Below are 107458 nucleotides of genomic sequence, written 5' to 3'. Positions count from 1 at the left end.
TATTACTTCTGCCCCAATAACAAAGAGACTGGGGATCCCACAGCAGCCAAAGTGACCATTTTGGGCAAGCAGTCCATCATGCTAGGCAGGGTGGGTGTGCCCATGCAACTGAGATCAGCCCCTGAAGACCTTTTCCACAGCTCATCACCAGATATCAGGGTAGAGCTCATTCTGACTCTGCTTACATATATGAAGCAAACATGTTGGCAATTTTATTATACTCTTTGAGACTAACAGGCTATTAATGGTGTCACAAAACAACAAGCTGTTTGCTAAACTACTGTTGAACATTTTTACTGATAAGACTTCAAATATCTATTTGTCTCTAAAAAAACTGAACAGATTTTGTAAAGGTTTTCTCTGTTAAATACAACAGATGGCACAACCCCATTTTGAAGTAAAGTCCAGAGAGATGTTTTAGCCTGAAAAATGTATTTATTACATTTTGCTATACATTAAAAATGGTTTAGTTGTGATTTTTTTACTTAAAATTACTGAGCTAAAAGTTAAGAGGTAGCTATATTATAATAAGCAAAATAGTAAACACTGTTTAAGTCACAAAAATCTACAGTTTTCTGCATTCAGACACATACAATATACAACTTAATTTACACTATATGCATTACTTTAGCCTTGGGGGTGATAGCACCTCCAAAACTTGAACTTGATCATTAAACAGTAAGCAGAAGAATTGGTTTTAAACAACATATGGTCCATCACTTTGGGGAGAGAAAAAAGCTTCTAAGGATTTCTGGTCTTCACCTCCATATTTTTTTTCTTTTTGTTTGTTTGTTTGAATTTAACTAAAGCTGTATTACTTTATATGAAAAGGCCATGAATTATCCTTGGTTTTTCCAATATTATTTCAGTAGATTTGCTACTGGATACTGTATTGTGCTTGTTGCAGTTGAGTAAAATGGATCATGTTGAGTCAGTCATATTGCTTCTGGGCTGGAAAAGTAGAATGACATCTACAGTAAAATTGATCACAGTTCTTTCCATACAGTCAAGAATATAAACCATAAATCAGTTTGCCCAAATACATTTGTATTACATCCTGGGATTGCCAAAAACAATCCATTTGGCTGAGAGAAAATATGCAGGATCTGAAATAGTTTTGCACTATTTTCCATGTTGGTGGATAATAGTGATTGTTTAGCAATTGGCTATAGCAGAGTCACATGACCTTTTGATCTAAAATAAAGAAACTCCAGCACTAGATAATATTGATACAATAACCTATTTGGGGCAAAATCAGGCCCTACATTTAAGATACTTAAATTGATGCCATTCTGATGGACTAATCCTTTAAGGTCTTAGCACGCATCATCTAGTACTGACCACCCTGTAAAACCAGAGCTTTCTCGAATGGAAATCACTGGAAGTTCTAGTTTGATTTCAGTGGATCCACAAGCAGGCCCATAGGAGCCAATTGTCACTGTTCCTGGCAAAGTCAAGTTAGTGAGAGTATTGAACATAAAGGATGCTATCCTGGCCCCACTGACTTCAAATTCAACTAGAATTTCATCCAGAACGTGGCAAGATCAAGCCCACATCAGAGTTAGGGCTGCACTTTGTGGGAAGGTATAAGACAGCTGCATTTGCTTATCTCTCAAAACTATGTGTGGGGTCCATTCTTTGTATGTTTGTGAGACCAAGAATATTGTGTAGAAAACCCTAGATCACTCTATTAATAACCTCCTTTATCTTGTACATTTGCCTATCAAACAGAGAATTTCCTTAGAGATATTTGGAATTGTCCCATGTAGTTGGACTGCTCACTCCCCAGAAATTCAGCTGAGATCAGATACATCTTAAATAATTTATAACAGAGAGAAAACTTTAAAGCAATATAACATACCACTAACTCTAGTTCAAGTTAATTTCCAGAAAACATTCTACTCTTCAGCGAGGATCTGAACAGGCAATAATCAAAGGATAACATCAATTTTTTTAAAATGTAATTTTATGTTTTACATTTTCCCTTTAATGTGGAATAGTTTATTTCCAGAATTATGCAAATTGTAATGCAGTACCTTAAATAAACTTTGCATTGTGATTTCATGAGTTATTTCTTAATGTTAGTTTTTGGGGCTTTTTAAGACTGTGTTACGGTACCTGAAAAGCGTATCTGTTTATATTAGAGAGTGTCTTACAATACATTTAAGAAATAACTGTAGAATAAACTGTGATTTTGTATTCTATGATTTGAGAAATGAATGATTATTAATTGTGATTAAAGACTATATGGGAAATGCACATGCACAAAGGGAAGAGTGAAGGTTGCTCATGCAAACAATCTTGGGGCAGTTTGGATTTGAATCCGAATTTTGTGCTTGAATACATTTCCACTTTTAACATGACCAATATACAGTTGATGAGGATGATTTTCACATTTTTAAGATTACCCCCAAATCCACAGGAGTCTGCCTTTAAGACTGAATTGCTGAACTTCTCCTACTCCTGGTTTCTGAACATTTACAAAAACTGTTGTCTTGAATTTTGTGATTCCAATGAGATCGGTGGGAGTTTTGCCCGAATAAGAACTGCAAGACTAGACACATTAACAGCAGATTCATATTTATGTTTTCAAAAGACTGACAAACATTTTAAATTCTGTGATACAAATGATGACATTTACCTTTTTAACAGAAGCTCTATTCTGTTTTTATTCTTTAAATAAATGAGTTGTACTATACACTTACTAGAATATCTAAAGAGCAACTAACGCCAAACTGAAAATCTTCAAAAACATGCTTTTTACCCATATATTCTGTTTTATTTCCCTCATTTTCTAGTACTAAGGAGATCTGATGAAAACAGCTTATTTATCTCAAGTGTTCATATGCGTCAATGTCTTATTCTTTATCTAAGTTGATTTACAAACGCTTTATTAAAGTTGATTAAAACACATACTGCCTTCTGCTCCCCAGACCCTTATGAAACATGAGATTTCAAAATCTCAGACTCATGGGTTAGAAAACAAGGACATTCTAAGTTAAAGTTTCCCTACATATCCCTGCAAAGAATAGTCTGGCAGGAAACCCCCCCCCCATAAATTTGTAAAAACTAGGAAGTGAACATCAAGGTGTTGCTAAATAGATACAGCACAACCACCCAGCCTTACTCTAGCGCAGGGGTTCTCAAACTTCATTGCACCACGACCCCCTTCAGAGAACAAAAATAACTACATAACCCCAGGAGGGGGGACTGAAGCCTGAGCCCGCCCGCGTCCCGCTGCCCCAGGTGGGCGGCAGGCAGAGCCCAGGCCCCACTGTCCTGGGTGTTGGGGGCCCAAGCCCAAGGGCTTCAGCCCCAGGCAGAGGGCCTGTAACCTTAGCCCCACCACCCAGGGCTGAAGCCCTCGGGCTTCAACTCCAGGCAGTTGGGCTTGGGCTTGGGCTCTGGTGACCCCATTAAAATGGGGTCACAACTCACTTTGGGGTCCTGATCCACAGTCTGAGAACCACTGCTCTAGTGTTTTTATGGGAGGAGAGACTGTTTCCCTTAACAGGAGGACACTAAGGTTAGGAAATTTCCTAATGGATTGTTGTTAGTTTCTTTGTGATTGTATAGCAGGAAGGGAGGAAGTACAATAAATTCAGCGTGATCTCTATCAACCAGCAGCAATTACTTCCCCATGTCAGTGTTGCTACACAACCAGCAGAGAGGCCCATGAAACTGCATAAATAGGGATCCTGATTTGGAGTTGCGGTGGGCACAATGAGAATAGTATTGTTACAGCTTGTTAACATACTGTGCTATTCCCAGTCCCTTTTGCCATTCAGATGAGGGCAGAGTTAAGGCTGGGAGGTTGTATTGTGTTTGAAGAAGCACCTTAACTGTTCAGTTCCTGGTTTTGTAACATTTGAGTTTGGGCTCAACAAGTCCCATACGCTGGCTCGTTAATCTTTATCTGAATTCATAATCTTCGTCTTTGATATCATAAGCACATCCATTGCCACTGAATATGGTGCCACAAACCAATATGATGAATTTCCATAAAAAACAGAACACGCGCATCTGGGTGAATTCTGGAGAAGAGCATTCATGAATACATACATGGGATTCCAATTCAATCTGAACACATTTGTTTCCTCTTTGCTTGCTTTTCTGTGCCCATTTGTGGAGCCCGTTTTGTTCAGGCAAATATTTCAGGAGGAATTTTTGTCCATTTTCATGCACAAACAAGTTTATTCATGCCTCAGGAATCAAATCAGAAAACAGAAACCATACCATGTGACTCAGCTAACCAATCACACAATTCAAACAGCAAATTCTGAATATCTGATAGAGTACTCACTGAAAACAAGTCATGAATACCTCATTGGCCCAAACAGTTTTAAAGAGTGTCTGTCAGATAATGCCAGTTAAACAGATTTATATCATCATGATCTGATAGTGGACAATACACAAATAGATAATGAGCCGTGTAACAACGTTTGCAACAAAAAGTTCAACAAGATTTAACAAAGATACTGGTTTTATGCAAATTTAATTGGGGTTGGAGGGGAAATACAAAATGTATATAGGCAGAATGTTTTTCTAAGTAGGTGTAAGTATGTCCTTAAAGAAGCTTATTCTTAAACCATTTCTAGTGCCATCCGGATTGTTACAGAAGGTTTAAGGTAAACTTTTTGACTGCACTTATTGCACTCTTTTTTTCAAAGCTTTATAACAAAACCCTTCTGATGTACCATAGATTCTTCATTGCAATTAACTAATCTATAGAAGTTCAATTACGTGGACTACTGAATTATCCAAAATAGCATGTACTATTAGTCTGAGATGTATCACCCTATTTTATAATCTGCGGCATATCACTCCAAGCTTGGGATTTCTTTTTGGCAAGTTCCATCCATGATGGCTGATCTGGAGCAGAATGACTGACTTTCTTAAACTGGTTCATTTCTTCTCTCTCTATCAGCACTGAGGATTGAGCTAGTGTGAAAAAAAACATATATACATTGTGTTAGCTTGATGCTCAACTACAGACCTCACCTGTTTCTTTAAATAAACCTTTTCATTTCACATGGAAACTTATTCTACAGTGCATTAGCAAAGAATTAAAATTGTACTACAGATCAAAATGCAACATTTGCATGCACTTGACTTCCTCAAACAGGGGCAATGCATCTAGGTCCCAATCCAGTGAAGTGTCCAATGCCCTCAACTCACATTGATTTCACTGAGAATTAGCCCATCATAAGCAGCATTCCTCAAAGTAAAACTGTGGAAACTAGTGTTAAAGAAACAATCACAATTCTTGCTCTCACTGCAGACAGTGAGAAGTGGGAAAGAGACAAGTCACTGTGGCATGGATCCTGCAAACACTGGATCCATGGGCAATTTTGCTCATATGAGCAAAGTCATCCACATGCTTCAGAGTCTGCAGGATTGGAGCCTACATTAGTATTTCTAGCATTTGTTTTCATACCAGGCACATGATGCGACAGTGAGTTGGCTCTTGGCAGAGGCTCGTTCATGTCAGACTTTGTCTCATTCCTCTGTTCTTCAGAAGAAGTTTTAGGTCCTAAATGTGAAGGTTTGCTCCTGATGAAGTTTGCTTGTTGCTTCATTGACCCCTAATTACATTGGGGGAAAAAAGCAGATAGAAATGTTTTAAATAATTCAGCGAGAATGAACAGTGGGAATTTAAAAGAACATGAGCAACACAGGAGTGAACAACATGCTTCTGCATAACCATGGAAAAGTCTTGTCACACACTTGTTCCATTTATTTCACTCAAGTTATCACCAGTTCATAAAGCTTTAACATTTTGAGATTTGTTTCCAGGACGCTAATTTTGCAATTTAAAAAAGTGCCTCTGTATTTTGTCTTATTTTCAGCAGTGATTGCAGAAGGTTGTTATTTTCACTGCAAATTTATTCTCGGCCATATGCATCCCTCTGCTAATGTGAATAGGGAGAAGCCACGCCTGGCAGAAAATGGTTTCTGGTGCACACTGCAGGAGTTGTGGCTTTACTGTAGGTTTCCCTTTCTTCTCCCCAACTCAATGAGTTGAGGACTCTGTGGTGGTGGAGGCAGCTAGGGTTGGGATTAGATGTTCTTTGAGGCACAATTTCCTTCAGATCCTCATGGATTTCCTTAAGTAAGGCAATGCTGACCACGTCAGCATATTCTCCCTTGGGTTCCCCTACTGTCCGGTGAAACTCCCCCGTGGTGGGAATCCATGGTAGTATGTTTCTGGAAGGAACCCTGTTACCATGTGGGACAGAGATAACAGGAGCAGTGCAGTGGCATTGAGCTTCATGCCCTATGGTCAGCAGGATCTTGGGGTACCTACAGGCTAGAAGGATCGTGTCCCTTAGCTGTTGTATGGAACCAGTCCACATGATACAATCTGCAGGATACAATGCAACTTGAAATCAGGAGATTTCTGGCCCTTAGGAAGGAATTTCTCAAATAGGGGATGATTTGACCCACTATGTTTTAAGTGTAGTGAACGTGTGGAAACATTATTATGGTTTATAATCTCATCTGGACACATCATTAGGGAACATTTCTTGTTAATCACACTGCCGTTATTTATCGTTTGTCATCCTGTAGAGAGGCCTATTTTAAAATTTTAGAATACAATACACTAACCTCAAAGCTTATGCTCAAATAAATCTGTTAGTCTCTAAGGTGCCACAAGTACTCCTTTTCTTTTTACTTTCTATCAGGAGAGCTTCATGTAAGGAATTATTTAACATGAGTTTTCTAAGAGGCAATGCTAGCTAATATCCAGTGTCACCATCACATGTAAGTCTGATTTATCACAGTACAAAGAGCCAAAATCTAGAGCATAAGAACATATATAAGAACATAAGAATGGCCACATTGGGTCAGACCAATGGTCCATCTAGCCCAGTATCCTGTCTGCTGACAGTGGCCAATGCCAGGTGCTTCAGAGGGAATGAACAGAACAGGTAATCATCAAGTGATTCATCCCCTGTCGCCCATTCCCAGCTTCTGGTAAACAGAGGGTAGGGACACCATCCCTGCCCATCATGGCTAATAGCCATAAATGGACCTATCCTCCATGAACTTATCTATTTCTTTTTGAACCCTGTTATAGACTTGGCCTTCACAAGATCTTGGTATTGTCACTGAGTGTCAAACAGAAAAGTTATTTTTACCTTATTTAATTTCTCCAGACCCTGAAAATTGTTGACTAGGCAGTTTTGAAACCAAGTTGCTCTGTCAGGCTTAAATCACTGACAAGATTTTGGATTACTATGAAGTGTGTGTGTGTTTGTGTGTGTGTGTGTGTGGCGGGGGGGTTAAATACACACAAAAAGAACAGATTCCCTCAGTAGGGATTGCACAATTTAGCACATCAGTCAATTTACTTCAGTGTATATATACACAAAGCTAGGCCTGATCCTGCCAGCATTTTACACTCAAGGAGCAATCCCACAACCACTCACATGTGTAAAATTATTCATGAGAGTAGTCATGGGACTATGCATGTGCACAAGTGTTTGCAGGATCAGAGCCTTTGCAATTAAGTATCAATAATAATTAGATTTTTACACAATTATTTAATAGCAACTGATCCAAACCAAGAATGCAACAGCAATTTTACACAAAAGCATTAAACAAGTTTGCCTGTAAGCACCTCCATTCTTTCCTTCTCCTTATTTTGTTTTTCTGTGTCTGACTTAATGTCTTGAGCCACAAGTTTCTCTTCTTTAGTAGGCTCCGGCTCTTGTTGCATGCCCCTTTGCTTCTGTCTTGCTATAGTAATCCAGGCTGGTGTGGACTGGCTGTCAGTTCCTCCTGGAGAGTCTGCTGTAATCACTGGGGAAGGCACAGTCTTCTCTGTTGACAGATTCATTTGGAAACAAGGTTATTTGAAAGAAAACCTTAATTCATTTTAGCTTCTCCACTTTCTCATTTCAGATTTGTTATTACAGAAAATGTGATTAAAGAACATTTTATTTTGACCCCTTGAGGAGTTTTGATATTACTGTTCCTTATTCACTTTGCTAAATTACAATTTTATTTGTAAGTGATGCTCCTGTATCTTTGTATCTTTTGTATCTTTGACCGTGTCACTCCTGTCATATGAGCGATAAAAGCAGCACCAGTCAAATTACATCAACACTGCAACGGTCAATTGCAAACTGACAACAGCTGACCACTCTTGATCTTGCTCTCTCTCTCTCTCCTAAATACCAAGGCAATGCTTCCATCGCACTGAAGAAGAGAGAAATGTTAAAATGGAAAGCCACAAAAATGAATGCATCAGGCCAGTTTCACTGCTGGGGTAAGTGAATGAGTGGAAATTCCATTGACTTAAATAGCTGCACCCACTTACACCAGGGGTGAATTTGGTCCATCAAGCAGAAATAGCGCTTACTCCTAACTAAACAACAAATTAATCTCACAGTGCTTAAAAGGTACAAGAAAAGTAACACTAACCCTAAAACACTAACTACCTGTGGGCCTGCTCTCTACACAGGAAGTCAATGGAAGTCTTGCCATTGATGTTGATGGCAGCAGGATCAAGTCTTAAAGTATCAGGCACTTGTGTATCACTAGTAACTGAAAAATCAATACTGTCAGAGTGTGCCATTTCAGACTGGTGTATGAAATACAGGAACAACATTTACAGAGGAAATCCTAACTTCTGCAGTCTCTGGTACTAACGTCTGGGATTCTTGGGAGCGGTCAGGCAGTCCTGTAGGACTTGTCTTCACTAGAAAATTAGGTTGTGTTAGAACACAACCTTGCAGACATATTAACTACTGTGATGCTCAACTTGCTGTTGCAATGAGTGTTACAGGGACCATTGTGTTTTACATAGTTTTTTCTGGACATGAGTAAATTCTACTGGAACCAAAGGCTTAAGCACAATACCTGGACAGGATATTTACTCTGACTTGTCTTCACTGCCTGCAAAGTCATGTTTAACACTGTATTAGTTAACACAACTCCTCAGGGTCGTGTTCTAACGCAACCCAGTTTTCAATTAAGACAAGCATGACAAAAGAGAGACAGTATGTGGGGAACAAAGCAATCAGACAGTAAATTGTCAGAAGAGTCACCCCTCTGGTGTCAGCACTGTAGACTGGTCTACATTAAAAAGTTAGGTCGACCCAGCTACATCGCTCAGGGATGTGAAAAATCCATCCCTCTGAGTGATGTAGTTAAGCTGACCTAACCCATTGGTTCTTTTAGGATAAAATTTTGCAGGCTGATACCAAGTGTGTGCCAGAAGCACTCCTGGTTGTTAGAAAGGGAAGAGCAAAGCCTGAGTAATATTACCTCCTGCCAAGGACCCACCCAGCCCCTGCTCATGGCCCTTAGCTTATTCTGCTGAGAACATGGTCTCTTGATTGCCTGAAGACTCCAGCAGGCACAGACTTAAACTCTGCAACAGGCCTGGATACCCAGCTGCTCCATAGCATTCCATGGTTGCAGCTGTAGTTCTGGTCCTGCTCTCTGCTCCCCCTTGCTCCTAGCCCTTTCTCCAGACTGCTCCTGGTGCCCGATTCCTGCTCCCAGTTCCCATTCCTGGCTCCTGTCCCTGCTCCTGCTCTGGTTGATACTTCAGCTCCGACCTTTGATTCCTGAGTTTTGACTCTTGCTCGCTCCCTGGACTTGGCATTCAGTTTCTGAACACGGCTCTGGCCCTTGGCTCCTGGTTTCTGGCTCTGGCTCACTCCCCAGGTTTGATAACTTGGCTCCTGACTCAGGCCACTAGGCATGGCTGTCCCTGTTCCAACTATTAGGCAGCCCTCGTGCCCTGACCACTAGGCAAGGCTGTCCATAGCTGGGCATTACACCTCCCGGAAGAGGTGAAAGTAGATGATTGGTCTTGGACAGGAATGAAGAAAAGGGCAATTCTTAAAAAAAAATTGTCATCACTGTCTAAAATAAGAAAGAAAAGATGAAAACACAGAGCTGCAGAACTGTTACTCTCTCTTCTCACTGAAACCTCAGCAGCCAGGAAAAATATTGTCAGAAGTTGTCATTCTCTGGTGTACAGCCCACAGGGACTCCAAGGGAGTGAAGGAATAACCCAGACAACGAGGATGAGGTGTCTCACCCGGGGGCTTGTTAAGAGACACTACCTGAAGGCAGCTGATCACTAAGGGACATGAGTCAACCGGATGCCCAGACACCCTTACTCAGATAGCTCTGAGGGTGGAAGCTCGGATCTGAGGGATTCTGACAGAAAAGCAATTTTAAACAAAATGCAGAATGCCGGAATGCAAGCAGGAGGTAATGGTAATGGCTTTGGAGTGACACCAAGAAAAATATTTCCCATGCTCTCCAACCAACAGTGGTGGTACTTGAACTCTTAAGATAGAGCGTCAACTATTTGAGAGGGAAAAGCTCTCACGCACAAGGATTAATCTCTCCAACTCCAGGCCAGCAGTAGTACTGTAACAGGAAGCTCTGCGGAGAGAATTGCAATATGGCTCAGATCATTGCTTAGGTGACTGGATTCCCCCAACAAAATTAGACTCCTCCCACAAGAAAATACTGCAGGTGCCTGTTTATTCAAATAATGCAGCCCTGGTTGCTTATCTGCCCAGGATAGCACTGGTTTCACTATGCAGGACTCCCTGAAAGCTAACAGTGCTCGCCTCATGAGCCCCCATGTTCTAATACATTCTTTTCTCCCAAAATGACCATTTCCTCTGAATCATCCTGCATCCCACAGAGCCCCACAGCCCAGATGACTGGTATCTGTAACCACTACTGTGGTTTTGACAGAAAGATTCCTTTTAACAGGCAGTTTGCCACTAACCACCAAGTGAGGAAGATTTCACAGGGAAGTTTAGCAGAGCAAAATGTGTCTAATGCTTCTTAAGCCTAAGTGCTGGAGAGGTTTAGAAACCGCTGGGTAACTTGGGACAGTGCTACTACAACTGGAACCAGGTGATTCTCTCACTGATTCTCACCACTCTCTCGAGGTGAAAGCCCAGATTCACAAACAGACTGCATAATTTTTAGGTGCCTAGAAAAATCACTAGAATCAACAAAGCCTGAGTTAGGTACCCAGGCTCCCTATACAACAAATAGGGAGAGAGAGGTGCCTAAGAATGGGATCCACAAAAGCCAGAATGCTAGGTGGCTCCCTGCCAAGGCTAGCCAGCAGCAGATGCCAATGAGAAGGTGTATCCTAAGCCCCACTCCTCTTTGGGACTTGAATGTCTAAATTCAGGGTGGAGGGAGGCACCTACCTCTGCTTGGGATCCATAGCTGTGAACCTTCTCCTGGAGTCAGGTGTCTACGATTTTTTGTTTTTGTTTTGCAAGAAACACCAGACAAGTAGGAGAAAGAGGTAATGGTGGCACCTTCCTAATAACTTTTAGCCCAGTGGTAAGAGCACTTGCCTGGGATATGGGAGACCTGGGTTCAGTTCTGAAGTGTTTCTCTCAGTCTCTCTGGCTGAAGCTGTTCCACTTTGTATAAACGCTTACATCATCATTGAAGCAGCCAAAGCAGGGGCATTTGGGCACTCAGAGACCTTTCTACAGATCTGACTGGACGTTCTCTGCCCTTTGCTGACTGGCTCCAACCCTCTCCCTCCCTCCCAGTCACTTCACACCTGCCCCTCTTACTCTCTTCTCCACTGCTCTGCCCCCCTCATCCCCTTCTATGTCCCCTTTCCCTTTTGCTCACCCTCTCCAACTAAACTAAACTAAACTAAAAAAAAAAATAAAAAAAACCCATGGCACTAACATGCTGTTTGCTGCCATCACATTGTTCACTCTGCTTTCACACCTTTCCCGACCCTGTGTCTGTCTTGTCTGTTTTGACTATAAACTCTTTAGGGCAGGGAGTGTCTACTTCTCTGTGTTGGTATGGTGCCTAGCACAATGGGGCCTGTTCTTGGCTGACCCTTAGGCACTACCATCAGAAACATGATTAATAATAACAATTAACGTCTGAGGTTGCCCAGATAAGAGACATTTACCAGCACTTGGAGGGGAACCATCCATTCCCCCACCCCACCCCCCTCCCGTAATAAGTTGAGGGCACCCCTGTGGTAATGGACAAGGTGGCAAGTTTAATCCTAAATCACTTATTCATATAACCTTACATCCAAAATAAAGTCTCCATCTGTTTCTTCAGCATTTCCTGGTAGATGTCCATCCATCAACTTACACTCAATATGGCAAAAAATGAGCTCTTAATCTTTCCACCCAAGCCCTCTCCCTTCCCCTACTTCAGTAATTATGCACACTGCCACCATCCTCCCTCACCATCCTCCTGCTCACTCAGGTGTATAAACTGAGCAGCTGTCTTTCTAGACACATATGACTAAGCCATGTATCAAACCTACTGCTCCCTCCTGTGGAGTGTCTCTAAGATCAGCGCCTTTCCTCTCTGTCCACACACCTAAAGCATTAATTTAGGCCCTCATCTCACTCTGCACTACTGTATCCTCCTTCTTTATGGCCTTGACAAATGCCATCTTAAATCCATTCAAAGTTCTGCTACAAAGATCATTCCTGGCTCATCGCTCTAACCATGTCTCACACACACACACCCCTTTGTGTCCCTCTACTGACTCCCACTGCATCAAACAAAAATGACTTGCCTTCACTTTGAAGATCCTCATGGCTTGCCTCTGATCTAACATCTCTTATAGGATATTGAGCATTTGACATCTCCTTCCATGCTGCCAGTGATGCCATAATTCCCTCAAACACTTTTGTACTTTCTCCTGGACTGTCTCTTATGGGCACTAGAAACTCTCTGTAAAAACCACAAAGTTACCTTATTGTCCTTCTTCAACTGCCCTCAAAACTCACCTCTGAAGTGATACTTCAAAACAATCTACAATGACTAGACAGCTGACATGTTGTGATCACTGCTTATTGTGCTAAACATAATAGTCTCGTTGTTACCTTGTTCTCCTGTTAGTTTGTCTGTAGGCATCTACTGTCTCTCATCGTATATACTTGGATCATGTTTTTTGCTATTAGTGTAGACAGTGCCTAGCACAATAGTAATGCATTGGTGTCTTTGGGTGTGTAATGGGGCGGTACCCACCTCTCATGAGCACCCCCTTCTGGTTGGGTGTGTGTGCAATTGTTTAGTTTATGGTGACCCCTGTCAGTGGTTTCTCGGGTGGTTTTTCAGTGAATCAGCACTCCAGCCAAGTCACACACACTGTATGTGGGACAGAACAAAACCCCTTCCAGAGTATATAGTCTTTACCTTGTCCTGGCCCTAGTATGGTGCTGTAGCCCCAGGGCTTCCTCCCCGAAGACACAGTCTTCTTGTGGCCCTCCCTGGACTCAGTCCTTACTCAGTCCCAGCAGCCAGCCAGGAGCTCCTTCACAGCTCCCCTGGTCCCTGCCAGCAGACTGTCTTAGGCTCCTTTCTGGGACAGGGTGTGGCCTCTGGGTCTAGTCCGCCCCATCACAGGATGTTACCATAATAATAATGTTAATAAATAAATAGGAGAAGATGACATCAAGCAGTTATGTTCTTCTTATAACACTTCTTCAAGGTTGAAAAACTCAGCATCCCTGTCAGCCATGTTGGGGGGCAGCTATCACCTCAAAAGACGGGAAGAGAGCACTCTCGTACAAACGGCAAGCAGCTTTTTGTAATTCTTTTCAAAGAAATTATCTGAATCTGTATGGACCTGACCCTGGATGGCAAAGTTGTGACAGTTGCATTCGTAGGAGCCATAGCTGATCTGTTTATCCTTTGGGAAGGAGGCTGTTTTAAGGAACCAGTCTATACATTTGCTTTTGTGATAGTCTTTGCTATGACAGAAGCCAAGTCTGGCAGGAAAGAGAGAGGTAGAACAGTACTGTCAACTCAGAAAGGAGACCTCGCCAGTGCAGGATTTACTACCGCTTCTACAAACAAGTTTGGAAGAGCTACTGCAGGCAGCATGACAAGTGTGTCAGATTATTTATTATACCTGTTTCCCAAAGGCTTCCGTGAAGGATGGAGGCCCCATTGGAGGGGGGGATGGCTAGACAGGCTACACACATAATAAAAGAGTCTCTGTCCCAAACAGCTCACAGTCTATGCAAGTGATAAAAGACAATGGGTGGATACAACAAAGAATGGAAGCTGGGGGAAGGGAGGATAAGGTAGCGGTCTAAAGAGTATTTGAGACTCTCCTTTAAAAGTGTGGGGTTCTGAGGGGCAGTGGAGGCCCAGTAGCCATGGCATGCAGTGGCTATCCACAAAATAAATATTTCACTCACCTTTTTCCTCAGTTCATTGGCCTTCTGATTCACCTTGAATAACACTTTTCTTTCTTATCTCTTTCAGTCATTGGGCTGTCAATGTGCTTTTATGACTTGCGATGTGGCAAGTCAACGGATTGGGGAATAGAGATAGTCACGGTGGAGCCAAGAGTCCTTGGTAGTAATTTTTTTTAAATTAAGGCCAAGTTACAGTAAAACTTGGTATCAAGTCTTAAGCACAATTCAATTGTTGTTTCTGCTTATTACTCACAGGAAGAACACACAAAAGTTCCAAGACTTGTGCATTCTACTTTATAGAGAGACATGGTGTCCAGTGGGCAGGATACAGGATTGGAAGTCAGAAGATGTGTTTTTTTTCCTAGATCTTCTATGGGTTGTCTGACATTGGGCATACCATGAAACCTCCCTGTGTCTTGGTTTCCCCATCTGTAAAATAGGGCTAAAGATACCCACCTTTGGACTACACTTTGAGATCTATGGATTGAAAACATTATATTAATGCTAAGTACTATTCTTTGCTTGTTGCTTCACTGGGTAGAAAAAAATCATTTAAGATATTTAAAAATAATTAGTTATTGAATAACTTTGTCAAGTAATAAAGGGCACTGGGCGATGATTCAGAATCATATTCAGTCATTCAGAATATGTTCACACTCATGGCTGCATCTTTTATTTGTTTCTTTAAAACTAATTTGACATATGGGGTTTTGAAAGGACTATGGGATTTCCTTCCTCCTCTTGAATGAAGTATGCCCTCATTTTGGAAATAAGTGTCAATAAATGGAAAAGTACCGCCAGCCACATGTATATTGAGGTGAGAATCCCTTAATTCTGCTAGTGCTTTACAAGAGCACACTTAGAAAGGGGAATGTTATCTGCCGAATTTGCAGGTCTTTGTCTGCTTTCAAACTTTTCTCAAACAGAATTTCTCTTCCTTCTTCAAGACTATGGGCCTGATCTGGCAAAGGGAGTTTTGCCTGCATAAAGACTGCAGGATCAGACTGTATACCATTATGTGAAGGTTATTCTTTAATATATTTATCTCTAGTTATTTGAACAATAAGATTAAACCTGTAGAACTAATCTTGAGATAAAAAAGGAACTTTTGTTGTTGACATATTTACTAGGTGAGCGTGGGTGATTTTGCACATTCGTAAGAGATGGAAAAAGAGAATGATTAAATAATCATTGGCCACTGTTATCCATCTGCAGTCCTATATCACTTGCCATATATTTGAAAATTATTTTCTCTAACACTAAAAGTAACTGAAGCTGTAAGGCTTAACTTTTCAGAGGTAGCCTCAGATATTACTCCCACATTTTTGTGTCCACAAATATTTGCAGGCACAAAAAATTACAGATGTATTTTATAGCACTAAGATCTCTAAGTATCTGAAAATGAGTTGCTTACGTATCGAAGGGCTGTAAAATAGATCTATAATTATTCATCACCACAACATCATGCAGGTACAAAGTCAGACTAAATTTGAGGCCTTTTTGAAAGTCATGACCTTAATATGCAAGCAAAGTCATGTATTCCAAGCATGTTTTTAAAAGCAAATATTTTCAGAACGAATGCAAATTTTTTTTTTTGGGGGGGGGGGGGGGGGGGGGAGGAGACCAGGGTCATTGTTTTATAACATACTGTTTGTGGATGCATATTTCATTCCACGTTACTTTATCTTTGTTCATTCATAAATAAGCAAGTTACTTTAAGACAGGCTTTATAAGGTATATGACATTTAGGATATCTCAGCCTACATATTTCCCTTTGTTTTTTAACATACCATGTGTTTCTCTCAGCGTACACACCTTATGCTTTCATATCAGACTAAGCATCTCTGAAAGGTTTTGCTAAGCAGCTCTGATATCTTTTTTCCCCCCTCTAAGCGGCTGTGCAACATGAGCTGTAAATTTTGGTTGGATCCATAATAGACCTTCCAAGAGAGTTTATTACAGAGAAAACTGCTACCTCTACATCAAAAAGTCTATTGCTTTCTTGGAAAACAGCCCTATCAAAAAATTGTCTGAGACAACTAAAAACAACTTCTTTTGAAGAGAAGTAAGCTTCCTACATATATTGCTTTAATGCAATCCTAGTTAGATATAAAAAAAAGTCTTTTTTATGCAGAAAGACAGAGAGAAGTACTTTTCTTGTAATTTCAAAGCCTGGATTTTCTGGACAATATATTCTTTCGCTCTCCTTCCTTGCATTCCTTTCCAGAATGTCACTCCTACTACAATTTCTCAACACAAAAGTCAATTACTTTTATTTTTATAACTTTTCAGTGGCTCCAAAAGGCACACACAATGTTCTCCTACAGCGATGGGTTGTTTTTAAGGTTTGTGCACAGTCATTTATCCTAAGGCCACGTCTACACTACCCGCTGGATCAGCGGGTAGTGATAGATTTATCTTGTCTAGTATAGACGCGATAAATCGATCCCCGATCGCTCTGCCGTCAGCTCCGGAACTCCACCACTGCAAGAGGCGGAAGCGGAGTCGACGGGGGAGCAGTGGCCGTCGATCCCGCGCCAAGAGGACGTGAAGTAAACGATTCTAAGTCGATCTAAGATACGTTGACTTCAGCTACGCTATTCTCGTAGCTGAAGTTGTGTATCTTAGATTGATCCCCACCCCCAGTGTAGACCAGGCCTAAGAGACAAAAGGGAATACATGGTATGTTTATATCATGCCATCCATTCTGAAGGATCCCTTGTCACTTTACAAATGATGGCCCAGATCTTGCAAATATTGAGGGATGTGCATAACTTCCCTCATGCGAGTTTAGATTTTAAAAACCTGTTGGGTTAATACTCACGCGAGGAAAGTGATATACATGCTTAAGTGTTTTTGCAAGCTTGTGTGAGGCCATAGGCCACTAACAAGGCCTATGAGGCAAAAAGACATCCTTTAGTAGATGGATAAATCCTAATGAGGAAAATAGAAAACAGCATAAACTCTGGCAAATGAAGTGTAAAAATATAATTAGAAAGACAAAAAAAGAATTTGAAGAACAGCTAGCCAAAGACTCCAAAAATAACAGCAATTTTTTTTTAAATTCATCAGAAGCAGAAAGCCTGCTAAACAACCAGTGGGGCCACTGGACGATCGAGATGCTAAAGGAGCACTCAAAGACTATAAGGCCGTTGCGAAGAAACTAAATTAATTCTTTGCATCGGTCTTCACTGTTGAGGACATGAGGGAGATTCCCAAACCTGAGCCATTCTTTTTGGGTGACAGATCGGAGGAAGTGTCCCAAATTGAGGTGTCATTAGAGGAGGTTTTGGAACAAATTGATAAACTAAACAGTAATAAGTCTCCAGGACCTGATGGTGTTCACCCAAGAGTTCTGAAGGAACTCAGATGTGAAATTGCAGGACTACTAACTGTGATCTGTAACCTATCATTTAAATCGGCTTCTGTACCAAATGACTGGAGGATAGCTAATGTGATGCCAATTTTTAAAAAGGTGACCCTGGCAACTGCAAGCCAATAAGCCTCACTTCAGTACCGGGCAAATTGGTTGAAACGATCATAAAGAACAAAATTGTCAGACACATAGATGAACATAATTTGTTGGGAAATAATCAACATGGTTTTTGTAAAGGGAAATCATACCTCATCAATTTACTAGAATTCTTTGAGGGGGTCAACAAGCATGCGAACAAAGGAGATCCAGTGGATATAGTGTATTTAGATTTTCAGAAAGCCTTTGACAAGGTCCCTCACCAAAGGCTCTTAAGCAAAATAAGCAGTCATGGGATAAGAGGGAAGGTTCTCTCATAGATTGGTAACTGGTTAAAAGATAGGAAACAAAGGGTAGGAATAAATGGTTAGTTTTCAGAATGGAGAGAGGAAAATAGTGGTGTTCCCCAGGGATCTGTATTGGGCCCAGTCCTATTTAACATATTCATAAATGATCTGGAAAAGGAGGTAAACAGTGAGGTGGCAAATTTGCAGATGATACAAAACTACTCAAGATAGTTAAGTCCCAGGCAGACTGTGAAGAGCTGTCAACCTCTGGAACTCCTTGCCAGAGGGCGTTGTGAAGGCCAATACTATAACAGGGTTCAAAAGAGAGCTAGATAGATTCATGGAAGATAGGTCCATCAATGGCTATTAGCCAGGATGGGCAGGAATGGTGTCCCTAGCCTCCGTTTGCCAGAAGCTGGGATTGGGTGACAGGGCATGGATCACTTGATGATAACCTGTCTGTTCATTCCCTTTGGGGCACCTGCAATTGGCCACTGTCAGAGGACAGGATACTGGGCTTGATGGACCTTTGGTCTGATCCAGTATGGCCATTCTTATGTGTCTGTGGAACTCCATTAATGGGAGTTTTGTGTGATGTGCCTGCAGTATTGGGTCTCCTATAGATAAATTAAAAAAAAAATTCACTGAAATGAAGCTAGTTCAGGGTCTGAGGATGGCAACCGAGACACTGAACACTCCATAGTGCCAAAGAAGGAAATAGCACATTTAAAACAAATCACATATTTGAGGTAACACATTTGCAATCCTTTACTCCTGGGGGAATTCTGCACCACTGCGCAATGCAGAATTTTGCAGAAATTAATGTTGTGCGCACAGAATTTCCTTTCTCCCACAGAAATGGGCTGCAGTGCTGCTGGCCACCACTAGGGGCTGCTGGACCTGGCAGAGCCAGTATCTGGGCAAGGGGGAGCTCCGCAGCTGGGCCGGGGGTGGGGGGAAAGGGTGCGGGTGTCTGGGAGGGAAAAGGTGTGGGTATATGGGCAAGGGGGGGCCCACAGCTAGGCTTTGCAGGGAAGGAGGTTTGGGTGTATTGGCTGTGGGGGGCACTGTGGCTGGGCTCGGGGTCAGGGAAGGGTTGTGGGTGTCTGGCTCCCAGGCTGGGCTCAGGGGGTGGAGGGAAGGGGCCAGAGAAACAGGAACTGGGTTGTCATAGGGGTTTCTTTAACTCTGTATTCCTGGGAGAATTTGCGTGTCTCTGTATTGTTACAGACATACTTGCTGACAGGTATTTTGAAATAAATGATCAAAATAATTGAAACTGGCATGATTATGTAGGGCTATTTTGACAAATAAAATTTGCAGAATTTTAAAATATTGTGTGCAGAATTTTTAATTTTTTGGCACAGAATGCCCCCAGGAGCAGCAAGCATTCTGAAAACTTGACTTCCATATCATTTGAACATTTTACAGCATGTTTAATCTTATTTCTGGAGATTACATGATTTCCTTGTGTATTAGCACCATGAGCTCAATTCTGAAAAACTCCTATTGACTTAAGTGGAAGAAGGAACAGGCTGTGTGTGAATTATTGCTGTTTTTCCACAAATAGGGACTTTCTGATCTGTTATAAGGTGTTTCAACATTTTAGCTGATTGGAGGGTGTTTATTTTTATTGCTACCTGCATCAGTCAATTCATCTCCATGGAAATAGAGTCATAGCGTGTAAGGCCAGAAGGGACCACCAAATCATCCAGCTGGATCCCATGTACATCTCAGGCCACCATCTGCACTGCACAGTAAACCTTACATCCAAAATTAGACTGAAGTATTACAGTCCACAGGAGACTAGACTATTAGGTGCACAGGAGAGAACAGGAAGGACTGAGGTGCACCAGTGTTGAAGGCCCCCGCGTTGACAAGGAAATGATTGAGACATATAACCAGATAATCCCAGCAAGCGATCTGCGCCCACATACTGCAGATGAAGATGAAAAAAACCCCAAGGTCATTGCCATGCATTCTGATGTGGGAGAAAATTCCTTCCCGACCCCACATATGGTGACCAGTTAGACTTTGAGCATGTGAGCAAGAACCAGCCAATGAAGCACCTGAGAGATTACTTCCTACTGCAAAGAAAAGAAATGTCACAACAAACGTAATTATCGTATATACTCGTTCATAAGCCGCATCTTTTTTAGTAAAAAAGGGAAGATTCAGAGAAGGGGGTCAGCTTATGAACAGGTATAGAGAGGAAGGGGTGGGACACAGCTCCTCCCCCCAACAGAGGGAGCAAGGAGAAGCAGCACAGCCAGCAGAGCCACAAGGGAAGAGGAGGGGCCAGAGTCTCTCTGCTTCTGGCCACACTGCCCGGCCCGCCAAAGCAGCCTGCGGCGAGGCCAGAGACATCCTCCCTGGCCCTCCCCAGATAAGGTGGGAATTATAAGGTCAGCTTACGAATGGGTCATAAAATTTTTCCATTTTTACTTATCCATCTTGGTCGGCTTATAAATGAACCGGCTTATGATTGAGTATATATGGTAATCTTTGGATTTAGCCTCCCTGAAGATGAAGATATAAACAAAAAGTTTATTTACATTTGATTCAATTCATGTGAGATAAAAGAAGTAGTTTATTTTTTCTCTAAGTGTGGTTGGCGGGTGATAGAAAAGGTGTTAAGATGTTAAAAATAGTTGGAGATCCTAAATGAGAGTCGAATGGAAAACACATCCTGACTTAAAAATGACAAGCCAGTAGATTTTAAACCCAAATATTTCAAAATCTCTTTGCCCTGGCTGCCAAAATCAACTCAGGATTCTGTGTTCCCTTTGCAATAACTGATGTCATCACAGTAGAGAACTTGGATTCTCAACTCTGATTTGACTCTGGCAGAGGAAAGCAGAACCTTGAACTCAGGTCTTGGAAGGTAAGTGAAGATGGGTGAAGATGGCTGATGGATTTTCAACTATGTATTTTCAAAATGTATTGGTAATCTTTAAGTCAACATGTATGTTACGTTAGGGCCTGACAGAGGCATTCAGGCACTGGGAGTGCAGAGCCGAACAGCAGCTCTAGGAGGGAGAGGGGAATTCTGCCTGTGGATGATACAGCCTGATCCCAACCCTGTACAGCTGCCCTGCTCTGTTGGCCAATATGCATGAGAAGAGTGTAGCCCTTTCTCTTCCTCTGCCCCCCTCTTTTGGGGTGCATAGTGACTGTGGGTGCACCGACGGTGCAGTGCCTAGACACAGGGACTTCCATTGTTTCTATTTCTGAGACGGGGAGCACAATGGGCAGCAGAAGTCTGCTTGTGCCATCCTCACATGTGCATTCACACAAGGGCTAATTACGGTTTTTGCTACTGTGACCCACTGGTTAGTGTGTGTCACTTGTCCCACTCTGTATTTGATCCACAGAGGATGTGAATCTGCTATAGCCCCAAGCCATGAAGCTTGGCTCTTTAGCTCAAGCTGTAAAGACTCACGCTTTTAGCCCTGGAGGTCCCCAGGGCCAGCCAAGACGACAGCAATCACGCTATTTTAAAACATTTCCTGTTCAATTTAAAGGCACACAGCCACCAAGCCATCCCCAACTACCTCCACAGGCCTTTCTAGTAGCCTTGACTGCTGGTTGTGTTTGGGTGTGGAGTCAGCATGCCACCAACATTACCAAACACTTTAATACCAGTTCTCCAGGTAACTGGAAAAATCTAGAGATTAAATTGAATGGAAGGGACCAAGCTGCTGTTGCGAACACTGAACATAGCAATCTTACTCTCTCCAAACTGCTGTACACGAAACGTGAACTGCACCTCATCATAATAACGATGCAATTTGTTTCCCTATTCAGCATAATTAAACCAGCACTCTTTTCCAGCCCAGCAGTGTCTCATCTTTTGAAAGGTCTAATAAACTTAAAGGATAGAAGTGGCCTGTTGCCAGAACTAGCAGAGGTTTGGATGCAATGCAGTGTCAAGTGGGAAGGAGCAGAGCTGATGGCCTTGCATACTTGGGAACAGATTGTGTCCATCTAGCCACACATTCCTTTGAAGAGCTATGTTCTGGAGGGGTTTGATAGCAGCTCTTTGAGTTGTCTCTGCCACTGGCTAAGGAGAATGATGAATTTGCATGTACTCCTAGGTTGGTGAGAGTAGAGGGCAGGCCTTTTTTACAGTATAAAATAACTGAAGACTATGCCATCAGTTTGCAGTACTGGTCAGCACACTACTCCATCAATTCATTTGTTCTCATTGGTTATCACAGGGGCCAGAGCTCAGCCATGCCTTATAAGCTGTGAACAGCATTGGTGGCTGATGCAGTAGTGCACCGCCCCAGAAGCTTCTCAGGGCATTAGGGGAGCACACCTGCTGCTACACCTCTTCAGTGGGTGCTGCATAATGTCCCTTCCAAACCCAGCCACCGCTGGGTATTTAGTGAGGATGGGCACAGCCTGCATATCTTACTGAAGACGACGTATCCACAAGCAAATGTTGCCAACCCAGTGTCACATGATAAGCAATACCAGGACAAACAGTGCCATGATCAGATTTCTAAGGAGAAAGGTCCACAATGAGACACTCTGGACCTCAGGTCAATATAGAGCAGTCTGTTCCATATTTAAACTAACATTGTCCCTAGTTAGCTCATGCTAAAATGTCAGAAGCCATTTCAATTCTATTTATTCCCTTCCCCCACAGCTATTCAGTGAATACATAGAAAATAGCATGATGGCTTCTTTTATATGCTTAGTCGGTTTCATACAGTTGTGAAATGGTCCAGGGTTCTTGTATGAGTATTTCATATCATATACTAAATACGTTTGTAACCCTAGCCCAGCTATTCCCGTCTTGTTTACAGTGAGCAAGCAATGATAAAGCCTTTCAAAGGAGTTTATGGGAGACCATAAATAAATAATGTGCTGAGCATGCTAGACAATTAGTAAACCTCCTTCAATATCCCGGTTAAAAAGAAGGATGAGTCTTCCAGAGGTCTGAGTCATCCATATCCTGAAAGGCTTGTTTGCACCTGCAGAATGTTACTTTTGGAATCACTATCCAGCAGCTCCAGCAGCTCTTTCCCTGTTAAATGAATGTGGTTAACTTGAATTCTTTTGTACTGGCTGATTTTTTAACGGGTGCTCTGACAGACGCTTTTCAACTATATGACTTTTTTTTAAAAAAGCCAGTAAAAATATTTGATAAGGGGTTTTCTGTTTCCATGCTAATATCCATAAAGGCCTTCTCAGCAAGGGAGAGAGGACAGGTCTGAGAGCAGCACCGCTAAATGTGTCTGTCCCCACCCCCACTCCTAACCACACACTCAAGCTTGCTTGCCAGCCTCCTAAGCAGCAATGAGGTAAGGATTCCCAACTTCAGGAACTGCAGAACAGCTCCAGGGAGCCTCCCCATCTCCAGCTTCCCCACCAGGTTCCCATTGCTTCCTGGCACACTACCAGGGTCTGGGGAGTGAGGAATCTGGTAGGTATACCCTCCCCCCCCTTAGCTTTCATCTCTCCCCAGCTTGGTGCAGGAGTCTGGAGAGGGAAGATAGGGACCACCATGGCCATCCTCCCAGCTGCTCTTGCTTCCTGGCTCAGTGCAGGGGTCCTGGGAAAAGGAGACACCATCCTGGTTCCAAATGGAGAAAGAGCAGCAGCTCTGTTACTGAATTACTGGGGAAGAACGTGCACTTGAGCTCCCGCAACATCCCCAGTGCTGCCTGAGAATGTGGTCAGTAGAATAGTGCGTGACATAGGAAGTATAAAGGCCCATCAGCAAAACCATGAAACTGGGCTGTACACAAAGGGCTGTCAAATACACAAAGTAAATGCTGGGCCAGATTCTCAGCTGGTATAAATTGGCACAGCTCCCTGGAAGTCAACAGAACTACACTGATTTACAACAGCTGAAGATTGAAACCAATGAAAACAATTTTTCCCTTTAACTTCTTTCATTTACAGTCCTTTTAGTTGCAAACTAGTAAGCATAGCATTTTCAGAAAGAGGTGTGATTTTCAGTGTCAATGTCCCTATAACTAAAGAGCAACCAGTAAAGTTTTCTGCAAGTTTTCCAGTAAGATTATTTATCATTTTACTGCAACAGCAATGAAATGTTACATAATTGTCATGAGCAAACCCTGGGTTTCAGATAAAAAGAGGAGTTAAATCTAACCAGATTGAATGGCTCTATGTCACGTCAGGCAACAATTTTTCATGTATTCTAAAATATGCTTACAAAAGAATGTTAAAAATGTCTGTTGGTTGCGGGGGTTTTTTGTTTTGTTTTAATACAGAATCCTTATTCATTCTAAACCTAGGAGAAATCAGCTCTTTAGCAGATTTGGACCACAGTACTACATCTGATTTGGCCACATACACCTGAACTTCGGCCAATAGGTGAGTTGGGTCTCAGGTCTTTCTATACCGGGCCAAACACCACCACAAAATCCAAATAGCACTGAACTGGGGAAGTTCACATTCAGATATAGACTTGGACCTATCTCTGTACTTCAACAAATCTGGTTGTGAAAATCTTTAGTTACTTTTTTAGAGTCAATATCAAAAATATTGCTAAACTTTAAAATACACAGATTCAAAATGTGCAACAATTCCATTAGACTTCCTGTTACCTTACCAGAGAAATCTCAGTGAGAAACGAGACTGTGGCCAGTAGGGTATTCAGGGTCATATTTTCATCTTGCTCTGGTAGAAGGGATGATTCTGAAAAATTCTAACATATTGCACAGTACCCTAACCCCCTTGGACTTTCTTTTAAATAGGTTTGTGGATCAGAGCTTGGCTCTTCCATAGAGTTGCCAGTTTTGGTAGGACATATTCCTGGAGATTTAATCATGACATAATCTTTAATTAAAGATATTTAATTCCTGGAGACTCCAGGCCAATCCTGGAGGGTTGGCAACTCTACTCTTCCAGTACCCTGGCCATTACAGAAAGCTTCACTATTTCTTATTAAGAGTCCATTCCTGCACTTGCCTCTGTGTGGGTGGAGTCCTGGGCTTGTTGCAGGATCAGGGCCTAACAGTCAGATCCTCAAAGGTATTTCACTGGAGTTCGGCACCTAAAATACAGTTAAGGACCTGGGCCTAAGTCATTATCAGTGATCACCAGGAAAACGAGTGTTTGGAACTAGAAAAGAAATACCACTTCACTGGGTAACACTTCATTAGCACAGCTGGGATGCTGCTGCAGACTGAACTTGCAGACTATCTGGCATGGCTTCCATTAAGTCAAAGAGATATGGTCAGCTCAAACGATTTTGAAACATTACTTTTGCTGATATCATTCTGTTTCCCTTTGAGAAGTAGTAGAGGTTTCATTTCTCATTTTTTGTTGCAACATTTCATTTCTATTAAACTGCATCTGCATGTATACAATGCTTCTGCTTTGGCAAACAGATTAGTAAACTGTACAAAGGAACAAATGTAAGGAATGTGTTACTGCTAGAAGTCATCTTCATTGTTTCAAAGAGAAGTATACCTTTCAAGATCATAAAAAAACCCTCTCTGAATTCAATTGAGCTTAGACAACTATATAAAGTATCAGAAGTCTTACCAGGCACTTTTGAAGGACATGATTTTTTCTCCAAGTCTCTGTCTTTACTTCTGGATTCAGGAGATTTAGTGGCTTTTTCCTGCTTTTCCACGTTCACGTTACTGTTTGCATTAGTTACATTTTGCAAAACAGGCTTCCTAGGCAATGGAGGTTTTGTGCTAAGCTGTTCAGAGGACTTTGTTTTAGATTTTATGTTGTCATTCACAGAGCCATTGATATTTACATCAGCAGTTTTTTTGATCTGTGCCTTTTCACCTTTTAGAAGTGATGCCAATCCCTCTTTTTCTAAATTAATCTCTGCACTGTATCTTTTAAACCCCTTCGATTCTGGTGAAGAGCTGTCTCTATATTTCAAGGACAGTGAAGTGGATCTAAGTTTTACTTGAAAAGGACTTTTATCTTCACTGCCTGGTTGGCACTGGGATACCACTGGAATTGCATCAATGGCCTGAGAAACACAGCCAGCCACCATTTTGTCTGCTGCTTTGCCCGTGACCTCAGACTCAGAATCTGCCAGCGACACCTGCTTTTTAATGCTATTTTTTTCCTCCTGTAGATCTGCGCCCACCTGCACATCCTCTTTCAACTTATCGTTTCTTGAAGAGAGCTTGGTTTTTGACAGGGGTAATTTGGCGTTTAATGGACTTTCACATTCTGAGTTTTCTTTCAGGTGGAGGCTGCCAGCTCTTGGTCTCTCCCGTGCTGATGACACTGAAAATTTTCTCAAGGTGCTGAGTTCATTGGCAGCTTTCTCTGTTTTTTCCCCCCAAATTGCCTCCCTGTGTCCCAGGGACTGATTGTTTTCCTTGTCAGATGCAGCTAGTTCTTGAGTGGGCGCAGTTTGCTCCAGAGACCAGAAAGCAGATGACCCCAGCTGCAATGACAAAGCAGGCTGTGGGATGTCAGAGGAAACACAGGGTGAGTCTGTGAGCTGAGAAGACCCTTCAGGTAATTGCTTGCTGGAAGCTGGCAATGCAGCAGACTCCTTCTTTGTTTCCTTATTACAGGAAGTTTCCATGGATATCTGACCATCCTTCTGTACATTTTTTTCTGGCCCTCCCAAACAAGAAAAAGTGCCAGTACTGGTTGAAGTATCCTCTTCAGACAGCAGATTATTCACTGAAGACCCATTAAGAAACTGTTTATTTTCTTGATTTAAAGTATTAACTGACACATCACACACATTCCTGGTGGACACACTCAGTGTTCCCGAGGGCTCTTTTTCCCTTTGTGTTTCTCTATCCGGAGGGGGATACAAGGTGATTACGTTTTCTTTAGGCTCTAAAGGAGAAGGATAATCTGACTTAGAATGTGTTAATTCCAGCATAGTTTGGCAGCCCTCAGGATTATTCTCGTGTAACGAGGCTTCCTGTACAATGGCAGACTCAGAAGTGAACTGCTGTGTGGGAGGCCTTTCGTCTCTGTGTCTCGAGCCATGGGGAAAGTCTTTAGGCATTTCAGGTCTCTGCCAGGAGGCCACGTCACTTGTCACAGCTGTGCTGTGTGTCAACTTCTGATGGCTGGTGGTGAAGACTTCATATGTCAAGTCTGTCAGCATCTCTCTTCCATCGTGCTCCTCTTCTTCTGGGGTGCAGCTCAAGTCACTCAGAGACTCTGATTGGGTCCGCTACAAAGAGCAAACAATTATTAAGATTTTATTATTTCTTTATAACTTCACACACTTTTATTTATTGTTTAGACTGTGGCAGAGCCCACAGTCTGGCAACTGCTTTCCAAAGATAGAGGAAGACAGTCCCTGTCTTGAACACACATAGCTAATTAGTTTATATTTAAGTACTATATGCTGATTTCATCGTATTATGCTCGGCAATATGTATTACGTATATGTGTAATAATTTTCTAACCAAACTATCAAGAAATCAAAGGAAGACGTCATTTCCTGCCCCTACATAAATTAACCTCTTTGATGCCTTTATATCTGTAGCCAATATCCAGCAAAGCTGGAGCTGTAGGACTCGGGGGACAAGTTTTTGGGGCTGGATTCACCAGTGCAATTTGGCTACATTGTGGCGCTCCAGTGGCCAAGAGCAGCTCCATCGTGCCATTACACATCACACAAACCCTCCTTTGTAAGGCCTGACCTTGGAGCAGCAAGTCCGTGCAAAGGGAATAGCAGAATAAAAGTATTCAATACGATAATGTACAGCAGATGGTCTTCTTACCTTTAGTCAAATTGTGACACACCCTTCCAATCTTTTGTAGCTTGTGTTTTCTTTCAAGAGTTAAAAATATTTCACGAAAGCTTATAAAGCATCTATTTATTTGGGAGGTCGTTTGATAACACATCAGGTAAGCTTTTGGAAATATGTACTTAGAACTGGCTGACTATACAGGATTATTTCAAAGCATTTTATTAAGCTGTGGAATATGCATTTTCACACACTGCCTTTGTTAGCTTACTGAACCACTGTAGTCTATTGTGTAAATCCATATTTTAGATGTAGGTACTAATTTGAGGACTACAAAGCTTGCATTCTAAAGTGACTTATGTCTCATCCTACTCCCAGTTTTGCAAACAACAAAGTTACCATGCTAGTTCAGTATAAAATGTAGACTATTCCAAATAAAGGTCCAGGAATGTAAAAACAGGATGTAGATTAGGACAGAAGTACTCAGGCAAAACTGTATGAGGAAAAAATTACTAGAGGTAAGATCTATTAGACAGTGCAAAAGCTTTCCAAGGGAAATCATGGAGGCTCTATCTCTGGTTATTTAAGACAGGACTGGACAAAGCAATAGTGACTATACTTTGGCAACACTCCTGCACTGGCAGAAAGGAATGGATTAGATAGCCTTTTCCACGGCTGCTTTTCATGCTTCTCTGACACAGCCTGCATTGTCACTATGCATAGCTCAAGATTGCTTTCCCAAGCACAAAAGTTGCTTACTGGTTTTGAAAAAACAACAAATCCTCTTGACATCATAATTGGGGGAAAATGATATTTATGTCTTTAAACAAGGTTCAAAATATCCAGACATACTAATGCCAATAACGTATTAAGAGCCTGTACAATTTTAATTAAAAAAAAATAATCAAGATTTGAGACAGAGTCAGAAAAATGTGTTCCAGAATGGCTGTCTTTTTTACTCAGAAAAACTTCACTGAGGTACAAAAAATGTTTTTTTGCGAGGGCATATTTTTTGCTCAAATTTTCCACCTTTGCTGGTGAAGCCACATAAGGGTAAAGTGATTGGATAGTCCCACATAAGGGGGATTAGAACGCACGATGTTCCCAGGAACCAGAACTTGGCTCCCACTCATAGGCCATGTGATCTCTTATTTATGTGCCTTTCTAAAGTTAAAAATGTCCCAGTTGCCTTGGGGATTTTTTTAAAGCCCAACAACAAAATTCTTTCTAAAGGGTCAGATTTGACAGACCAAATTTCCATCCACAAAAATATGGTACAATCAAGTTATGCTCTGGTTTTTAAAAAATGGGAAACAAATGCTACTAGAGCCTCAACTTTATCATCACGGTTAAATGCTGAAATAACACCTCATGGTAACTTTAATAAGAAATGAAATGTAGCCATAAATCCTTATATCAAGAGAATTAACAAGTAATCCCCTCTCGCAGTGTGCAGTTTATACGTTGCCCTTAGGGGCTGTATTCCAGATGCATACACAACGCTTATTAAACATTAGTGATTAGAAAGCAATGAAATATCCACTCACAGCTCTGGCACTACTTAATAAATGCTTATAGAGGCTGAAATAAGAATGGCAAGTCAAGTAAGAATGTGTAGTTTAAAGTCAGTGCTGAGTTCTCTGTTTATTTTTACAATTACCGAAGGAAGTCTTCTCATTTTACTAGATCTCTGGTTCCGTGGTTTTATTAAAAGCTTGTGTTTAGCAGCAGAATTATCCAAGCAAGTGGAGAATTCAGGCGGAGTGTCAAAATCAGCTGCTGGCGAGATGCTGCTGTCAGATGTTTGGGGAGATATAGTTTTAGCACTTGCATGCCTAGGGAATAGTTGGCCTTCTGTAGAGTGGGGCCTAGAAGAAGGACCTGATGTGACCTAAAAAAAAAAAAAAATCCCAAAGAAAACATCAAACAATGAAATCAAGTAATGAAAATAGGAATTTTACAGAGAAAAAACTTGTTTACTGGGATTTGGGGTTTTTTTGTTTTTTACTTTTATTTCAGTTGCACTGCAATTACTAGCTTTTGCACATGAAATACTGTGATAGCAGTTTTGCATTTTAACAGCTAGAAGATTGCAATATCCAGTCTATTGGAAAAGAATACTTCACCATTAAATAGCAGACCTAAAACAAACGAAAAAAGAGTCAACACATCTGAGAAAGGAAATTAGGAAAAACTTCAAAGGCCAATCCTCCTGGGTCAGCTCCCTTTCTGACTCCTACCCACAACCTACGGGGCTAGAACCTTTCTGCATTCCAGTCATACAGGGCCACGCCCCATTCCAATCCTACAACCCTCTCTTTAAGAAAACAACGTCAAAGATTAGTGTCCCCAATATTTAACCTACTGTGCATTTTTTCAGTTTATTTCCATTAGGAAAATCTGTGACGTTTTTACCCCAAATGGAATATTTCATCCCCCTCCCCCCCATCCCACCCCAAAATAAAGTATCATGGCCTGCTCGCAGCCTGGAACTTCCAGCCAGTACAACAATCTATCCAGAAATAATGCTTTTGGTATCTTTAGGATCTGGTACTTTCCTGCTAGAGGAGTTCAACTTTTCAGCCTTCCATAAATTTAATATATAAATCCCAAGGTTTATGCATAATTCTCAATTCCCATTCAGGTATGAAATTAGGATCATCTTACAAAATGAATTTTTAAAAGCGATTTTTCTTTTTCAATAATTAAATTCTTCAAAATAAGAAAAAAAAAAAAAAGAGGATATTGCCAAGGTATCAGCCATAACTTTAAAATGATCTCCTATCACTGTTTATAGCAGTCCTGTGGCAGCTTGAAACTGAAGTATATTCCCTTATTGCAGTTTTCCTCTTCATTGTGCTTTGCGCTGCTACCCAAGTATGGTGGGCTGCTGACAGTTATATACAGTTTCTCTCAAATAAGAGCCGTGAAATATTTATTTTGCTTATGGAGAAAAATGAACATTTGTATCCAATGTTCCAAAAAACGGCTTTATGCACTGCAGCCAAACAGGTATTCTTTTGTATATAAAAGATCTGTTCCTGCGCCTATTGAAATCAATGGAAAAACTCCCACAGACTTCAGTGACAGCTGGATCTCCAATCATTCTATATTTAAAAAAAAGAAAGGGGGGGGGGTGCGGATAATTCAATTATGCCAGCTAAGGGATGTTTTAACTAATTTGGACTGAAGTTTTCTCTATGATATCTGCAATTTGCTATTCAAACATGACTAATGTGTAACAATGATACATGGGTACATTACACATTAGTACCTTACAGTGAATACATTGACATTTCAGCTCCTTGATAAAGGCTCAGCACTTGCTCGCCTGAACGACTGACATGAATGCCCGAAGCCCACCTTCCCCACCCCTTTCTCCTTGATCACTTGGAGATCGGACCTTAGGTAATACTAACACTGATCATTAGATTAGAAAAATAAAGAACACAGTTTCTGTCGCTTCACTTCAAATACAGCATTCGAATTGAGTTTCAGATGTATATTTGCTGCAGAGATCGTACGTCAGGGTATGGCTGGCCTTGTGTGTGTGTATAAGCGGGGGAGAAGGTTGAGAAAGCCCTTCCTAAGCAGCGCACAGTGGTAGGGGATAACCATCATTCAGCTGGCTGCACTGGTGAGAACAGGGCGCGAGGCCAATGCAGGGGAGCCAGCCCCAGAGGGGGAGTATCCAGTGGAGGTGAGGCCACAGCACCGTCTTCCCTCTTCAAACCAACAAAGCTGTGCTGTTGTGGATGGGGAGGACGACGACTCTGGCTACATCTTTTTCAAGGTGTAGCAGGTCGTGCTGCCCAGCATGTGCCCTCCCACAGCCCAGGAGGGAGGTCTTGCACTGTCACTGGGGTGATGTGTCTCCTCCCCTCTCCTAAAGAAGCCCAATCTCTTAGAAGCTGTTGTAAAGCCTGCACTGGCAGGAATGCATTTGTGCTGTGCCACTTTCTGGGTGTATCCTGAATCGGCCAAAACACATTTACAACGTATTTACACCTGTTTTCAGAAAAAGAAAAAGAAAAAAAAAAGGGTTATTTCCTTTTTTTCTGAAATGGGTTAAATTTTCACTTTGCTGAGTAACAAGCAGCATTTCAAATAGTTTTATGTGAAATATATAGTGAAGAGGAAAAGATGCCAGCAATCTGTGTCATCTAAATGGGATTTAAAAGTATATTTTGCATGATTATCACATAACAGTCAATTTAGAACTGGCCAGCTTTTTTATTTTTCCTTTGCAATTCCCTCCCCCACCATCTCAAAATTGCTCCTCGCTTCCCCCCCCACCCCCGCCCCGGCATTGCATCCACCATAATGCAGCTGAGGAGGACTAATTGAGACTCTTCAGAACCTGTCAAAACCACTTTTCAATCAACCAGAATGATTTAGTGCTGATTGAAGAAAGGCATCTATTCACTTTTCCTCAAGGACTGCAGACATCACCACAGAAGAATCCCCAGCTCATGCTGTGTCAGATAGACGGATACTGACTAAAGACTGAACCCAGGTCTCCTAAGTAGGAATGCTAATCACTATTACCAGACCAAGTGTTACTGCACCAATGTAAGAGGATGGGGTGGTTTTGTAATCAAAGCAGGGGACTGGGACTCAGAGGATCTGAGTTTTATTCATGGCTGTGCAACAGACTGCCTCTGTTTGGGCACCTCATTTAGCTCGCTTTGCCTCAGTTTCCTCATCTGTAAAATGCAGATAATGATACCAGTCTCACAGGCTAAGTTTATCTATATGTTTGGAGGCTAAATTCATTCATCTTTGTAAAGTGCTTTGAGATTTTGAGATGGGTGATATACCAGAAGGGGTCTTTAATTATTATTATTGTCATCATTATTACCACTACTATTATTATCCCTCAGTATTACAGTATGAAGAATTTTTTAAAACAAATAGCCTTCACAACATACAAGACCTTTAAGCATAAAAAGGGAAAGCCACTGTCTAAAATTCATGCCCAGGAGTCACCAATAAATCCTGACCATGAACTAACTCCATAGATTCGGGCAGTCGGAAATTTTGTTAAATCCTCTGCAGAATTCCTGCGTTTTAGGTGTTCAAATGCACTTGTTTGTTCTCTTTTTGACTTTTTATCATCATCATCATCATCAATAATTCTTTGGCATTAGAGAATTCTGTTGATAAAGAATTGCAACTTTTAACGTTAGTAGGACAAACATCAAAAAAAGCAAACAGGTATATACAAAAGGTGGTTCTTGCAGCAAACAGGCAACAAAGTAACATATTTATTCCTTACATTTCCTTAAAAGGCTAACATATATGTTGCTTGCTTCTTAATATATTTGGTGGAAGTTACCTGTTCTTCTTCTTCACTGCCTGTTCCAGCTAAACTCAAAGAGCTAGGGTGCTTGTGAGAGTCAGAGAACTGTGGGATGGAATGAGGAAGAGATTCAGTAAAAGATGACAAACGAGATGATTACTAACAGAAAACATCTACACACACACACACACACACACGATCTAAGCTACAGTCCAGTACTGCTACCAAGTTCTAAGAATTAGTGAGGACCTTGCAAATATAAAACATAAGAGACGCAGGAAAAGAATGAAAGCTTCATTAAATACTGCATAGCAAAATTATATTTTAAAAATAATGACAAATTCTTGAAAGTTTTTTCTTCCCATGCTGGAGGACACAGTGTTAAAAGTGAGAGTGCTCTGCTTTTATTGACTGATTCTGAAGAGACTACAGATTTTTCAGACATTTTTTATTCCTGGCTGTTTTGTAATTCCTGAAAACTCACTCTCTCTGGATTACTACAGTGGCTGGCTATAATAACCCAATACACATAACTGGCATATAACCACAATCAAAATAGAAGAGGGACACAAACATTCCTCCAGGAGCTACTGCAGCTGACAACCTATCACCCATATGGTTTTATGCATAGATGTTTGAAGAAGTCCAACCAGTTCTGATGAAGAAAGAGCAAACTTGATGAAGGACAGCAAACTAAGTCCTTTATCCTGCCCTTTCACACAAAAAAAGGATGCTCAAATAGGAAAGTCTAGTCCAGTAAATGTTGAGATTGTCAATATCACAATCTACTCACCCTTGTTGCTGTGCTGGAACTTAAAATTTCATGTAGCAAAGATATTTCTGGAGGACTCCTGGGTAACCCATCATCTTCAGAACTAGTCCCAGCATCATCCATCCTCTTTGCACGAATTCCAAATGGAGGAGGAGGCCCCAGTTTCATGCTGTGTTGGAGTTTCAACTGCAATATGGCATGGAAGTACATTTTGAATGTTTTTTTTCCACATTATCTGACTCTGTCCACTCCAATGATTTATTTTGATTTTAACTGTACACAACAAGATACAATTTAATGAGCCAGAGCATAGAGCACCTCCATTTCAGGTTCTCCCTGGGTACCAAACAGCTCATATACCTTACCACTATAATTTAGATTGAATCAAGATATAGTAATGTCGTCGGATTAACAAATTATGCACTAATTATGCTGGGTTTCTCAAACTTCATTGCACCGCGACCCCCCTTACGACAACAAAAATTACTTCACGACCCTAGGAGAGGGGACCGAAGCCTGAGCCCGCCCACTGTCCTGGGAGGTGGAGGACAAAGTCTGAGCCCTACTGCTCCGGGCCGGGGGGCCAAAGTTTAAGCTCAAGGGCTTCAGCCCCTAGTCAGAGGGCCTGTAACCTGAGCCCTGCTGCCCAGGGCTGAAGCCCTTGGGCTTTGGCTTCGGCCCTGGGCAGTGGGGCTCGGACTTCAGCCCTGGGTCCCAGCAAGTCTCAGCCAGCCCTGGCGACCCCATTCAAAGGGGGTTGAGACCCACTTTGGGGTCCCGACCCACAGTTTGAGAACCACTGCCCTAATGTAATTATTGTTATTTAGTAGAAACCAAATGTTCAGTTACAGACAATTCTAAAAAGTCAAGTTTGAAAGAAACTCAATTTCTAATATTTTAAAAGAATGTCTCATGTTACCTGCAAAGCTCTAATCCGATCGGAAACATTTTCCTGAGAAAACACTCGTACGGGCCTAGCAGGCTCTTGCGCAGGCTCAGGAATGAAAATGCTGTCATGTGATAAAGCTCTGCTTCCCATAATACCTGTGTGGGACCTAGGATAATATAATAAGCTAGTGAACATGTATACGCTTGTTTTTTTAATCCTTTTACCGGATACTTAATTCTTAGATTAACTAAAGAGGATCTTGTAAATGGAGATATCAGATAAATGTTGCTTATCATTTGTTATGCCTAAAATTCTAAATTGCTGATTGAAAACAATGGTTACAACAGTCAAATAAACCTGTGTGGTACCTTAAAAAGAAAACAACTTGAAAGCAATGACATCTGTAATGTTGATAAAGCAGACTACTAAAATCCTGGAAGTAAAACCCTACAGAATTTAATCAATAATTATAATTTCTAAAGTGGGTTTTCCTTTAAGAATCTGACAACATTTAATAAAGAATTATAAATTATATAGGATTCAGAACAAAAGGAAAAAAAAACTATAGAAAGGATATTGTCCTCTATTAAATTTTAAGTGTTTTTAGAATAGCCTCTATGGAACCCTCCTACTTTCTTCTCTATTAAAATTATAAGGTTTCTCCATACATAATTTACACACACATCTGTGTGCACTACTTATTCCCTTTTACACTCCTGAGTCCCGATAAGGTTCTCCATGTACAGATTGCCCATCCACCAGCCTGTACTAACATTTTCACTGATCTGTTTCCTTCAGGGGAAAGCCATGGCATGGGGGCAGGAGAGAAAAGAGAGGAATCCTGGTGACAACTCCAGTGGAGTTGGGGCGAAGGGCTGCTACATTGGCTATATGGGACCTGTTTCTAGACTCCCATGGATCCCCTAGGATCGGCTAGGTTAAGGCTGGTAATTCTGTGTGGAGATGGTGGGGCAATTTTGATTGGGTGGGAGGCGGGGAGAGGACAATCTGAGCCATGGATATTATGGCCTGGATCCTGCAAGTGGATCGGTAAGAGTGGACACTTCTAATCATATAGAGTCCCATTGACTTCAATTGGACTCCATGCGGATAGACTCACCCATGCAGAACCGGTTGCAATATTGGAACCTATGAATGCAATGCTGCTAGTCTCAGTGGAGCTTGTGGACTACAGTTTTTGTGGACACTGCTTGTGGGCTTGTCGCGGAGATGTGAGACTCCTTCATTTTACTTCTTATTTCTGAGGGGACTAGCAAGTAACTGCTTCTACAAATGTTGCACAGGGTGAATCAAATGCCTTGTTTCTTCCAGAAAACTGTTGGGCAGTTCCATGGGTCATTCAGGTAAGGCTCTGTCCTGGTAATTTTCATTGCATGGCAGGGTAGTAGCACTGGCTGGCTGGTAACCTTGCTAATGACATCCAAAATACTGGCAATTGTGTATCTGCCTCTGTTTAACGGATGGTGTTATTATTTATTTGTATTACGACAGCGCCTAGAGATCTGAAATGTGTGCATATAGATTTGCTTCTTCCCCCCTCTTTCTTTTTAAATAAAGCAAACCAAAGAATATAGCAAATCTTAATGTGACACTTTGGGACTCTCACAGCTATTAGTTTCTCTATGGCATTGGAATCTTGAAGAGATTATAAAAAAAAAAATACTACCACCAGTAAATAAAAAAATCAGAACAAAATTGTGTAGCCCTGAAACTAAGATACAGCCAGAGGGACATAAGGGAACTCAAACATGAATGAAGAGTGAAATTTTCCTTGCAGTAGTAGCTATAAATATATTTGATAAAACAATAGGGGGAAAGAGATAATCTGTATTCCAGCTGCAAAAGGAAGGAAAGCCTGCTGCTTGTGCCCAATACATTAGAGACATTACAAGAATGGTTTATCTAAGTGAAAATGTGATCTCTGTAATGCGGACAAGGTCAGAGAGATCTATAGCAATTTGCTAAGTATGTGCCAGTCAGGGGCATTACAGCTCCTTTATGCACCTACATTTTACAAGACTAAAACAACAACTGGAGAAGCAATGTTGTATGAACACATGTATCCTTGTTTTCTAATTGCTCCATCTTCTTTCTGGACATGTAAACCTTCTAGATGGGCGTTGGAGGTTTACAAATGTCCCAACAAATTGTGAGAGAGAGAATTCATTTTCCTTTCTTTCAGAGTATTTTATTGCCTTTGCTTTTATACAAAAAAGAATAAAAAAACAACAATTTAACAAAAACAGAGCATGTGAGCAAGGTCAGAGGGCTATACACACATTGCCACATGATAAGACTGAGTTACAGAGCACGTAGGGAAGGTCTGGCCATTACTGTTCTTAAGGATTTTTGTTGAGCAAGAATGCAACAACTCTGCTGTACCTATTGCTGCCAGTTTAGACACTCTGGGGTAACACCCAGGCCTTCACATTAAAGCCCAAGCAGGAGTAATGTTACTGCTGCCAATACTACAAAATGCATATTTTTTTATTAAAAGATTATTTGGTTGTGTGGCGCTGCCTAGTGGCAATACTGTCTAATGTCACTCTAATGGACAGTACATTTTGGAAGGTTCGATCTCCAGCATCTATCCACACTTGCAAAAATAGCATCTCTTTTCCTCTGCTATGTAATCTCTGGAATAACCAGAATCTTGTTCATGAGGAAATACTGTCCATTAAAACAAAAACTTTCTTTCTGAGCAGCCAACCCTACTCAAGGCAGTGCATTGCAATGAATAATGGGCCTTTCCCTCTGTCTGTATATTCAATCAGATGTTTTAATTTTACACCATATGCCTCATATAGTTTACATGTTACAGATTAAAAATTAGGGAAAACTTTTCAAAAGCACCTACGTGATTTAGGAGCTTAGTTCACATTTTCAAAACAGACTTTGGGTCAGATTTTCAACAACATTTACATTCCTAAAGATTCAGAAAGAAGCCCTAGTGAGATTTTCAGAAGTGCCTAGGCATATTAGGCATCTAGCTCTCATTAGTTTCAATGGCATTTAGATGCCTAACCTGTTTAGACACTTGTGAAAATTCCACTAGGTGCCTATCTCTATCTTGAAGAGCACAAATACCTTTGCAAATCTGTTCCATAGGAGCTGAAATTCCATTGACTTTCAATGAGATTGAGGTACCTAAATTCCCGAGAGTCAGTTTTGAAAATAGGACTTAGGAGCCTAAGTCACTTAGGCACTTTTGAAAACTTTATCATCAAGTTTATTTCTCCTCAGATAAGATACTAGTCACTGTTGCACCTAAATCACATTTACTTGCAATTTCCCCATTACCATCAGTATTTTCCTAAAGAAAGTGAGGTGCCTCAGAATGTAGCTTTTTGAGTAACAGTCGGAGGTAAGCACTTGGATATTTAATCCATAAACATCATTCTGTCTTTTGGAAAAGCAATTACTTGTTTGTTTGTGAATAAAAGTAAGACTTACTCAAGTTCATCTTCAGAATCATAGTCAATGTGCCTGGACTCTGGGGCTGTGACATCACTAGCTGACTGGCATGGTTTCAGAGTGATGCTGCCAGAAGATGGTAAGGTCTCTTTCCTTTTCCTTTTCCCAAAGAACTTTTTGAAAGATTTGAACTTTGACTTTTTCTTTCCTAAATAAAGAAATATTAAGGAAAGTCTATATGATAGTTTTAAAATTCCAATAAAATTTAATAGAGAATTATGACTTTTTTCTTAGATTTCTTCATAAGAAGTTTTTCTTGGGAGAAGCAACCTGGCCCACTGTGGGGTTGGTTTTTTTGGGGGTTTTTTTGGTTTTTTTTTTTATTAACAGGTCTCTCAAGTCTAAATTGATTGCAAGGTATTATTATTATTATTAGCTGGAGGAATGCATTGTGATGCCTATGGCATGTTAGAAATAACCTATAATACAGGAAATAGCATCTTTTCTAATACTGGTTCCACCTGCCTCTTCAGATAAGATTTAATATAATTACACTATGAAGAAAAACCACTGTGTTAACTGATTGGGATGCAGAGATTTAAATTACAGTTTGGAAACTCAGTGTTGTTATTTAGCAAACTAAACAGTTAAGTTCTGGAAAGGCTTGTTTCCAAATGGCAAAACTAATTTAAATGCAAAAATGTCACATTTAGGTGGAAAATGCAGTGTCAGGAGGCTAATGCTTTTAATAATATCAGTTTTATAACAAATCCAGAATATTTTAGATGGTAATTATGTAACCCATTGGTTCTCAGAATATTAAAATAAGAATCAAGCAATAATCTTGAAAAGTGATGCTGTGCTGCTCAGAGGGGAGGGAGCTTAAATAGAGATAATTGCAATCTTCTCGTGATAAAAATTAGTGTTTTACCCAAAGCAATCCAACAACAAAAACCCAACACACTCGCAGAGGTGTCTTGCAGGAACATCATGCAAACTAATCCAGAATGGGCACACGTTTCGAACAGGAGAGATTATAACAGTCACCAGAGACAAAGGGCCAAAACTCAGACATGCTGCAAGTCCACTGAAGTGAAAAGAATTATGCCACTTACACCACATCTGAATTTCACTCTAAGAAAGTGTTTTAATTTAAGCATCTGAAAATGTCCCAAAATTGTAACTCAGAGAGAGAGAGAGAACATAAGCGCATTCCCTAAATAAACAGAATCATTACTGTGAGAAGACCAAATGATACTGAAACTCAAGAATTCTTAACAGTAAATGAATATTTTTCATATACAGATGGAAAGTAGGCACTGTACCTGAATTGTCCTCACCACATCCTTCAGCCTCTCGCAATTTAGCATCCATTATCCTTGTGGAACTCATGTGATAGTCACTAAAAAAGGGAGGGGGGAGGAAGATGTTTATTCGTTTCAAAGAAAAATTAGTTTACAATCATCAAATGACCATTTTACACTGATACACCTAAGTGTATGCACCCAGAATGATAAAAATAAGTCATAGGGCAAAGTGCTTTAGGTAATATTGGAATGAATTCCATAGGATGTTGCAACTTAATAAGACAACTCCCAATCCTGCTCCCATTTCATTCTATGAGAGTTCTGTCACTGGCCTCAGCTGACAGAAAATGAGGTCCCAAACTTTTTCCATAGTGTGTGAACCACCTCTTCAGAGAGAATTTACTTCACGGCCTATTTCCCTTCCTATTTGCAATTGTGTTTCTGCCTTCCTTACCCATTAGAGATCTCATAACTTCTCTGTTGTAACTAGAGCATCTGTTTACATGGAAAAATACTATTAGAAAAGTATACTGAATGTAGTTTTATTTTATTTCAGTTAAATTTAAACTGAAGGATTGTGGCCCATTGTTGTATAGTTTCTTTTTTTTGACAAATTCACAAAAGGGTGACAGCCTTTTTAAAATTCATTTACTCACCAGGACAATGTAGAAATATAAGTCAAAAATAAAATAATGAACATCTTATCACAGTTCATTATATGTGTAATGATTTTCTTTTAAAATAGTAAGACGATTCCTAAATCATAGTTCTGTCCATAAAAAAAATCTAATTACTAAATATTTCTAAAGAAATACATGTCCCAGGCTTGGTGACAAAACATAAATATTTATAATTTAAAATTCTATTTCAGAGCAGCTGTGCTCCTTTTTCCTCCTCATCTGGAGGTTGGCTTTGTTTGCCAAAACCATCAGTTCATGGTAGACATGGTATAAAATAGTAGATACCATTGATTGTGACTCAAATACTGTGATAAATATTCAGACACCATGGTGATTGGTGCCCATATCAGAATCTACATAGAAAAACTAACACATCATGGCTGTCATGGACCACTAAAATAAGAGAAAGCTTCAATAGTAGGCACATAATTCAAGGACTTAGAGAAATGGAAATGTAAGATTGATTGCTCCAGCCTGAAACATGATGCATTGCCTGAAACATCAGTGGACTTTTGAGCCAGACTATGACAAACCACTACACTACCCTACACTACCAAAGTCACTGCCATCACAGAATAACATGAATGCTTCTCCTGCCATATTCAGGATCTACATTCTACATCAACCAGGCCAGCAAAATTCATTGAAAATGAACCCTTCCAGAATCACAGTTTTAATTTTTTTTTTATTATTTAGCAGAATTAATAATCAATAAAGGTAAACACTAAGAAGACAGTGGGCTCAACACATGCAAATGAGGGAAGGGAGTGCCTCAGGTTAGTCAGCAAGTGCAGTAACTTGCCTGATTAAGGAATGCAGTGAAGCAGCAAGGCCAGGGGTCTTGTCCAAAGACCTTATCTGCCCCTTCACATGTGCGGGCGTGGAGGGAAAGGAAAAAGAGACAGAACTATGAGGAAGCAGAATGACCAACCCCTGAGCACATGGGACGGAACCTCCCTCAGGAGTGGCCTATGAAACTCCCCAAATCTCCTCGGGAGGCAGTCAGCAGCAGTGATGGAGCAGCCAGAGAAATTCCTCCTGATGCCCAGTACCACAGAGGATTCCCACACCATGTCTACTCCCAACCAAGTGAGGCAGTAGCCTTCCCACTTCCAGGAGCAGCTCTCCCTAGGAGGCAGAGAACAGCAGCAATGGTGCCAGAGCAGCAGGAGGCCGGGAGTCTTAGTCGGAGGGTATGTATGTCCCTCTCTAGGAAACGCTATAAAGCAGTCCTAGAGCCCTTTCCATTTTAACTGATGTCAAGCATGTTGGTCACTGGGGCCCCCTCCCAGGGAGCTGTCTAGGGAAGGCAGCAGCACTGGGTGCCACCTTCAGTACCTACAGAGCCCTGCTGACATCACCAGCTGTTGACTTTGGGTGGCATTTATTAGGTTTCTGGGTTTTGGCTTGAGTGTATGTGTGGGCGGTGCCAGTGACTGAACCATACAGGAGAGGCTAGGTGTATATCTCTATATATAGTATGGCTCAATCACTGGCACCCACCCCCACAAACATACATACATATTATATATACATACATACAGACACACACACACGCATACACGAAAATACCCAATGGTTTATGATAGATTAATGTGTATGGTATCTAATCAATTATTCATGTTATAGCTCTCCAGTTCTGGGGTGCCAGAAAAACCTCAACCTTACCTTGTGATAATGCTAATGACAGGCATGGACCCAAATCAATGCCTCCATATCCTAACTCCAGACCCTATTTACACTCGGTAGTATCTATTAGACAGTATGAGCTCTTTGGATCCTGCAGTCCCTGCATAAGCAATAGATACTAAGGCTCAGATCCTCAGCTGGTACAAACTGGCATAGCTCCATTCACTTTGATTTACACGAGCTGAATATCAGGAATATTATAGACCCTAAACATCCTATAGATAGAGTATAGACCACTCATTATCTGAATATTTGGAAGTCATTTTGTCAACTAAAATTTTGGGTGATAAACCAATTTGGTGGCAAATTCTCACATATAAAGAGATGTTTATGACTAAGATGTTAAAAAGCTTCAGATTAGCAAATTTAAAGTAGCATTTTCCAGTCTACAAGTGAGCTAATTATCAAAGCTCAAATATTAGGAATTTAACTCTTAGAGAGATCAGAAAAAAGATTTGACTCAGCAAAAAAAATGTCAGAAAGGGTCACACTGAAAGATTATAAAAACTCATAAGGAAATTAACAGTATTACTTGTCAATTTTCAGAAAAATCATTCTATACTCAATAAGTGAGCATTTCAAATTTGGCACAGATATACAATCTCATTTACAAAGTACCAATCCCTGCTTTAGAAGTAAATCTCACTATTTTAAATTAGAGTCCCTATGATGCCTGCAAACTAATGAACCAAATCTGAACACTGCATGCTAACACCCTAAAATCTAGCAAGGCTTTGATTTGGATTTCAAATCACCAAGGCGTGGGAATGTTCAGATGATAAACATTTGCAGTTTGGATTCAGAGCCAGCATTTGATTTAGTTGTTACAGACCTATCACAACCATCCACATTCATTTGTATGAAAGAACACAATACTCAGTGGAGCAGAAGGTCAGTAGTTTCTCATGAAAGTTGTGTTATGAAAACATACTATGTGACTAGGACAACAAGGTGTGTCCATATCTTGATGATGACATGTCACAAAGAAATTTGTCCCATTCAATCTCACTCCTACAGGGGAAGGAGTTTCAGGCTGGCATTACTAAATAAGGATTTTTTTGCTGTCTTTCTCCCTTCCCGCACCCTTTTTTAAAAATTAAATGAGTTCAGAGGTAAGAATTAGACTTGGGGAGAAAAAGCAAATGAAAAGAATACAAGAGAGAATGTGGCAATGTGATAACTGTTAATTTTCCTCTCTCTCCTACGGTTGATATATCCAGATATTTTACAATTAGACAAAATAACATTTTATTGCTAATGAAAAACTTCAATATAAATAATATTTTAAAAAGCATTGTTAAAAATAACTTCAATGGGCGGAGGATCTGGCCCTTAACCCTCAAAATACTGTGAAATGTACTAAAACTTGTACCTTTAGATTACAGCCGTGTGTTAATGTGGGCTCAGGGTAGGCAAATGCAGGCACTCTTGGGGATGGAGGAAGCCCAACAGCCAGGAGTCCCTAGCTGCAAGTAGCTACAGCCACGGAAGCCACATCAGATCCAGCCAACTGGGGGTCTCTTTATTCCTCTCCACAGAGCTAATCCTGACATGAGGGGCACTTTGCATGGGCCATGCTCCTCACAGTCCCCTCCCCCAGTCATATGACTCAGGGAAGGTAAAAGCAGGAACGTTAGGAATGAAGCAAGGTCACAAATCCATAAAACACTTCACCTGCAGCAGAGCAGAAGAAGCAGCACCCAGAGCAGGAGTTTCAGGATACAACTGAGGGGTTCCCTAGCCTTTTCCACAGACCTAGACCTGACATCAAGCCTCGTGCAGTTATAGATGGAGAGGAAAGTAAAAGTGGGAATTCTTGGGAGGGAACAAGCTCAGAAAGCCAACAGAGCTTCCCTAGCAGCAGCAGTGGGAGTAACAGAACCTTCACGGGCCCCTGGGCAGTGGTGATGTTCCACGGCCCAGGTCTTCTGGCATGCCAGACTTACTGTGGTGTCATGAATCCAATCCCAGGAGACCAGGATTTGGAGCACATCAAAAGCACACAACTATTTTTCACCTCCATAACAACCAGCTAAACCCCCAAGTTTATCTCTGAAAACAGGGAGGATCGTGATACGGAGATATCATAGTGGGTGGTGGGAGGAGGCTGGAAGGTCACTTGAGGGGGAGGGGAAAATCAGAAAAATAGAAGTATGTCAAGCGAATATCCTCTAGTGAAAAGCACAGCCCAACTGAATATCCCATCCTGTTGAAACCTTCTTCTAGTGACAAGTGCCTTCAGACTGACCCTCCCTTCCCAGCTGCAAAAGCCTTCTTCAACTTCCCCAGTGACAAGCACTTCCAAACCAACCCCTTCCTCATGACAAATGTCTCAGCCCTCCTGTTGATAAACCTTCCTGTACCTACTAAAGATAAAGCCCCTCCAACCCACACCCACCAGCTATAAAACTCTTTTGCGCATCCCTCACAACACTTTACAATATTAAGAAAAATGCCCCATTTTTAGGCTCCTGTGAAGTGAGTCAGAAGTTCCCCATCTTCTTCCCACCCCCCAGTTTGGGACCTGGACCTCCTGTTCAAGGATCCCAAGCAAACAGAGGCAGAGCAGAAGAAGCAGCACCCAGAGCAGAAGTTTCAGGATACAACTGAGGGGTTCACAAGAGGAACACAGCCAAGGGGCATCAACATGTCTCTACTTCCAAAGCCGGAGATGGAGAAGCAGGAAACCCTGATACAGGTGGCAACTAGTTCTGGCTACTGAGACCACTGCGGCTACTGATCTATACAAACCACCTGTCTCTACTGTCACCTTCCTCCCCACTGCCCCTTTTGTCAGTTAATTCCCCTCTTTTATATTGTCTAAACCCTTGGTGGCGACCTCCCTGGGGTAAGGGACTGCCTTTGTATTGCTAGTTTGTAAAAGGTCTAATAGAACGGGGCCCATGATCCCTGCTGGTATTGTGGTAGTACCTAAGGACCTCAAAAATAAAATGAGAAGGACCCTGCAGAAAAGCAGATGAGGGCGGTGGAATACACCTGGCTTCATATGCATCCCTGACAAGGACTTGTGCTAACATTTTAACATTTGTCACAACCAGCGTTTCAGTCATCACAGATCAGGACAGAAAAATAGCAACACCATGCACCTACTGCCTCTTCCATTTTCTTACGAGAGTTCTTAGTCAGATATGCTGGATGTGGCTTCTTTGTTTAATTCTTTTATTTTGATTTGGCAGTGTACATTTTGCCTCAGTTATCAGACAACCTGAACTCTCATCCCTAGTGCATTTGTAATTATTTATTTCCACAGAATGTGCAGACTCTCTGGGTAGCATCCTCAGAAAACCTAATGCGACAGCAGCAGTCAGCAGCACACAACAAATTACAAACACAACAAATTTCTATGGGGGATGGAAGGGGAATCTGCAACTTCTCCCTCATATTTTCAAACCATGTCAAAGACCATTCTTTTTTCTATGAGTTCAAAAGGAAAGGAGAGAAACTCTTTATAAACATTCCTCCAGAGCAGCCTGTTAAAAAGGAAATTGGGAAAAAAAGAGCACACTCTAACAAAGAATATATAGAGTCATACAGCTGAGGTCAGAAAGGACCACTATGACTGTGGAGTCTGACCTATAGAATTGCACCCAGTGATCCCTGCAGCGGAGGAAATTATTCTTTCCTACCATGTAACTGAAAGCTATTGAGTATTTATGGTAAGGAATAATTTATGGTTAAAACAGAACATGTCTTGTAAAAGGTCATGCCTTGTTCAAGGGACAGGCTTAGCTTCCACCCCCTTCAAACAGGATGCAAGCGAAAGCACACCACCACCACCTAAAAGGCCATATGGGGGGAAAGAGAGAGTTTAGGAGGCAGAGCAAAATCAACACAAAATGCACTATACTCAAGACATAACCCCTCTACTCACCACATTATAAATTTTTCTTTTTACAAAGTTGCTGTTTTAATAAATGTTTTTTCATTTTTATTTAGGATTGCCAACCCTTCAGGATTGGCCTGGAGTCTCCCAGAATCGGCATCTATCTCCAGGTGACTGTTGAAAGCACTCCAGGAGATTTTAATAGGATATTTTAAAATAATGACATTATGTCATGTTGGGGAAAAAAAATCTCCTGGAATAGCTTCAGTCAGAGTTGGCAACCCTATTTTTATTCTATACAGTAGAAAACAGAACGAGCTGGATGGCTATCTGATACGATAACAGGATAGCATCTCTTGTCCTTTCTTGGAACAAACACTGGAATGATGAGGGCAGGGCTACTTTGTATAAAGTTCCAAGACCCCAGAAAGTCAGAATCTTGCTACACTATTTAACTGTTCATGCTGTTACCTGTAATTACACATTTTTCAGGTGTGCATCAGCCTTCTTTGCTGATGGAAATGAAAGACATATTTTGCTTTTAAAATGGCATTAAAATAGTATCTAATGTACACGAACAGTATTTTAGCTAAGAAACTTGTTCTACAGACAGTGCAGCCTTTTCATACATCAGCATGCAAAGATGACAGAGAGCTGAGTTTCAGGAAAGTATCGGAAACTTATTGCAACTATCCCTTAAAGCAGTAAAGAAAGAACATAGAATGTCTTGGTTTAATTACCAAAGAATTACATCTAAACTCCACAATCAGCAATTGCAATTATTCTTGAATTTAACATTCCTGAAACTATTTTACAAAAGCAATTGTTTAAAAACCTATTATTATTCAGAATGAATGGAAAGTCAAATTGTTATTCAGTCTCAATGGCTTCATTAAAGAACACACAAGACAGCATACATTGCTCTTCCCTTTCACTTTGAAACCATGAATATAACAAATTGTATACATATACACACATACTTTCTAGGTGAAAGAAAGAATAAAACTCTCTTGGAACCAAAGGAAACCCTACAGAATTCCACAGTATTGTATATACTGCAAGTGGCTACATTAATTAAGCAGGTTTAGGGCTTGATCCTCTGAAATGTTGAAATCATTGGGAGTTTAGGATGCTTTGGCACTTTGCAGGAAGTGCTTTGTACTTCACAGGATCAGGCCTTTAGTGAGTTTTAGCTGCTATTAACAAAGCTCAGTGGACCAAATTAGCCAATGAAGTCACAGGAATTGCACCTGCATACAGTAGGTTTGAACCCAGTCCATTGTTCATAATATTCTGCACATTTTCATTAATTCTGAGCCCTTCCATGTTGCATCGACTATTTGCTTTCAGCTTCCTAAGGTGTGATCCAATCAGTGATTTCATTAAGCTCCATCAGAAACTAACAACAGCAAAACCTTTTCACATTTCACTGTAATCACATGCAATAGTTTCCTGCATTGCACAGGTTTCAGAGTAGCAGCCGTGTTAGTCTGTATTCGCAAAAAGAAAAGGAGTACTTGTGGCACCTTAGAGACTAACCAATTTATTTGAGCATAAGCTTTCGTGAGCTACAGCTCACTTCATCGGATGCATACTGTGGAAAGTGTAGAAGATCTTTTTATACACACAAAGCATGAAAAAATACCTCCCCCCACACTTTAGATAAGCTGTTACCAGCAGGAGAGTGGGGTGGGGGGAGGTATTTTTTCATGCTTTGTGTGTATAAAAAGATCTTCTACACTTTCCACAGTATGCATCCGATGAAGTGAGCTGTAGCTCACGAAAGCTTATGCTCAAATAAATTGGTTAGTCTCTAAGGTGCCACAAGTACTCCTTTTCTTTCTGCATTGCACAGTTATATCCCAGGGCTACTTGCTGTTGTTTTGCCAAGAATTTATTGAAAAGTGCAAACTGCAAAATAAAGAGGAAAAGTGCATGCCATAGTACAGAAGTGGACACACTTTACTGGATTACTCAGGAATTCCGACAGTACGAAGGTAAAACCAGTCTGAGTAAGTGTCTGCACAATGCATACAAATAGTCCAAACATTGCTTGTTATAAACAAAGGAGATGATTAGAGACCACACAGAGGTAAATAGTATAATTATTAGACAACCCTTTGTGGCTCTAGAAAGATATACCAACCTGCCATCTTATACTAGACAGAATACGAGAAGGCTGATTTCTAGCATCTGCTCATCCAAGATGCCAATACTGGCCCCCTACCTGCAGCACGTCCAGTTTTACTTCATGCTAGACCACATCACTCTGCAGAACCTGCTGCTATTATGCTCTAACCTGGAGTCACCTCGGATGCACTTGTAAAAAGAAACCAAGTTTCCAATCCCAGGACCAGTCCTCCTCCTCAATCATTCTAGCAACAGGTAGCAGTGTGAAGGAAGTGGGCCTCTGGCTGCTGCTGGAGCAGCAGTCTGAGGAAAAGTTGTTTCCACAGGGAGAGTGGGCACCTTCTCCACCATTCTTCACTCCTCACCACATTTACTCTCTAGATCTTCAGCTGAAAATTCAGAAGCCAGCATCTTCCCCAGCATACACAAACACTATCCAGGAAGTTCTGACACTGCCAATGCAATCTCAACTGCTGGAATCTCCCCAGGCACCAGAGTTTGCTTACTTAACAATAACTATTATCTGGCAAACACATTCCGCTCTCTCTCATTTCACTCAACCCATGGGCCAAATGCAGAGCTGAACAGGCTGCTGCTTAACAGTTTGCACTGGACTCACTCTAAAGGGGTGCATGCAGTAGCTTTTTAATGAGAATTACTGCTACTTTCTTTCATTCCCCTCCTCCCCACAACTGAATGTGAACTTCCTTTTGCTGAGCCCAGGTTGGAGGTGGATGAGATTACATTCCATGGGCCTTTCTGCTTTCTCCGTCCTGAATGGATGCCAACCTGATAACATTACCTCAGGAAAAATAGCAAGAGATTTTGAATGCAAGCCCATATTCACACAATGGCCTCCAAATTGATTTCAGCCAGTCTCAGCAGAATACGATCCAAATTGAAGAACCTTTTCAAAATGAAAGCAGAGGATTAATTTTGTGGACAGTGTGAAGGGTTACTTTCTGTCCACTTCCTATCAAGCTACATTGCTATGTTCCTCCTACTATGCTTAATCTTGCTCCTCAGTTTAATCAAAAAGCACTATGAGCTTTTCACAAATCTAACAGCTTCTGTTGGTCTGGTAGACTCCTCATTTTCTATATATACACATACAAACCTTTCCATTCTTAATATCTGTTTATGCCACTCGCTATATTTGTATTTTATGTTTGAAATAAAGAGAATTTTTTTCAGGCAATCATTCTTTTCCCTATCCCTGCATTTGGAAAAATAAATACTGTCTCTGCTCCAGATCAAGGATATGAACTCAGAATTTAAATGGAAACTGTAACACAAACAGTGGAACTGGAGTCGGAGGGCCCAAGTTCCCTGGAGGGACTGTTATTGAGGGGACAGGTCAGCAGGAAAACAGGGAAAGTGGGAGGTGGGGTGGAAACAACTCAGCCACACGGACAGAGCAGTGCACAGAGTGCATGGGGTTTAATAAACTTCCACTTGTTCAAATTAACCTGCATTCAGCTTCACTCTTTGCTAATGGAACACGGTGGTAATGTCTGAGCTGTGAGTTCTCTGCTGTGCAGCAGCTGGCAGTGTGAGTCATGGAACTCAGTGTGAAAACCTCTGGAGCCCTGGATTTTGCAGACACAAACCTAGGATTCAGTGGAAGGAGGCGTTCAAGCTGTTCACAGACCTGAAACTCTGGAGCAACACAGGATTCTCAATAGAGACCAATCTGAAGGGGAAGCGATAGACCCCTGTGTTACTGCCTTAAACACACTGGCTGCTGTATGTAATTTTGGGACTTGACAGACCCCCTGATTCAGGACTGGACAGTCTGTGGCACTTGGAATCACTACCTGTGGTAGTGGCTGCTCCAGGAAGATTATCTCACATTAGACAGATGTTTAGACATGGGGTAGAGAGTGGAAGCCTCAAGAGAAAGGATGAAAGCTCGATAAGGCATAATATCCCAGGAGGACATGCAGTGAGACAACAGCAAAGAAGAGCAGGTGGCCAGGGATCCATACCCCAAAGTGAGATGCATTTATGACAGATGGCAATTTCCTGGACAAACCTTATTGAACTAAATTAAGCCTAATTAATCTAATGAGATTTGAAGTATTTTAGCAGTCCATTGTATTACAAGTGTTTATGTATTACTGTGGAACTGTATGGAAGTTCTTTAGGAGGAAGAGAGGATTAGTACAATCTCTGGGAAGTACTGCAAACTTCAAAGACTATGTTGAACAATGTAGCAGACAGGACTGATCTCTAGGGACAATACATGGGAAGTGGGATTCCTGGTCAGAGGGAGATCGCAAACTCCCATCTACAAACTCAGCCTTTGATGCTTTGCCCTGAGGGGGGAACTTTCGTTACATCACCTGTTATATGAGGACAGTTCAAAGACCCAAATTGGGTTCTCAAGGGACCAAAAGACAAAGAAAGGACTTTTGAATTAACAGTCCGAGTTTAAGATAGTTCATGGCCTTCTTTTGATCCAGTAAATGGACAGGACCTCTGGTCCACGGAAGACCCCCACCATCAGGGACAGTTTGGAAGGACTTTGGCCCCTTCTGAGGCCCCAGAAAACTGTGTTCTTGTCTAAGCAAAAAGGGTGATGAACTTGGAACCACAGGAAAACCCCTGGGTGGGGTTTTTGAAGAACTGTTCCTACTAGAGCCCATGTTAGTGTTGGGTTGATTTCTGGTAAGCTTATTAACATGCATGGAGGTTCTTTTATTGTTTTTATATGTTTTCTCTGTGATGCTTTCACCTAAGAATTAACTGTGTTTGCTTAAAAAGAACTGTGTGGTAACTTATAACTGTGGGCAATTACACTGTTATTGGTCTCTGAAGAGAAGGCAAAAAGAAGCCCTCTTAGACAGCCTGTCTTTTGCTGGGAATAGCATTGTGAATGCAGGAAATTGGTCAGCCTGGAAATGCCCCAGGTCAGGAGGGAGAGAGGCAGTGACCAGGGGAACCAGAAGCCTAGAGTGGGTGCACTTGCTGGACAACCGAGGGGAAATACAGGTGCAGTTATCTGGAACTGTGACAGCATTTACTATGGAAGACAGCATGAACAGGTAATGGAGAAGTGCCCCCACACTACAATAGCACTGCGAGGAATGTGTCAAGTTGACTTTTACCTGTGAGAGCAGAGGAAGATCTCAGAAAGACTCAGTCAGATGTGTACATGGGGGGGGGGGGGATTGGCACATCAGACAGTGGAGATGACCTCATGACTCTCTCCTTGAGTCTGAGAACTTATCAGGTTCAGACTGTCAGGACAGGAAAGCAACAAGGGACAATACTAATCTCTGTGCATGCAACAACGTTAATAGAGAAATGTCCTGTGTGATTTCAGCTGGACAGCGGGGCCTCCTACAATTGTGATTCCTTGGGATGAATGGACTCCAACACCCATTACAAAGACCAGACACAATCTAACAATGTAAATGGAGAGCATAATGCCGTCTGTAGGAAAATGGGACCTCATAGTCACTAACCCAAAAAATAACAGATGGTACCTACTGAAGTTTGTGGTGGCAGATGGTAAGCACCACAGACCCTTCTTGAGGACTACAGCCATATTTACAAGCCATGGATCTGATCAGGATGTAGCGTCAGAATTTTATAGCTGCTGTGCGAGAAGCAAAAAGGGGAGTTCCATGGACAAAAGAGACAATTTTAAAAGCAGATGAGGATCTTTTCAAAAGCGGTGGTTGCCTTGAAGGAAAGCCGTGGCTGGAAGTAGACCCCACAATGGAATCTGTGCGCTTAGCACTATGGAAAATTCCAGTGATGCTATGTAACCCAGCAAGGACCTCAAAAGTCTGCAGAGCAGGGGTATCATAGCATCTGTAGAGACCAGTACAGCCTGGGTAAACAGCATGATAGCGGTAAAGAAGCCATCAGGCAAATCACACATCTGCACAGTTCCAAGCCATTGAATCAGGCATTGAAAAGATGCTAATATCCAATGCCCACAATTGATTACATCTTTTCAGAACTTTCCAAAGCCAGAATCTTTACAGTCTTGTGATGTGAGAAATGTGTTTTGGCACATAAGCCTGGATAAAGAGGCCTCTGTCCTGATGTACTACCAGCCAGGAGAGCTACTGACATGCCAGCGTGGTGCACTTGAGAAAGGACTGGGCATAGCTATTTTGCAGGAGCAGTCAATTGTGTATGCCAGCACAGCCCTGTCAGAGATTGAATGGGGATATGCCCATAAGGAAATAGAGCTTCTGGCTGTGGCATCTGGAGTGGAGCAATTCCGTCAGTACACCTATGGCCATCCAGTAATAGTCCAGTCAGCCCACCAGAGCCGTCCTTAGCAGGGTGCAGGGCCCGGGGCAGAAGTGACAGATTAATCTCTTCTGGGACTGACTGCGCTGGCCAATCGCACCGGCCCAGGGAGCCCTCCAAAGCACAGAGTCCAGAGCGGTTGTCCCGATTCGCCCTACCCAAGGGATGGCTGTGCACAAACCCCTAGAGACAATCCACGGCAAAGCACCTTCATAGTGCTCCCAAGGGATTGCAGCCGAGGTTTATGAGCCTCCAGTGCTACCAAGTAGAGATCAGACTGTCCAGGATGATCACTGGTGTTAGTGGACCCCCTGAGCAGGACATATATACCCAGCATCAATGAGTTGCGGGAAGGGGATCAGGACACTGAATCCATTAACACACAGCACTATCGCCTAGTTTCAGCAGTGAGGCGAATGGAAATCAACGAGGCTATGGAAAAGAACAGGCAGTCAAGAGAGCAATCCTAGCCAGGTGGCCAGAAGATAAAAGCCAAGTACCGATAGGAGCAGAACCATATTTGCAAATTAAAGATGAGCTGAGCGTCCAGGATGGAATCATATTTCGAAAACAGGACACTGTTGTCCCTGCTCGTTATGTATGGATGTCATGCAAAAAAAATACATGCCTCACACCTGGGCACTGAGAACTGTCTTAGATGGGCTCAAGAGAGTGTTTACTGTCCAGGAATGAATAGACAAATCCACTCCTTGATAGACGGGTGTGATGCCACCAGCCGTGTGATTCCTGCCAGCAGAAAGAGACTCTGTTTCCACATGAGCTGGCCACCTGACTATGGGAGTGGGAGCAGACTTATTTATCTTCAGGGAAATCCACTTCATTACATTGGATTACTAGTCAAATTCTTGGGGGGTTAATGCCCTTCCTTATATAAGAAGAAAGTCAGTAATTTGCAAAATGAAGGCCCACTTTGTGAGATATGGCATTCCAGAGCCTGTATTCACGGACGATGGACTCCAGTTTGCCTTGGAAGAATTCAAGGAAGGTCAGATCCCTTGTTAGCATTTTTGGCACACAGGAATACCCCATCACAGGGGTACCAAAACAGTCCCGTGCAGGCACTGACGGGACAAAGGATCAAAACTCTGCTACCAATGAGGGGAGACCTGTTGCAGCCAGAAGGATGGAGACACCACTGAGTAGAGATGGCCATCAATCAGAGAAAGCAAGCACTAGAATATGACTAGCCAGCCAAAGGCCTACTGGTCCTGGAGATGGCACTCCTGTGAGGATCTCGCCATTAAAGAGATATCAGAGTGGACTAAAGGAGTCATGAGGGGTGCAAGGGCACCCAGGTTACACAAGGTGACTACACAAGAGGGACAAGTGATGCGAAGCAAAAGGGGGAACTCACAAGCCAGAAGACTACACCCAGAGAGAGCCTACAGAGATCATGACAGAACAGAGAGACAGAGAACCATCTGGAGGCCAGCTCCACCAGAGCCCTGCATGGGAGCATATGAAGATTCTTTTGTTACTAGCTTCCCTCACAAAATGTTTTGATGCTGGTGAAGTAGTAACAGGTTCTTGTCACTTGCAAGTTAATGACACATCCCTTGTACAGGAGAGGGTTGGAAGATTCTGTCACTGGCACAGCACAGCAGAAGTATTAAAGCACTCAGTCAGCTAGCTTTCCCCCTCTCTTCTCTTGGTCACCCCAAACACAGATGCACAGCAGTGCGACGTTACATACTTGGGATGGGGTTGTTTGTTTCTTTTACAATAAACAACGTTCTGACACACAGAAAAGTCATGGCAAAAGATAGGTCCTGTGAAAGTATTTTTTTTTAAAAAGACACAAAGTTATTTTATATGCCTTAGGAATTCATGCTTAAACTTTGCAGGACGTATTGTAGTGATAATGAAAGATTTGGGACCCCGGGATCAGAATCTAGATAACCAGGTCAAAATTTTTCAAAAGTGGCCACTGTTCTGGGTGCCCCATTTGAGACCTCTTGGGCCTGCTTTCAGGACTGCTGAGCACTGACAGTCCCCGCAAAAGCAAAGAGGAACTGTAGGTAATTAGCATCTCTGAAAATCAGTTGGCGCACGTCTCAAATTGAGTGCTCAAATTAAGGAATCCCAAACTGGAGACCAAAATTTAAAAGCTGATTGCAAGTTAAAGATTTCCAGTCTTCAATATCCATTGCTCAGATTGTGTGGAAATCATTATAAACTCACATGCAAAGGAACTGCAAATACATAGTGAGGGCACATACGCCAAAGATACAGGGCCAGGCCCTCAGCTGGTGTAACTCGGCATACGTCCACTGAAATCAATGGCGCTATGCCAATTTACAACACCTGAGGATCAAGCTGTGTAGGCTGCTAAAGAAAATTAACCTGCACAAAGTTAGAGGTATATGTTTCCAGATTTGTGAAAGTAGGATTTTCTGTGAGAAACAGCCCTTTAGGAAACTGACTAGTCACATAAGAATCAACAACGGGCAAGGGTTCTGGTATATATTTCATGGACTTTAGTGCACATTAATAATTTAAAAGAAAGGAAGCTAGCACAAGAAGGGCAAAATAATTTAGTTCCTAGGTATTTTGAGAACAGTGCATTGTCTGTTTTCCTTTACTAATAAGTTTCCACGAGCGAGGTAGACATAAAAAGCAGCAACATATTTTCAGCTTTTAAATACAACAGGCAACGCATGCCAGTGACTGCAAACAACACTTAGCTAGAAAAACTAATAATTTCTCATTCGGTAAACATCCTACTATGTATAATAGCCAACTTCAGTGAGGACGTGGCAACAATAACTCTCAATCACTTAAGGATTTTTCATTAGTAAATTCGACAGTAGATTAACTAGAGAAGTTTAAAGGTTGTTTTCTGCACTTCATAAAACAGAAGCAGCAAGCAATGTGGGGAGCCAGCTCGTGTTTCCACCTAACTATTTTTCCTTACCACCTGATGAAACTTTAATAAGTAAAAAGGCAGCGCAATATTTGCACAATTCAGTGTTGTTCAGCTGAGTAACCAAGAAACATATGACAACACAGGAAAATTAACCTTCAAGCCAATCAAACATGAACTTTAACTGCTTACCTGTATATGTACTTGTTTTGCCAGATTCAATCTAATACAAAACGTTGCTGGTGTAACAAGAAAAATCCCTCACTTAGCCAAACACAGGCACTTTTAAGTTTATATGAAAGGATTCTGAAGATGTCTTGATTCCATTTGACTTGTGCGACACATCATATACCTCAGGAACAACCAGACACCATGCTATGCCAATGAGCTTCTCCCAAAGTATGAGTTATTAACACTGCCCTGAGCCCTGCACCAAATGATCCCTATATCTGACGCTGGACAATTCAGTCAAAAGGAGAAAGCACCACTATCCCAGAGTTGCTAGGAAACAGGGAGGGAGTTCCTGACCTGAATTCTTAGCAGAGTTTGATGTTGCCCAGGAAGCTTAGGTTCTGATGACTTCCTCGAAAATACAGGAGATAAATAAGCACACACAGATCTTCCAGAGAAAAATTTATCATTGAACTTTTAAAAGATAGCAGCAAAGACAAATATCAGGTGCAAACATCAATAAAACCGCTCTGTAACAGTAAGGAACCACTCATGAAAGCATTAAGCTTATTTGTAAAAATCTATGGTAAATTTGCTATTTTCTTTGCCAAAAAAAGTTGTGGAAAAATCTGATAAGGTTAAAATTTCCCCTTCACTAATCTAAATGGTGGCCAAATTACTTTGTTATAGAAAATAGAAAAAAACCCCACACACCCCTCCATACGAATGCAACATTAACGCTAGTGAAGTGAAACACACAAAAATCAGGAAATACAAAAGTAAAGGTTCCAATTGCTAAATAAATTGGCCCAAATATCCCTCACTGTAAAATATATTAAAAGGCATTCTAACACTCTAAATGCTGTACTCTGGAATATGACATACGTGCAATGCAGGCAAATTAATGTTGCCACAAGAACATTTACTTTTGCATTTCATGCATTTAAATATTAAAGGCCACTACCTCACAACTAAAAAGAACAGGAGTACTTGTGGCACCTTAGAGACTAACAAATTTATTTGAGCATAAGCTTTCGTGAGCTACAGCTCACTTCATCACTGTATCAATTATTATATTTTGCATTTAATTTCCTCTGTGTGCGTACTGAAAACAAATAAAAGCGGGGGGGGGGGGGAGAGATGAGAGGAAGATTAAGAAAAGAGGAAAAGAACCCCACAGTTACCTTTTTCCTAGATGCACCAGCATGTTTCTTGTAAGGGCTACTAAAGGACTTCTATGAAGCACATATGCCTTGAAGTTCACAACTGCGCCCCAATCCTGAACCAGCCACCTAGCTGTGCACTGCACAAATACATAAAAAGGAAGAAGGTATCTTCCCAGTGAAGGATATTCCCGCCCAATGGCTGGAGTAGCTTCATGGGACCTCACACAGTAAATCCTGAGGAGGATGGCCTTCACACAGCAATTTCTTCAGCCCTATTCAGACCCTTTCCCATCCCCCCTACATAGTCCCGTACCCAGATATTTCCCTCATTTCACAGGAGATCTGCATTAGTTCCATAGACTATGACCAAGCTTCCGCACCTGTGAAGGAGAATACTTGATTTGCTCCTTCATGCATGTGAACTTTAAGGAGTGTGCCTTGGAGGAATGGTATGGTATTTATAAGAACCACACGGAGGCCTCTGTCAAGGAACAGACTGGGGACTCCATCCCTGGCTGGGCTTAGAAGCAAACCCTTTCTCTACCAGAGCAAGAAAGCCATTTCCTAGCTGGGTAGGAGAGAGGCAAGTATGGGAACCCATTCCCCAGCTAGGGCAGTAGATCCAAATGTCTCCCTAGATCAGAGGTGGGCAAACTACGGCCTGTGGAACCGTCCTGCCGGGCCCCTAAGCTCCTGGCCGGGGAGGCTAGCCCCCGGCCCTTCTCCTACAGTGATGTTGCCGCGATGCCAGTGCTCTGGCCTGCTGCTCCTCCTGGGCAGCGTGGCTGGCTCTGGCAGGGCTGCGAGCTCCTGCTGCTCTGAGCAGCATGGTAAGGGGGCAGGAGGGTTGGATAAGGGGCGGGGGATCCTGGGGGGCAGTCAGGGGCCAGGGAGTGGATAGGGGTCAGGGCAGTCAGGGGATGGGGAATGGGGGGGTTGGATGGGTAGGGTCCCAGGAGGGGGCGGTCAGGGGACCAGGAGCAAGGGGGGTTGGATGGGTTGGGAATTCTCAGGGGGGCAGTCAGGGGACAGGAAGCGTGAGGGGGGCAGATGGGGGCGGGGGCCAGGCTGTTTGGGGAGGCACAGCCTTCCCTACTCAGCCCTCCATTCAGTTTCGCAACCCCGATGTGGCTCTCGGGCCAAAAAGTTTGCCCACCCTTGCCCTAGATGCATAAGCATATTCTGTGGCATAGAAGATTTGTAAATACATTTGTGGGCTAATAATCACACAGTTAAAAGACTCTGACAAAGGGTATGAGAGCGCTATCAGGGTGGGGGGCAGAGATGTGCAGATTATGTCTGAAAAACTCCAACTATGCTCTCAACTTGTGGGGTTTTTTTTAATGTGTTCATCTTATTTTGCATGCATTTGTATCTGGAAGTGCAAGTGAAAAGTTTGTGTTGTTCTCAAACATTGGTAACTTTGTTAATTTAAAACACTTTTCCTTTTCAAAATTAGCAAAGTATATGCTCCCCACTTACATGCTAAAGATCCAGTTTCAAACTTTAGCCTTTAAGATATTTGACTTTGAGGAGGGGAGGAAGTAAAGAATAGTTTACAATGAAAAAAAGGACAGGAATAGCCCAAAAGCAGAGGCCCCCTGAACTCCCGCAATGATGCTACACCAGCGTTATGACACCTCCAGCAGATGGTCACAGTCTTGCTCATAGTGTTTCTGTGTTTCACTAACAAAGTACCCGCAAGCTGGTCAAAGCAACGCAATTGAATAAATGATCATTAGCCTAAAGAAAAAAATGAGTATTTGTTCCTGCCTTATTTTGGAAATTTTAAAAATTACTTGCTTGTGCACATTGTAAAAGAACAACTGAAATTATTATTGTTTAACAATGTATATTGTTTTAGAAATGCAAACATTTTTAAAAAAAATTAATCATTACTCAGCTGAATAGTTATTTAAATGTAAATTACAGCTAGTAAAATGGTATATGCCAGGGGTGGCCAAACTTACTGGCCTCCAAGCCACATACGACAATCTTCAGAAGTTTGAGAGCCAGGGCACACCTTTGAGAGCTGGGGGTTGGGGCTTCAGCCCCGCTCCTGCTGAAGCCCCAAGCCCTGGCAAGTCCACCCTGCAGGGCTGAAGCCCCAAGACCCCCTGTCCCCGCAGGGCAGAAGCCCCCTCCTGCACCACCCTGCTGCAAGGCAGAGGTCCTAAGCTCCCCCTCCCTCCCCGGTCTGGTAGGTGGAGAATGGGGACTGGGCTCCACGAGCCTCACTTTAATGGTAAAAGAGCAGTATGTGGCTCATGAGCCAGAGTTTGGCCACCCTTGATATATGCTGACATAGAATATTTTAATGCAGCACATACACCGTATAAAACTTTTTACACTGTTTCAGCACAGCAATTTGGAGCCTGAACCTCCTCCATTAATGTCAGTCCATGGAAACAGAATTAGGCCCTTAAAGACCACTGTTTAGCAGGCAGTGGCTTCGAAGGGGTGGCTTAATTACAAAAGCCCCGATTCAGCAAGATATTTAAGTATATGCCTCAGTGAAATCAACAGGACTACTTATTGCTTAAAGTTAGGCACGTGCTTAAGTACCTTTCTGAATACAACCCAGAGCCTGTTTGTAGGAGAGTAATGGTTCTTTTGCTCATTTTCCCTGTCTCACCCTTCTTCAAGAATTGAAGAACTCAGTGACTATACTAATGCCATCCTGGGGCTGCTTATAATTCCAAATAAAATAATCATGAATGATGCCCTGGCACATGCAGTAGTGAGATTCAAATTAAGCTAGATTTTTAAAAAGCAACAAGAGAAAGCACTTACGGTTGACTGTGCAATATCTGGAGCAAGCAGAGTACAAAAGTCAAACCTTAAACATAACACTTATATGCTGTTAAAGAAAACCTGATACGCATGAATAGAAATATTAAATGTAAGCCAAAGGTCACAGATTTGCATTTGAGTCCATTAAGAATACAATTTAACTACTGTGGGTATTTTTAAATCATCTTTTTAAAATCAAAAGGCCATTTTAGACATTGAATTAACACAGATTAATCAGAATGATACAGGGATTCAAGGATCCTAGTTACTGAAAATGTGTCTGAAGTCTGTATGCTTTGCAAGTGAAATTAAGAATGGATCTGATTTCAATAAATTTTTCCTACACTTTTTCATCTCAAAATGTGCAACAGAGCTAAGTAGCAAAACAATCAGACAGTAAATGGCAGAAGTCACACAAAACACTGGTGAAAAGGCATGTGGTGAATAAATGCAGTCAGTCATGAGGCCAGCAACATAGAACAAGAGAAATTTAAAGGCACAGGTAAGTAAGATTTGAAAAGAGATGGAGGATCTGGGAGGCTGAGAGATAAAGAAAACTAGTTTTACGGGGTAATCAGTTCAGATGCGAAAGGGAATTCAACAGTGGCAAGTCTGTAGGAAAGGGAGAGAGAGGAGACAGGTACCAGATAGGCAGAAGTTGTAAGAAGTGGAGAAGAAAGGGACAGGGATAGTGAGGAAGGCTGAAATAAATCCACAGGGATTTTTACAAATGAAAGCATTATTTCTACATATAGACAGGAGAGAAATTTTGAACTGGATCTTGAAATGGATGAGGAGTCCATGGAGGTGTTTGACAAGGATGGCAATGTGGAAGGCAGGTGGCAGAATCCAATGACCCCATCTCTGTGGAGAAGAGGATAGCTCAGTCTTCATGCCCAATCAGTACCTGGCCACTTAGACTGTCAGCAAGGATGCCAATTACGACCATTTATAGTCCTATCTAAGGCCTTGTCTACACTACAACAGCTTTTGTTGACAAAACAGTGGATGCACACACCCTACAATGCATCTTTTGGCGCAAAAATGCCTTGTTTTGGAAACAAAATAAAATCACCCCGGCGAGAGCCATAAGGCTTTTTGTGAAAAGTTTTGTCGACAAAGTGCCACTGTACGCACCACCCTTGATTATATCGCTGTAAATGGCCTCCAGGAGGTGTCCCACAATGCCCATCCTGACCGCTCTGGTCAGCAGTATGAATTCTACTCCTCTGCAGCCAGGTAAACAACCATCTGTCCCTCCTCCTTTAAAACCCTGGGAATTTTTGTAATTCCATTTCCTGTTTGCTTGGCATGGAGAGGTCTCATCGCATCTTCCCACGTGACCATGGTGGGCTATCGCACCAAACACTCTCCTGCTTGGACCACTGCAGAGCTGCTCAGTATTTGGGGAGAGGAGGCTGTGCAGTCCCAGCTGCTCTGGAACTGTAGGAATTTTGATACCTATGGGCAGATTTCTCGAGACTTGTGCAAAAAGAGCTATGACCAGGACATGGTGCAGTGAAGAGAGAAGATAAAGGAGCTGAGGCAGGTGTACCATAAGGCGAGGGAGGCAAAATGTCACTCCAGTGCTGCACCCAAGACCTGCCAGTTCTATAAGAAGCTGGACGCTACCCTTGGCACTGACCCCACCTCCACTGCCAAGACCCCATGGATACTTTGGCAGACCTGGAGGCAGCGGAAAGGGGACCTAACCCGGAGGACGAAGTCATCGATGAAGAGGTGGAGTTAGACAACAATTTGGAGCCCATCGTGGGGTCGCCCAGGGGCAGCCAAGAACTGTTCACCACTCTGGAGGTGTCTTGCCAGTCTCAGCAGTTGCTCTTTGGTGAGCAAGAAGCAGGAGAGGAAATGCCTGGTAAGTGGCTGTGGTTTGTGTAGTGCGGAGGTGGGTTCAGGGTATAGAAATGTACTAGGCTGGCTGTGTTCCTGTGCTCTGGACATTTCCCTGGGCAGCTAATCAGTACAGCAGAACAGGGTGTTGATGCATGCCGAGATCTCACGGGAACCCTCCAGAGAGATCTCCAGGAAAGTTCCATGGCAGAGCAGCTTTGTTCCTTCCCCCATTATAGGAAACTTTCCCGTGCCATTTGGCAATCACTTGTGCAGGGACCAAAGTGGCACACAGGCGAGCAGCGCAGGCACCGGGGGAGAAGCCACAAGTGTGTAGTAGATGTACCCTTGCTTCCCTGCTTACCCTCAGCAGTGAGATATCTACTACAATGACCCCCACCGGTGGAAAAAGTGTGGGAGAATTTAGAATTTTGTCCCTAGTCGGCTGCACCGCAACCCTTCCAGGGTGCTCTTTTCCCCATGTAGAGTGTCCCCTCCCCCCAGCCAACACTCACCATGGTTGGGCTGTTTGCCGAGATGTGTGCTTGCCAAGGGTCAGTGAGAAAGTGATTGTTATATTGCCAGAGGTGTAGCTTACTGAAATGTTTCAACACTGTGCATGAACGTAACAATCATGCTTCTGTGTATTGTTTCTTGTGCTTTTGGAGATGTGGCCATGAGAGGCACCCCCTACACACACCGTCAGAGTGTCTCTGCCAGATAAGAAAGCGCCCAAGATGGAGCAAAGAAGACATGTTCCGGGAGGTACTGCAGTTCTCCAATGCAGAGAAAAGGGAATGCAGGGAGTGAAGGGAAGCCGAAAGGCAGGACAGAAAAGAAAATCAGGAGTTTGTTAAGGGCGCTACTGTGTGGATGATTAAAGTCACGGAGGAGCAAACACGGATGTTGAAGTCCTTAATAATGCAGCAGACTGAGCAGATGTGTGCATGCTCGCCCTCCCGTTCAGCACATTCAGAACTCTTTTCCGTGCCCCCTCCCCACAACTCCACTCGCACAGTCCTTTCTGCTTTCTGGAACTTCTCAGTTTCCTGTTCACTCCACCCCTTCGGACAACTTTCAAAATGACAGCTGGACATACACACAGTTCTGAAAGTCTGCCCTTCCGTGGTACCTCTTTTCCCACCAAGCGTGCGCGCGTGCGTGTCTGTGTAAAAAATTCACAGTCTGTGACCTATGACTCTTACTATAAACACTCCTGACTAAATCCTTAGCTGCCCTGGCGCTGCTGCCCTGGGGGCCCCCGGGGCGCTTCTGCTCTGGGGGCCATGGGGTCAACTCCACTGGCCACTGCTCTGGCCACCCCTGGGGCCATGCTCTGGTCGCTGCTTTGGCCACCCCGGGACCACTGCTCAGGCAGTCCCTGGGGCCAGCTGCACCAGCAGCTGTTGGGGCAGTTCCCAGGGCCAGCTGCCCATGGCTCCCTGCAGGGTGGCTCCAGCAGCGGCCGGTGTGGCTGGCCCCAGGGATGTCTGAGTAGCTGGTCCAAGGGCTAGTTGCTTGGGCAGCCCTGGCATCAGCTACACTGGCTGCTGCAGCTGCAGAATTTCATGGAGGTCGCAAAAAGTCACGGAATCCGTGACTTCTACGACCTCCCTGACAAATTTGCAGCCTTAACGATAACTAATCTTTATTTGTGTCCTACAAATTGAGATAGCAGGCTCTACCAAGACATACAAAGGCACTTTAATAATTTGCTTACTGGAATTTAAGGCCCCGAATTTCACCACTGCTTCCTAGGAAAACTACATGTAATGTAACATTGCAGTACCAAATCACAGAGATGTGCATAACTGGTTCTCATTTTCAAAGTGTTGCCTCAAAGCCTCCCTGATTCAAATTGCCCCCCTCTGATAGCCCTGATATCTGGCTGCTCAAAATCAGCAGTCAGGTGGTCTACCTTAGCACTCCACCCCTGAGGAAACCTTTCACTCTTAGCTTCACAAATATTATCAATGTACAACACGTGGCTATGACTATGGGAATCTTATCTTCACTGAGGTCTAACCTGCCATAAAGGCATCGCCAGCATGCCTTTAATCTGCCAAAGGCACAGTCCACAGTCATTGAGCACCTACTCAGCCTGTTGTGGAACCTCTCCTTACTGCTATCCAGGTTTCCTGTGTACGGTTTCATGAGCCATGGCTGTAAGGGGTACGCCGGGTCTCCCAGGATCACTATGGGCATTTCAACATCCCCCACTGTAATTTTCTGGTCCAGCAAGAAAAAGTCTCCACTTGCAGCTTTCTGTACAGACTGGTGTTCCTGAAGATACGTGCGTCATGCAACTTCATGGACCACGTTGCATTGATGTCAATGAAATGCCCATGGTGATCGACAAGTGCCTGAAACACCATGGAGAAGTACCGCTTCCATTTGATGTGCTCCGTCGCAAGATGGTCTTGTGCCAAAATTGGAATATGTGTACCATCTATCACCCCTTCACAGTTAGTGAAAAAAATTTCTGCAAAGCTATCCAGGATTTCATGCATATTTCCCAGAGTCATGGTCCTTCATAGCAGGATGCGATTAATTGCCCTGCACACTGGTGTTAATGCAGCCCCAACGGTTGACTTCCCGACTCCAAACTGATTCATGACCAAACAGTAGCAGTCTGGAGTCACCAGCTTCCACACTGCAATCGCCATGTGCTTCTCTACCGATAGGGCAGCTCTCACTCAGGTGTCTTTGAGCCGCAGTGCTGGGGTGAGTGCTGCACACAGTTCCAGGAAGGTGACTTTCTGCATCTGAAAGTTCTGTGGCTACTACTCATAATCCCAGACCTGCACAACAATACAATCCCACCATTCAGTGCTCGTTTCCTGAGCCCAAAAGCAATGGTCCATCATGTGCAGCTGTTCCGTGAATGCCAAAAGAAATCTAAAGTTGCTCCTATCCATATCACACAGCATGTCAGGCAACTGGGAGTCTTCTTCAGTTAGGAACTTCATGATTAACTGCACTATCATCTGCGATGTGCTAATGACAGTTGTCAGAGCATAGGAGAGCAATGTGTGATCCATCCCAGAAGGAGTATAATGTGAACATGCAATATTGACTTTTATTATAGCGCTTTTTCAGTGTCGACATAACTTTTCTTGAAAAAACCCTGTAGTGTAGACCAGGCCTAAATGTAATCTAAATTCCACAAAGACCCAACAGAAATTTAACATTTTTTTCTACAGAAAAAAAATTGATTTATGGAATAAAAACTGATAATTGGCACCAAAGCAATTAAAACAACTGGGTAATAAATGATTTTTACAGAAATTAGGAAAAGGATTTGGAGGGAAAAACTCACCTGATGTCATGAATTTGTTATTTTCCATTCATCAGAATATTTTCTATGTTCACAACTTGAGTTAAAGAGGGAGAGGGGGAAGAGACAGGGTGGATTGGAGAAAAGCATTGCTCTTGTTAAAAATAATGCATCAGCTCAGACTCTGGTGTAAACTGGCATAGCTCCATCGACTCTGATTTACACCAGCTGAGGATCTTGCCAAATGTACTGAATAATTATGAGAGGAGAAGAAGAGGAAGTTACTCACCTTGTGCAGTGATTATGGTTCTTTGAGATGTATTTCTATGGTTACTCCACTGTAGGTGTATCTGTGCCCAGGTGCCTCTAATTGGATATTTAGGTAACAGCGTCCATTTGGCCCACACATGCTCCCTCCCTCGTGGTCTGCCTCGAGGATAACTAATGCTGCATGGGCGAACCACCCTCAGTTCCTTCTCACCGCACAACCCCTTGGCAAGAACTCTGAAGTAGAGGGGAAGGGGGGGCGTTGTGGAGCACCCATAGGGACACATCTTGAAGAACCATCATTACTGCACTAGGAGAGTAACTTCTTCTTCGAGTAGTGTCCCCATGGGTGCTTCACTATAGGTGACTCCAGTATGCCCCATGGAGGGCTGGGGATTCGGAGTAGAGTCTGTTACTGACAGTAGTATTGTGGAGCCAAAGATGGCATCAGAGGGAGAGTCCCGAGTAGTTGTATAGTGATCCATGAAAGTATGGGCGGAGGCCCAGGTTGCCACCCTACAGATTTCTGAGTAGAGGACATCTTTAACAAACGCGACCGAAGTGGAAATGGATCTTGTGGATTGGGTCAGGATCCCTAATGGAGGTAATAGATTACATGCACAGTAATAGTGATTAATGTAATTGGAGAGTCTTTGAGCTGATATTGCAGAGCCCTTGGATCTTTCCGCAAATGAATGGAAGAATCTGAAGGTGGGGACTTCCTAAAACCTTAGTCCTGTCCAATTAAAATACCAGAGCTCTCCTAACATCCAGCATATGTCATGTTGACTCCCTGTTGTCATGATGTGGTTTTGGAAAAAATATAGGGAGGTGAATTAGCTGGTTCATATGAAAGATGGAGGGTACATTGGGGAGGAACTTGGGGTCTGGCCTCAAGATGATTTTGTCTTTTAAAAAAGACTGTAAATGGCAGGTATGCTATCAACACCGCTATTTCACCGATCCTTCATGCTAATGTAATGGCCACTAGAAATGTCATCTTCATGGACAGATGTAACAGAGAGCAAATGGCCAAAGGCTCAAAATAACTGCACCAGTGGTCAAGTCAAGATTCTCAGAACTAGATTGAGGTCCCAGGTTGGAGTGGGTGGTCTGATGTGCAGGAAGAAGTTTCCAACGCCCTTAAGGAATCTACGGGTCGTTGGGTGGGCGAATACTGAGCATCCGTTCACTGGATGGTAGAAGGCCATTATGGACATTAGATATACTTTAAGTGAGCTAAGAGAGAGCCCAGGTCTTTGAGGTCTAGAATATACTCTAGAATTAAAGGGAGGGAGGAAGAGGTCGGTTCCAATTGTTTGGAATTGCACCTCCTCGGAGCATTCACTCTTTAAGTGTTGGAACCAAGAAGGATCTAAGCCTGGAGCCTGAGGATCCATAAGGTGGGGTGAAGAATCCATCCATCCTTTTGGGAGAGCAGGTGAGGAATGGTCTGAAGAGGAATCAGAGGACATACTGCCAGTTGTGCAAGATATGGATACGAAACTTGTCTCGGCCAGGAGGAGGCAATCAGTACAACTTTTGCTTTCTCTCGCTGTATCTTTAACAGGATCTTGGACATCAGAGGGAATGGGGGAAAGCCGTAGAGTAGCTCCCTGTCCCACGAGAAGATAAGAGCATCCCACAGGGACTGTTTCCCTAGTCCGGCCCTGGAACAATAGCGGAAACATTTTTTGTTCCAGTAAGTAGCAAACAGCTCTTTTGTCAGGGTTCCCCACAGGTCAAATATGTCATGAAGCCCTGAGGGGTTCAGTCCCATTTGTGGTCATGAGAGACATTACAACTGAGACTGTTGGCTATCACATTTGTGTCCCTGGCAGGTAAGCAGCTGAAATGAGCACATTGTGGTGGATGCACCAATTCCAAAGTTTCAGTGCTTCTGTTCAAAGGGACGGTGATCTGGCACCCCCTGTGGCAATTTATGTAAAACATACAGGTTATATTATGTGTCACAACTTTTATGTGAATATCCCTGATAAATGGGAGAAAGCATGTACAGGCATTTCTGATGGCTCTTAATTCTAAAAGATTGATATGGAGAATTGCTTTTGTGGGAGACCACTTGCCCTGGACTTTGCGATTGTTTAGGTGGGCTCCCCAGCATATTAGAGAGGCATCTATTGTTAGAATCAATGTTGGTGGGGGCTGTGCAAATGGAATGCCTGCATGGACGGTGGATGGTTCTTCTCCAAACAAGTCCAGGGAGCGTTTGACCCTGGAGGGCATTGATAGCGGCTTGTTTAACCTGTCCTTGTTTGGAGAATAGGCAGATCTTAGCCACATCGGCAAACATCTCATGAACAACTGGGCATGTGGAGTCACAATCGTGCATGCTGCCATGTGCCCGAGAAGCTGGAGGCAATTCCTGGCCAGCATATGTGGGCTGGCCTGGACTGTCTCTATGAGATTCGTTAGGGTGTTGGATCAGTGCAGCAGGAGGAATGCCCTTACTTGCACTGTGCTGAGCTCGGCCCCAATGAACTCCAGACATTGTATTGGGGTCAAGGTCGATTTCTGGGTGGTGAGCTGTGCACAGGCGTCTTGGTGGCCTGCAGGGCGTCTTGGAAGGAATGAGCCTTCAGACGAAGTTGTCCAGGTACGGGTAGATGACAATACGTAATGTGTGCAGGTGCGCCGCTACAACGGACAGGACCTTGAAAAATACCCTGGGTGTGGACGAGAGGCCGAATGGGAGCACTCTCTCCTGGTAATGGTCCTGCCCAAAGCTAAATCAGAGGACTCTCCTGTGAGGTGGTTGGATTGAAATGTGGAAGTAGACATCTTGTAGGTTGAGGACCAAAAACCAAACTCCTTGCTGCAGAGATGGAATAATGGCTGCTAGTGTAACCATCTTGAACTTCTGTGCCTTCACGTATCTGTTTAATGCCCTTACATCTAGTATGGGTCTCCAGACTCCCTTTGTTTTGGGGAATCAGGAAACGGACACCACTGCATGGAAGGGACTCTTGTCTGGGAGCGTATGAGCCTCTTGCACACATTAACGTGACCAGGGACAGCTGCCAGTGAGCCTGGTGACCACCCCAATGGGCAGGCCTGGGGGCAGCACAGCCACACCAGAGGAGCTGCCCAGGCTGGGTGCTGGCTCCTGCGAGTGCTGGTCCAACATGCTGCTGCTTTTACTGGTGCATCTATGGAAAAAAATTTTGTATCCATGCAGGGCTCTAATTACTGCCTCATCTGGCGAGGAGAAGGAGATGTTTGCCGGTGGGGCAGTTTCCACGTCCAGTCTGGCTTCCTGCTCCTCGAAAGTTTCTTCCTTGTGTTCCGGGGCTCTGGACACGGAAGCCATAGGGGAATGTCTAGTGGACTCTCTATGGGAGACACTCACTCAATGCCCAAGAAATGTGGGGCCTGTTGACTGCCCATGGATCCCAGGACAACCACGGGTGGGGGAGGTGGGGGGACATGGGTGGTAGTACCCACAGGTACCTGGAAGATTGAGGGTCGGAGTGTGGGTGCAGTTGGGGAGGTCCCTGATGTTGTAATGGTGGGTTATGGTGTGAGACCAGAGAGACATTGTCGTCCTGGTCACTATCAGACTCCCCGTTGGAGAAGGGTGGGACTGATCAGTGTGCAGGAGCCAAATGGCTCATTACTGCTGGGGACCAAGATGGGCTCAGTGCCAGAGCTTTAGTTCCAGTTAGCAGGGACTCCACCTCCTTCACAACCATAAAGTCCCTTGAGAAACAGAACTTCTGCAGGACCTTCAGGGATTGCCAGTGCTGACTTGCCAGTTCTGATGGCCTGTTACAGGAGGTGCACTCTGACAAGGACAGCTTTGAAGCACTCAGTGTCAAGGGTCTTTTTGTTAGTGCTGATTTTTTAGAGGCCTTATGGTCTCTGCCCTTATCTCTGGTAGGCGGTGCCGTTGCTTCAGTGCCTTTGCCCTTCAGATCTTTAGGCACTACAGCAGAGCTCATCACATGGGGTCCCTGAGATTCCTGGGTACCGTGCTTCGGAGGTGTCAGTGCCGAGGTGACCAAACCCGCCGGGGATCCCCTCTGGCTGGTCAAGGACTTGGCTAAAGGGCTTGCATCCTGTTTTCTGGAGGTTTTGTCGGAGGAGTCAGTTAACTTTCTCCACAAATTCCACCTTTATGGATGTTGAAGGCTCCGGGGATGATCTTTGTCCTAAAGAGGATTCAGGGCCAGGGTCAGATGCTGGCCTAAGAGCACCCTCCATGAGGGGAGGTTTTAACTTCAGCTCCCGATTCTTTTGGGATCTAGCCTTTAGTGTTGGCGGAAGGTGCACCTCTCTAACGCACCAGACACAACAAGAGTGTCCGTCTATGCACTTGAATTGCCTCCCTGCAGGACAGGCACCTCTTGAATTCAGAGGAATCTGGCATACCCCTAACAGGGACGATCCCACAGCAAAAAAGGCAAAGGGGGAACTGGTCAAAAGAAAAAAGGTTGGTTTTTTTAAAATAAAAAACAAAACAAAACAGAAGCTCTGAAGGTACTATAAAAGAAAAGGAAACTAAGAATCACAATGAACTATATATAGGCTACCAATAAAAAGAAAGTTAAGTAGTCAACAGGACTGCTACACGTTCTGTTCGAGGCAGTTGAGAAGGAACTGATGGGGGTTTGCCTGCGCAGTGCGAGATAGCCGTGAGGCAAACACTGGTACCTAAAGTCTCTGATTGGAGGTGGAGGGGTGCAGAGACACCCAAAGTGGAGCATCCACAGGGACATGACTCGAAGAAGGAAGGCAGGCATGCCAGTTAAACGGTTCTCTCATATGAGCTCTGCCTATATTCCTGTAACCATCATTAAAACAATATTAGGCAGGTTGGCGTGAGGTCTGAGTCCTTTCCAGAAGAAAATATTTATGAAGAATAAAACTTGTAGATAAGTAAAGTAAGGGTTAGAGAGATAATGAAACATATACATTTCCAAAAACATGCATACTTCACTAAAAAGAAATGCTTCGTAAACTAGACCCTTTAAAATAGCCTGCTTTTATCCTCTAAGGTCAAAATCTGCCATCCAAATATCTATCGAAAGGGATAGCTTTACAGTAAATTGAGATATTACATACTCCAGTCACATCCCAGCATACATCACTAATACAGTACTGAGAAATCTCCTGGTTGTTCAAATCCAGAATGAGCCGTGTGGAGCACTGATTCACACTGATGAATTGTAACCAAGCAACACTGACATTTTCACTCTAGTCTGTTGTTAATCTGACTTGGAAAGAATAGCCACTCTTGGTCATCAGAAGAATAGCACTGAAAACCTGCCAAACTCTGAGTACCCCAATTAAAGAATTCCACCGTTCTAACACTAGCTATGGAAAATCTTTAACCAAAATGTAATAGAAATAGACTGTTGCCTCTCTCTCAATAAAAAGATAATGACATGCTTGACAGCAGCAAATAAATTCCTGTTGGTCCGTGAGTGTCTCATAAATAATCTTTACAGCTGGAGTACTTCAAATTTACTTAACACAAGAAAAGCAGGGTGATGAATTATTCATCTGAGCAATGGGTCAGAAATACTGTCTTTTTGTTAGCTCAGTTATTAAATGTGAGGGGAAAATAAAGACGACTAGACTTTCTTTTGACAACAATAACTAACCAGTAACACAACAGATGAGACTCTGAAATGAACTAGGTACTTGAAAAATACTAGAAGTAAGAGCTTGGTTTTGATTAATTCTAAATCTTGGTATAATTATTAATGTGAATGTCTGAATTTAGTTACTGTGATGAAAAAATCCATGTTAGTCACCTTCTCTCTTATGACATGTTTATGAACCTTGCTGGCAACAAAGCAGGGGCCAAATGTACATTTTTGCTCTTTTTAGCACTGGATTTTTATAGAGGTCAGAACTGTTGTCCTTCTGCTTTATACTGCTTAATGCTACATGTACAGATAACAGGAAACAAAGTTCACATTGTAAAATGTTCACCAGTTGGCCATTATAGGAATAACTTGCGAAGAAGATATGCTCCATCAATAAAACTGTCTATTCAGGTTCTCCAGTACTATTCATGGTATGTTTTCATCAGGTAAAAGAAATATGGCAGAGAACTATAATGGTCATGCATTAGATAAAAGTTAACGAAAAACCTGACTCTTGTTTTGACAACTTAAAAGACATACTAGCAGTTGGTTGTATTTCTTGTCTGTTGTAAACGTGAAATGACAGAAATGCTAACAGTCCCCCCTAGATCTCTGTGCTTCAAAATCAAACTGCTTGAAACTGAAATAAAACAGCCTGAAATCAAGCTTCCAACAAGAATAGGAAGTGTTGCACTCATGTAAAACACAATTTCCTGTCTCATTGAATTCTTGTTTAAAAGTTCAGACACAAAATAGCACCTTGCCCCTTTCCTGTGAATAAATATACCAGAATGAAAAGTAACAAAACTATTACAGTATTATTTTATGAGCAAAGAACGATAAGCAACTTATTCCTTTTATTTATTAAACTTTTCCTTTTTCTTCCTACGCGTTAGTTATAACAGACAAATGAAATAGTGAAAAATATTTCTTCAAAATAGGATTGTAAAAATGTGTATCAGTTTTACTAATCCCTTTCATAATTTTGAAAATATACTAGGTCACATGCAAGCCTCTCTTTTCCTCCTCCCCTCAGTGAGATGACGACTAACTTTTCTTCATAAATTAGATTCTTCAGATGGGGTGTTACATTTGCATCCTATACATTATTCTTGTGCTAGGGTGAGCAATATTGTATATCACACTCCATATAGGATACAACCAGCGGCCTAAAACGTCAAATTTTGTTTCTTGTTTCGTATTCTCTACCAAGGCTACCTAGTGCTTTACTTGTGATTTCTTAATGCTGTTGATGGTTTCAACCTCCATAAAACTTTCTAACAGTCAAATTCTACCCCATATGAGGTGATGAGCTCCCAGTGACTTCAATGTGGTTGTACTGAGTACCTGGGGGCAAAATTTGGCATTACGCTCTTTTATATGCCAGATGGTTTAATTTCCCTGGACTGGTTCCTTGCCCTCAGACTGATTCTTTTACATTACATTTGCCAACTGCTGGTCCAATCACTTAAATGATGCACATACTTTTGAATCTAGTTGTATTGATTCATTTTTGTCATCGGTTCTGCCTCTGAGTGGTGTGGCAGGCCGACAGCAGATATGTGCAAGGCTATACTTCAACAATGGTAATTCTCTTCTCCTCACTCCTCTGAAGGTGGCTGTCCAGGAGAGCAGAAGGAAAGTCATGAGATGGAATTAAAAATAAAGCCAGAGTGAAGAACAGAAATCTAGATGAAATAAACAATGTTGTCCCAGTGGCAGTGAAGAGGAAGCACAACCATTAGTGGTGTGTATCCTTTTATAGCAGAGGATGTCATGGTATGTTGCACATCAGAGCAAGGAGCACAAAAATGCACATATGGGTCCAAGAGAGATAAGTGCTCTATTATTGAAAACCCAGACTTGATGCTGCAGTCAGCCATTCTTCTGAGTTTAGTGAGACCAATATATTAACTCTTTAAGTGCCTGCCAGCACAGAGGATTTGAAACCAAGTTGTTACTGAGCGGATGCTGTGTGCACGTTATCTGTTTTGTTAATTCAGATTGTAAGCTTTTAGGGCAGGGATTTGTTTCTTGTGTTCATATAGTTCCTACACAATGGGGCCCCTGTCTTGGTTGAGTCTTCTAGGGGCTACTATAATACAAATAAATAATAGTAAAAATGTTGTGATATTCACTTCACTTTCAGATCTTTTCAGTGATGTTGTCCCCGCTGTGCACACAGTGTTGGGACACAAACTAAAAGGTCCAACATGGCTTCAGAGAAACTGTATCCACAACAGCACTCTTGAAAATTAAACTTTATAATCCTTTCATTATTGGTGTCCCCATAACAGATATCTTAAGAGAGAAAAACAGACACTTATTGTGGTATTTCCATGCCACAAAAGAGTTACTGTTTATCCCAAGCAGCAATCACAAAATTAACTACAGACTAATGCTTCAGAAATCCTGGTTTACCTGACTGCTTCTCTGTATGGTTCAAGGAGTACATAAAATTGTCTTTTACTGTTTTTTCTTCTGCATTTTCTGGTGGCTTATAGACATCTGTCCAGTGTAACTGCTGCAAATTTTACATTACACATGAAAGTATGTTAACAACATGGGAAGCCGCAGTAGACTCCCTGAAGATTTCTTAATATTTAGGTAAAAGAACTTTACACAGTTGACTCAAATTTTCCACGGACTTCTGACCTCAGATATGTTATTGTTGCCCCTTTTCAACCCAAGCAGCTAGTCAAAGTTTGGGGCCCTGGGAATGTTCCAGTGGGGAGTAGAAACTGATGATGGAGTCTAGTATTTCCTTTGATGCAATCTGGTTTATTTACAAAGCTTGTACCAAATCCTGCTTCTGTGAATGCAGGAAGAACCAAAAACAAAAAGGAGCAGTTCCTCAGCTTCCAAGCCCAATCTTCTTTCAGCCAGCACCCCCGCCCCAGAACCTTCCTCTAGACTTCTCCCAGAGTCACACTGTGATTACGTGATGCTGCTTCACTTTCTCTCTCTCCTCTCAGGATATGTCTATACTGCAGCTGCACTAGTGGCCCAGCTACAGCACTGCAGCTGTGATGCTGTGGCACCGTAACATAGGCTCTTCCTACGCTGACAGAAGGGGTATTTCCATCGATGTAGTTAATCCACCTCTCCCAGAGGTGGTAGTTAAGTCGATGGGAGAATTCTTCTGTCAACGTAGCCACGTCTACACTGGTGGTCAGGTCGACCTAACCCCTTCCCCAGCCCTGATCCTTCTCTCGCTCCCCACCCCCCTGCCCCAGCTCTGATCCCCCTCTAGCCCTCTGAACTCCTCAATCCCAGCCCGGAGCCCCCTCCTGCACCCCAAACCCCTCATCCCCAGCCCCACCCAAAATCTGCACCCCCAGCTGGAGCCCCCGGCCCCATCCTGGAACCTGCACCCCCCAGCCCGAGCCCATACCCCCTCGCACACCCCACCCCCCCTGCCTCAGCCCAGAGCCTCCTCCCATACTCTGAACCCCTTGGCTCCGCCCCCCAGCCTGGAGCCCCCTCATGCACCCCAAGCCCCTTATCCCTGGCCCCACCCCAGATCCCACACCCCCAGCCAGAGCCATCTCACATCCCAACCCACTACCTTAGCCTGGAGTCTCCCCCCTCACCCTGAACTCCTCATTTCTGGCCCCACCCCAGAGCCCTCACACCCCAACCCCCTGAGCCAGCTTCGTGAAAATGAGTAAGTGAGGGTGGGTAGAGCAAGGGACAGAGGGAGGAGGAATGGAGTGAGCAGGGGCGGGGCCTCAGAGAAGGGGCGGGACAGGGGTGGGGCAAGGGTGTTTGGTTTTGTGCGACTAGAAAGTTGGCAACCGTAGTAGCCCTGATCCAATGCTGTAACCAAGGACATCAGACAACTGGGGAAGTTTAGTTAATAATTGTTATAAGCTAAGTTTAATCTTGTTATAGGTTCAGTGAAAACCTCATTGAAACTGATGCATGAATTCATTGAAACAAAATCATAACATGTTTTCCAGAGACTAAACTTAACTAACAAGGCATTTTCCTATCTCATACAAGAAAGTCTACCTCAAGTTCTTTCCCCAGCATTTGCAAGCAGTTTGGCTGATACACCCTCTCATAAGACTGCTGACAGTTTGTCCTCACAGACTGAAGGGTACCTACAGGTTCATAGTTTCACATTTTCATTTTATTACCCCTAACCAGGATAACTCCTGCTGTTTACCTCTTCCTATTAATTTCCTCTCTTTGAAGATTTCACACTCCTGTAGTAGCATTCGGCTTAGACGTGTGAATGAAGGCCCATTGTGAAGCATACAATATTTAATTTACATGTAAACAGACAGAGACAGATAAACATTTCTTGTCTGAAAGAAAACCTGCTTTTCACCATTGCTGGTGACCAGTCCTAGATACAGACCTTAAGAACACAATTTTCAGTGCACATACATAACTTATACAACATCCGTACATGCATTTCACAATGATATTGATGACCAGTGTGACACAGGACTTCCTTAGAGACCTCACATGACATTCTTGAGTGAACTAGAATGGTAATACCAGCCCTAGAGGATTTCTTTAGCCCTTATGCTCCTCTTATGGCCTCTGCCAGTTGGCATCAAGAGGTCCCTGGGTCACGACTGTTTCTGAGCTCAGCTATAAAAAGAGAGAAATAAAAGGCCCAGAAAGGGACAAAGATGTATCCAGGACTAGGTTTCTTATGATGACCATATTGCAAAGATTATGATTATTTAGCATGAAAAGGAGCGTTTGAGGGGATATGATTGAGATATTTAAAGTTATGAAGGATACAGTGAAAACTGAACAGTCACTTAATTTTATCTTGACCCCAGATACAAGAACAGGGATAACTCAAAATAATGCCTGTATAGTGGGGCAGCTGCCCCACTCTGGTGTGGAAGAGGTTAAAACAAGCCAGAGAGGCTGCGCAGAGCCGCAGCCAATCCTGGGAGGGCTTATTGAGTGCCAGTCAAGTGGAGGCTTGAAAGCAGCCAATCAGGGCCAGGCTAGGCCCTATAAGAAGGCTGCAGGGCAGAGAGCAGTGCAGTCTCTCCCTGGAGGGCAAAGGGAGAAGAACTGGCTCTTAGAGAAGCACTGAAGACAGAACAGAGCTGGGCAGGGTCAGCAGAGGCCGGGAGAGCTCTAGGCTAACGACTGCCAGACTGGGGCCCTGACACAAAGGGGCAGAGAAGCTGCTGGGGATATGGGGAAGTGACCCAAGGAAGCAGGCAGAAGAGGAGAGTTGGAGGAGGGCAGTAAGTGACTGCCACTAGAGGGTCCCTGGGTCAGGGCCCAGAGTAGCGGGTGGGCCTGGGCTCCTGCCCTTTTCCCCCCCACTTGCCAGTGATGAGAGTAGCGAAGCCAGACTGCAGTTTGCCGTGGGAGGAAGGGGCTAGACTAAGGCAAGTGATAGAACCAGAAGCTGCCGGTCCCTTGGAAGTGCGGGGGAGAGCCAGCGGAGTGGGCACAGCCAGAGAGCAGTGTCCAGAAGCGGACACCGCGGTCTGGGAGTGATGGGGGTCTGATGGTGAGGACGGTGGAGACCGAGAAAGTAACAGAGGGCGAGACACCTCTCGTGAAGGCATGCTGGTGAAAGAGCTAATTCCCTAACCAACCAGCAGGAGGCGCTGCTGTGGTGAGTCTGCGCCCCATTACAGCCTGGTACAACAGGAAAATATAAAAGGAATGCTCCCTTGCACATGTGTATTCAACTGGAATTGTACTATGGAATTCACTGCCATAGGAAGCACAGCCGTTCAGAAAAATTCCAACAAAGCATTTTTGGTTAGAATACACAAATTCATTGAAATCAAAACATTTTGTGGAGATGGATCCATTTTGAATAAGTTCCAGGGGAACCCAGGCAGGTTCCAATTCAAGAGTCCCAGATTAGACCCAATTCAGCAAAACATTTAAGCACATGATTTAGTCCAACTCTATTCTGCAATGCACTTAAGAATGTGCTTAACTCTAAGCACATGTTTAAATCCCACTGATTTGGTGAATGGGGTGGATTTCTGAATCAGGGCCTTAATGTGTTATCTTTAGGTGTCTATAAAATAATAAACGGTTTAACCAATTGCCTTAAAACTTCACAGAAAATCTTTGGGCTTGTTCTATGAACACTACTTACACTGACGGCTGGTCTACATTAAAGCTGTAAATTGATCTAAGTTATGCTTCTTCAGTTACGTAACTGAAGTCGACGTAACTTAGGTCAACTTACAGTGGCGTCCACAATGCGCTGTGTCGGCAGGAGACGCTCTCCCACTGACTTACCTTCCACTTCTTGGGGAGGTGGAGTACAGATGTCGATGGGAGAATACTCTGCTATCAACTTAGCTTGTCTTCACCAGACTCGCTAAATTGATACCAATAAATCAATGTGCCAATTTAGCTAGAAGTATAGATAATCCCCGAGATGTACTTATAGAATAACAGAAATGTAGGGCTGGAAAGGACCTTGATAAGTCATCAAGTCCAGCCCCCTACGCTGAGGCAGGGCCAAGTAAACCTAGACTATCCCTGACCTGTGTTTGTCCTACTTGTTTTTAAAAGCTTCCAATGAGGGGGACTCCACGACCTCCCTTGGAAGCCTATTCCAGAGCTTAACTGCCCTTATAGTTAGAAAGTTTTTCCTAATACCTAACCTAAATTTCCTGTGCTGCAGATTAAGTCCATTACTACTACTACCTTCAGTGGGCACAGGGAACAATTGATCACAGCCCTCTTTATAACAGCCCTTAACATATTGGAAACCTGTTGTCAGACACCTCCTCAGTCTTTTTTTCCCCAAGACTAAACGTGCCCAGTTTTTTAAACCTTTCCTCACAGGTCAGGTTACTTATTTACATGGGTTGTCCCAGTTCTTCATAACATGAGCAAGGTATTCAGAAACTGACCTTAAATTTGCAGAATTTAGCCAATATTTTGATTATGTATAACTTTGGCTAGCAAACTGGTTTGGCCTGAAAATAGCCAGCTGTACTCCAGAGGCTAAGAAGAAGTTTCTGCAAAGTGTGAACTTGGAAGACATATGGTTGGAAGGACAGATACCAGCACATGAGCCAGATTTTCATGTCTTTCATGGCATTTAACCATGTTAAGGGGGCATGATCAGTGACAAGCTTGAACAGATTTCCCAGGACGTAATATTGGAGAGAGTCCACGGCCCATATCATGGTGAATGCCCTCTCCCCAAGGAACAGCTTGCAGCTCAGAGTACAAGGTGTTCCTCTCCATTTGTTTCCTGGGACAATACTGTGCCAAGTCCCACCTCTAAGGCATCAGTTTGCAAAATGAGCTCTTTTGAGAAGTCAGTACTGAACAGGACAGGCTCTTTACACAAGTTGTCTTTCAACTTCTGAAAGGCCTTTTCGCAGGCCTCGGACCAGTGCACCTTCTTGGGGCTACTGTCCTTAATTAGATCTGTGTGGGGGACTGCTATCATTGAAAACCCTGGCACAAATTGGCAGTAGTGACCCGTGAGCCCCAAAAACCTTTGGACTTGTTTCTTTGTGGTTGTGGTTTCTTTGTGGGATGGTGTGTGCGTTAAGAGCCTGGACTTTGAGCACGAGGGCAGTAGCTGGCCTTTCTCCAAAATATATTCCAGGTGTGTGCTTTCTTCTTTCCCAGTCTTACACTTTGCTGGGTTTGCAGTTAGCTCAGCTCCCCATAAGGACTGAAGTATGACAACAACTTGTGCTAACTGTTCCTCCCAATCTGAGCTGTAGATGACCACATCATCTAAACAGGCTGCTGCTATGATACATGTGGTTGAAGAACTTGATCCATGAGCTGTTGGGACGTCACTGGGGCACTAGGAAGGCCAAAGGGCATAGTCCTAAAATGACAGAGGCCAACAGCATAGCGAAGGAGGTTTTCTCCCGTGATTCTATTGTGAGTGGGATCTGCCAGTGTCCCTGGGTTAGGTCCAATATGGTGATATATCTGGCCTCAACCAGCTGGTTTAATAGCTCATCCACTTGAGGTACGGATCTATGCAAAACCAAATAGTGCTGTCCAGGGTTGGGACCAATGCAGCTAGGCTTCGCCATTCACTGTGGGATTCTTCAACAACCCCTAGTTCCAACATCACCTGGCCCTCTTTTCTCATGGCCTCCCACATATTTCTGGGGAGTGGCCGTGGATTCTCCCGGACAAGTTACCAGGTTCTGATTGGATATGGTGTTGCAAAAGATGAGTCTGCCCTGGACAGGAGCACCATCAAGAAGGCTTTTACTAGGCTTCTCATCTGGGCAGAGGTGTTCCCCCCACATCTGTGTAGGGTCTGGGCCTGGTGAGGTGGGCACTCAGGGCCCCAGTTTTGGCTCAGAGGAATAAGGAGCAATAAAGTTCTCTTGCTCCTTCCATGGCTTCAGAAGGTTAACCTGGTAGACCTCAGTTAGTTTCCTTTTGTCAGGCTGCCTGATTTCACAGTTAATTGGCCCGACTACTTCATATGGTCCTTGCCATTTAGCAAACAGCTTGGACTCTGCACTCAGGAGTAGAAGTAGTATTTGATTGCCCAGCTTAAATAGGCATATACACATCTCTTTGTTATAGGCTCATTCCTGGGCCTGTTAAGCACTGAGGTGGTTTTCTTTGGCAACAGCCCCTAGGGTTTCAAGCCTATCCTGGAGCTTCAGTGAGTACTATATCACATTCTCCATCCTTGGAACTTGTTCCGCCCCCATCCCTCAGACCAGTTCAAGAATTCCCCAAGGTTGTCTCCCATAAGAGTTCAAATGGGGAGAATCCAATAGATGACTGGGAAACTTCTCGAATAGCAAGTTACAGGGGATCTCAGTGACAGAGGTCCTCAACAATTATCATTTTAAACATTCTTTTCAGGGTTGAATTGAATTGTTCAACCAGTCCATTCATTTGTGAATGACAGCCAGATGCACATGAAGTCTTTATTTTTAGTAGATCACATACCCCCTTCAGCAGCTGAAATGTAAAGTTGGTGACTTGATCAGTGAGGATCTCCTACTCTGGCAAAGCCTTTTAGCAGCTCCGCTACAATCGTCTTTGCATTGGTGTTGCGCAGTGGGATTGCCTCAGGATAGCAGGTAGCATAATCAACTACAACTGATGCATGTTTATACCCAGCTGCACTTTTTTCCCAAGGGTTCAATGAGGTCCATCCCAATCCTTTCAAACAAGATGTCTCACTCCTTTAGATCCTATAAACTGGTATTCAGGGCAGGAGCTGCGAAAGTCTTTAACTTCTTTGTGATCCGGGCCAAAGAAAGCAATCCAAAATCTTGACCAGAGTCTTCTCATGACCAAGGTGACCCAAAAAGGGATAGCATGAACCAGTTGCATAACTACACACCTATGAGGCTGTGGAATGAGGAGTTGTCACCGAACTTGGCCCAGTCAGTCAGTCTGTCTTGCTCTACCTAGTACAGTTGCTTTGCCTGGAGTTCAAACTGTGGGTACTGCTCTGCTTGTGAGTGGAACACCTCCCTCTTAACCACCGGCAATTAGACATAAGCCTGGCTCAAGGTATCATCTTCCCTCTGGTCCTTTATGAAGTCCATCTTGCTAGTTAGGACGTCCTTTTCCTGTAGAGGGGGCCAATATTGCTTCATTGTTAGGTGACCCTTCTGAAGGAACTTTCCTTTGACCAGATTCCCCCCCCTCGCCCCCGCAAGAGTCCAACCTCTCATCTACCCCTACCAATGTCGCAGGTTTTGAGATCCCCTCTCTCAGGGTCTCCTCATTTACTCTCTCTGGAGCCTCTAGGGCTGGTTTAAACCCTCTCAGTACCTCAGAGAAATACTCCCAATTCTGACCTAAGATAAAGGGGTCAGCTAATGTTGAGGACAGCCCCACTTAAAAGGACTTTGTGTTTTCCCCTACTATCAGCTGCACGCATGCACTGGAATAGGGTTTAATGTCTCCATGGATACACTGTAGAAAGATAATCCCAAACCCTGAATCCCCTGGGGAGACTAAGTTGTCCAGGACCAGGGTTCACCCATACCCAGAATCCATCAGGTATATTACCTCAGTTCCATTTATCTGAACAGGGACCATTACCGTAGCTAGGGTTTGCTTACGGGCATGGCTTTCTGTTGTCCACATCTGTCCATAACCACACTCCATAGAAGGGCATTTGTAATACTGATGACCCAGCTGCCTACATGAAAAGCAAGCCCCCACTGCAGGCCAAGTGGTCACTGGCTTTAAGCCTACTGTCTGGTAGCTCTTCCCTAAGAGGCTTGTCTGCTTCCACCCCTTGACTTTCCAGCAGAGAAGCCCATATGACTCCCAGGGGCCTTTATGGGGCCTGAGATGCTGGAGTTTCCCAATGGGGGCCAGTGCAGGACCCTTGGCCTGCTGAGCCCCTTAGAGGCTGCCACTTCTGAGACACCCTCTCTGATTTCCGATTCCCCTGGTTGGGTTCTCCCTTGAGTCAAGGGATCCCATTGTCCTCAGGCACTTGCTCGTGTGATGCTGCCAGACCCATTTCCCCAGCTAAATAATTTTCCATTAGTCAGACAGCATCAGCTAGGGACTCTGGCTGGCGTTTGGGCACCCAGTGCCTACCCCCAGGTGGAAGTACGTGGACAAACTGCTCTGTCACAAAGAGCTCGGCCAACTCGACTCCAGTCTGAGTTTGCCACTTTAATCACCTCCACCATAGGTCTCTTAACTTATGGGCGACCACATGGGCCAGGCTCCTGGGAGTGTATTTTTCCCTCATGGATCTTTGTCAGGTCTCCCCTGTGATGTCAAGATAGTCAAGCATGGCCGCTTTCACCTGAGCATAGTCTTGGGCAGATGGCGCATCCAGCCCTCAATATGTGGCCTGCACTAGTCCCACCAGGTGAGGTGCCAACAGAGTGGCCCACTGATCAGGTAGCCACCGGACTGCCATTGCCACTCATTCAAACATTACCAGGAAAGCCTCCGGGTCGTCCTCAAGGCCCATCTTTGTGAGTTTCACTGTCACAGTTGGGACCACTGGCCTATAGCTCCTGGAGGGGAAGTCCCAGGAAGCTGCATCAGGGCCATGACCTGTTGGACCAGTCTTTGCTGCTGTTCCTCCCCTAAGTCCCAGATCAGTTACTGCTGGACAGCCATTTGCTGCAGGATTGTTGCTGCTGCTGGGTTGCCTGTTGCTCCTGCTGGTTCTCAGTCATCCACGTTAGATCCATGTTGTCTGTCCTACCAACTCACATCTCTAGGTCTAGGGTGTTTGACCGTCTGAGTCAGTCAGTCCTCCTCTCTCTCCACAGGTGGAAAGGATGTCAACATTGTCCACCAATTGTAAAGGGGTGGACTCACCACTGGCACCTCCTTGTGGTCAGATGTGGCATGGCAGCTCTCTCTCCTCAGTGGCCTGCTTTGTCCTGTGACTTAGCCCTCCGGCCAGGTCACCTCAAAGTCTCTCCCCTTTCTGAGTAGTCCACAAACAAATAAGCAAGGGCAATTAACACAAACAAACTGAGTTAGTAATGGAGAAAATGGAATGCCTCCCTCTCAGGGTGTATCAGGATCTGGTCCTCCTTTCTCTCAGGGAGGGACCTTCAGGGAGTGGTTGGCTGGGAAGCTCCTGCCTTCAGTCAGTCCTTTCTTCAGGAGCAACAGGTTGCAGATCTGCTCTCTTCCCTGGTCCACCCACAAGTGAGCTGTTCTGCTCCCTTTTAAACTCCTCCAGCCTGTGCATGCCTAGCACCTGTGGCGAGGCGGAGCTGGCTGAGCCCACAGCAGTTCCTTAACCCCTTGTTGTCCAGCATGGGGTTTGTATATCCCACCACAGAGCCTCATGCATTTTTGCTTATTATACTGAGTTATATAGGAGATAGTCTTTCTACCAGTTACTATAATTTTTTCAAAACAGCTGGTCAGTAAGCATTTTCTTTCCATATCCCATCATCCTAGTACAAATGACAGATAGGCGCCATTAAACTCCCTTGATCTTTAAGTTTGTGAGGGACCCAACTCTTTAGTCCCAAGGAAATGTTGCCAAATTGACAGCTGTCAGATCAAGCCCCTGATAGTTACACAATAGACTACAATGGCTCCATAATCTCAGCTTCCTTCTGTGTGGAAGGGTTTGGTTTTTTTTTCTCCAATCTCTTGCTTTTCTCTCTCTCTTTAAAATTATTATTTAACTACAATTTCTAATGAAAGGGGAAATGAACACACAAAATATTAATTATTTTAAGGTTGTAACAACACAGACAAAAGGAAATTCAAAGTTACAGTCAAGATTCTGACTTTGTACTAGATCCTTGTTTTGTGTTGCTTAAAGGTAGCCCGAGTCCTAGATCAGTGCACGATCAGTTACTAACAACATGTTCTCAAATGCCTGGGCACAAATAAAGGATGGACCTGCAGATTGCACTTTGAATGTTCTTGGTTTTGTTGGTTTGTTTTACAACTTTAGCAAGAGTTAAAGATAGGGTGGTGTATGTTCACATCTGATTTCCCAGCTGACTACACTGCCTGACTCATTATGTTTGAGAGATTCACTCAGTGTAATCTGAGGAATATGGATCTTTTGAGAAGATTATATCAATTCATTCTCTGGGAAAGGCAAAACATATTCCCCCTGGAAATACAGAATGCTGATCAGATCTGGCACCGGAGATGACCTACTCCCTGTATAAGCCTTACTAAAAAACTGCCTGATTTTTCTTTTTCCAGCTTGGCAATCTAAGCCTCCATGTTCAGCATCTAGCTAAAACATCGTTAAACTAACTCTGGGCTTTCTGCCACTCTAAACAAACTTACAGTGCAGATATTTCAACTCATTTTTGACTGAGGATGAGACAGAAGTAGGCACTGTTTGAAGTACTAGAGGTATAAAAGCCTCCAACAGGTAGAATATTAACAGTTTGTAAGGCTTGTTCCTCTGCTTAGGGATTATGGAAAGTTATGTCTATTTTTGAGGTCTCTCTGTCTCTAGCGAAGGGTAACACATGATCTTTGAACAAATCAGACAAGCGTGGAACAATTTTAATCCCTGAATAAATAAATCCCCTGGGGGACCTGGCTACAGAAAAATCAATGGGTAATTCTATTAGGTCTCTCTGTGAGTAAGATACCAATCTGCCTTCTATCATGAACCTTAAAGCCACAGACCTTGTCATAATAGTTTATCAGATTTGTGTGAGCAGCCATCAGTATGGAAATCCTGGTTAAAGCCAGAATGTCATCTGCTCACAACAGCTGTGGGAACTAAATTTTGCTCGATCATCTCAGAGTTATGGTTATGATCTAATAGGAAACAAAATAAGGTGGTAATGATGTTAAGTCTGCTCTATTTTGAATGTGTATATGTCCCAGGGAGCTTACTTTTTATTCCCCACCCTTTAAGACCCCACATCACTGTGACCTGCCTTCTGCCCAATAAATATTAGCTGGGACTCCTTTAGAGGTCCACAGGGTTTCTCCCATATCCCTTCATAGTAATAAGTGGCCTTTCCTGCTCTAATGACTTGAATCACTCCCTGCTAATGAGTGAGAAATCACACATAGGTCTCTCATTTGACCGTGCAGAGCATCAATCCCAATAGTCTCAAAGCAGAACTGTGTCTTAAAATACAAATAATCAGAACCGGGAGTTATTGGCGCTCCAGAAAATTAAAGGTATTTTTGACACACACTTTCCCTCCTCTAAAATAATACCCCAGCCACTTTGACATCTTTCAATATAATAACAGAATCACTTGTGTTGGAAGAGACCTCCAGCAACTCATATAGGACCAGATTTTTAGAGGTATTTAGGTGCGTAAAGATTTAGATAGGTGCCTACTGAGATTTTCAAAAGCACCTAAAGAGGAGTTAGGCGCTGATCCCACTTATGTGCTTTTGAAAATCCCACTAGGCACGTATCTGCATCTTTAGGCACCTAAAATACCTTTGAATATCTGCCCCCTAGTCCATCCTGCTACTTTATGGAATAAGAAGATTAAAATGTAATAAATGTAATAATTCCCCTACAATCAAAATGTTGTTAATTTTCACATATTTCTGCTTGAAGACCTCATTCAAATTCAGACTGGAGCAAGTAAATACAACTCCCTTGGAAACCTCTGAGCCAAATTCTGCTGTGTTTTAAATGACAGCGTAAACTAGTCAGAAGACAGAAATGGGGCCAAGTCGTTTAACTTGTACCAAATGGCATACAGTAGAAGTGCTTTTCAGAAAGTAACTGAAAGACAACCAGTCATAAAAGAGAATAGGCTTACTGATCCATATACTCAGCATTCTGTACTCTCAACATTCAGACACTGTAAAACATCATGTACATTGATTGCCTCAGTTGTGTACTAGGGGAATAAAGCAAACATTTTAAAGAATCATTTTTCTTATAATATAGCTCAGCATTCAATGATATTATAGAGCAATATATAATTAAGTAGAACATACTGTCAGTAAGGTATTTTACATCTACTTTCATCTCATTTTGGGGAAATAAGTGAAAAAGGTCTAAAGCTATGAGATAAAGGCACATGCTTATGACCTCATGTGTTACTGAGAGCTGAGATTTGTGAAGAATGTGACTGATAAAGGTGCAAGCAAGGGAACACCTGACCAGGCCAGAAGGTTGATCCCGTTGACATTATTTTTGTTTGTCAAATTATTTTAGAAGGGCTTGGAAATCAGCCTACCATGAGTCACGTCACCTTGCGTGACATGGATTTTTGAGAACACTGAATTGGACAGTATTTTCTTTGAGTCACTATTCCATCTTCCTACAAACCAACCACTTGGAGAGAATGGTGGCACACAAATACAACTGCTGATGGCACTACCTGTGACCACATACAGATTGCTCATGATGAGTGGGGAAAATGGATCTTTCACTGAATTAACACTCTTTTGTATGTCAAAGCCTAAATTTTCAAAAGTGATTTTGGAGGTCCAACTTGAGACACTTGAAAGGGGCCTGATTTTCAGAAAGTGCTGAGCACCCACCACGTGAAAATCAGGCCTCTTTAAATTCCTGGTTGGGCATCCAAACATCAGGGGACCAAAAAAAATCACTAATCATGTTTGAAAATTACACCACTTAACTTTACTTCTGTGCTTTAAACTCCAACTTTCTTGACTATGTTAAAAGTCTGCTTTCATGGACATGTAGTAGTTTTACTGATTATACTGTTTATCTTTATCTCTGTGCACTATGCAAAGAACTGGCAATATCTGGCTGCCACACCAAGTGTGAATGGACCAGGCGAGAGAGAGGCAGGGCCAGTTCTAGGGGTGGGCGAGGAGGGTGGTCAACTTCACTCTGATTTCCCCCCCCCCCGCTGGTTGGCTAGCTGTATGTTTTTTCGTTTTGGCTCAGCCACTCAGGGGGAAGGAGGGCACTGAAAACATTTTGCACCCTCACCAGAAAAACAGCTAGAGAGAGAGAATACAAAGACCAGGATTTATGTGCAAATGACTGAGAGATGTCACGCTGAAATGCCTGAACTGCTTTAAAAGAAGCAAAACAGAATAAAGACTATGGGCATTTGCCTTTCCCTTCTTTCCCTCTGTGCCATACCTGTTTGTGAGGTAGATGCATGTTCATCCATGCCTGAAAAATCAGGACACCTAAACTGACCTGGAGAGGACTATTGATTACAGTAGTTTGCTTAGTCAGCGTCACGTAATTAACTCCAACATGTTTCTCATCTGCCCTTCTGATTTCCTCCTTTTTATGTGTGTGTCCAGGATACTTTCTGTTTAAACGATTTTTAATCAATCTCTAGGTCAGTGTTTTTCAAACTGTGGGTTGCGACCCAGTACTGGGTTGCGGCATGTCAGGCACTGGGTCACCTAGCTCTGGTCAGCACCGCCGACCTGGACATTAAAAGTCCCGTCGGCGGTGCTGCCCAGCTAATGCAGGCTAGTGCCTCTCTGTTCTGACACCGTGCTGCGGCCAGGATCGGGTCCAACTGCTAGGCAGGGGGGCCATGGGGCTCCACACCCTATCCCTGCCCTGAACACCGGCTCTATACTCCCTTTGGCCGGAAACCAGCCAATAGGGGTTGGGGGGCGGTGCCTACAGGCAAGAGTCATGCACCTCCGCCAGGAGCCAGACCTGCTGCCAGGACAGGTAGGAAGCCTGCCTCTGCACCCCAGTTGTGTCGCTGACCAGGAGCCACCAGAGGTAAGTCCGAGCCCCAACCCCATGCCCAATCCCCAGCCCTGAGCCCCCCCCAAACCCGGTACCCCTTCCTGCACCCTAAACCCCTCATCCCCAGCTCTACCCCAGAGCCTGCACCCCCAGCCCAGAGCCCTGATCACCTCCCACACCCCAACCTCCTGCCCCAGCCCAGAGCTCCCTCCCATACCCTGAACCCCTCATTCCCAGCCCCACCCCATAGCCCTCACCCCCAGACCCCAACCCTCTGCCCCAGCCCTGAGCCCCTCCCACACCCCTCATCTCCAGTTCCATTGGGTCACAGGCATTAACAATTTTCTACAGCTGGGTCCCCAGAAAAAGAGTTTGAAAACCGCTGCTCCAGGTCATTTTGTTTGGTTAAAGAAACCAGTTGAACTGCATTATATGTTGGTGCTGCCTACCTTAGTTTCGCTGATCACCACAACACTCCATGTACATTTTAGCAAGTTTTCCTCCTTGTTTTTAATATAAAAATGACATTTTACCCTCTAATAACTCCTACCTTCCCCCCAAAAGATGGCTAGATACAAGATTTATCTTGAGCTAACCCTCTATTCACTCTTCCCCGTGTGACTCTCAGTTAAACCTCTAAAGATCTCCCCAGTTTCGCCCACTTCAGGGCTCTAGGTCATGAACAATACTGCACCCATGCAGTATACATTTCCTATATTCTACAGGTAGCACTATACAATATCTGCTCTTTTTTAAACAGCAAAGGAATTACTTTGACAATAAACATGTTTTGAACAGCATAGTGTAATATCATTTCCTTGAAAAACTAATGACTCGCTTTGCTTATAATCACAACTCAAGGAAGCAGAGAAAAAGCTGGGTAGAGAAAAAGCTGTAGATTTCTCCAATGCCTAAAAATGCTGGGGTAAAATGGAAGGATTCCCTTGCTCTCCCAACACCATCTCATTCCCCTCTTGTCACAGCAGCCCTACAGTCTATTCTTGCTGTTGACAGAAAAAAAGAATGAGGGGAGAACAATCTCTCTCACCTCCTAAATCATCATTTGATACAATGGAGTCAGCTGTTCAGGATTTAGAATCATGTTTGTTGTATTTGATTCTAAACTTGATCCTGTGTTTTTAAGAGGACTTATTTTTAAAGGAAATTGTTTTAAAAATTGGAGGAAGAAACTAAGGAACTACAAACACAATCTAATAGCTCTTTAGACCCATGCAGATGTGCTGATAAAAATATCATTGTATGCCACAGAAAACTAGTGATTCTTGTAAATAAACTCTAAATCTTGGGCTAAACACGCTTAGATGGCAGATATCTTTGTAGCAAGCTTTCTTTAGTACTTGAAACAATATTGGTAACTGCTCTGAACTGCCTTTCCAGCTTGTTGAAGGATTTTGTATAGCCTTTTAATTGCCTTCTCTAATTCTACTTTTTCTGTTTTAAGTTGAACTTTTAAAGTTTCTTTAGCCCACACATTGGTTAACGAAGTGGCTGTGAGGGAAGCTAAGTAAAGGTAACTTGTTATATTTATGGCCTTGTCCACTCTACAAAGTTAAGTTGATGTAAAGCAGCTTATGTCGATCTAACTATAGAGGTGTACACGCTACAATGCTCCTCCCACCACTGTTACTCGCCCATTATGCCAACCTAATAAAACCACCTCAAGAAGAGATGTAGCGCTTAGGTCAATGTAGTCAGGGCGACGCAGTGTCAGTGTAGACACAAGGAGTGTTGTATGGACATGCAACAGCTGTTTAATTACTGTGGTGCTGTAAGTCAACGTAACTTAAGTCGACTTAACTCTGCCATGTAGACAAGGCCTAAGTAAAACAGTTGATGGCTGCAACCTTTGTCCTCACTATTGCTCTTCAAACCCCTAGCTATAAGGGGAAGATTAGCCAGAAACTCTGCACAGGGAACCTTAGAGTTTCCAAGCCCCTCTCTCTCTCTTCCCAATTTTGTTTTTCTGTGACTGGATATAATGTAGTTCCTGAAAAGTCCTGCCCAGTAAAGGAACATAGAGCAGCTCTTTGACTGCACTTAAGAAAGGATTCTCTATTCAGGGTAGAAGTAGCTGCTGGGGTCAGCTGAGGTGCCACAGCTCCAACTGACCCTTGAATGTTCTGATAAACATACCTACCATAGGAATAAAACAATACTGCAAATGACTACTTGATATACACACTTATCTTTCCCCTTTAACCACCCCTACCCCATGAAGGGACAACGGACTGTTAATTCCTGAGAGCATGAAATTTTTCAATTGGTGTAATGTTTAATGAAGAGCTGAGCCCTAATTCATTATAATAGAACTGCAAATTATATGTAAAGAATGCAAAGTTTTATACTGCCTAATCTCTCTAGTTATAATTTTCCCCATTTTGTATTACTGATGTGAATTATCTCAAACAGTAGTACCGGATCTACAACAAAAGATATGTATTATTCTGACCCCAGACAGGCCCATTATATATCTGAAAGTATATTGTTAAATTTTCCACTTAAATCATACTATTACAAAAGATGGTAGAATTTAGAGCAGTTCAACTACATAAAGAGAAACTTATTGCTGGTTGTGTCTTAAATATGTTCTACAAGATCATGGATGCTATTAAAAAATGCCCTACTGGCTGCTCAAGAGCTCTACGGCATTGTTGATTTTTATTAGTCAAGTCAACTTCCCACTCTGTGATACCAATGAACCTGTTTGTTTCCCAATTTAAAAAAAATATTTTTTTGTAATATAGGTTAACTGTTTACAATTCAACTGGCTATTAAATATCTAACATTAAATATCAGAACAGAACAACCCCACCTGCCATTTTGTGGATGTTAATATTATGGATCTATTCATTTTTATTGTACCCTACATGGCTAGTTATCTAAGGGTCTGAGTGTGAAACCCTTAATCATGTTGAGTAGTACCTTACTCCAATAGTACACCCAACCTTACTCTTCCTGGTGGAATAAGCTATTACTCAACATGAAAAACAGTTTTATAATATGGCCCCAAATGAATATGGGGTGAAATCCTGGTTCCACAGAGATCAAAATTCCCACCGACTTCAATGGCATCAGGATTTCACCCAGGGTCTTTTAAACTTAATTATTAACAAAAAATGTAAGAACTTCCCTTGATATAAATTAGGGCTGTCAAGCAATTAAAAAAGTAATCGCGATTAAAAAAAGTAATCGTACTTAATCGCATTGTTAAAACAATAATAGAATACCATTTAAATATTTTTTGATATTTTTCACATTTTCAAATATATTTATTTCAATTACAACCCAGAATACAAAGTGTACAGTGTTCACTTTATATTTATTTTTGATTACAAGTATTTGCACTGTAAAAAAATAGTATTTTTCAATTCACCTAATAGAAGTATTGTAGTGCAATCTCTTTATCATGAAAGTTGAACTTACATATGTAGAGTTATGTACAAAAAATAACTGCATTCAAAAATAAAACAAACGTAAAATTTTAGAGCCTGCAAGACCACTCAGTCCTAGTTCTTGTTCAGCCAATCACTCAGACAAACAAGTTTGTTTATATTTGCAGGAGATAATGCTGCCTGCTTCTTGTTCACAATGTCACCTGAAAGTGAGAACAGGTGTTCGCATGGCACTGTTATAGCTGGCGTTGCAAGATATTTATGTGCCAGGTGTGCTAAAGATTCATATGTCCCTTCATACTTCCACCACCATTCCAAGGGACATGCGTCCATGCTGATGACGGGTTCTGCTCAATAACAATCCAAAGCAGTCCGGACCGACGCATGTTCATTTTCATTATCTGAGTCAGATGCCACTGGCAGAAGGTTGATTTTCTTTTTTGGTGGTTTGGGTTCTGTAGTTTCCACAGCGGAGTGTTGCTCTTTTAAGACTTCTGAAAGCATGCTCCACACCTCTTCCCCTCTCAGATTTTGGAAGGCACTTCAGATTCTTAAACCTTGGGTCGAGTGCTGTCGCTATCTTCAGAAATCTCACATTGGTACCTTCTTTGCGTTTTGTGAAATCTGCAATGAATGTGTTCTTAAAATGAACAACATGTGCTCGGTCATCATCCAAGACGGCTAAAACATGAAATATATGCCAGAATGCGGGTAAAACAGAGCAGGAGACATACAATTCTCCGTCAAGGAGTTCAGTCACAAATTTGATTAACACATGTTTTTAATGAGCGTCATCAGCATGGAACATGTCCTTTGGAATGGTGGCCGAAGCATGAAGGGGCATATGAACGTTTAGCATATCTGGCACGTAAATATCTTGCAGTGCCAGCTACAAAAGTGCCATGCAAATGCTTTTTCTCGCTTTCTAGTGACACTGTAAATAAGAAAAGGGCAGCATTATCTCCTGTAAAAGTAAACAAACTTGTTGGTCTTAGCGATTGGCTGAACAAGAAGTAGGACTGAGTGGACTTGTAGGCTCTGAAGTTTTACATTGTTTTGTTTTTGAGTGCAGTTATGTAACAAAAAAAAAATCTACATTTGTAAATTGCACTTTCAGGACAAAGAGATTGCACTACAGTACTTGTATGAGGTGAATTGAAAAATACTATTTCTTTTGTTTATTATTTTTACAGTGAAAATATTTGTAATAAAAAATAACATACTTTAATTTCAATTACAACACAAAATACAATATATATGAAAATGTAGAAAAACATCCAAAATATTTAATACATTTTAATTGGTATTCTATTGCCTCACAGTACAATTAAAACTGTGATTAATTGTTTAATTGCAATTAATTTTTTTGAGTAATTGCATGAGTTAACTGTGATTAATTGACAGCCCTAATATAAATCTATGCACATTTTCAGGAACGGACTTATTACGCTCTAGAATAAGGGCCCAGTCTTGCAAATACATATCGCAGGGTATACTGTTTATTACCAATTGTAGTTCCATTGACTTCTGTGAGACAATCCCACAATCCCAAACTGCCTCCCACAATTCTCCAGGTGGCAGGAGACTCCCACTGGTCCTTACTTAGCTGCCAAGATTTCCATCTTCCCTCTCTGATAATTTATCCAATAGATGTAGGCATTTTCAGTTCAATATTCTGCACTACAATGGACATTTTAAATTGATGGGTAGGAGAAAATTAATTTAATATCAAAATAAATTACACAGGGATTACTGCAATTATTGTATTTATATTTAATTTACATATTTAATTCAATTGAAAAAACCTCCATTTTAAATTTACCTGAAGCTGTCAGTGGATCTCTAGCCTTCTGCACTGTAGTATAGTAGAATCCAGAGCCCCTAACTATCGAGTTCAAATCAAGCTTGCTACTGAGTGCACTGGGCCTGGGGTATTAGTTAAATACCCACTATTTAAAGGGTGGAGTGAGGAAAATAAAATCCCCAGAACCCAAAATTGCACAAGCGGGAGGAGATTCCAAATGAGTTCTGTTGGCCTGATGGTAAACAGAGGTCCACAGTGACAGGAAATCCATATATCTATCTTCCTTAAGGGACAATTAATCCTAGAAACATGATAGTGAAATGAATGCCAAAGTGCTCTCCTTCACTGAACATTTTGTTTGAGCTTATGTTGAGCTTATGTTGAGCTTTATTTTCTATGTAATAGTGCATTACGTTAAATCCCTACAATAAGACGAGACATACTTAATATTTTGGGCTGTTTCATACTGACCTTTGGAAGCGCAGTAAATTAACTTACCGCATGTTTAACTTTGCATTTACTTTGGGATTATTAATTGTATTTCAGAGTCTGCAAAGTTATAGAAGGAGACTGGTGTAGTAAATGAATGTGTTGAAATCCTAGCAAGAACTAGCTTTGGTCTGCTTATTTGAGACAAGAATAATTGTGCTCAAATTAGTGTATCTTAATGTTTCTCAGCAAACCAAAACAAACATGTTCAGTTCAACAGCACCTAGGGCTCAGGGAAGGTACTTTTAGACATCTGAATACAGAAAGATAAATGATTTTGGTGCTAACAGATATCTGTCTTGAGCCAAATCTAGCTCCCTGCCCCCAAGTGAGCAGAACCCCAAAGGGCAGCAGAAATGACGCATTTACAGCTGTGCGGGGGGTTGGACAGCGGAGGGTCCGTACAGAGGTGGGGGGAGGAATCTTCACCCTCTGTACACTCCGAAGGATCTCCATCCACAGTAGCTCTGAGTTGGCTTTTGGCTGGTGTGGGGCTGCCACAGATCAGCTCCCGCTCGTACTCTGCAGCCTGAAATGGGAGAGCATGGGTGGGATTATACGATGTGGTTGCCTGCGATAGTAGGGGATTGGACCCGATGTCCAAGGAGGTCCCTTCTGGTCTTATGTTCTTATGACTCCATCATTTGATGCCTTTGGAGAGCTCATACTCAATACCCATGTATTCAGTCTTAGCACAAAGAAGGAGAATTTGGCCCTATATCATTAGCTGTGGACGATACCACACTAACACTGTTGCATCTATAATGCAGCTTTGTCACTACAATAAATATTTGGCTGAGATGTTTTGATTATTTAATCATATTTTGCTTCTTCAACAGTTCAATACCCAGTCTTTGCCATTATAGACATATCTTCTTTTCTATCAATTGCTTAATAAACTTCCATCATGACTATAAATAATATATCTGTAAATTATGTAACATTTGATATGCTGTTGGTATCCCCTCCTGTTGGAGGGAATGGCTTGGAATGTCACTAGCACTCTGATGCAATGAGCACCAAATGAGCAAACCCCTCTGTCTGGGTGGAGCTCATTCATGGATCAGGGGGCATTGATTCTCCTCCTCCTGCAAGTGTAAATCAGGAGTAACTCTACCAAAGCCAACAGGGCTACATCATTGTGAGAGAACTATCAGGCCCAATAACTTGGAAGAATATATACAGATATTTAAAAAGTTTTTTTTTAATTTAAAAGGAGAGCTTGCAAGATGACAATAACAAAGAAACAGAAATGCAAATTCTCTATTGTGTCTTGCTTCATATTTATAACAGTCAAACAAATTAATTACCTAGCAATAAAAGCAAGCAGAATTCTTGCTTCATTGCCCAGTCAACATGAATGCACCTGCTCCCTTCCCTATGATAAGGCCACAGAGATATCATGGAATTGCTTTCTTTCAATGATTAAAAAGCTAAAAGGCAAGTGCCTGTAATAATAATACCATTTTCTCCCCGCTAATCTAATCTTTGCCCTGTGGAAACTGCTGATGTGAGCTTACTTCTGAAATTTACATAAAAACTAACTATATCTTGTTTTTGGAAAAGGACTGATCCACCGAGGTTAGGGGCATGGAGAAACAAGGTCTGGAAAATTATTGCAATGGAAATGATAGATAACCTTATATTAGGATCAAATAGAATTTACAATATATAGTTACCATTTTTGGAATTTGAAAAAAATAAATATACAGACAATAATATGAGGCTGACCAAACATAAATGGGTCTTTTAAAGGTGGCAAATACAGGGGATAAACAGAAGTGAAGCATGGCACACGATTCCCATCCGAAGGGACATATATAGTCTGCTGCTATGATGTGATTTTATTATGTGATTTACAGAGGCAAAAAAGTAGAAACGAAAAATTTCTGGAAGGTCTCATATGTGTAAATTAGACTAACTATTTACATTTAGATGAAGCGTGCAGCAGACAACAGACTAGACCTTCTAAACTGGTATTCACGTTGTCACTAACTACAGACCTGAGACCCTCATTATATTCTGCAGATTGAAAAAGGTGGAATAAAAGGTGAGATATGTGGGGATTATTATGAATATGATTTTAAATCCTTGGGTGGAAATGTGAATTTATTATCTGAGTGGTAATAAAGTTAAAAATTTGTATAATTTAAATGATTTTGTTGCTGTTCATGTATGTTAATAGTTACAAGATAGAAAGGTGTTTAAAAAACAAAAAAAACCCAAAAAATTTTCTGTCCCGGCATTTTTTAAAACTTTGATTGTAATTTCTAACAGACTTGTCTACAGATAGTTTGCATTTACCAGAGCCAATATTTAAGTATAGCAATTAAATTACACCATACTTGTATTTTATTGCAAAAAAGTGTGTGGTTTTAGAAACAGACACACCAAAACAATTTAAGAATGTGAAGTAGTGACTTGATTAGCAATATTTCACAATGCATGCACACAACCACCTCTGCGATCTTACAGGACAGTTTCAGGATACATGCAGATTTTTCTGTAAAATTTTTTTGCAACTTACTCTTGCTATAAGTAGTTACACAAACATGAGAGAGAAAGCCATAGCTTTTCAGCACTACAAAACAAACCTCAGAGCTGTACACATCTTGCACAGTTTAAAGGAAATGTAGAACATTCTATAAAGGTGTAAACTTAGTAGAAGTATAGACTCATACAAATTCACTTTCAATGTTTAACAATGAAATATAAACTACTCAAAAATCTTCTACGTACATGGAAAATTAAATCTGTAAGTGCCTTGCAAGAAGTGTCTCTTCTACACCTTAAATTGAAATGTCTGTTGCAACTCCGAATGTTGTAAGTACCTCATTCACTCTATGCTTTGTATAAAAAAGCTTTTACCATCGCCCTGGAGCCTTTTGGCTACATACAAAGAATAGGAAATACAAAATCTTTCTGGCCTCCTAAAAACTTTGGGAATGAGCCTGCACTTCTTGCATTCTGCCCCCACTGAAGTCTCTGGAAGTGCCAGGTTTGTAAGAAACACAGAATCTGTGTCATAAACATATATAGCTCTCTTTCACTACCCTTCCAAAATAAATTCAATTTAGGCATACATTAGACAATGATTGTAAAAACTATACAGTACATTAGAGAGGGAAATTCTCAAAGGAGTTACATCAGCGATTAATGTGACTCAAAGGCTTTAAAGTGTTCTACATGCTTTAAGAAAGAAGGACCTCATTCTTTGCTGCCTTACTCTTCATGCACTCATTCGCATGTACACAGGTGAGTATAAAATGCTACAAGATCAGACTGGTAGCTTCTTGCACCCTCTTTCCCCAAGTATACATGATTACAAAGACAGCAGCGGTTCATTTCCAAAGCATCTCTTCTGAGTGTTACCAGCTAGCACTCAAGAAAGGCATGCAAAAACCCTCTGACAATGCAGAAAGCCTCCCCAATTAACTGCAGTCCCCACACCACTCCCTTTGCAAGCAGTTTTGCTGCATTATTTTCCTGCCCCCGGAACCAACTCCAGAGAAATATCTCCACAATATCTTACAGTGGCATTATTTTAGGCCCTTTCTCTACACATGTTTCTTATTCTCACACCCACTGGTACTGTAACCACTATACTGTCTATGCCCAGTCCCGCTCAGAGCTGGTAGTGCAACAGCGGGAGATTTCAAGGAAAATGCTCGTGTAGACAGGGCCGCATGTAGCAAAGCTTCACCACCTCCTCCCACAACTTTTCCTGCAGAACAGCTTTCCCCGAGAGCAGGGGCGCTGAGAGCCATCGATATGGTAACCTCCCTCAGAACATTTATACATTCTGAGTATGTGACACACACTTCAAGCCAGGGGGTGCTGCAGCACCCCCGCACCCCGGGTCCGGCACCTATGCCGGAGGGGCAGGCTGGGCTGTAACTCCCCTTGCTGACTGCACAGAGTCATGCAACCGCTGGAGGCTTGTACTACGCTCTGCTGAGGAGGTTCGGGACAAGCAGCCTCCTCTCCCTAGCGATGGGGAGACACGAACCAGATGGGGGGTAAGGGAGCGGGCGGGGGGGCCAGCCACTGAGAGCATACCGGGGGTGGCGTGGCAAACCCGGGCCCCCTGCTCAGCCCGGGCCAGTTCAGTGCTGGGAGGGAGCCGGCCGGCTCAGCAGCGGCTGGGTCGCCCCATTAAGTGGAAGGGAAGGCGCCGCCACTCACCTGCCTCCTGGCTGTCACACCAAGGCGGCAGCCTCCCCCGCATCAGCGTCCGGCGAGCGCCCTCCAGGAGGCAGGAGAGCGGCAGCCGGGCTCGCAGCGCCCGCGGCGGGACCCGCGCCGGGACCGGGACCGGCCCCGGGGAGCTCGCCGCGCTGGAGCCGGAGAACCGGCCCCGCCCGCGCAGCTGGGCCAAGGAGGAAGCGGAGCTGGCGCTGCCGGAGCAGAGGAGTCCGCGGGGAGGGTGTGGGCGGGACGCGGCGGCAATCACCGCAGCGGGAGCCAAGGCTGCGGGGCTGGGGCTCCAGCCTCCCCTGGCCAGCCGCTTCCCTCTGTGCGAGCCAAACCCGGGGAGCCTCTGCCAGGCCCCGGCCCCGCAGCCACGTTACTTTGAAAAGCGGCCGGGGACGGGGAGTGTGTGGCAGCCCCAGTCCCCGTGTACCCAACTGGCCGGGGCCCAAAGTCCAAGGGGAAGGTTGGCCGAGCCGGGAGCGCGGGATTTTGCCCTCTCGGCTCATCCGAGCAACGGGAGGGTCCAAACCAGGGCCGCGAAGCCGCGCGACGTTTTCAAGGAAAGGGCTATTTCTGAGCTGGCGCTTTTGCACCCAGATTTCTGACATGTTTAACATGCCTTCAGGGTGTAAGTACAGCGGTGTAGAAAGGTAAGGACGACATGCCCTCACCCTCTCCCTTGGAAGCCTACCCTTATAAATTAGTTAGGAGGTGTTTCCTAATATCTAACCTAAAGCTCCCTTGCTGCAGATTAAACCCAGTTTCTTGTCTTGCCTTCATTCATGTTTGATGTGCTCTTTGTGGTTAATCTGCAGGGTTAAAGAGAGCGTTGGAGTTGCTGTTGGTTGGGTGCTTTGGGCAGGTAGCTGCAGTTGGTATTTGCCAGTAGAGACGGATCAGTCTAAAACTGGCTGACTGGGCAACAAAATGGCAGACGAAATTCAATGTTGATAAATGCAAAGTCACGCACATTGGAAAGCATAATCCCAACTATGCATATAAAATGATGGGCTCTAAATTAGCTGTTGCCACTCAAGAAAGAGATCTTGGAGTGACTGTGGATAGTTCTCTGAGAATATCCACTCAATGTGCAGCAGCAGTCAAAAAAGCAAACAGAATGCTGGGAATCATTAAGAAAGGGATAGGTAATAAGGCAGAAAATATCTTAATGCCTTTCTATAAATCCATGGTATGTCCACATCTTGAATACTGCATGCAGATGTGATTGCCCCAACTCAAAAAAGATATATTGGAATTGGAAAAGGTTCAGAAAAGGGCAACAAAAATGATTTGGGGTTTGGAAAAGCTTCCATAGGAGGAGAGATTAATAAGACTGGGACTTTTCAGCTTGGAAAAGAGATGACTAATGGGGGGGGGGATGATAGAGGTCTATAAAATCATGACTGGTGTGGAGAAAGTAAATGTTCTTTACTCCTCATAACACAAGAACTATGGGTCAACTGAAATTAATAGGCATCAGGTTTAAAACAAACAAAAGGAAGTATTTCTTCACACACTGCACAGTCAACCTATTGCCTTTTGCTACCCAGAGGATGTAACTGTAACAGGGTTCAAAACAGAACTACATAAATTCATGGACGATAGGTCCATCAATGGCTGTTAGCCAGGACTGGCAGGGATGGTGTCCTTAGCCTCTGTTTGCCAGAAGCTGGAAATGGGTGACGGGGAATGGATCACTTGATGATTACCTGTTCTGTTCATTCCCTCTGAACAGTTGGCCTTGGCCAGTGTCGGAAGACAGGATACTGACCCAGTATGGCCTTTCTTATGTTCTTAAACTAGAGCCATCAGTTGAAGTTGCTACACCAAGGGTAGAGTGGAACCCTTTAGCCACTAAATTATTATTTAAAACTTAATTATAATTTGAGTTGGAGGACTGATTTGCTCAGGGGATTGGTAATGGAATCTGCTTAGTCAGATTGGAATCCAATTCACTATCAGCTGATGGCTGTTCAGTAGCTTACCACTCATTTCAGGGAGTGGAAGACAAATATTCGTTTAAAGAAAACACTGATACTGATATGTGGCAGTTTAGCAATAAGATCATGGAGAGACTGTTCTGGTCCCATGGAAGGTCCATTCAGTTCAGGGTCATTCTTTGGATGGAGGACTTTAGTAGCACTTTCCATCAGTTAAGAATCTTTCATCACTAAAATGTGGATGTAGTCTGAAAAGTTGTTACAAAAAGGACAACGATGGATGGTCCCTGGTTGTCTATCAATGGCTTCCACATTAAAGTAGCTCTGTTTAAAGGGAGAAATGTTGGGTTTATTCCCTTTAACTCACAGCCATGAAAACCCAAGCTGGCATATGAAAGCCAAACTATATGCTCTGACTCAAACATCACTCTCCTTTTAAAGAGCCAGTAACTAGAATGTTTTTAAGAATTGTGTTGACATAGGATACTGAAGTACAATTCATCTGAATAGGTGAAGTCAAGAGGCAACTTTTGTTAGTTAGAAAAGTAGTGAGGAGTGTCTGGCTGAAATGTAGGGTGTTGGCTTTGACCTTTATAAAGTCTTAAAAGGACTTGGTCTTGGCTTTCTTTTTGTGTGACAGAGCAGCAGTTGTGATCAAAGAAGTTCTTAAGCTACCAGACCTCAGTTTAAATGGGAGGGGGACGAAGTTAAAATATGCTCAGTGAGAGGTCCTTGACCCTGGAACTTGCTCAGCCTTGATGTAACTGAAAAAACAGTTACCTACCTTTCCGTAACTGTTGTTCTTCAAGATGTGTCGCATGTGTCCATTCTAATTTAAGTGTGTGCACGTCAGAGATTTTCCCCTCAACAGTAACCATTAGGGCAGCATGAGTGTCCTCTGGTACCTCACTTCACGGCAGACAAGAATGAAGGACCCCTATCCTGACCCGTCTCGATTTCTTCCTACTAGAAAGACTGTGATAGAGAGAGGAAGGAGTGTGGGTCGTGGAATGGACATGTGCAACACATGTCAAAGAACAGCAGTTACAGAAACATAGGTAACTTTTTTATTCTTTGAGTGATTGCACATCCATCCACTGTAAATGACTCATAAGCAGTATGAATTGAAGGTGGGCTCAGAGTCCAACTTTAACATGGATTGTAGAACCACTCCTCTGAATCTGGCATTGTGTCTAGATTGATGAGAGATGGCATAGTGAGAGGCAAAGATATAGTGCCATGGCCAGGTTGCTGCCCTATAAATATCCAGAAAGACAACATGAACCAGAAAGGCCACGAAAGCCACCTGGAACCTGGTTGGGTGAGCCACCACTTTACTCAGAGGTGTAACATCACACAATCAGTAGCATAAGTGAATACAGCTGGAAATCCAGGCAGAGATCCTCTAGGTCAGAGGTGGGCAAAGTATGGCCCGGGGGCCACATCTTTAAGTAAGGGCCGGGGGCCACGGCCCTTCAGACGTTTTAATCTGACCCTTGAGCTCCTGCCAGGGAGCCGGGTCCAGGACTTGCCCCGCTCTGCGCATGCCGTGGCTCCGCATGGCTCCTGGAAGCAGCAGCATGTCCCCCCTCCGGCTCCTATGTGTAGGAGCAGCCAGGGGGCTCTGCACACTCCCCCTGCCCCAAGCGCCACCCCTGCAGCTCCCATTGGCTGTGAACCTAATTTCTGGCCCCACCTGAGAACCCACACCCCCAAACTCCCAATTTCATGAGCATTAATGGCCCGCCATACAATTTCCATACCCAGATGTGGCCCTTGGGCCAAAAAGTTTGCCCACCCCTGCTCTAGGGGGGATACTGTGTGGCCCTTTACTCTGCCTGAAACTGTGACAAAGAATAGAGACAAAGACCTGAATGGTCTAGTCCAATCCAGGTAAAAAGCCCAAACTCTTCTAATATCTAGAGTACGGTGCTTTTCTTCCCTTTTACTCAAAAAGGGCTTTGGAAAGATATTTGGTAAATAAAATCACTTGATTCATGTGAAATTTGGAAACCACTTTAGACAGGAATTTAAGGTGAGGCCAAAGAAAAATATTGTCCCTAAAGAAAATTGTATAGAAAGGCTCTGATATTAAAGCTCACAGCTCCCCTACTCTCCTGGCTGAGGTTATAGCAACCAGGAAAGCTACTTTCATAGACAGGTGTAACAGAGAACAAGTCACTAAGGGCTCAAAGCGGGGACCCTTCCACTTTGCTAGCACTAAATTTAAGCTCCACTGGAACTGGATTATGAACCTACGGGTAAAATCTAAGCAAAACCTTTAGAAATCTGATAGACATAGGGTTTGAAAAAACTTATTGGTTATCCATGGGAGGGTGGAAAGCTAAGATAGCCACCAAATGGACTCTGATGGAAGAGAAGGTTACTCACCTGTGCAGTAACTGAGGTTCTTCAAGATGGCGTCCCTGAGATGCTCCACTTCAGATGTTGGTGTGTCCCTGCGCCTTTGATCGGAGAATTTCAGCAGCAGTGCTCGTCTGGGTCGTGCATGCTCTCTCCCCATCTCACGCTGTTGTCAGTGCCTATATAGCGCCACGTGACCAGACCCCTCCTCAGTTTCTTCACCACCACCAAATCCATAGATTGAACTCTGACGTAGAGGGGAGGAGGGTGGGTAGTGGAGCACTCATAGGGACACCATCTCAAAGAACCTCAGTTACTGCACAGGGTGAATAACCTTCTCTTCTTCTTTGAGAATTGTCCCTGTGGGTGCTCCGCTTCAGGTGACTGAGGAGCAGTGCCCCTTAGTGGGCGGAAGGGGGTTTGGAGTTGCGTAGGTAATTGATGATAGTATATTAAGTCCTACCAACGCGTCCCATCTTGAGCTCTGATCTATCGTACAGTGTTTTGTAAATGTGTGTGCGGACACTCAAGTGTCCGCTTTACAAAAGTCTGTGATCGGTACATTGTTGAGAAAAGCTACTGAGGATGATAACCTGGTAGAGAGGGTTTGGATCCCTAGTGGGGGTTGTATGTCATGCTGTTGGTAGCGAAGGTGAATGCATCCAGAAATCCATTTGGACAGTCTCTGCTTGGAAATGGTGGAACCTTTAGATCATTCCGAAGTTGAAATAAAACATCGCAGTGACTTTCTGAAGATCTTGGTTCTCTCAAGGGAGAATGCTAGTGTGTGTCTGACATCCAGGGTGTGTAATACTGAGTCCTGTTTGCTTCTATGAGGTTTGGGGAAGAACTAAGGAAGATGGTTTGGTTGGTTCAAGTGGAAAGAGGAGGATACTTTAGGTAAAAATTTAGGGTGAGGTCTTATGGTGACCTTTTCTTTGAAAAAGATGTTATATGGTGGGTGTGCCATGAGGGCTCCTAACTCTCGCACTCATTGGGCGGATGTGATTGCGACTAAGAAGGCCATCTTCATTGACAGAGCATGTTGGTGATGGTTCGATGGGCCCCAGTAAGGCAGCATAGTAGCAAGTTCAAGTCCCAAGGTGGGATAGGTATTTCAGGGTAGACATTTCTGATGCCCTAAGAAAATATTTGGCAGTAGGATGGACAAATATCAATATCTCATCACTTTATGGTGAAAAGCAGTAATAGCGGTGAGGTGTACTCTAAGTGAGCTAAGGGATAGGCCGCAGTTCTTTAGTTCTAGCGTGTATTCCAAAATCATTGGAAAGGGGGCAAACACAGGTTGGGCTCATTTGTTTTGGCACCAGATGGTGAATCTCTTCCATTTATGCAGGTGAGTAGTCCATGTGGTTGTCCTACTGTTTACTAATAAGTCTTTCACCTGTTCTGAGCAGGTCAGTTTGCCGTGCTGGAGCCTAGTAGGAGCCATGCTCTCAGGTGAGTCTCTGTAGGTTTCTATGGTAAATCTGTCTGGCATCTTGTGAGAGAAGATTCAGCAAGAGTGGAAGAGTACACGGTGCACATACAGTCATCCTCAACAGGTACGAGTACCAAGTTTCTCTGGGCCACGTGGGGGCTAGCAGGATGATTTTGGCCTTGTCAGCTCTTATTTTATGTATTACCTTTGATAGCAGAGGGATAGCAGAGGCACAGTCCATTTGAAGAGAAAGGTGTCGTCCAAGGAACGGGGGGCCAACCTTGCTCTCAAGCAGAATTGTGGACATTTGCAATTCTGGGAGGTCACAAAGAGGTCTATGGATGGTCTATTTATGTGTTACAGTGTCTCGGTAGGAGACCGCCTGCCTTGAATTGTTTGATGTTGTAGGTGAGCTCCCCAGCCTATCAAAGAGACGTCACTTGTGAGAATCATTGAAGTTGGAGTCTGTTTGAAAGGGACTTCCACACACACATTATTGGGTTGTGTCCACCAGTTTAGCGAGTCTTTGATTTTGGGTGGTATTACGAGGCCTCTGTTTAGGCTGTGTTTGTGTGGTATGTAGATGGTTCTTAACCAACCCTGAAGGCAGCGCATGTGAAGATACGCATGTCGTACCATAAATGTGGTTGCTGCCATATGGCCGAATAGCTGGAGGCAGGTCTGTGCTGATCTCTGTGGGCTGTTCCGTACGGAGGAAATCAGATTGACTATGATAAATCTGATTGGTGATAGTGACATTTTGGCCTCTAGAGCATTGAGATGCAGCCCGATAAAGTCCAGTGTCTGCACAGGTGTCAGCGTTGATTTTTGTACGCTGAGTTGTAGTCCCAGCCATGAGGGGAGGGTGATTGTTGTGTGCGTAGTGGCTATGGCATCTGCCTGGGTGGTGCTTTTAATAGGCAATAGTCCGGATAGGGAAAAATTGTCACTCCATGTTTCTGGAGGTGTGTGGCTGCTACCACAAGCACTTTGGAAAACACCCAAAGTGCTGTTGAAAGGCAAAACAGCAGAACCTTGTGTTGATAGTGTTCTGTCCTTAGAGTAAATCTGAGGAACCTCCTGTGTGCGGGATGCATGGTTACATGAAAATAGGCATCTTGGAGGTCAAGGGCTGAAAACCAGTCCCCCCCGTTCCAGTGCTGGTGGTATTGTTGCTAATGTGACCATCCTGAACCATTGGAGCCTTATGAATTTGTTGAATTTTCAGAGGTCTAAAGTAGGCCTCCATCTGCCATTCTTTTTCTGGGTTAAGAAGTAGTGGGAGTAAAAACCCTTCCCTCTGTGTTATGATGGTACCTGTTCCATGGCACCCAGAGGTAGGAGGTGGTTTACTTCTTTCTGTAGAAGGTGTTCATGAGAGGGGTCCCTGAAAAGGGAGGGTGGATGGGTGGGATGGAGATGAATGGTATCATATAACCTGAATGGATTATTTCTAGAACCCATTCGTCCGTGGTGATGGATTGCTACACTGCGTTGAAAGGGGTCAAGCAGTATCCAAAATGGGAGATGGTTAGTGATGGTGTCAGCACTGAAGAATGGGGGAGGTCTTTCGGGCCCTCAACCAAACCCTCAAAATTGTTGTTTTGCAGAGGGCTGGCAGGATGTTGATGATTGAGTTGGAGGTTGGTGACACTTTGGAGGCCTCTGTCTTTGCCTTTGCGTGTCGTAGTGCCTCTGTTGTGAGTCGTACATTGAGTGGGATAGTATTTACCCTGTTTTCTTTTTTTGCGCAGATGTGTATATAACCAGGGAGCAAAGTGTCACCCTCAAGTTTTTCAGGGTATGAAGGGACTCATTTTTTGCCATGGAAAAACTTCTGGCCATCCAACGGAAGGTCCTCCATAGTGGATTGTACCTCCCTTGGGAAGCCAGACAGGTGGAGCCACGAAGCCCAGCACATAACTATGGCAGTAGACATGGAGTGTGCCACTGTATCAGTCGCATCTAGAGATGCCTGTAAGGCGGTTCTGGATAGGAGTTAGCATTTTCAAATGATGGACTTAAATTGATTTCTTTTGTCCTCCGGTATGTCGTCAATAAATTCAGCGAGTTTGCAATAATTTGGGTGTTTGTATTTCACCATTAGGGCAGCGTAACTGGCAATCTGGAACTGAAGAGTGGCAGATGAATAGGCCTTGCGGCCAAAGAGATCCAGACATTTCCACTCTTTGTCATATAGGGTGGATCTGGCTCATTGTCTGCCTCGTTGATTGACAGCATTGACCACTGGCGAGTTCAGTGTGGAGTGAAAAAATAAGAAGTCTAGTCCTTTAGAGGGAACATAGTTCTTCTTATCCACTCTCTTGCAGGTGGGCGGTATCGTAGCTGGAGTCTGCCATATGTTTTTGGCTGGCTCCATGTGTGTGTCATTTATGGGAAGCGCAATTTTTGATGAGGAGGATGTATGGAGAATGTTCATTAATTTGTGCTTGGACTCTGGGGCCTCCTCTAGAGGGATCTCCAGAAGATTGGGCATTATGACCTCCTTTGGCGATGGAGAACAAATGTTGGTTGTTGGTGTTGTATCCTGTTCCCAGACCTCCTCCTGTTTTTCAAAGGGGGCTCTGAAGGTGCAGTAACTGAGTGTGGTGGGGGAGATCTAATCCTCTCCCTGTATAAGCTCGGGGGTCTGGGGTACTGTTGCCTGTATGCCCCCCACCCCAGGGATCCCAGTAGGGCCACTGAGTGGGGAACGGTATAGGCGGTGGCATCCATGCGGGGCCATACTAGGTCTGGGTGTCAGCCCTGTCATGAGCTTTAGGCTGTACATGTGGACCCAGCACTGCAGTAGATTGAATGGGAGAGGAGTGGTGAGATGAGAAGGCACCCTCCTCTTCACTATCTTCTTCCTCGAAAGAGAATGGAGGGGGCAGAGGTGAAGTGGGCTGACACAGTGCTGTGCATGCTGGAGAAACATCAGTGCCGAAGAGATGTGATTCCAGCATCGATGAGACATGGAAGTCCACATGATGTAGGAAAAGGTGCTGTGCCAATGGTTTCGGTACCAAAGTGGTCGGTGCCAACAGTGCTATTGTAGTTGTTGGTGCTGGCATTGGGGCGCTCTGCACTATTGGGACAGGAGGTGGTGCCATAACCTGCATGGAGTGTTTCAGTGCCACATCTTTAGGAAGCTTTGTTGGTGTCGTGGTGGAGGAGGTAGGTTTCTGTTTGCTCCTCGACTCCGAGCCTGCCCACTTACGGTCACTGGCTTTTGTTGTATGTGTGGTACCGGAAGATCCCGGTGCCTCATAAGTACTTAGCTGTGGTGTGGTCGGTACTGAGGATGAGGAGCGGGCTAGAGACTGTTGTTTTTGTCCAGTCCATGAGAGGAGAAGTCAAAGCCCTTTTCCTGGCTACCTTTTTGGAGGAGTGAGCCTTCTGCTGTAAGGCAGGTGAAGTCACCAGGGAACACTGTCCAGGGGGATCGGTGGGGGGTGTGTGTGTGTCTGCAGACCTGGATCAGATGCTGGGTGCATAGACTTCTCCATTAACCAAAGTTTGAGACATAGATTTCTGTCCTTCAGATTGGTGCAGTGAGAGTGTAGGATCATATTAAAGAAGTTCTGATTAAAATCACAAATGAGTTTGAGTCCCCATAGTTTAAATTCCAGGGTATTACTAATTAAGAGGTCTCTTGGTTTTTCGTACTGTTTCTCTCCCTCTATGTGTGAAACTTGCAAGCTGCTAATTGTGTTAGTACATTCTAAGACAGAGTCTGTTCTCAAAGCAATTCTTTGTAACAACTACTCACACAGAGAGAGACTCAAAGCAATACTCTGTAACAATAGAAACAGCACCCAGAGACTCCCCGCCCTTTTGTTGTATTCATCTCGCTTTGTTAACAATTGTGATTAAAATAGAGATAGAGGATGTATGTGGATGGATGCTTGGTGTGGATAATAACTAAATGATCAGGGAGGTGCCAGCCTACAAATGCAGTGTCCTTCGGCTGAAGAAGGCATCAAGTGGAAATAACCAGAGGACCCTGGAAGGGCAGACTGGAATCTACCCAACAGCCTCAAGAATGGGAGAACCAAAGAACAAGATAACATCTGGTAGCATGGAGCCATCAGGAATGTGACATCTGCTGATTGATTCAGCAACAGCATGATGAAGCAATTCCCATAGACTGGCATAGGAAGAAATTCCTATAAAAATGGACTCTAGAAAGTGAGAACTTTGGGGTCTGATTCTGCAAACCAACTTCCAGGAGCATCAGATGTGTATCTGACAAGGACCTGCTCCCTCCTCATGTCCAGGCCACCTGGCCAGTGGCTTGGCAAGAGCAACTCTAAGGCTGGTAACAACCTGGCAGAACCTGTGTGTGTGTGTATGAATAAATATGAGATTGAATGGAATGTTATGGCTATAACTAACTGCTTACTATGATTCTTTCTGTATTCACAATAAATGTGGTATTTTGCCTTTTCCCCTTTAATAAGATCCTGCTGGTTTTTATTTTATTGGCATAACGAGCATTTTTGAGGAACGTGTGTCTCCCCTAGACACAGAGTGCTTATTCAAGACTGGGATCACCTCTCGGCAGGAAAGGCAACACTTGAAGCCCAGTGAACTGGGCATGGCTCACATTATAGCGGTTCAACCCTAACGATGAACACTAACTAAGCTACGGGGTAATCAAACTTGGAGTAAAAAGGGGAACGGAAAAAATATTAAAAAAGAAAAGAAATGGGGAGTAAAGGATAAGTAAACATAACTAGGGTACTAAAGACTACTCTAAAACTAAGTATAGCTATCAATCTTAACACTGCTGGGAGCTGTGTCTCAGGCAGAGGACAGCTGAGAAGGAACTGAGGGGGGACTGGTCACCTGGCACAAGGCAGGCGCTGACAACAGCACAAGACAGGGAGAGGATATGCACAACCCAGACGAGCACTGCTGCTGAAATTCTCTGATCAAAGTGCAGGGATACACCAACACCTGAAGTGGAGCACCCACAGTGACACCCCTCGAAGAAGAACTAAGAGTTAATCTTTGCTGTTTCAGAAACATAAGATAGTCTGAGATATGGCAAATCGGAGCTTGACCAGGGAGGATGCCTCTTTGTATGGATCAGATAGAGAATCTCTTCCATTTAATAAGGTAAGTCAGTGGTTCTCAATCCGCAGCCCAATCGGCACACAGCTGCAGCCCATGTGACATCCTCAGGGCCATACAGGTACTATATATGTTGTGTGGATGCAGCCCATGTAATTCATTGGCAGCTGCATGTACAGCCCACATGGTAAAGAATTCACGCTGTCAGGTAGAGGACCTGACAGTTGGGATGAAGGAGGAGGCCAGGGGCCTGGGAGATCACATCCATATCTCTTTGGAGCAACAACAGAGGTCTGACCGTTAGGGCTAATAGAGTCAAAAATCAAAGTTGATGAGGCCATGCTGGGGCTATTAGAATAAGGTAAATGAAATCTTGCTTGACTTTGGATAAGACTATAGCCAGGAACAAACCTGGAGGGAAGGCATACAACCGGCTTTTGACCAGGGAAAGAGGAAAGCATCTGTCAGTGAACCCAGGTAGTGACCCATGCTAGAACAAAAATATGACATTTTTGTTTCCTCTTGGTGCAAACAGGTCCATCTAGGAAGTTCCCCATTGCTGGAAAATGGACCTAGACACATCCAGTCAAAGAGATCACTCCTGGTGACCTGCAAATGAATGAACTCCCTCACAAATATTCATAAGTTCTATCCACCAGTCCAGGGAGGACAAAACCTGAGCTGGTACTT

At 43.1% G+C, this 107458-nt stretch overlaps 1 protein-coding gene across 4 annotated transcripts; it reads right to left on the bottom strand.

Annotated features, from left to right (window-relative positions):
* Window positions 1-467: 467 nt before the first annotated feature.
* On the bottom strand, window positions 468-96016 carry CRACDL (CRACD like). 4 transcript variants are annotated; one of them, XM_074965206.1, is made up of 11 exons: window positions 95936-96016; window positions 39361-39437; window positions 38075-38243; window positions 34631-34766; window positions 33733-33897; window positions 32976-33044; window positions 29298-29528; window positions 25488-27114; window positions 7625-7827; window positions 5438-5585; window positions 468-4941 (listed from the first exon to the last, which is right to left on the bottom strand). In XM_074965206.1, exons 2-11 carry the CDS (start codon window positions 39425-39427, stop codon window positions 4799-4801), a joined length of 2958 nt encoding a protein of 985 aa, XP_074821307.1. In that variant the 5' UTR covers window positions 39428-39437; window positions 95936-96016; the 3' UTR covers window positions 468-4798. The 4 variants fall into 4 exon arrangements, with proteins under 4 accessions (XP_074821307.1, XP_074821298.1, XP_074821317.1 ...); XM_074965197.1 differs by lacking the exon at window positions 95936-96016 and adding an exon at window positions 55034-55304 and having other exon boundaries at window positions 469-4941; XM_074965216.1 differs by lacking the exons at window positions 32976-33044; window positions 95936-96016 and adding an exon at window positions 55034-55304 and having other exon boundaries at window positions 469-4941.
* Window positions 96017-107458: the final 11442 nt, after the last annotated feature.

Source organism: Natator depressus, chromosome 1 (genome assembly GCF_965152275.1).
Source record: "Natator depressus isolate rNatDep1 chromosome 1, rNatDep2.hap1, whole genome shotgun sequence".
NCBI classification, from domain to species: Eukaryota; Metazoa; Chordata; order Testudines; family Cheloniidae; genus Natator; species Natator depressus.
This window is presented reverse-complemented; position numbering and strand designations above follow the sequence as displayed.

Bases quoted from the DNA above. Each gene is read 5' to 3' on its own strand.
- CRACDL (XM_074965206.1), bottom strand. From the start codon at position 39,427: ATGAGTTCCACAAGGATAATGGATGCTAAATTGCGAGAGGCTGAAGGA. The intron at 38,244-39,360 runs GTACAGTGCCTA...TTCTTTATTTAG, and splicing joins ATGTGGTGAGGACAATTCAG to GAAAGAAAAAGTCAAAGTTC. The intron at 4,942-5,437 runs GTATGAAAACAA...TTTTCACACTAG, and splicing joins ACTGTCGCATCATGTGCCTG to CTCAATCCTCAGTGCTGATA.